Source organism: Pongo abelii, chromosome 9, assembly GCF_028885655.2.
Source record: "Pongo abelii isolate AG06213 chromosome 9, NHGRI_mPonAbe1-v2.0_pri, whole genome shotgun sequence".
Taxonomy (NCBI): domain Eukaryota; kingdom Metazoa; phylum Chordata; class Mammalia; order Primates; family Hominidae; genus Pongo; species Pongo abelii.
The window spans coordinates 15,005,491-15,149,669 of NC_071994.2; the positions used below are offsets into that span (position 1 = coordinate 15,005,491).

Here is a 144,179-nt window from a genome sequence, read left to right on the forward strand (position 1 = left end):
AGGTCACTAGGGGTGATGGTAAGTGGTGCCACTTCCACTTATGCCCCTTGATTTCTGGACCCACAAATCTAGGCTATAGGAGAAACAGTACCTTATGTTAGACACTGATTCAGAGCATGCACAGCCTTCTGGAGAACATTGCCCCAGCCCTGAAAAGTATTGTCACCTAGTTGGTGTTGTAATTGTGACTTCAAAAGGACATTCCACCATTCTATCAATCCAGCTGCTTCAGGATGATGGGAAACATGGTAAGACCAGTGAATTCCATGAGAATGAGCCCACTGCCACATTTCTTTAGCCAACAAGTGAGTGCCTTGGTCAGAGGCAATGCTATGTGGAATACCGTGATGGTGGATAAGGCATTCCATGAGTCCTTGGATGGTAGTCTTGCCAGAAGCATTGCATGCAGGATAGGCAAACCCATATCCAAAGTAAGTGTCTATTCTGGTGAGGAAAAACCGCTGCCCTTTCCATGATGGAAGAGGTCCAATATAATCAACCTGCCACCAAGTCTGTCTGATCACTCCGAGGAATGGTGCCATGTTGAGGGCTCAGTGCTGGTCTTTGCTGCTGGCAAATTAGGCACTCAGCAGTGGCCATAGCCAGATCAGTGAATGGAAGTCCATGTTTCTGAGCCCATGCATATCCTCCACCCCCGCCACCATGGCCACTTCGTTCATGGACTCACTGGGCAATGACAGGGGTAGCTGGAGAAAGAGGCTGACTGGTGTCCACAGAACGAGTCATCCTGTTCACTTGATTATTAAAATCCTCCTCTGCTGAGGTCACCCTTTGGTAAGCACTCACATGAAATACAAATATCTTCACAGTTTTTGACCACTCAAAGAGGTCCATTCACATACCTCTTCCCAAAATTTATTTGTTGCCAATTTTCCTATCATGCTTCTTCCAAGTCCCTGACCACTCAGCCAAACCATTGGCTATAGCCCATGAATCAGTATATAATTGCACATCTGGCCATTTCTCCTTCCAAGCAAAGTGCACAACGAGGTGCACTGCTCGACATTCTGCCCACTGGGAAGATTTTCCTTCACCGCTGTCCTTCAGGGATGTCCTAGGAAGGGGCTGTAGTGCTGCAGCTGTCCACTTTGAGGTGGTGCCTGCATATCGTGCAGAGCCATCTGTAAACAGGGCCCTTGTCTTCTCTTCCTCTGTTAATTGATCATGGGGAACTCCCCATGAGACCATCGGTGCAGGCTGGGGGAGAGAAGGCAGTGTGGCAGGAATGGGGATCATGAGCATTTGAGCCACTTCCTCCTATAACTTACTTGTGCCCTCAGGAGTTGCTCAAGCCCAATCACGTATATGCCACTTCCATTTGATGATGGAATGCTGCTCTGCATGCCCCACTTTATGGCTAGACAAGTCAGAAAGCATTCAATTCATGATAGGTAGTTCAGGTCGCATGGTGACTTGATGACCCATAGCCAACCGTTCAGTTTCTGCCAAAGTCCAGTAATAGGGAAAGAGCTGTTTCTAAAAAGGAAAGTAGTTATCTGCAGAAGATGGCAGGGCCTTCCTCCAAAATCCTAGAGGCCTCTACTGTGATTCATCTATGGGGGACTTCCAAAGGCTCCTAACAGCATCCATCTCTGCCACTGACACCTCAAGCACAATTAGATCTGCTCGGTTCTATGGCCCAAGTGACAGAGCAACTTGTAGAGCAGCTTGGACCTGTTGCAGAGCCTTCTCCTGTCCTGGACCCCACTCAAAACTGGAAGCCTTTCAGGTGTCTTGATTAATGGGTCGAGTAACACACCCAGGTAAGGAATGTGTGGCCTCCAAAACCCAAATAAGCCCACTAGGCATTGTGACTCTTTCTTGGTTGTAGGGGGTGGGGGCAAATACAGCAACTTATCCTTCACCTTAGAAGGAATATCTTGACAGGCCCCACACCACTTACCCCCATAGAAATTTTACTGAGGTAGAAGGTCCCTGAATTTTAGTCATATTTATTTCCCATCCTCTGGCATGCAAATGTCTTACCAATAAGTCCAGTGTGCTTGCTACTTCTTGCTCACTGGATCCCATCAGTATAATGGCATCAATATAATGGACCAGTGTGATATTTTGTGGAAGGGAAAAGTGATCAAGATCTCCCTGAACAAGGTCATCACACAAAGCCAGAAGAGAGCTGATATACCCCTGAGATACGACAGTAAAGGTACATTGCTGGTCTTGCCAGCTGAAGGTAAATTGCTTCTGGTGGGCCTTATAGACAGGAATGGAGAAAAAGGCATTTACCAAATCAATGGCTGCTTACCACGTACCAGAAGATGGGTTAATTTGCTCAAGCAATGAAACCACATCTGGTACAGCAGCTGCAGTTGGAGTCACTACTTGGTTAAGCTCATGATAATCCACTGTCATTCTCCAAGATCCATCTGTCTTCTGCACTGGCCAAATGGGAGAGTTGAATGGGGATGTGGTGGGAATCATCACCCTTGCATCTTTTAAGTCCTTGATGGTGGCACTAATGTCTGCAATCCCTTCAGGGATGGGATATTGTTTTTGATTTACTGCTTTTCTATGTAGAGGCAGCTCTAATGGCTTCCATTTGGCCTTTTCCACCATAGTAGCCTTCACTCTACGAGTCAGGGGGCCAATATGGGGGTCCTGACAGCTGCTAAGCATGTCTATGCCAATTATGCATTCTGGCACTGGGGAAATGAATGCAGGATGAGTGTGGGGACGCACTGGAGCCACTGTAAGTTGAACCTGAGCTAAAGCTCCATTAATTACATGACCTCCATAAGCCCCTACTGTAACTGGAGGATCACAATGATGTTTTGGGTCCCCTGGAATCAGTGTCAGCTCAGAGTCAGTGTCCAGTAGTTCCCAAAAGGTCTGATCATTTTTTCTTTCTTTCCCCAATCCAGTTACCTGGTAAAAGGCCAGAGGTCTCCTTGAGGAAGGATGGGAGAAAGATTAACAGCATAAATTGTCAGTAGCATAGTGGGATCCTTCTTTAAGAGGACCTGGCCTCCTTTTCATTCAAGGGGTTCTGGGTCTGTAAAATGGCATATGACTGGAAATTGATAGTGGGGCTGTGATTCTCTGTTTTTATAATTCAAATTAGTGTTTTGTCCACTCGACCTGGAAGTTTTCTGCTTATATAAATTAAGTAAGAATTCGGTAAGCTTCCTGTCAATTTCACTTCTAGGAACACTGTAATTAATTAGCCAATGCCAGAGCTCTACACAAGTCAGACTATTCTGATTGCTGCCTTGCCTCTTCTGTCCATTATGGTAGCTGTGCCCACCTTTTCTTTGATGGCTGAGTGCTGCCATTTGGCCCCTGCCATCTCTGGATCCAATTATTTTTATTGCATTTACATTTGGTAGTTGAGTGACTGCAGTTCCTACTGTAAGACCTGGCATATAGAGAAGGGCAATCACGGAGCTCTTCAAGGATGCAAGTGCTGCCCTCTGAAATCTATTTCACAAAGTACTGGTCAAGGGTATATCTTCTGAACCCTCCTAGCTGGGATGAATAGGCTTAAAGTGACTAATCTACTCCTTCATCGCAATCTGCCTAAGCCTTTGGATCCCTTCCTCTACATTAAACCAAGGAGATCAGGCATTTTCAGCTCACCCACAGTGGGCCATCTTTTAATCCATATTTCAGCTAACCAAGCAAATAAACTAGAACTATTTTAACTCCGCAAGCTGCAACATTAAATGCAGAATCCCTGCTTAGAGGGCCCAAATCAGTGAATTCAGCCTGATCCAACTCTATGTTCTTCCACCATTATCCCACACCCTTAATATTCATTCCCATGCCTGTTTTCCAGATTTCTGCTTATATAAATTAGAAAACTCAAGCAGTTCTTTTCAAGTGTTGCACACCTTCTTGTGGATCGCATTCTGAACCTCACCTCTAGGGGCCTGCTGGGACTTTAGTTACAGGTCTAGAAGCAAACAGGGACCTTGGGGGTGGGTCCTGAGGAGAATCAACATTGTCTTGCTTGACAACTGCCTGAGAAGAGGCCATCACTATCAGGGAACCTGCCCCGATAGTCACGTAGGTTCTTTTCTGTTTTCCCTAAGCATCGGCTGGCTTGAGAAATAAAGGGACAGAGTACAAAAGAGAGAAATTTTAAAGCTGGGCATCCGGGGGAGACATCACATGTCGGTAGGTTCCTTGATGCCCCACAAGCTGCAAAAACCAGTAAGTTTTTATTAGGGAGTTTCGAAAAGGGAGGGAGTATGCGAATAGGTGTGGGTCACAGACATCAAGTACTTTACAAGGTAACAGAATATCACAAGGCAAGTGGAGGCAGGGCAAGATCACAAGACCACAGTACTGGGGTGAAATTAAAATTGCTAATGAAGTTTCAGCCACCATGGTCATTGATAACATCTTATCAGGAGACAGGGTTTTGAGAGCAACTGGTCTGACCAAAAATTTATTAGGCAGGAATTTCCTCTTCCTAATAAGCCTGGGAGTGCTATGGGAGACTGGGGTCTATTTCACCCCTACAGCCTTGACCATAAGAGACGGGCACACACCTAGGGGGGCCGTTAATAGGCCTATACCCCCAGGTGCGTATTCTCTTTCCCAGGGATGTTCCTTGCTGAGAAAAAGAATTCAGCGATATTTCTCCCATTTGCTTTTGAAAGAAGAGAAATACGGCTCTGTTCTGCCCGGCTCACCGGCGGTCAGAGTTTAAGGTTATCTCTCTTATTCCCTGAACAATTGCTGTTATCCTGTTCTTTTTTCAAGGTGTCCAGATTTCATATTGTTTAAACACACATGCTGTACAATTTGTGCAGTTAATGCAATTATTACAGGGTCCTGAGGCAACTTGCATCTTCCTCAGCTGACAGGATTAAGAGATGAAAGTAAAGACGGGCATAGGAAATCACAAGGGTATTGATTGAGGAAGTGATAAGTGTCCATGAAATCTTTACAATTTACGTTTAGAGATTGCAGTAAAGACAGGCATAAGAAATTATAAAAGTATTAATTTGGGGAACTAATAAATGTCCATGAAATCTTCACAATCCACATTCTTCTGCCATGGCTTCAGCTGGTCCCTCCATTTGCGGTCCCTGACTTCCCGCAACCATCACTGTTGCATTTGGCAGCACAGGGTTTATCTCTTCAGACAAAGGTGAAAAGGCTGATGGCAGTGTGGGTTAGGGAGGGGATGTTGCCACTACTGGTGATGGGGAAGCTGTTTTTTCTGGCAAAAAAAAAGTCTCCTGAGAGTTTACAAGCTCAGTGTCCCCAGCTTCATCAAGGTCCTACTGCACATCCCCATTCCAAGTTGCAGGGTCCCATTCTTTTTCAATCAATGCTCTCGCTTTAACAGTAGACACTTGGTGAGTCTATGTGTGCACCTTTTGTTGCAGATCAGCAAATCACATGATAAAAGCTTGTATCTGATTGTCCACAATTTCAGCTCTTTCTCTACAGAAGATAAGACTCTCACTCAGGGCAATCTTAGAAGATTTGAGGCTCAGTATCTGCTTCTGAAGCTTAGAGTTAGAATCCCTGAGTTCATAATTTCTTTCATCACTTTGTCCAGTGAATTTAGGAGCAAAACCAAAAAAAGAACTCCATCCTTAATATTCTGTCTTTCTAGATCCACTCCTGGTACCAAAATCTGTATTAGTCAGGGTTCTCTAGAGGGATAGAACTAATAGGATAGTCAGGGTTCTCGAGAGGGATAGAACTAATAGGATAGATGTATACATAAAGGGTAGTTTATTAAGACCAGAAGACTAAATGAGTCTAGTCTTTCCATGTTTTTCTGCCTCCTTTTATTCTGGCTATGCTGGCAGCTGATTGATTGAGGATGGGTCTCCCTTTCCTAGTCCACCAACTCAAATGTTAATCTCCTTTGTCAACACCCTCACAGACACACCCAGGAACAATACTTTGCATCCTTCAATTCAATCAAGTTGACACTCAATATTAACCATAACAGACAGCAAACGCTGTTCCGTCTCTGGAAAGTTGCAAAATATATATATATATATCTCCAATATATATAATATATATTACCAATGTCAATAATAGCTTTTTATTAAACTCTTACTATGATCTGGACATTCTGCTAAGTGCTTTTTATGTGTACTTTATATTTCACATCATCACCACAAACTTTTGAGGGAGGATTTCTCATTATCTTCATTTTATGGATGAAGAGAGGTTAAGTAACTTGCTCAAGATCACAACTGTTTGGTACAGGATCAGGGTTCAAATAGAGTCACTCTATTATCAGAATCACATACATGTAACTACCTAGGTTTCTGCTTTCATGTCCATTTTCTTTTCAAGATCACATTGAAAACCAGCTTACATGGTTTTAGCCTTCCACATGTGTTCAGTAGATTACCAAGAACTGCAGGAGCTGTGTTTGTCCACTGAGATCACTCAGACTCTTGTAGGCATTGAACTAGATTGGTAAATGCAGTAAATTGGTAAAACCTTTTTTTGCTGCTACCTTCCATTATTCTTTCAACCTTTTTTTCCAAACATCACCTGCAAAGTGCCTCTCTTTTCTCCCTTTTACAGTATAAGTACCAGCACCAAGAGCCAGCTGTAAGTTTCTATTATCCTTGGCCTCTTCAGTTCTATTCCTATTTATGTTTGACATTCTTTGTAAAGTTTTTTCCTCTGAGATACTATATACATATTTTTTCCTGTGGTAAATGAAGTCCCTTTATTCAATCCTATTTTCAAATATACAAACATACATATACACTTCTAATATGTATATCTAATTTCTGTATATAACGTTTTTCCAAGGTGCTTTACTGAATTTTTTAGAGTTTATGGTACTTTTTAGTTTATATTCTTGGATGTTTGCAATATATGTTATTCATACTTAAATAACAGTAGTTTTAGCCATTTGTTTCAACTATTTTTCTTATATAATTATTTTGGTTAATATACCCCAAATAGTAATATATAATAGTCTACATGTTTATCTTGATTTTGACTTTAATAAGATGGTCCTACTTTTTTTGAATCATTAAACATGATAAAGACTTGTAGACTGAGACAGATGTTCTATCATGTTACAGAAAGTATAATTATTTATATTTTACCCATAATGTTTAAGTCACTAATAATGTTGGATTGTATTAAATGTCCTATCCTATCAACACTGAAAACATGAGTAGCAATTAACAGGTAACATTTTTCTTAAATTTATTTATTATATATATTAGAATATTTCAATATTAAAAATCTTTGCAGAGTTGAAGGAACATCCCAAATGTTCATGATGTATTTTATGTCACATGATGGATGATTTGCTCTACTGCTTTTTTTTTTCCAATGGTGATTTAGATAACATGAATCATCTCTATGTCTGGGTATTTGGAAACTAAAGAAGTTTATTGAGCTATTTTATTAGTCCAGTTTCTTTATATTAAGATATAATTTTTGAATTATCTGAGATAAAATTTGTAAAGGAAATAAACTCTAATAATGGAATATTATAAGGTAGAGAGAGTCCAACCAACTTGACTAGCTATTTTGGCTAAATGAAAAATAATTGCCCCATTGATGGATTCAGATGAAGTAGTATATTCTAGTTATCAAATAATTGGGAACTAAATTTTATGTGCTGCTATTTTATTTTATGACTTTTTAAACATATTTTCAGTGAGAATTATTTTAGTGCATTTTTTGTTTATTGTATTAAATATTAATACTATATAAGAATTACTTCTTATCAGGAATTTGGAAGCTTTATCTTTCAGTGTCCTCAAACAGTTTTAATACCATTCCAGTTAGCTACAGGCATGGTGGCGGGCGCCTGTAGTTCCAGCTACTCGGGAGGCTGAGGCAGGAAAATGGCGTGAACCTGGGAAGCGGAGCTTGCAGTGAGCCAAGATAGCACCACTGCAGTCTGGCCTGGGCGAAAGAGCGAGACTCCGTCTCAGAAAAAAAAAAAAAAAAAAGATGTTAGTCCCTATTCTGGAATAATAGAGTAAAATTGTCTTGAACAGTATTTTATAAGTGGTAACTCAGTATCTTTTCCCACATCTTTGGATGTTCTTGCAACGTTAACCACTTTTATCCTCAACATGTGGCACCTGAAAAATTCTCAATCTCCATTCTGAATTTTACTACTTTTTTTGTACCAATTGTCCTTATTTCAATGCTATCTCAATTGCTTTATTCTGAAAATTGCCACTTACACAATATTTTGTAAGTAATAAAACTTCTTGATGTTTTGGGCCATTGGGTAAGTGTGGGGGGAAGAGTTCTTGCAGCACATCACAGCAGACTAAAATGCACAATTTAATCTTTATAATTATTATTATTATTGTTAGAGATGGAGTTTCACTCTTGTCACCCAGGCTGGAGTGCAGTGGCACAATCTCTGTTCATTGCAACCTCCACCTCCTGGGTTCAAGTGATTCTCCTGCCTCAGCATCCCAAGTAGCTGGAATTATAGGCATGTGCCACCACACCTGGCTAATTTTTGTATTTTTGGTGGAGACGGGGTTTCTCTGTGTTGGCCAGGCTGGTCTTCAACTCCTGACCTCAGGTGATCCACCCACCTTGGCCTCCTAAAGTGCTGGGATTACAGGTGTGAGCCACCACGCCCAGCCAAATCTTTATTATTAAAAAGCCTTTTGGTCATTTTCAACACCACCAAATTTTCAGTTACTTTTCCTCTCTATGAACTTTCAGCCTTTCGCCTTGCTGCTTAGTTCTTTTCCTCACTGTGCCCCTCCCTCATGTGTATGTGGAAACTCAACACTCTTCCTAACTTACTAGACAGAATCAATTGCATTCTGTTTACTTCATTTCTAGCTAATCCCACATAGTCTTGAGGGCTACGTAGTCACACCAAAATAACCACTTGAGGTGTCTTTGCGAAACTAATTTACTTCCTTTGAGATATCTAATGCTTTTTAAAGTAAGTAATTTTATTTCTTGCCACTCACTCAAAATAAGAAAAGAAAGTTTCTTTTGAGAATTTGACAAATTTTCCCAGTGTCACTCAGTTACAAATTGGCAAAAGCAAGATTCAATTGTAGAACTTCTTGTCTCTAATTTCCCTCTTATTTGCTATTGTTATCCTGAAGAAGAACCTTACTTTTAGTTTATGAGGCTCTCTTCATTCATAGACTTTAATGGCACAATGATAGAGACAAAATCTGGAATTGGCCAGGTTCATAGGGCTGATTTCGTGGGCATGGGACCTGTACAGTTACTCAGGACTTCAGAGTTAAAAGAGCCCTGTGCTTGATTTAATGCTCTGCTGTTGCTATCTTGAAATTATTTTTAAAAATTTTAAACAAGACACTCTGTAAATTACGTAGCTGGTTCTGCATTCATCTCAATCACCTTTCCCAGAGGCCATGATGAATTCCTGTTAACTGTGTGAACACTTTTATGCGTGTTCTCATAGCAGGGGACTTCCATAAGAGCTTTCTGGAATTTGAAGCAATGTGTCTCTTCTTGCCTGGGCACCTTTACATTCAGTCCACAGGTCTATGAGCCCATAGTGTATGCCCCATCCCAGGGTTGGCACCCCGGTAGACATAAGAAAGAGAATAGTTCCCTACCACAAAGGAACTTCGGTTCTCCTGGAAGAAAAAGATAGAAATGCTGGAAAGCATAAAATTATTAAAGAGGCTAGAAAAAGTTGAGCTCTAGAAAAAAGTAGTTAGAGTCTACCACCCAGAATCATTAGGCAGAACCATATGAAATTGCCAATGATCAACTATGCTTAACCTAGAAAGACAGCAGTTTCGTATAGCTCAAGCTAAGATATAGATGTAATTTTAACAAGAGTCTATAAATTACACAGCTGGTTCTGCATTCATTTCAATCACCTTTCCCAGAGTCCATGATGAATTCCTGTTAATTGTGTAAACACTTTTATGTCTGTTTATATAGCAGGGGACCTCCATAAGGGCTTCCTGGGATTTGAAGCAATGGGTCTATTCTTGCCTGGGCACCTGCACAATCAGTCCACAGGTCTATATACATGCTACGTTTTTTGGAAGTCCAGCCCTGTATTTGTTTTTGTAAATAAAGTTTTATTGAAATGTAATGAACCCATTTATTTACATATTGTGTATTGCTGCTTTTGTGTTATAATAACAGGTTTGAATATGTGTGCCAGAGACCTTACGGTCTGCAAAACCTAAAATGTACATTATCTGGCCTTTACGGAAAGCTTGCCATCTTCTAGTGTACCCTTCTCCATGGTAACATCCTTGAAGACAGGGGAATTGTCTGTTTAGTTTGCCGCTTTATATTCTGTGCCTACAACAACGTTTGAAACACGGAGGCCACTACAGCTGTTGAAGGCACAAGAAAATAAAAAAAGCAATGAATGCAAATATTCTCAAGGACTCCTTAAATCTGCATTATTCATATCCTGAATTCTTGGTCTATTGGCTCTTCCAAAACAGAGGGACTATCCCTAACCATGGAGAGAAAAAGAGAGAATATTTAAACCAGATAATCGCTGCATCAATCTGGGGTAAAATTATTAGAAATGAGTGTACTGCCCAATTGTTCTCCAAATTTTGACTATGTATCTTGGCTGAAGACTAGACCTAAAGCCAGTGCTCTGGGCAGATGGATTAAAGACTGACCTACTTGATGTTCATTGTATTAGCTTCTTATTTTTACCGTAACAAATCACTACAAATCATTAGGCAGAACCATATGCAATCATTTAGTGTCTCAAGACAATACAGTTTGGTTATCTTCTGTTTCTGGAGGTCAGAAGTTCAAAGTGGGCCTCACTGGGCTAAAATCAGAGTGTTGTCAAGGCCATACTCCTTTCTGAAGGCTTAGGCAACAATAAGTTTTATTGCCTCTTCTGGCTTCTGTAGGCTGCCTATGTTTCTTGGTTTGTCATCCCATCCTCCACCTTCAAATCAAGCAATGCAGCATCTTCAAAACTCTCTTGAATATATTCTGCCTCTTGCTTCCACTTATAAGGATTCTGTCATTACTTTGAACGCACCTGAATAATCCAGGAAAATTCTCTTATTCCAGCTAATAAGCAACCTTGATTTCAGCTGCAAATTTAATCCTTTTTGCTGTGCAAAAAGAACAATGGTCCCCCAGGGAGGTCTGCATTCTAATCCCCAGAAGCTGAGGATTAGGGGACTAGGATGCAGACCTCCCTGGGGGACCATTACTCTGCTTACAATCACTAAGATATGGAATCATAATATTTTCTCAATGATATGAGTTTCTAGTACTCAATAGGATATGATGACAATTTTCTTTATACTACCTTCCTAACTTTTTAAAGCACTTTCATCTTCCATGCACACAATAGCACTGGGAGATACTGAACTAGGGAATAAATGTTTGTGATTATTTTATCAGTGAAAAAAGTGAGAAGTTACTTCAGCAGATCAAGAATTGGTCAAGGGAATGGCTGCCATTGGGAGGCAGGTTTCCTGACTCCCAGCCAGTGCTTTTTCTCTTATGACATTGTGGTTACTGGTAAATGTTTTCACTTGTCATCTCCATTTCTCACATTCCTTTGTTATGAGTTTTCTCCTAGGGTATGGATGGCATGGTGCTCCTCTTAAGTGTGCTGGAATTCTGCATTGCTGTGTCCCTCTCTGCCTTTGGATGTAAAGTGCTTTGTTGTAGCCCCAGTGAGGTCAGTATTGGCCTTCATTTGAAGGTATCTGTATTACTTTTGTATTGCTGTATAATCAGTTAAACAAACTTATAGTCTTAACACAATACACATTCATTATATTTCAGTTTCCATGGTTCAAGAGTCTTGGCCCAGTGGATATGGGTCCTTGGTTCAGGATCTTGTCTGTCATCAGGGAGTTGGCTGGGGCTGTGGCCTTGTCTAAAGCTTCTGATTTTCTTTCATGTGAATGTGGTGGAATTAATTTCCTTTAAGTTGAGGACTCATGACAATGTACTTTTGCTTTGAGACCAGCAGGAGAGTCAGAGTCTCTAGTGCTTTAATCCTCTCATAAAGCATTCACATGAAGAGGTGAGGTTCATCCAGAATAATGAGTTTTTTTCTAAACTGAAAGTCAACTAATCAGTACCTACACACAGGACTTGTATCCCATCTTACACACTGGTTTCATCCACACTTGAGGGGAGAGAATCACAAGGGATCAGTGAGTGTCACCTTAGAGCTCTGCCTAGCACAAGAGCTAAATAAAAGCTCTTTTCCCCTTCCTTTCTCACTCAAAGAGCATAACCTCTGAATCCAGATAAGAAAATATTTCACAATGAAGAGGTCCCCAAAAGTACTTGGTTTTGTTCTATTATCCTATTACAAGAACTTTTCCTGGAATACTGAAGGAATGTCATGATCTCAGACTTCTCTATCAGTCTGTGCCCACCTGCCCACTCTCAGCCTGAGACCTGCAGCAGATGCTCCTGGCAGTTAAGCCAAAAGAACATCACACAGAGAGAGGAAAGTGAGGAATGGAAGGAGAGAAGAAACCAAGAAAGAGGCTTTAGGAATAACGGGGTGGGATATCCTCCAAGAATTGAGGGTTCCAGAATGAGGAAATGGATAGTAAAACCCCAACAGCTACTCATTAGCTTCATTACCCAAAGTCTGAAAGGCAGACAAAACCGTCAGCTGAAGAATAAAGTAATTGTAGTTTGATGAGATTGTTTCTCTGGTGCCCTTCTCCATCATTTTGTGCCTCTCTGTCTTCTTTAGGGATTCCCAGGCAACACCACATCCCACTCCCTGACAGCCCTCCCTCACAGAAGAGAGATTGACTATAGTGCATTAACTCTAGTAGTGGGGTTTTGCATTGATGAAATTACAAAATCATTGGTAATTGCTGAGAATCTCTCAATTTTAGGGTTTTACAATGCAAGGGAAGAGAATTAACTGCTATAACTGGGCAAAATCCTTCAATGGCTTCCTCTCTAACTCATAATAAAAGCCAGAACTCATACTAAATCCTAGAAGTCCTTACATCTCCTGATTCTTTGTTCTGTCTTGGATTTTGTAAAATATCCTAACTTATATCCTGATATGTTGCCTTGAGATTATTTTAAGTGGCCTGAGAATGCCTTCTGTTGGTTTAAATTAGTGCATACATAAACTTTTTAAGGTTAACACTTATATAAGCAACCTAAGATTAGTACATTTTTAGTTGTAAAAAGCTAATGCAAATATTTTAGTCAATTCATGCAAAATATTATGATTTCAACTTGTAGAAAAGGCTGCCTCATTTATTTCATATCATGCAATTTTAAATTTATTCTTTATTTGGTTATTCTAGGTTCTATCTATAAGTGATTAGGATGTAAAGCAGTAGGAAAATGTCTGTGAACACTTTGCCTTCTTTTGCTACATTTACAAGAAAAATAGTTTTTTTTTAATCTATTTATCTAATTTTTGAGACGATGTCTTGCTCTGTCACCCAGGCTAGAATGCAGGGGTATGATCTTGGCTCAATGCAACCTCCACCTCCTTGGCTTAAGCCATCCTCCCACTTCAGCCTCCCAAGTAGCTGGGCTTATAGGCATACACCACCACACCTGGCTTATTTTTGTATTTTTTGTAGAGACAAGATTTCGCCATGTTGCTGAGGATGGTCTCAAACTCATGAGCTCAGGCGATCCACCCACTTTGGCCTCCCAAAGTGCTGGGAGTACAGGTTTGAGCCACTGCACCTGGCCAAGTTAATTATTCTTCACATACATGATTAAATTCCCCACAACTTACTAGCTGTGGGTAGCTTATCATTGTGTTGCCTCAGTTTCTTCATCTATAAAAATTACAATAGTATCTACCTTATAGGCTCTTACAAAGACTACAGGTATTATTAATACTTGCAATCACAAAATGAAGATTGACACTGGTAGGCGATATAAAAAGAATGGTGAGTGATACTGATAGGTGACATATAAATAATTATTAAACAATATAAAAGCAAATAACAAAGTAAAAATAAAATAATAAAATAAGCTAAATATTAACATAAGTCTTAATTTGAGCACATAAGCTGTTATTATACTTTTAAATGTGCAGGAAAAGAAACAGATAAGCGTGTCCACAGAATTCTGATTTTTAATTAACTGTACTAAGAGTAATGCCCACATGGGACACAAAGAAGCTGCACTACCCTGAAAATCAGTAATTTTCATTAACTTCAGTGAAGTTTTAGAGGTGGGAATTTATAATATTACTGTTTCAAATTTAATACCAGAATAATCTAAGATTCTCTAAAAATGGAGTCATCTTCCCTCAAACCTATTTTCCAGCCATTGTGAGTTAGGTAAAATGAGATTCCAACTGTAGGACACAGTTTTCCATTGTCAATAGTAATATGCAGTTGGGACAAAGTAGTGGATCTTTTTCTCTTAAGAGAGGAGTATTTAACTTCTACAGATGTCATATTGAGAATGACGTGGCAGAACAGGCACCTGGAGTCAGTTGGAAAGGATAATCCTCCTACAAGTAATCAGCTGGGCACGCATATGATATAAATCAATTTTGTGTTTAGGAAAAACTCAATGTGGGTTGCTTAGTGGCTTTGATGTATATTTGGAGACTGGGATTGTTTTCGGTTTGGGTAATAGCTCTCAGCTGGCTATCTGAGAAGATTTTTAGGACAGAAGAAACATAGTAGGGAACAAGAAAAAGACTATAAGCCAATGTAGTGTAACACAGGTGCATGCAATCAGATAATTTTAGAATGCTACTGACCAGATTGAATGGCAAGCTCCCATACATTCTATATACAAAAACATCAAAAAGTTATTTAAAAATGTGTGCTCTGCCATTAGTCTTCACTGTAAACACATTCATAGCACCAAAGGATAGGTTTGTTTTGAAAATATAGCAACAATTTACCAACAGCACACACCATAAATCTTCTCCTTCAAATCTTCAAGAGATAGGTCCTCACCAACACCAATTCCTTTGCTTTAGATCATCTCAACTTGTATTAATAAGACATAGAGGCAATTTGATTCTCTGTCTGCTTAATGATTGCAAGTGGCTGCTCTACTAGGTTGAAGTTAGGCCAAGAATTGCCTTTGTATTGGCTGGTATGTACATGTCTGAGTGCAAGGGCTCTGGCAATTAGTGACAGTGGTTAACCATCAATTTGCTCTGTGAATAATAAGAATAAAAACAAGTCATAAGGTCTTGAGTATATAAGGTGATATTACTGATAACTTCTAACTATAAGTAGTCCAAGCTATTCAGGTAGAGTCAGTATGCTTGGGACTAAAAATGATTTTTTTTTTTTTTTTTAATTTCTTTTTTTTTTTTTTCTTTTATTATTATTATTATTATTATTATACTTTAGGTTTTATGGTACATGTGCACAATGTGCAGGTAAGTTACATATGTATACATGTGCCATGCTGGTGCACTGCACCCACCAACTCGTCATCTAGCATTAGGTATATCTCCCAATGCTATCCCTCCCCCCTCCCCCCACCCCACAACAGTCCCCAGAGTGTGATGTTCCCCTTCCTGTGTCCATGTGTTCTCATTGTTCAATTCCCACCTATGAGTGAGAATATGCGGTGTTTGGTTTTTTGTTCTTGCGATAGTTTACTGAGAATGATGATTTCCAATTTCATCCATGTCCCTACAAAGGACGTGAACTCATCATTTTTTATGGCTGCATAGTATTCCATGGTGTATATGTGCCACATTTTCTTAATCCAGTCTATCATTGTTGGACATTTGGGTTGGTTCCAAGTCTTTGCTATTGTGAATAATGCCGCAATAAACATACGTGTGCATGTGTCTTTATAGCAGCCTGATTTATACTCCTTTGGGTATATACCCAGTAATGGGATGGCTGGGTCGAATGGAATTTCTAGTTCTAGATCCCTGAGGAATCGCCACACTGACTTCCACAAGGGTTGAACTAGTTTACAGTCCCACCAACAGTGTAAAAGTGTTCCTATTTCTCCACATCCTCTCCAGCACCTGTTGTTTCCTGACTTTTTAATGATTGCCATTCTAACTGGTGTGAGATGGTATCTCATTGTGGTTTTGATTTGCATTTCTCTGATAGCCAGTGATGGTGAGCATTTTTTCATGTGTTTTTTGGCTGCATAAATGTCTTCTTTTGAGAAGTGTCTGTTCATGTCCTTTGCCCACTTTTTGATGGGGTTGTTTGTTTTTTTCTTGTAAATTTGTTGGAGTTCATTGTAGATTCTGGATATTAGCCCTTTGTCAGATGAGTAGGTTGCGAAAATTTTCTCCCATTTTGTAGGTTGCCTGTTCACTCTGATGGTAGTTTCTTTTGCTGTGCAGAAGCTCTTGAGTTTAATTAGATCCCATTTGTCAATTTTGGCTTTTGTTGCCATTGCTTTTGGTGTTTTAGACTTGAAGTCCTTGCCCATGCCTATGTCCTGAATGGTAATGCCTAGGTTTTCTTCTAGGGTTTTTATGGTTTTAGGTCTAACATTTAAGTCTTTAATCCATCTTGAATTGATTTTTGTATAAGGTGTAAGGAAGGGATCCAGTTTCAGCTTTCTACATATGGCTAGCCAGTTTTCCCAGCACCATTTATTAAATAGGGAATCCTTTCCCCATTTCTTGTTTTTGTCAGGTTTGTCAAAGATCAGATACTTGTAGATATGTGGCATTATTTCTGACGGCTCTATTCTGTTCCATTGATCTATATCTCTGTTTTGGTACCAGTACCATGCTGTTTTGGTTACTGTAGCCTTGTAGTATAGTTTGAAGTCAGGTAGTGTGATGCCTCCAGCTTTGTTCTTTTGGCTTAGGATTGACTTGGCGATGCGGGCTCTTTTTTGGTTCCATATGAACTTTAAAGTAGTTTTTTCCAATTCTGTGAAGAAAGTCATTGGTAGTTTGATGGGGATGGCATTGAATCTGTAAATTACCTTGGGAAGGATGGCCATTTTCATGATATTGATTCTTCCTACCCATGAGCATGGAATGTTCTTCCATTTGTTTGTATCTGCTTTTATTTCCTTGAGCAGTGGTTTGTAGTTTTCCTTGAAGAGGTCTTTCACATCCCTTGTAAGTTGGATTCCTAGGTATTTTATTCTCTTTGAAGCAATTGTGAATGGGAGTTCACTCATGATTTGGCTCTCTGTTTGTCTGTTATTGATGTATAAGAATGCTTGTGATTTTTGCACATTGATTTTGTATCCTGAGACTTTGCTGAAGTTGCTTATCAGCTTAAGGAGATTTTGGGCTGATACAATGGGGTTTTCTAGATATACTATCATGTCATCTGCAAACAGGGACAATTTGACTTCCTCTTTTCCTAATTGAATACCCTTTATTTCCTTCTCCTGCCTAATTGCCCTGGCCAGAACTTCCAACACTATGTTGAATAGAAGTGGTGAGAGAGGGCATCCCTGTCTTGTGCCAGTTTTCAAAGGGAATGCTTCCAGTTTTTGCCCATTCAGTATGATATTGGCTGTGGGTTTGTCATAAATAGCTCTTATTATTTTGAGATACGTCCCATCAATTCCTAATTTATTGAGAGTTTTTAGCATGAAGGGTTGTTGAATTTTGTCAAAGGCCTTTTCTGCATCTATTGAGATAATCATGTGGTTTTTGTCTTTCGTTCTGTTTATATGCTGGATTACATTTATTGATTTGCGTATATTGAACCAGCCTTGCATCCCAGGGATGAAGCCCACTTGATCATGGTGGATAAGCTTTTTGATGTGCTGCTGGATTCGATTTGCCAGTATTTTATTGAGGATTTTTGCATCAATGTTCATCAAGGATATTGGTCTAAAATTCTCTTTTTTTGTTGTGTCTCTGCCAGGCTTTGGTATCAGGATGATGCTGGCCTCATAAAATGAGTTAGGGAGGATTCCCTCTTTTTCTATTGATTGGAATAGTTTCAGAAGGAATGGTACCAGCTCCTCCTTGTACCTCTGGTAGAATTCGGCTGTGAATCCATCTGGACCTGGACTTTTTTTGGTTGGTAAGCTATTGATTATTGCCACAATTTCAGCTCCTGTTATTGGTCTATTCAGAGATTCAACTTCTTCCTGGTTTAGTCTTGGGAGGGTGTATGTGTTGAGGAATTTATCCATTTCTTCTAGATTTTCTAGTTTATTTGCATAGAGGTGTTTGTAATATTCTCTGATGGTAGTTTGTATTTCTGTGGGATCGGTGGTGATATCCCCTTTATCATTTTTTATTGCATCTATTTGATTCTTCTCTCTTTTTTTCTTTATTAATCTTGCTAGCGGTCTATCAATTTTGTTGATCCTTTCAAAAAACCAGCTCCTGGATTCATTTATTTTTTGAAGGGTTTTTTGTGTCTCTATTTCCTTCAGTTCTGCTCTGATTTTAGTTATTTCTTGCCTTCTGCTAGCTTTTGAATGTGTTTGCTCTTGCTTTTCTAGTTCTTTTAATTGTGATGTTAGGGTGTCAATTTTGGATCTTTCCTGCTTTCTCTTGTGGGCATTTAGTGCTATAAATTTCCCTCTACACACTGCTTTGAATGCATCCCAGAGATTCTGGTATGTTGTGTCTTGGTTCTCGTTGGTTTCAAAGAACATCTTTATTTCTGCCTTCATTTCGTTATGTACCCAGTAGTCATTCAGGAGCAGGTTGTTCAGTTTCCACGTAGTTGAGCGGTTTTGAGTGAGATTCTTAATCCTGAGTTCTAGCTTGATTGCACTGTGATCTGAGAGACAGTTTGTTACAATTTCTGTTCTTTTACATTTATTGAGGAGAGCTTTACTTCCAAGTATATGGTCAATTTTGGAATAGGTGTGGTGTGGTGCTGAAAAAAATGTATATTCTGTTGATTTGGGGTGGAGAGTTCTGTAGATGTCTATTAGGTCTGCTTGGTGCAGAGCTGAGTTCAATTCCTGGGTATCCTTGTTGACTTTCTGTCTCGTTGATCTGTCTAATGTTGATAGTGGGGTGTTAAAGTCTCCCATTATTAATGTGTGGGAGTCTAAGTCTCTTTGTAGGTCACTCAGGACTTGCTTTATGAATCTGGGTGCTCCTGTATTGGGTGCATATATATTTAGGATAGTTAGCTCTTCTTGTTGAATTGATCCCTTTACCATTATGTAATGGCCTTCTTTGTCTCTTTTGATCTTTATATTGGGTGCATATATATTTAGGATAGTTAGCTCTTCTTGTTGAATTGATCCCTTTACCATTATGTAATGGCCTTCTTTGTCTCTTTTGATCTTTGTTGGTTTAAAGTCTGTTTTATCAGAGACTAGGATTGCAACCCCTGCCTTTTTTTGTTTTCCATTTGCTTGGTAGATCTTCCTCCATCCTTTTATTTTGAGGCTATGTGTGTCTCTGCACGTAAGACGGGTTTCCTGAATACAGCACACTGATGGGTCTTGAGTCTTTATCCAGTTTGCCAGTCTGTGTCTTTTAATTGGAGCATTTAGTCCATTTACATTTAAAGTTAATATTGTTATGTGTGTATGTGATTCTGTCATTATGATGTTAGCTGGATATTTTGCTCGTTAGTTGGTGCAGTCTCTTCCTAGTCTCGATGGTCTTTACATTTCAGTATGATTTTGCAGTGGCTGGTACCGGTTGTGCCTTTCCATGTTTAGCGCTTCCTTCAGGAGCTCTTTTAGGGCAGGCCTGGTGGTGACAAAATCTCTCAGCATTTGCTTGTCTGTAAAGTATTTTATTTCTCCTTCACTTATGAAGCTTAGTTTGGCAGGATATGAAATTCTGGGTTGAAAATTCTTTTCTTTAAGAATGTTGAATATTGGCCCCCACTCTCTTCTGGCTTGTAGGGTTTCTGCCGAGAGATCCGCTGTTAGTCTGATGGGCTTCCCTTTGATGGTAACCCGACCTTTCTCTCTGGCTGCCCTTAACATTTTTTCCTTCATTTCAACTTTGGTGAATCTGACAATTATGTGTCTTGGAGTTGCTCTTCTCGAGGAGTATCTTTGTGGCGTTCTCTGTATTTCCTGAATCTGAATGTTGGCCTGCCTTGCTAGATTGGGGAAGTTCTCCTGGATAATATCCTGCAGAGTGTTTTCCAACTTGGTTCCATTCTCCCTGTCACTTTCAGGTACACCAATCAGACGTAGATTTGGTCTTTTCACATAGTCCCACATTTCTTGGAGGCTTTGCTCGTTTCTTTTTATTCTTTTTTCTCTAAACTTCCCTTCTCGCTTCATTTCATTCATTTCATCTTCCAGGGCTGATACCCTTTCTTCCATTTGATCGCATCGGCTCCTGAGGCTTCTGCATTCTTCACGTAGTTCTCGAGCCTTGGTTTTCAGCTCCATCAGCTCCTTTAAGCACTTCTCTGTATTGGTTATTCTAGTTATACATTCTTCTAAATTTTTTTCAAAGTTTTCAACTTCTTTGCCTTTGGTTTGAATATCCTCTCGTAGCTCGGAGTAATTTGATCGTCTGAAGCCTTCTTCTCTCAGCTCATCAAAGTCATTCTCCGTCCAGCTTTGTTCCGTTGCTGGTGAGTAACTGCGTTCCTTTGGAGGAGGAGAGGTACTCTGGTTTTTAGAGTTTCCAGTTTTTCTGCTCTGTTTTTTCCCCATCTTTGTGGTTTTATCTACTTTTGGTCTTTGATGATGGTGATGTACAGATGGGTTTTTGGTGTGGATGTCCTTTCTGTTAGTTTTCCTTCTAACAGACAGAACCCTCAGCTGCAGGTCTGTTGGAGTACCTGTCCGGCCGTGTGAGGTGTCAGTCTGCCCCTGCTGGGGGGTGCCTCCCAGTTAGGCTGCTCAGGGGTCAGGGGTCAGGGACCCACTTGAGGAGGCAGTCAGCCCGTTCTCAGATCTCCAGCTGCGTGCTGGGAGAACCACTGCTCTCCTCACAGCTGTCAGACAGGGACATTTAAGTCTGCAGAGGTTACTGCTGTCTTTTTGTTTGTCTGTGTCCTGCCCCCAGAGGTGGAGCCTACAGAGGCAGGCAGGCCTCCTTGAGCTGTGGTGGGCTCCACCCAGTTCAAGCTTCCAGGCTGCTTTGTTTACCTAAGCGAGCCTGGGCAATGGCGGGCACCCCTCCCCCAGCCTCGCTGCCGACTTGCTGTTTGATCTCAGACTGCTGTGCTAGCAATCAGCGAGACTCCGTGGGCGTAGGACCCTCTGAGCCAGGTGCGGGCTATACTCTCCTGGGGCACCGTTTCCTAAGCCCGTCGGAAAAGCACAGTATTCGGGTGGGAGTGGCCCGATTTTCCAGGTGCCGTCTGTCACCCCTGGAAGGGGAACTCCCTGACCCCTTGTGCTTCCCAAGTGAGGCAATGCCTCGCCCCTGCTTCGGCTGGCGCACGGTGTGCTCACCCACTGACCTGCGCCCACTGTCTGGCACTCCCTAGTGAGATGAACACGGTACCTCAGATGGAAATGCAGAAATCACCCGTCTTCTGCGTCGCTCGCGCTGGGAGCTGTAGACTGGAGCTGTTCCTATTCGGCCATCTTGGCTCCTCCCCCTCAAAATGATTTATTTTTTTAAGAAGTATTGATCCAGTATTTTTGTTTTTTTCCTTAGACTTACTGAAGCAAAAGGAAGACTTCACACTAAGCTAAATTTGTGTATCATATATTTCTGTCCCCTTTATCCTCTAAAATCTACTCTTCACTCATCCTATATATCAAATAGTATAAGAAAAGTAATGATAATAAAAGATTAAAGAATATTCAGACGTGATTTTTTCAGTCAATGATAAAGAAATGGGTAATCAATAATGAGCAATTTGTAAGTGTACTATAATAGCATTGCTGCAAAAACTGCTATCTATTGAGAAAACATACATCCAACTATTAAAGGTAATTTATATTTATAAAATCAAATTAAACCCACTTGTAAATGTAAGAGAAGCCTCAAAGGGCTTCAATCATTGTTATAACAGTTATAATAGGTATTTCTATATTTGAGGTTGTAAAATAATAATACTGAATACTATATGCAAAGTCAGGAGCAAATCAACAGTTCTAACAGTCTAACAGTGATGTGTAATTCTTACATTACACAGTAAATTGGATCATAGAGCATGAAACAGATTCAGGAAGAATCATCTCAGGTGTTCACAATGACCATTAAAAATCTGTAGTTGAACTTAGTTTAAATTAACTGTTTTTAAAATTTGCCATTTTCCACAACCCTTATTTTTCTTGATTCTGAGTCCTGATCCTGTAAACTTGCAATACTCTGTGGAAAGGATTTCAAGAGAGATATACTTTTATCTTTAGTAAGAACATGAATTAAACCAGGAGAAAGGAAATAAAGAGCTGAAAGGCCACTGCTGTGGCTACTGAAATAATTGATGCATTTTATCTTAATACTTGACTGGAAATTTCCTGTTTCTTTGGTTTGTATCTTGTTATTAATTTTTATCATTAAAATGTATAATAGCTTTATAGTAGCACATGTCTATATTATTTTTCTTCATTACCAAAATTGATTTGGCCATTCTAAGTCTTTATTTCATGTAAATTTTAGAATTAGCATGTCAGTATATCCAATCCTAAAAGACCTTCTTGAATTTTGATTAGGAGGGTATTGAATTTATAGGTCTATAAGGGAAGAATTGCTAGCTTAACAATATTAAGTATTCTAATCCATTAACAGAACATATCTTTTAATTTATTTAGGCCTTCATTAATACGTCTCAGCAAGGTTTTTTCATTTTCTGTTAACATGAAGAACTTCCTTTGATATTCATTGTATTGATTTTTTCTGGTACTGAATTTTCTCAGACCTTTTTGTCTGTTGTCTGAATACATCTTTATTTTACCTTAAGTTTTGATTAGTATTTTCGAAGGATGTGGATCCCATGTTGACAGATTTTGCCTTCAAGTACTCTAATGATGTCTTATGACTGTCTTCTGGCTCACATAATGTCTTATGAGAAGTCTGCAATTATCCTTATCTTTGTGATAATGAGTCCTTTTCCCCCTCTGCTGTTAAAATGTTCTCTTTCTTACTCATTTTTAGCAACCTAATTAAGTTATGCTTTGGTGTAGTTTGATTTTTCTTCATCCAGCTTGTGGCTAGTTAGGCTGTTTGGATCTGTGGGTTTATACTTTTATCAAATTTGGAAATTCCAATGATTTATACAAATATGTTTTAAATTCATGCTCTCTTCTTTTTGGACTCAGATTACATTTTAGACTACTTCATACTGTCCCACTGATGCTTTATTAATGTTTCCAGACTTTTTTCCTACTCTTTGCTTCAGATTAGAGAGATTCTATTTCCACATTCCAGTTTACTAACATTTTCTTCTGCAAAACTTAATGTGTTGTTATTCATAGACAGTGATTTATTCATTTCATATATTGTAGCTTTTATCTCTAGAAGTTCTACTTGATCCTTTTTTATATTTTTATACTCTTTGTGTCCATGTATTTCTTGAAATTCTTATGCACATTTATAATGCATATTCTAAAGCACTTCTCTTTTATTGTAATCTCTATAATTTACAGGTCTTTTTTTATTAATTTTTCTCCTGGCTATTTGTTATTGTGATTTTTCTGTTTGTTGGTATGTATAGTAATTTTGGATTAGATGCTGGACATTATGATTTTTATTTGATTGAGTGCTCAAATTTTTCTTTTTTCACAAGATATTCCATTTTATTTCTTGCAGGAAATTAAACTTAAAGACCAATTTGATTCTTTTGAGACTTTTACAAAGACATGATAGGGAGGGTGTATTAGTCCCTTTTCACATTGCCATAAAGAACTACCTGACACTGGGTAGTTTATAAAGAAAAGAGGTTTAATTGACTCACAGTTTCACAGGCTCTACAAGAGGCATGGCTGGGGAGGCCTCAGGAAACTTACAATCATGGCAGAAGGTGAAGGGGAAGCCAGCATGTCTTATGTAGTGGAAGCAGGAGGAGGAGAGAGTGAAGGGGGAAGTGCTACACACTTTCAAACAACCAGATCTTGTGAGAACTCACTATTATGTGAACAGCAAAGGGAGAGTCCACTCCCGTGATCCAATCACCTCCCACCAGGTCCCTCCCCCATCATTAGGGATTACAATTCAACATGAGACTTGAGTTCCTTCCTTCCTTCCTTCCTTCCTTCTTTCTTTTCTTCCTTCCTTCCTTTCTTTCGACGGTCTCCCTCTGTTGCCGAGGCTGGACTGTACTGCCGTGATCTCGGCTCACTGCAACCTCCCTGCCTTGGGCTCCCATGATTCTCCTGCCTTGCCTGCCCAGTGCCTGGGATTGCAGGCACGCCCTTCCACGCCTGACTGGTTTTTGTATTTTTCGTGGAGATGGGGTTTCACCGTGTTGGCCGGGCTGGTCTCGAGCTCCTGACCTCGAGTGATCTGCCCGCCTCGGCCTCCGGAGGTGCTGGGATTGCAGACGGAGTCTCGCTTACTCAATGCTCACTGTTGCCCAGGCTGGAGTGCAGTGGTGTGATCTCGGCTTGCTACAACCTCCACCTCCCAGCCTCCTGCCTTTGCCTCCCAAAGTGCTAAGATTACAGCCTCTGCCTGGCTGCCACCCCGTCTGGGAAGTGAGGAGCGCCTCTGCCCGGCCACACCCCTTCTGGGAAGTGAGGAGCGCCTCTGCCTGGCCGTTGTGCAATCTTCCAAGTGTGAAGTGACAGCCTTTCTGCAGGTGTACCCAACAGCTCCAAAGAGACAGTGACCATCGAGAATGGGCCATGATGATGATGGCAGTTTTGTCGAAAAGAAAAGGGGAAAATGCGGGGAAAAGAAAGAGAGATCAGATTGTTACTGTGTCTGTGTAGAAAGAAGTAGACATAGGAGACTCCATTTTGTTCTGTACTAAGAAAAATTCTTCTGCCTTGGGATGCTGTTAATCTATAACCTTACCCCCAACCCCGTGCTCTCTGAAATATGTGCTGTGTCAACTCAGGGTTAAATGGATTAAGGGCGGTGCAAGATGTGCTTTGTTAAACAGATGCTTGAAGGCAGCATGCTCATTAAGAGTCATCACCACTCCCTAATCTCAAGTACCCAAGGACACAAACACTGCGGAAGGCCGCAGGGACCTCTGCCTAGGAAAACCAGAGACCTTTGTTCACGTGTTTATCTGCTGACCTTCTCTCCACTATTATCCTATGACCCTGCCACATCCCCCTCTCTGAGAAACACCCAAGAATGATCAATAAATACTAAAAAAAATAAAAAAATAAAAAATAAAAAATAAAAAAAACATGAGAGTTGAGTGGGGATGCAGAGTCAAACAGCATGAGAAAGTTTATAGTTGTTATTAATTGGGGGTATGCTTTACTAATAATTTGTTTATTATTAACAGATTATTAAAGCATTAATAATAATAATTGACATTATTAATAACCTTTCTGGAGGTCTCTATTCTATCCCCCAAGTATTCATGGAAGTCTCTGCATTCTAGCTGATTGGAACTTGAATGTCTCCCAGCATTGTGTGAGCCCTGGTAATCACACAGCTTACAACTACCTGGCTAGTCCTTGACTGTACTTTTCAAACTTCAACCTATAAAGGTACAGCTTAGTATTGGACAACAAATTTAGGATACTTGCAGATTTCTGGAACTCTGTCTCTGGAGAGCTATCCCCTTTATTGTTCTCACTAATTCCAGCTGTCTCAGTGCCCTCAAATTCTGGTTTTTGTCTTATGAATTCAGCAATATCAGAATAAATCTCTCTCCCTACCATGGTATGGAAAGTTTCTTCATGCAGAAAATCAGAGCAATTATTATATTCACTTTATTTTTTCACTTGTCAATGTTGAGAGTCCTGCACTAACTTTGTCCAATGTCTGGAAGGAGTTGTGCTTATTTTTTTTCCAGTTTTCTGTATGATTTAAAAAATTTTATTGAGACAAGATCCTCCAGGTTCGAGTGCAGTGGTGCAATCATAGGTCACTGCAGCCTTGAAGTCCTGGGCTCAAAGGATCCTCCCACTTCAGCCTCCCAAAGTGCTGGGATTAAAGGCATGAGCCACTGGGCCCAACCCAGTTTTTTAACTGTACAGAGTGGAAGATTAAGTCTGGTTCTATCATAATTGGAAGAGCTGAGCTTCAACTTTAAAAAGATGCTCATGAATGTAAATATCAGCATTTTTATTTCTTTCTTTATATTTAAAATTTACTTAAGCATGTCAACATATGTAACTTAATTAAATCAATACTTGTAATTTAAAATATCCAAGCAGAAAATTGAAGTATTATCATTTTTATATGCTGTTATTTTTAGTCACCTTATTTAAGTTTCATGAAGTAGCTATTAAAAGACCCTACCACATTCCAGTTATTTTATATTTAAGTTAATTTGTGATATTTTCCAATGTTTTATATAGTAATATCCAGACAGTTTTAATATATGCTCAAATGTCTTTTCTTCACACAACAAAAAATACAAGAAATATAGTAAGACAAAGTTGTACACATTCCAGGGAAAATATTTAAATCTTTTAATTAATTAAAATATGTCCGTTGGTTTAAAATTTGAGTTTACTGTATGAAAAACACAGAAAAGATGTATAAAGCAACATCCTTTTGATTGCCTGGTGGATAGAAAAACAAAAAACAACTAAATTTGAGATACAGTTTGAACAAAGCTGACAATGCTTTTGCCTTCCTCTTTGAATCTCTTCAAGATCAGCAATTTATTTTTTTACTGACTAAGGTTTCTTGGGATTGCTACTGCTCATGTGATTCCCAGGAACTTAACTACTTGTGAATAACTCTGTCAGGCTGATAATACTAGATTAAGAAAACAATTCGTCTTCAATAAGTACACTCTTTCTAGCAGAAGAAGCAGTTCATAATGTTCCTTGTGGTTTCCCCTCTGGATCTTTTCATCATCAATTTCAGCAAAGGGTGGTATTTTCCCCCAGTAAAAGGTCAAGATAGCTTGTTTTAATCCTTCTCAGACTCTAGGTAGTTTCACCAGATACAGTGGGTAACTTGCTCCCATCTCTTAAATGGATGCTTTCAGCTTGGCCAGGAGGGGCTGGACATCAAGAGGAGGAAAGTCACAGTCTGGAAGGGGGTCAGGAACCACATAGTGCTGTATTAGCTAGCTATCATCTAGGGTGATTCTTTTCCCCTTATGCCAGCAGCAAAGTGCTTCAACCCTTGCTGATTACTTCCAGTAATTTATTTTTTATCTTAATTTTTTTCTACTTAGTATTCCCTCATATTTGGAAAAAAATGAAAACATTTCCACGTTACCTCCAGCTCTGAAGCCACAGACACTGTGCCCCTAACAGGGTCACCAAATTGTCTAAATTACATACATGCATATATATATATACACATGCACACACATATACATGGAATATATATATAAATTTTTAAGTTATTTGAAAATATATTTAAATACATAAATAATTTGTATATTACACACAAATATGTTATTTGAAAATGCATTTAAATATATAAATAATTTGTATATTACATATAAAGGTATGTTTTTAAAACATTTAAAAACATTAATGTTTATATTACATACGAATGTGTGCTATTTGAAAATATATCTAAATATATATATAACTTGTATATTACTTAACAAATTTATATATTTTCCATATATATATGCATATACTTTTTTTTCTTAAGTTATAAAACTCTGGCAACATCTGCATGTAAGATAAGATTCCTTCTTTCTTTGATGACAAAGATTATCTTTCCTAGAATTAGGATTGGAAAATTTAGTTATTTAGCACTTGGTCATATTGTTTCAAAATTTTGATTTAATTTATTCTGGAACTAGGAATGAGCCTGCAAATTCTGCAAATTTTGCTTATAAATGTATCTTATGCATATATTTGTTTTAGCCTACCTAGAAAGTGGCAGTTTCATATTTCAGCCACTTTTTACTTTTCTATCTAAAAGATATTTTATTCAAGAAGAAAATCGGTTCAAAGTTTTTCTTTGTAAATATGATATATTCCCTATTCCCAATTATATTGCTCAAGTCAGAGTCTATTATTTTCCCCAGGCAGATATTTGAAAGGAATCAACAAACCCCAAAGAATGTACCCACATGAGGCTTTTATCTAAAGGCAGAGGGTACAATGCAGCGAGAGAGAGTAGGCAAGCACTGGAGACATTCCACAGTACAAGATCCCCATAGGCCTAACCAGACACGTGAACCATGCCAGCTTCTGACTTGAACTGCCCAGGTCTATGCAAGAAACTCTATGTATCCCATTGAATAGAAGTCCACACAGGTTTGTCAAACCCATTAGGCTAGTTGTAAGTCATTAGCAAAGAAATTGACCTTGGGGTTAGCCAAGAGAGTTTAAATACTTCTAAATGGCACATTATAAATTCCAATGTTCTTAGCTTGATAAAGAGTCAAAATCCATACATTTAGACATCTTCAGGGATGAAGATAGAGCTCTTAAATACATCTGTAAATTAATTCTATAGCAAAATATCTTTATTCAACAAATATTTATTGAGCATCGACTACAGTCCAGGCGCTACTGGGAATATAGAGTGAACTAACTGAGCTGTCTATGACCTCATGGAGCTGACATTCTAGTTTCATTCTACAGTTATCCTTCAGGAGGCAGTTTTAGTACATTCAATGTGATACTCAATTAAAAGCAAAAATAAAAACTTGACATAAACTCCTAACTTTATTTTTTTCTTACAATTAGCCTCTTTTCATCATACTGAAACCTCACTGACCTACAAACTTGAGAGGAAATATACAGATTTAATTTAATCCCTGAGTTTTCTGCTTCTATGTTACCCAGCAAAATAACACAATAAAACTGAAGAGAAATCAAACTCATAAAAAAAAGCATACCATATGATTTCATTAATTAAAAGACCAAAAACAATGAAACTAATCACAGGTATTAGAAGTTGAGATAGTGGTTACTCTTGGGGTATAGTGGCGGGAAGGGAGCAAAAGGGCTCTATACCTTCCTAGTATTTGCTATTTTCTAATTTTTAATTGGGAGGTAGGAACACACGTCTTTACTTTTTGATAATTTATTGACGTGTACATTTATGATTTACATACTTTATGTGCTCTTCCAACTAAAACATTGGCATTAAATCCCCATCTCAGGCTCTGTTTTCTAATGAACCCACACAGGGGGTGCTTGAACTGATACAGTGACCCACCTTCCTGGGAAACAAAATCTTGGTTGATTCAAGCAGCCCCAGCTCCCAGAGCCTGAGCTCATGCAATGTCCCATTTCAGAGGACTCTGAAGTCTTGGCCAAACAGTCATGCCTCCTGGCACCTGAGCTAATGCAGTGCCCTGCCTTCTGAAGAAATAGAATATTGGTCAAGTCAAGCAGTCATGCCTGCAAGGGCCTGAGCTGACATGGTGCCTCACCTCCTGGGGAACCAAAGCCTTTACCGAGCTGTGCCACTCCACACTAAAGACTAAATATCTAGAGCTCTCTGCCTCCCTGGAATGAGACTAGCCACCTGGAATCTGAGCTGCTGAGCTATGCTGTCTCTTAGGGAATGGAGCATCGCTGCACTACTCTCTGCCTCCCAGGGCCAAAGCCACAGTTGCCTCTCACCACTCTTGCATCTTTGCTGCCACTGCACTTCCCTTCTCAGAGCCTGAGCTGCTGCCTTGTTCCATCAACCCAGGATCCAAGTCATAATTAAATGGTGCCTCATCCCTTGAAGTCTTGAGTTGGCACTGTGCCTTGTTGACTCCAGAACCTGATTGCAGAGGCACCTGGTTCCCCAGGGCCCAAGCCTCTGAACCACCTACTTTTTCTCCAGAACTATGGTGATACTTCACTCCACCCTGCAGAGTCAGAGTCACAGCTCCATCCCTGCCTCTTGGGCCTGAGCTGCTGGGGTACCTCAGAGTCACAGACCCTAGCTTTGTGGGTAACCTACATTCACCATGACCTGGAGAGTAAAACAGTGCACCAAGTCTTAGGTGGAAGTTGTTTCATAGACTGTGGGCCCAGAACCCTGGCTCCACAGCTACTCTAAGAGGCTGTACCTTGTATTTCAACACTGTTGTGGCTTCCTATGGGCTGTGTTAGACCAAATATCAAAAGGGATCCTCTCAGCTAAGATTCTCTAGTGTGCGGAAAATGATTAAAAGAGGAAACCAAAAGCCCTATTACCAAGGACCCAAATAACCAATGCTGTCACAATAGCTGCCACAAACTCCTGACATCCAACTGTAGTCTCAAAGGAAAGTTTGAGGACAAGAAGAGACAGATCTGGCAAATCCGCATTTACTCACCTTTCTGACATATCCTGGATGGCCCCCAAATGAAGCAGGATATTTCCCTGACCCCTTTGTGGGTGGGAAGTGGAGTGCATGGGTGCCAGCAAAGGCAAACTCCACTCACTTGCTGCTCATGGGAGAGGGCATGCAGGTGACCAGGTGCAGGAGTCAGGGCAAGCACTTTTGGGTGACACCAAGAGTGAACTTCATACCAGCTGTGCAGCAGCATCTAGGAGAGGGTGTCCATGACCCCTGAAGCCCCAGAGGCAGTGTTACAGTGCTTTTTAGCTTTGTCATCTGCAGACAGATTATATGTTAACAGCTCAGTGGAGAGTCAGTGTGACAGCCTTTTGCACCCACACTCATGGCACCTGAGTTCTTGTCCAGTGTCCAGGAAGAATAAAGTTATAGTAATCAAAAAAGTATGATACCAGCATAAAAGCAGACATATACACCAGTGGATCAGAATAGACAGCCAAGAAACAAACTCGAACATATATGGTTTCTATGGTTTGAATGTTTGTGTCCCCTCCAAAATGCATGTTGAAATTTAATCTCAAATGCAATAGTATTAAGAGTTTGGGCCTTTAGGAGGCAATTAGGTCATGATGACTCCTCCCTCATGAATGAAATTAACGTCCTTATAAAAGAGGCCTCACAAGACATTTGGACCATTTTGCCCTTCTGTTCCTTCCACCATGTGAGGACACAGAGTTTGTCCTATCTGGAAGATGCAGCAACAAGGTGCCATCTTGGAAGCAAGCATGGTGACCCTAACCAGACACTCAACCTGCAGCACCTTGATCATAGACTTCTCAGTTCCAAAACTATAAGAAGTAACTTTCTATTTTTTATAAATTACCCAGTTTGGGGCAGTAAACACCATTGTGATGAGATGTCAGATGAAAATGAGAAGTATTTTATTATAAAGTGGAGGAAAGGCCATCCTTGTTACCAAGTGGCAAAGAACTTGGCTGAATTGCATCCATGTCCTAGAGTTTTGTGGAAAGCAGGATTTAAGAGCACTGAACTAGGATATTTGGTGAAATAAATGTGCAAGTAAAATGTTTAGGGAGCTGACTGCTTATAGTAAAATATGAGAAGAGAGAAATAAATTAATTAAAAAATTATAATCAAAAGAGAAGTGAAATGTAAAGATTTAGAAAATTATCAGCCTGGGGCCGAGCACAGTGGCTCACATCTGTAATCCCAGCACTTTGGGAGGCCGAGGAGGGAGGATCACCAGGTCAGGAGATTGAGACCATCCTGGCTAACATGGTGAAACCCCGTCTCTACTGAAAACACAAAAAATTAACCACATGTGGTGGTGGGCACCTGTAGTCCCAGCTACTTGGGAGGCTGAGGCAGGAGAATGGCATGAACCTGGGAGGTGGAGCTTGCAGTGAGCTGAGATCCCACCACTGCACTCCAGCCTGGGCAACAGATCAAAACTCCGTCTCAAAAAAAAAAAAAAAAAAAAAAAAAAAAATTATCAGCCTGGCTATGTAGAGATAAAAAGCTGTCTGGGGAGAAAATTAATGGTGTGGACAAGCTTATCACTTTAAGTGATTTTTAAGTAAGAAGTCAGTATGGGTAGGTGGAAGCCAGGTGCTATTCACCAGGACATTCCACCAGTGAAGGAATGACCCCAGTGGTATTTGGGAGATATTTGAGGTTCCCACTCCCAGAACAGGCACAGAGTGCTGTTTTTATTGACAGATGAATGGATAAAGAAACTGTGACACACACACACACACACACACACACACACACACACACAGTATTATTCAGCCTTGAAAAAGGAGATCTTGCCATTTGCCACAACAAGCAAGAACCTGGAGGACTTATGCTAAGTGCTAAGTGAAATATTGCATAATCTCATTTATATGTGGAATCTAAGCAAAGAAACAAACAAAAACCAAATGTAGAATACACAGAGATAGAGAATAAAACTGTGGTTACCAGGGGTAGAAGACAGGAGAAAGGGAGAAAACCAAGGAGCTGTGAGCTGTAGGTCAAGAGATACAAAGTAGCAGATATGTAGGATGAGCAAATCTGGAGCTCTGATGTATAATGTAAACACTATAGTTTATCACATTGTGTTGTATTTGGCATTTTTGCTAAATGAGTAGATTTTAGCTGCTTTTTCCACACATAGAAATACAAATGGGTAACTCTTTGAGATAATGGATATGTTAATTTATTTCACTATAGTAACCATTCTATTCTTTATATATATCTCATAACCTCATGTTGTATACCTTAAATACGTACAATAAAATTTATTTTTAAAAATGTAGGTGTTTGACATCATGATACTGGATCTCTAAATACATAGAATATATCTCCTGAGAATACTATTATCATATGTAGCTCTAATACTATTATTACATCCCCAAATTTATTAATATAATGATCTAAAATATAGTTCCTATTAAAATTTCCTCCATTATCCCCAAATTATATTTACATAAACTTTGGGGATAAAGGAGAGGATTATATGTTTACATGTAAATAAACACATAAATTATGGTTCCCTCATGCATTTGGTTCTCTTGTCCTTTAAGTCTCCCATCATCTACTCTTAGATAAGCTTCTCACCATTTTTTTGTTTGCTTGATTTTGTATTTGTTTTAGCCTTTTATGACATTGACTTTTTTTTTTTTTTTTTTGAGACAGAGTTTCGCTCTTGTTGCCCAGGCTAGAGGGCAGTGGCACGATCTCAGCTCACAGCAACCTCTGCCTCCCTAGCTCATGCCCTTCTCCTGCCTCAGCCTCCCGAATAGCTGGGATTACAGGTGCCTGCCACTATGCCCGGCTAATTTGTTGTATTTTTAGTAGAGATAGGGTTTCACAATGTTGGCCAGGCTGGTCTTGAACTCCTGACCTCAGGTGATCCACGCGCCTTGGCGTCCCAAATTTCTGGGGTTACAGGCGTGAGCCACCGTGTCTGGCCTATTTTTTTCAGTCTGGAGCATTTGTTTTATATAATACCCCATATCTTGGTCATTTCTTCTTGTTTTTCCATGAGTTCAAGTTAACTATTTTAATAAGAACACAACATAGAATATATGGCTTACTTACCAACCTTCCCTTGCATCCCGCAATGAGGGACATGATAAACATTTATTCCAATTTTGGCGATGGTTACTTTGATCAACTGATTAAAGTGGTGCTACTGACTGACTGTTTATGTTTTCCCCAAATTCATGTGTTAAAATTCTAACCCCTAATGTGATGGTATTAAAAAGTGGGGCCTTTGAGAGGTGATTAGGTAACTAAAGTGGAGTCTTCATGAATGGGATTGGTGCTCTTATAAAAGACACCCCAGGTTGGGTGCAGTGGCTCACGTCTGTAAGCCCAGCACTTTGGGAGGCTGAGGTGGGTGGATCACCTGAGGTCAGAAGTTCAATACCAGACTAGCCAACATGGTGAAACCCTGTCTCTACTAAAAATCCAAAACTTAGCTGGGCATGGTGGCGGGTGACTGTAATCCCAGCTACTGCGGAGGCTGAGGCAGGAGAATTGGAGAATCGCTTGAATCCGGGAGGCGGAGGTTGCAGTGAGCTGAAATCGTGCCATTGCACTCCAGCCTGGGAAACAAGAGTGAAACTTCATCTGAAAAAAAGAGAGAGAGAGAGACAGAGAAACCCCAGAGAGCTTTCTCATTCCTTTCTACCATGTGAGGACACAGGGAGAAGACAACCATCCTTGAATCAGAAAGTTGGCCCTCATCAGACATGAGGATATGCCAGTACTTTGATGTCAGATGCCCCTGCCTACAGAATGGTGAGAAATAAATATTAGTTGTTTCAGCTACCTAGTTTATGGTATTTTTGTTATAACAGAGTGAACAAAGACAGGTGGTATTCACATGCTATCTTCATTTTAAAGGTATACTTTTAACTTTGTAACTAAAAAGTAATCAGTAGGCTGATACTTTTAAGACAATGTGAATATTATGTTTCCAAACATATTTTCACTGGATGGTTTTAGCATCCATTAAATTTGTCATCTCATCCTCTATTCTCAGCCTAAATATGTTAGTCTACTTTATTACTGAAGTTACAACTGAAAGACAGAAACTCGGATATCAAGCTATGACTGTTTTGCATTTCCTAGGAAAACAAAATTGTAGCAAACTCTTAGATAAATTGATCCTAATTATGTGTCAATGTTCATTATTCATGAGGAAATTAGCCTTGATCTTATGTCAGTTCATGGCATAATTTAAACCATCTATATATCTTAGGTAAGTCAATGTTTAGCACCTGTAGCTGAGGTGCTAAGTGCAAGTATTAACTTATTCAGAACACCATCAGCCTTGTCAAAAGCATAAAACTGCTATCTCTTTATTTTATTTTATTTCATTTTATTTATTTATTTATTTTGAGATGGAGTCTCGCTCTGTCGCCAAGGCTGGAGTGCAGTGGGGTGATCTCAGCTCACTGCAAGCTCCACCTCCTGGGTTCACACCACTCTCCTGCCTCAGCCTCCCAAGTAGCTGGGACTACAGGTGCCCGCCACCATGCCTGGCTAATTTTTTTGTATTTTTAGTAGAGACGGGGTTTCACCATGTTAGCCAGGATGGTCTTGATCTCCTGACCTCGTGATCCACCCGCCTCAGCCTCCCAAAGTGCTGGGATTACAGGTGTGAGCCACTGCACCCAGCCTGCTATCTCTTTATTAGTTGACCCAAATTAATGATTTGGACAGAGATGTTTCAAGACATTTTGAGATCTAAACCATTAAACAAATATACCAAATAAAATACGAGACACAATTAGAAAGCAACTCATCTGAGGCTATTATTTGTATAACAAATAAGGTTTTATCTTGTTAGAAACACCCACAGGCCCACAGAGATCAGCCAGAGCCAGAGGACTCTTTCTAGCTGTTGATTCCTCCGCCTCACAAAGAGCCCCCATACTTCACTTTGCTTAATTGTCACTTTGAGGACAATGTTTCCTCCTTTCTTTCACACTTCCCTGTTTTCCTCCATTATAGGAAGAAACTTCTCACTTATGTATGAGGAATCACAGTCTCTTTTGTGAAATAGCTTATGCTGAACATTAGCCCTTCTTTCTCTGAATCCCTTGAATGCTGGAATAGTTGCTGGGTTGTGTTTTCAACTGAAGACTTCCTGTTGCCCAATACTAATTTATTCAGTGGAGATTATAAGAAAAATTAAAATTCTTACAAGCACATAAATATTTTTTCTTCTCTATTCCAGTCATTTAGGAACTTCTTAGTTCTTTGCTTAAAATAATATATGCAAAGGGAGAGATAAGCGAAGGAGATAGAGGAATATACTAATGGAGAAAGGAAAAGGAGATGCTGCTTACTAGCTTCTAGCTTTTGTTTTCCAGCAATCCAAAGAATAATATCTCACTAGAGATTTTATATGTGTGTCAGAAAGATATATCAAAAGGGAAGAGTTCCTAGTGTATGGGGTACGAGAGGTATCATGGAATGGAAGGGATAACATGATAATTAAGAGAAGCACAGATGTCCTTAGGGAATAGAAGATTTTCTGGTCCTGAAGGAGGAGTTGGAAAGTGTGTAATGAAAACTGAGATGCAGATGGGACCAGGGAAACAGGGCTAGCTAGGAAACAAAAGCACAAATAATTGTTTTGGGTCCAAAGAGTTAAGGCCTTCTTATTCTCTAAGGAGAGATCCTTGGAACTAGAAAGGCCAGAGAAACAGACTTGCTCATGGACCTGCAGGAATAAGAGATATTTTATGGAGAATGTGCACAGGGAGTTGTATGTATACTTAGAGGAGCTCCAAAATTTCTCTCCAACCCCTTGTTGTCAAACATAAGCATCTGTTTTTGAGCTCTGACACAGGAACTTGGGATGACTAGATGACCTCTCAGCACAATAGGCTCTAGCAATAGGAAATTGACTTGAGTGTCATCAGCAAAGTAGTGGAATAGGAAGCCTTGTGCCCTCATTTTCCCATGGAGAGACTGACTTGACAACAATGTATGAACTACATTGCCTTTGTGAGAACTCCAGAAACTAGTTAAGAAGTTGCAGCACCTTAGGTGAATGCAAAGCCAGGAAAAGATGCATCAAAATGAGGAGAAAATGTTGTCACATTTTACTCATTCCAGCCACTCTTTCAGCCTGGCACAATGTGACTTATCTACAGAAAGCATTAAAGTTCCAGTGGAACAGGAATTAAAAGAAATTAAAAACTGTGTAAGCAGAAACTCAAGTTTTATGTCAAAAAAACCCAATTCCCCTTAAGGAAGAGAAAGGGATGGAGTCCTTTAAAATTAACTGCCTGTTTTTCTTTCTGAGGCTAGTGAGCCTTATCTCTCTCTTTCCCAGGCATTGTGAAGACACTGTTTCTCTAGCTGTGCAGCTGCAAGCTAGACAGATAATCTCAAGTCATAAAACATGTTGTTTCTTGAAAAGGAAGAAATGATGTAATGCATGTCTTAATTAAATAACTGTCTTTGTTTCTCGCTTCTGTAATATGCTTCCTCCTGCACAGATCTCCCCCCACCCCACAAAATTCTTAAAAGGTAACCACACTCTTTGTTCAGGGCTCCTTCCTTTGGATGTTAATCTGACTGGGTTGGTGCACCTAAACAATTAAATAATTCCTCCTCAACCCCTCGGTCTCTCTGATTACTTAATTATCCCACTGCACCAGATTCTCCCTTAAAGAGGCAAGAGGAATAGACCGTGAGTCCAGTATTCTGGGTTTTATGGGAGTTACCCAAGGTACTGGTTTCTGTCTTGCCTGACTCGGAGTGCAGAGTTGAGTGGCATGTTGTGAGCCTCTGAGAACAAAGGCAGGCACCCTATTTCAGCACCAGGGAGATTGTAGTACTGCAGGCAGACACCAGGGGGAGAAAGAGGAAGAAGCAGGCACAACTCTTCTACTAGGAAATTACACACGCGTCCCAAAAAAGTTTGAAGGGCCCCCAGAATCTCTAGCTATGCTAACCAGTAAAGGTCTTCCACTACATGAAGTCAGTTTGTAATGACTAGAAAAGGTTGGTGTTTTTTTCAAATGCCCAAATCTCAATAAAAGATCACAAGGCATACAGAGAAGCAAGAAAACATGGCCTAACTAAAGGAACACAATAAATCTCCAGAAACTAACTTTAAATAAATAAATATCTATGAGTTACATGATCTTGTAGAGATATTTGTATACTCATATTTACTGCAGCATTATTAATAATAGCCAAGAGGTGGAAGCAACCCAATTGTCCATTAATGGATGAATAAAGAAAATGTGGTATATACATACAATGAAACATTAATCAGCCTTACAAAGAAGGAAATACTATCATGTGCTACAACAAGAATGAGACTTGGAGATCTTATGCTAAGTAAAATAAGCCATCATAAAAGACAAATACTCTGTGATTCCTCTCATATGAGGTATCCAAAGTGGACACATAGCAGGACAAGCTGCAGACAAAATCCCTCAGACACCAAGTTAAAGAAGAATAGGCTTTATTCAGCCGGGAGCTTCAGCAAGACTCACAGGTCCAATAACTGAGCTCCCCGAGTGAGCAATTCCTGTCCCTTTTAAGGGCTTACAACTCTAAGGGGGTCCGCGTGAGAGGGTCGTGATCAATTGAGCAAGTGGGGGGTACGTGACTGGGGGCTGCATGCACCGGTAATCAGAATGGAATAGAACAGGACAGGGATTTTCACAGTGCTTTTCCATACAATGTCTGGAATCTATAGATAACATAACCAGTTAGGTCAGGGGTCGATCTTTAACCAGGCCCAGGGTGTGGCACCAGGCCGTCTGTGGATTTCATTTCTGCCTTTTAGTTTTTACTTCTTCTTTCTTTGGAGGCAGAAATTGGGCATAAGACAATATGAGGGGTGGTCTCTTCCCTTATTCCCCCCCCTTTAAGAATCTCACTCATTAGTGAAATCCACTAATTCTCATTTTCACTACCCATGTCTTCTTGCAAGACAGAGCAATAGTGATTAATATAGTACACTTGGGCTGAAGAATTTGGTGAACTAAGGTAGCGATGAAGCTTTTTATCATTTGAAGAAGTACAGGTAGCAAACAAGGGAGCAGTAAGCAGGTTTCTATTACTATTATAACTCCTATTATAAGAGTTTTAATTCTTTCTAGCTCTGGGAACCATTTTCCAAACATGACCCCAGGATCAAATCCATGCCACACTTGCATGGGCCCATGTGCCAGTTTTGTCATATTTCTAACTATGTCTTCAACTACTTGCCCTTGATCATCTATGTGTAGATAGCAATTAGTAAGGTTAAATTTCCTACAGACCCCTCCTTCAGCTGCTAGCAAGTAGTTGAGAGCCAATCTATTTTAATAGACAGCATTTCTCACCTGAGTTTCTTGCCATGCCAGAATAGTCAAGGCTCTGCTGGTCTCATTAGTGATTATTTCTAAGACAGCTTGTAACCATATGATTCAGTTGAGCATGCAAATGGGGGTCCAGTATCCCCATGAGCTGTCTTTTGCCTAAGTAGCTGGCCCATAATATTGTATGATTCTTTCAGGGGACAATTTATTAACTTTCCAATTTCCTAGGCTATGTTTCTCTTTTCATGGGAAGCATAGACAGGGAAGCCCAGGAGTTCGCCTGTCTTTATGGGCAGTAGGAAGAAAGATGATTTAATAGTGCCAATAACACAACTACCTTCCCACTGGTCAGGTAATTTGGCATAAGGGCTATGCCCACATATCCAGTATAATCCAGTGGGGGCTGTCCAGTCCCGCTGGTACTCCGGGTGGGTCCACATGGTTTGCAACTTTGGGAATTTACTAAGTGGATTTTTCTTAGTGTGGTTTGAACTCCACTAGGTGGCTGTTTTTGTAGTACTATTTTACAGTTTTTCCCAAGGCAGCTGAGTCTTCCCACAGGAAGGGTGAAGTCCTTCCCCACTCTTGCTATACAGTATTGTCTAATGATTGAGGCTTTCAAGACCCAGAAGTTATCAGGGTGATTCTCCTGAGCTGGGAATTTATCAGGAACTGGGTCTGTAGGTACTAATTCTCAGGCTTCCCATGGCCATTGATCTCCCAGTACAGTTCCTCCACATACATAACATGAAGTGACATTGAGAGACTGGGCTACATGCTTGGCTAATTGCAAAAACAAATTTCTTGTTTTTCCTGGAATTTCTGGTACTGGCACATTCAGTTCGTCATGGAAGTTTGAAATACTGGCTCAGGAGAGCGTTTATAAACTTCTTCTCAAACTATGATATTTACTCAAGGATCCAGTCCAGCCCCATCAATTTCTAGGGTTACATGCTCCCCTTTATTCCAGGGAGGATCAAGGGGGTTGGTTATTACCAGTTGTAAGGGGTTACACTGACCACTGGTACAGGAAGAGCCACTTTTCCTTTTCTGAAGATGGACAGGATTTTTTTTTCATTTTTTATCCAAATAGCCTAAATGACACAAGACCAATATCCACATTTATCTTCACACAGTCCTACTTCATGACAAATGTACTTATTTTTTGTCATATAGCCTCTTTTTTAATTAAGAAAACCAGATCTTATTTCTAACATTACTATTAATGATAGCACAGGCATCAAATTTAAAGGTGACTTGTTTGGGCACCCCTTTTTCTTCTGTTTTGGCTAACACTTTACTCATATCATTTATGAGCCCCCACCAGTCCTCAGTCCTTAATCTTATTTCAAAAACTGTGGTCATGGGAGGCTCAGATGCGTCATAACACACATAACACAGGTCATTTCCTGGGTTACATACCTTGTATAGAATAACATTATACAAACAAGTTCTTTTCAGAGTTCCAGTACACTTATAATACCCATAAAATAATAGGACCGTAGCAACTTTTTGTCCTACCTCAGTGACTTGATGTATACACTGGGAACAGTCCTCAGTCTGAGGAGGGTCATTTGAAGTCCTTACTGTACAAGTACAAATTTTAAGGAAAATGAGACCCACAATGAGTTTTCTCATGCTTTGGTCATGTGTGGACCAATCAGCTTCTGGGTGTGACTGGAGCAGGGCTTGTCATCTTCTTCAGAGTCACTTTGCAGGGGTTGGCAAAGCTGCTACCGTCTACATACAGCTCACAGTCTACTGATGTTCAAGGATGGTCTTGGAGGTTGGGCCTGCTAGAATAAACTGAGTCCAATACCTCTACATAGTTATGTTCAACTGAGCTCTCTGATACTGGGAGCAAGGTGGCAGGGTTTAGGGTGTTGCAAACTTCAATGGTTATGGGGGATTTTCACATAGCAAGCTTTGGTACTTGGTTAATCTAGCATTTGTTAGCCAATGATGTCCTTTGGTATTCATCAAAGTTACCACAGCATGGGGGGCCTTTATATTCAGGTTTTGCCTAAGGGTTAGTTTATCTGCTTCTTGTGCTAACAGGGCTGTTGCTGCCAGGGCCCTTAGACATGGGGGCCAGGCTTTGGAAACTCCAGCTAGTTGTTTTGAGAGATAGGCCACTGGCCTTGGCCAGGGCCTCACAGTCTGGGTTAAAACTCCAACTGCCGTATTTTTCTCTTTCTGACACATAGAGTGTAAAGGGTTTTATCAGGTCAGGTAGCCCCAGGGCTGGGGCCGACATGAGTTTTTCTTTTAACTCATGAAAAACTTGTTGCTGTTGGTTGTAATAAATGTAGTTCATCTAATCTATATATTTATTAACTGTTATCTATTAAAATATTGACTTATGTCTTGCAGCTATTTGATTTCAAGCTTTAAATTGATCTGATACTCCCCATGGGAATCCAATTGCATCTAAATAGACATGAGAGTCAAAAGACCCATAAGGGGCTTCTCTCACTTTATGAAGTCTTATTTTTCCTCCCTCTGGCTGATGAAATGCCAGGGTGAAAGGGATAGCCAATTGGACTAAAGTACAAGTGCCACTTCAGTTATTCAGCAGAGTGCCCAGTAAAGGTCCACCACAATACCACCACACATCTGCTCCGGGAGGAACAAGGGCTGACTGATTGATAAGATCTTGAAAATTCTTAAGTTCACTGCATCCCTTCAGGTCTCCAAGGAACACTAAGTTTCCTTCCTGTTGTGAAAGACACGAAAGGAACTTAGTGTTGGGAGACGGCAGCTGGATGACCCTCGGGGGCTGACATGCAGGGTGCCAGACTTTGGGATATAGCAGAGACAGCTTGGCACGACTTATTACTCCAGGCTGTAGAATCCTGGAAAAGAGCTATCATGCAGCCCATGGTCAACTGGAGGACCACCTTAGTGGAAAGGAGACAGTCTGGGCCTCTGGCCTGCCATGTGCACAAGCATAACAATTGCTTTTGTTTAATGTGCAGATGGAATATTTGATCCATTTCAACCAGGCATTTGCATCTTGGTATCCTGTCTTAACTGCCAAAGTTTGTTTTAAGTCTTTAACTTCTATGATCCTCTAGTAAAATGAATGTATGATTTTAGGAAATTACAAAAACCAGTTGGGGCAGTCCATCCTTGCTCTTTAGTGGTCCACAGATGTTGGACCAACTAAGGCATAAAAGCTCTACATTGGTGGGCAAGACTCCTGGTTGACACTGGAGTCTTTATTGAAGTTTCTCCCAATCAAATGGTCCTAATTTACTAATGCCCAGTCTGAGGAGAGTCAGGAGGGAAAGAGGTACTTTTCTGAAGTAGAGAGCTGCCTTTGACTTGGCAAGTCCCCACAGGGTATAACAAGGCAAGCATTAAATGTAATAGTTTGAGGCAAAATTGACTTGGTTATGTTAATAACTAGATGGTCAGCAATAGAATGAGGAAAGAAGGAAAGAAGAAAGAGTAATAGAATAGATGAAAAGAGTTAAATTTTTCTTAGCTTTAGTTTGGTAGGGTTTCCCCCTGGGACTATGGCCGACGACTCTGGAGGGGGTGGCACTTTCTTGACTGGTGTGATGAGTCCATCCTTTTTTCACTGTATGAACAGCAGTCTCGGTGGTTAGCAGCACAAGATGGGGTCCTCCCTAGGCTGGTTCGAGTTTCCTCTTTTTTTCTCACCTTTTGATAAGAATGTGATCTTCAGGCTGGTGCTGGTTTACCAGAAATTGTAGGGGTGGCATATGTGCTAAAAGACTTTTAGTTTTGAGGGAAAGGAAAGTGGAAGATAAACCAAGTATATAATTTTTAAGAAATTGACCTTTTGTTTTAAATGTGGGGATGTCAGCCGTGGACTTTATAGCCCTTGGTGCCTTTCTACTGAGAAATTTCCTTTAGCACCTATTTTTTATTAGTTTTTAGACCAAAGAAACCAAACAGCATTTTATATTTGATGCTTCCTGTATGATTTTTATACCAGATAAGCTAAATGTCACCTTTATATTAGTGTGCTATTAATGTTAAACTGAGTTTTAATAAAACTTTGTAGACATATTTTTTAATTTTTAATGTTGGACCATAAGGTAAGATTTTTATAGACTCTTTTTAACCTTTTATAATCTTTGTTAAAGAGCAGGTTAATGCTTTAAGGAAAATCCATCGTGTTTTTATTTTAATGTTCAGTTCACAGAAAAACTGGATGATACCCCTTTAACTTTAGCCAATATGTTTACACACAGAATTTCCTTTACAATTGATGTTTTAAAACTTGCTTAAACCTTCAAAACAATTTTTTAAATCTTTTCATGTAGGTAAAAATCCACATTCTTATGCCTCCTTATAATCCTTTAACCAGAGGTATATTTTACTTTTCTTATACACCTTGCACATAAACTGTTTGTTCAGTAGTTTTACATTCAGGAGGCCTAGTTACTTTTAAATTATACAACAATTCTTGCATAAATTCTTTTTTATAACTTTTTTTCTTTTTCATGACTTTTGCAGACAATTCTTCGATATGACTCAACTTTCTGATTTATTACAAACATTTCTTTCTTTAAACAACCAGTTAATTTATTTCAGGACAAGAATTTACCATATAACATTATTTTTACATAAATTCTGCCCCCCCTTTTTTCCCCCTTTTTTTTTTTGGAGATAACCATTCTTTTCCAAAGCAAACTTCCTTTATCTGTGGACTAGACTGTCTAAGGCCACAAGATTAGAAGTTACTATTGTACATGTTACACTGTTAACTTTTAGCAAATTTTACTTTTGTTGAAAACCTTGTAAGTTTGGGATTTCAATTATCCTTTGCTATTAGTAAGACCTGGTTTAGTTCAAATTAACTTAGAATTGGTATAGATGGCTTTTTTTTTCTTCTTTCCATTACCCGGAAGGAACCATCTATCATCCAGTCCTGAAGGGAGTTCTTCCTAGGTCTGGTTGGACCTTTGTATGGCAATTAAGATTTAGATCCCCTATTAGGAAACCTGCTGGGTTAAGGGAATTTTTAGTGGTAAATGTTAAATCATCTTTTTTTTTCCCCCTTAGGATACTTCTGAACTGGTGAGGTGTGCTCACAATGAGGATTCCTCTAAAAGTTATTTTTCTACTTTCTTCTGTTAGCAAAGCAGTTGCCACTACAGAGTGAATGCATTTGTGCCATCCGCAGATTACTAGATTAAAGATTTTTGATAGGAAGTCTACAGGTTGTCAGTGACCTCAGTGCTTTCAGGCTACGCCCTTGTTTACACTTACAGCAAGGTGGTATTGGAGTGTTGTAGGGTCACAGAGAAGACCTTCAATTATCAATTATAGGTTTTAAATTTACCGTGTCTTTTAAAGGAATAGGGTACACTTTTTCTTAACTACTTGTATATCTCTTTCTTTCTGTCTTTGACTTTCTGTGTCTTTCTCTTTGACTTTCCTTTTGCCTCTGTATCTTTCTCTCTCTCTCTCTGCCTCTCTCTCTCTTTCTCTCTCTCTCTCCTTGACTCCCTCTTTGTCTCTCTGTCTCTTTCTCTCTCTCTCTCTCTCTGCTGGTCTTTCCTTGCCTCTGCCAGCTGCTTATGCTGCTGTTCTCTCAACCACTGTGAGTGGGTGGGAGGGTGGGCGGGGTCTAAAACCAGCTGTAACCAAGTGTCTATATATGGGAACTGGTCTGGGTGCCCTGGCTTACAAGTTGCCTTGTGCCATACTTTGAAACAAGGGACCTGTCCAGGCTTCCTTCTGATGGCCAACCCACCTCTAATACTGGCCAGTCTATTTCACACAAAGTTCTAAGTTTTCCTGGTGTCATAGTAACACTATAATCTCCCTTAAATCCTTTCTTGAAATTTTTCAACATAGCTCCTAGTGGGCTTACTTTGTGCCTGACCCATGCTTCCTGAAGACAAAACACCATGCTCACACCACAAAACAAAGAACAGGTAAAAAGGGCACACACACACTTTTACAGTTTACACCAAACCAGAATCAAAACCAAAATCAGAGTATCAGGAAATCCAAGCCAGGTCAAAACCAAAACGAAAGTATCAAGCAATCCAAGTCAAGTCAAAAACAAAAACCAAAGTGCTGGTACAGGCACACCATGGGTGATCAGGCCACGCTTCCACTCAAATGGAGTGGGCAAGTTCCAAAGACCAGTCTTACCAAGTTTTAGATGTCCGGACTCCAAGTGCCAGTTCCTTCATGGTGTTCAGCCACTGCATTGATCCTCCACAGGGGCCTGCTGTGCACTGCTCTGATGAGGCATTCCACAGGGTCAATTGCCTACCTGGGAGCGCTCTCAGGATCTGCTTCACTCATGCTGGCTGGAGCCCCCATCAGGGATGCTCCACAGGGCAGGCCTATGCCACCTAAGGGGCTGTCTCGACCATCCATTAATCATCTCGCTTCCTGGTCAGGGAACCAAGAAATGTAGCAGGACAAGCCACAGACAAAACCCCTCAGACACCAAGTTAAAGAAGGAAGGGTTTTATTTGGCCAGGAGCTTCGGCAAGACTCACATCTCTAAAAACCGAGCTCCCCGAGTGAGCAATTCCTGTCCCTTTTAAGGGCCTATAACTCTAAGGGGATCCCCGTGAGAGGGTCTTGATCGATTGAGCAAGTGGGGGGTATGTGACTGGGGGCTGCATGCACCAGTAATCAGAACAGAACAGAACAGGTCAGGGATTTTCACAGTGCTTTTCCATACAATGTCTGGAATCTATAGATAACATAACTGGTTAGGTCAGGGGTCAATCTTTAACGAGGCCCCAGGTGCAGTGCAGAGCTGTCTGCCTGTAGATTTCATTTCTGCCTTTTAGTTTTTACTTCTTCTTTCTTTGGAGGCAGAAACTGGGCATAAGACAATATGAGGGGTGGTCTCCTGCCTTAGAGACAGAGCAAACATGGAACAGAAAGTAGGATGGTGGTTACCAGGGGCTAGGAATAGGAAGGAAAGAGGTGGTTGTTCAATGGGTATAGAGTTTCAGTTTTGCAAGATGAAAAAGTTCTAGAGGTCTGTTACACAACAATGTGAACAAAATTAATACTAGTGGTCTGTACACTAAAAAGTGGTTAAAATAATGAATTATATGTGTTTTGTACCACAATTTAAAATTTTAAAAATAAAAGTTGAGAAATTGATTTAAAGAAAATATTGTTTTGTTTCTAGCACACCTGCCTTTACACAGAACACACAAAAACCCTTTTGTTCCCAGGTCAGTAGTTCTCAACATGAATGTGAGGGGATTTTGTTCTCCCTCCATCAGGAGACATTTGACAATATCAGATACTGTTTCTGGTTGTTACACATAGGGTCGGATTGTGCTAGCATAGGCCAGGGAGTCTGCTAAGCATCCTACAGTGCGCAGGATAGCCACCTACTATAAAGAATTACCCAGTCCAAAGTGGCATTAGTAGCTTATTTGAGAAACCTGTCCCAGATCATTAATCAGAATGTGTTATTGATATATCAGTCTTCTCCCTTGTAGTTAGGTTGGTAGAGTTCAGACTCTGGAAAAAACTGGGAATGTAAAAGGCTGAATGAGTGTAAGCTGAAAGACAAGAGAAAGTCTTGTTTGAAGCTTACTAAAACCAAAATGGAAAAAAAAGAGGGGGGAGGATTGGGGGGTGGGGAAGACAGTCAACAGACCACTTTTAGGCCATCATTCCGAAGGGTTCTGTGCTAAGCGCCTTACATGTGTTGTCTCACATAATCCTTAAAACTCAGAAATGGTTTTAAATTAAATAGCACAGAGAGGAAAACAGACTGGAGAGGGAGCCTTTGCTTAGGTAGGCAACTTTAACTGGTTTATTAGCACATTCCCCTGAAGGGAAAGGGGGTGTGATTGCTCCTGAAGAGACCAAAGAGACTGGGCTCCTTTTTAATGAAAGCTCAGGAGGAGAGCTGCATTCCACTGTTTCACAGCTGCTGTGAGGGTGACAAAGATGCAGGGCACCCACTGGAAACACAGATGGCACTCTGCGAAAGAGGAAGGGGCGCCAGGAGCTTGGGTGAGTGAGGTTGGAGGTGATTCTGCCCCTCTCCCCAGGCTTTCTGTGTGAGTCCATTCCTCCTCTCAGATTTATTGTTAGAACTTAAGACAAGCCAATTACATTTCATAATATCTGTGTCATTCAGACGCTGAGAACTAATCCAGCCTTCTAAATGGTGCTTCTTAACTCCTTTCTTCAACAGGAGAGTTAACGTGTGGAATTAAGTGCAGAATCCACGGCCCTCTGTGTTGACGGTGATGGTTCAGGTTGTGTTTCTGGGTTCATTCTGGAAGCTCCCCCAAGGAAAGGAGGAAGGAAGCTTGCAGGGTGGGGCTTTGCCATTGCCCTGACTGGCTCTGGTTTCCTTGCCTGACACATTGAACTCAGCTTCCAAAGAACGCCACCCAAGGTTTTGAAGGGGCACAGTGCCTCTGTCCTCACAAAACCAGCCTGCATATGAGTTTACTGAATTCATTTAGGTCCTGCTGAATCTTTCCCATTTGTTCCTTCTCCGTTTCAATATTTCAATGCTTCCCTAGAGGGGCCCAACCTTTCTGGAGGGCAAAGATCTGTTGTTAGAGAAAGAGAGCAGCCAGAGGAGGAAAATGTCTTGAGGGTAGGCAGCAGTTGGGCAATCAGTATTGAAGGGTTGCTTTCAGCCTGCCAAGGCTTGGGGAATTAGAAAAACAAGATAAAACAAAACACACAAACAAACCATATATATAAAACAATTTTTTCAAAGTTTTTTATGTTCTATATTACTATTATTAGCTATATATTAACGAGTGTTCCTTTAAAGCAGTATAGTCATTATTGCTATTATTATTATTATTATGGTTATTTATATACAATGGAATATTGTTCTTTCTCTATATTATGATTACTAGCACTGTTACTGTTATTAGTTACATGTTATTGAAAGCTTCAAAGCAGCATAGACTTTTTATAAATATTTTTGCTCATCTTTATGACAGTTCTCCAGTGTTGGTATTGCTCCTCTATTTAACAGATTAGAAAACTGAAGCTCCAAGAACAGACTTGCCTAATAACAGGGAACTTGTATGTCTCGAAGTGGCAATTCATACATAAGGCTCCATGATTCCCGAACTCTCACAATTATTAGTTGGTTCTTTTCATGGTTTTTCTGAAGTTGCTAGAAGTTTACAGAAAAGGAAGTGCAGGAACATTTCACAAATCTACAATCTGTAAGTATCACATCCTGTATAGCTCTAAACACTGGAATAAGGAAGGGCTGATGACTTTCAGAAGATGAAGGTAAGTAGAAACCATTGATGGGACTGAGAAACCAGAGTTAAAATCTCTTGGGAGCTTCTGAGGACTCAGCTGGGACCAACGGGCCACAGGTAGGTAATGCTGAAAGACTTTTTTCGTCTCACCATTCCCTTGCCGTGACCTCATTAGAGGAGTAATTTAACTTGAAACTCCTTGACAGCAGTTAAGAGACACTAGGGCCTTTTGGAAATAGAGTGGGCAAATGGAAGAAGTATCTGTTTTTAACTCTGTTTCTGCTGTATTCTAATTGCATAAACTCAGTGAGTCGCTTACCTAAGGTTGTGTAATTAATGGGAGCAGAGCTCTTGTCTCTTCAAGTGTGTTTAGAACATTTGTAAACTGGGCAGTCTGTGGGCTGAGAATGGTGCAGTGAAAAGGGATCCAAACTGAGCTTAGCAACAAATACCACAGCCTACTTGGTCTTTATGCTAAAAAGTGGGGAGGACCAAGGACACGAGCCTGTGTTGTGACTCCAAGACTTGTTCTCATACCACTGCATACAGCTGCTTCTCCAGCCTGAGTAAACTCAGACACAGGCTGGCATTGCCAGGTGGGAAATTAGGAAGAGGTAGAATGATCTAGAGATTTATGCAAAGGCTTCAGACTCCAGGAAAGCTGAGATCCAAGACTGGTTTTACAGCTTCCCAGCTGTGTGAACCAGGGTGAACAATAAGGGTAACTGCAAATATTTCTTCAGCATTAACTCTGGGCCACACATATATGCAATATGTATATTATTTGCATTCATAACTTAAACTTTATTTTGCATTTTCTTATTTATTACACGTTTTTACTAACTTACTAATATGCAGAGCTATTCTAAGGATTAAAAGCACTGCAGGATAAAAATTAAGAACATGTCTAGTAAAATATGATAAACATATCTAAGATGAGTGCTAATAAATAGTATTATTAGACAAGAAATAAGTAAGCAGAGTTCATTTATTAGTCTGAAAATTCATCAAATATATGGCAATACAGTTGTTGTCAGTAGGACCAGGGGAAAGAGAGGTTGTTGCATATTGCAAATTTTGTGTGACCATTTGCCTCTGGACATTGGGACCTCTCAAGATTCATGTTGCTGCCACCCTGTGACGTGTTTATCATCTATAATGGACTGTGTCAAACATGGAAAAATCCTCATGAAACCAAGGTTGTGTGGTCTTCACTGTTCCATACTATCAGTTTCTTTCTCTAATGGACAGGCCAAGCCTGGACTAATTGGCAAAGACTGAGTTACTGTTTTTGGAGCCAGAACCTGGGAGCTCTGTACTTTTTAAGAGCTAAATCTATTTTTTCTTCCATAGTTGGCAACACCATTATGACATCACAACCTGTTCCCAATGAGACCATCATAGTGCTCCCATCAAATGTCATCAACTTCTCCCAAGCAGAGAAACCCGAACCCACCAACCAGGGGCAGGATAGCCTGAAGAAACATCTACATGCAGAAATCAAAGTTATTGGGGTAAATCTAATTCAGAATGTGTTGGAGAGGTGTTGGGGGAAGTGCCAAGAGATGATGTATGTCTTGGGACTGGACATCTGTCGTGAGTGTGGAGACCCTAAAGTTTTGCCAGAGGGACTTTAGGGTAGAAGCCACTTGGAGAAAACTGTCCCAGAACTTTTCCACAAGAGGTTGTCTTAAAAATATATTTTCCCTTATTCTGAATATGAGGAATTGATTTTCTATTGTTGACTTTGTATTTTTACAATACAGTGCTTCTCTATATTTTCTTTTACAAAAGTAATGGTGGTAAATAATTACATATTGTGTGTATGTGTATATATTTCACAATTGCATGCTTAATAATCCAAACTGACTTTTTGCAAATAATTTTTCCCTCACTGCAAATTAGAGGAAATATACAACTCCTTTCCCTCTTTTCTCCTTACCTTTTTGAGAATGGAAATGATATTCACCTTTTGTTTGTCTGTTTCTCCTCTCATCCAGAGTTTATTAAAGAAGCTGTATTGCATGAAGGGAGGAGAGAAAGAAGGGATCTATCTTGGATTGGGAGGGGAACACAGAGTTTTGGTTTGTAGACTTGCCTCTGCACTTATGTGATCTGAGGTGAGACACTCTGTTTGACTGGATTTCAGGACCTGGTGGGACTTGTTTCCTTGCCTCATGTACAGTCACGTGGGTTTCTATGAGGCTCATGTGACATAAGGTCTAGAAAACTTCTCGGTAAATGATAATAGAGCTGTGAATCTCTGAGGTGGATGTCCAGGAGGGAAAACTACCTCCCAAGACAGAGCTTTGGTTATACATGAGAACATGCAGTATTTGGTTTCTGTCCCTGTTAGTTTGCTAAGGGTGATGGCCTCTAAATGATGAGAACACATGGACACGTAGAAGGGAACAATGCACACTGGGGCCTTTCAGAGGGTGGAGGGTGGGAGAAGGGAGAGGATCAGGAAAAATAACTAATGGATACTAGATTTAGTACCTGGGTGATGAAATAATCTGTACAGCAAACCCCCATGACACAAGTTTACCTACATAACAAACCTGCACTTGTACCCTTGAACTTAAAATAAAAGCTAAAAATAAAAGAGCTTCCCAAACTTCAGCTATAGGGTTGTGAACTGCAGTTTCCAAGGAGGTGACCAGAGGGGCAAACTCCATGTCCAGTGGAGTCTTGGAGATGAGGGGAGGGACTTCTGCACTGCAAATACTGCAGAAAATGTGGGGGCTTTCAGGTGCCCCCTGTTTTCAGAGAGGTAGAAAGACAGTTAACTAGTCATGGACTTAGAGGTACTGAGAGCTGGGAAAGCAAATCCCAGCACTTGCTGTGAGCTGGAAGCAAGTGTCACGAGCAGACCAGGGCCTGTGAGGCAGAAATGCAGAAGCCTTCCTGAGCACCTGCCAGACACCTGAGACTGTGGCTTCTGTGGCAGAGCTGCACACCCTCCAGGATGTCTTTTCATATTTCTCACTCCAGAGTTTCCACAGGGTTTGTATCCTCATTAGGATCTTGTAGAAGGTGATAATGCATTAGTGCCATGGAAGCGGCAAAAAGGCCCTATCTTTACAAATGCTGATTTTCATCCTCAATCTCCCTTTCTCTTCCCACAGACTATCCAGATCTTGTGTGGCATGATGGTGTTGAGCTTGGGGATCATTTTGGCATCTGCTTCCTTCTCTCCAAATTTTACCCAAGTGACTTCTACGCTGTTGAACTCTGCTTACCCATTCATAGGACCCTTTTTTGTGAGTAGAGTTTCTAAGGAGGGCAGGATGGGGCAAAGAGGGGAGGAAGATGCCAATAGCTTAGACTTTCCACCTGCCACCTTGCTATGTTTGATCTGCCAGGAGCAAGGAGTCAATGGTGAAGCTTGTTCTCCTGTGTGTGTAGTTCAGGGAGGATTGAGTGGGGTAGGATGACAGGGGTTGCCTGATTTTAGATCAATTTCTTATCAGACTAAAATAAGCATTTCTTTTGAAGATCATCTTATTTTTCACGTTATCATCTTGAGCTATGATGAAGCTAGTGACTTCTCTCTAGATTTAGGCAAAAAAAAAAAAAAAAAAAATTCCATGGATTAGGATAAAGTTGGGAAGGAACATTTTATACAAAAAAAATGAGCATCAATGGAAGACATCATACACTCACAGAGAAACCACACTGTGATCCCCCCATGCTTGTGGGGATCATGGAGGAAGGAAACTTACATCCGAGCATTTTGAAAATACTTTTACTGCATTGACTGATTCCCGGGTAAGGCTGAGCAGACATCTATGCCCAGTGATTGACAGGAAATTCCTCTGAAATAGCTGCAAGTCTGAAGTTTCAAAAGGACTTAGTAGTCCTTTTCTCAGAGAACTGCTTTCTCTTAGATGGAGGCTTTCTCATAGTTAAGTTTCCCTTTCATAGATGTTTTTTCCTTCAACTTCCTGCAATTCAGTAGCTATTTGTTTTTCTTACATTTGTGTATTTGATGCACCAAGAAGTCCACATTTTTGTGTATCTTGTCCATTTTTCTTCTCTTATTAACTAAAGTTACACTTGGATTTGGATTTCATCGGTTTTCCCCAAATGACCTTTTTCTGTTCCAGGATCCATGCCAAGCCACTGCATTACACTACTTTATATTTAGTCATGATGTCTCCTCAGTGTCCTCTAGGCTGTCTCAGATTTTCCTTTTCCTTGAGAACTTTGATAGTTTTGGGTAGTGCTGGCTGAGATTTTTGTAGAATGTTCCTAAATTTGGGTTTGTCTGATTTTTTTTTTTTGACGTTTAGAGTATGGTGATGAATTTTTTGGTGATGATGATGAGGTAAAGCACCATTTTCATCAAGTCGTATCAAGGGTCATGCTACCAACATAATGTCACTGATACAATTAACCTTGATTATGTGGTTGGGGTAGTATTTTCCAGGTTTCTCCTCTGTAAAATTACTACTTTTTTTTTAAACCATTGCTTTCATGTCCTTCTCTAGAGAACATCTTACAACAAGACTGTCTCATTTTATTTAAAAAGACAAAAATTATTCCTGGCTTTTAAGGTCTTTTTTTCTTTAGTGGGATATTTTTTGTTTATTAGGATATATTTCTGCTATCTTTTTTTTTCTGATGCTATCTGAATGTTATATGGACAAAGGGACAAATCTATGTCTTTAAATGGAACTTACCTCATTGATCACTGGTTTCTCAGGGATTTTCCCATGAGAGTTGTCTATAAACATCATGATAGTGATGTCGCAGTTACTCTGTACATGGTAACTGACCTGACCATTTTCTCTTTTATCTTAGTTTATGATCTCTGGCTCTCTATCAATCGCCACAGAGAAAAGGTTAACCAAGCTTTTGGTGAGTATGAGAACTATAACCCACAACCCAATGGATCAAAATAAAACTTAGACAGAACTTGTTAAGGCTAGTCTTTCTACTTTGAAAAGTTGAAAACTCAGTTCCAGAGCAGTTAGTTGTTGTTAGAATTAGGAGCCAGGCCTGGATCCCCAGTATCCTTGTTCAGAGCACATTTATCCAATTATTGTACCCTACATCAAAGTCTGCATTCAGGGGATTATTATATTCCCTCTGCCCATGTCGAAGAATCTATCACAGAGAAATTGTGCCTGTTTATGATGTTCTTTTGGTGATAATTGGCCTTCAAATTCAGGTTTTCAGTGGCAAGGAAGCTGACAGTGTTATAAAGAGGTCTATTGGTTGGGGTCCATTCTTTAAGCCCAGGTGTTAAAACAACCCTTGAAAAAAAATGAGTCAAAGTGTTGTTCATGTGAGGTATCCGAAGTAAACACAGAGGCTACTACAGTATACTACATTACATTTAGGCCTGATGTCTCCTCAGGCTCCTTTAGACTTTCTCAGATTTTCCTTTTCCTTGAGGACTTCGATAGTTTTGGGTAGTGCTGGCTGACTGTATTCTTTCATCTATCTCACGAGAAGTATAATACTTTTATTTTGTTTGAGTATAAATTCTTGCACCCTAAAAAGTTGTCCTTAGTCATTTGTATTGGCTAATAAAAAAACAAAACAACAACAACAACAAAAAGCTTTACCAGTCTTTATCCCTTATTCCAGCAAAAACTAGAGTTGGAAGTGGCAGGGAGACAAAGGTTGGATTATAGGGAGAATCTTCTCTTCTCTTTAAAGTTTCATTAAGTCTTCACTCAATCCATTATCCCTCAAGGGGTTGATTATGTTGAGATTATGTGAGAGAATGTCATACCATGCAATTGCACCGAAACTCAATTTGGAAGCTCTGGCTACAAAAATCTCCCAAAGCCAGCAAGGAAGTGAGAAAGAGTGCCCAGAAAAATGCCAATTCTTTTTCTCATCAGTATTGAGAGATTATTATTTGGAACCCTCAGTTAGACTCCGAACTACTAACTAGATCTGTGCTGTTTAACTTTCTATGATGATGGAAATGAAATGTAACTTTCTACGATGATAGAAATGAAATGTAACTTTCTATGATGATGGAAATGCACTACAGCTGTACTGTACAATATGGCAGTCACATGTGGCTATCGATGATGTGAAATATAGATAGTGCAACTGAATAAAAATTTCTCTTAATTTTACTTTAAATATGGATAGTCTATGTGGCTATTGGCAACCATACTGAGTAGTCTGGCACAAGGGTAGTGCTTTCAAACTTTTAGGAGGAAATATATGGGCCTCTTACCCCAGGGAACAATCCCACAGTGAACATGCAGGAAGCTCACGGATGCAGGATGTGGTCTCGGGGTGGGCTCAGACTCACCAGAGACATCGAGGCTTTAGTGAGTTCTACTCTTGTCACACATTGTATCAGCTCTTTTTGAGACTGAAGAAGAGTGCCATCTCAAGACAAATCTAGCTTATTCTAAGAAATATAGACTCTAGGCATTAAGACTACTACTGGCTACTAGGAGGCCCAGGAGTATACACTTTAGTCATTATATTGGGAAATTGGGGTCCCAGAGCATCAACTGGTGAGTTCCTAAAAGAAGTGCCCATGTGGGATTAAGTAACACTCTACTGTATGGCTATGGGGTGTGCCCTGGAGCCTACGTACCAGTAACTATAGCTTTCAGAGTACTCTTAGCTCAATTCTCTTTTCTGTGTGAGCTGGAGTACAAAAGAAGTCACTTCTGAGGTCAGTTTATTTATTCCCTTCACTTCATAAATGTATAAATGAGAACCAGAGTGGGAAATAAAACCAAGGAACTGATTACCCAAGGGAATAAGCCAAGGCAAGTCTAGTACTATGACCTCAATTTTCTGACCTCCAGTCCAGACCTTTTTCTTGTACCTCCCGCTGCCTCCCACACATTACACCACCCTTGGGCCTGCACCTAGACCTTTGCCCACAGCCACCCCATACTGCACTCAGTGTGGCCAATCTTATGCCTGCCCAGGTTCCAGGGCCTGCCTGAGACTCAGAACCGCTCCCTCACTCATCTTTGGGAGGTGTGCTTTTGAGAGAGGCAATGGGCATGCAAGAGTGAGCTATTAGGTTGGTGCAAACATAATTGTGGTTTTACGGCAAAAACTGCTATTGCTTTTGCACCATGCTAATACATGATCTACCTTTTCTGTGTGGCTGATGCTTCCACCAGGGGCTTTTGAGTTGAGCGAGAGAGAAACTGCATCTGGTGCGTTACCACCTTCACTTTGGGTCATGCTCTGTTGGTAATGTTGCAGGTAAAGCCTCATGGAAGCCCTGCTATCTGTCGTGGGGAAAGAATTTAGGGGAGTAACATTCTCTACCACACCACTGAGGTCCTGCTTAAGGGGAACCAGTTCATATGTTCATTCATTCAGCCAAGATTTACCTTGGAGATTGAGAGATTTTTGCTGGACACTGGAGAGGCATACAGCAATAAATGATCAATCCCAGACCTCCTGAGGGGACAGATAAAGGAATAACTTACAATTTAATAGCAAAGACGTATAAGAGATTCATGAGTCATTAGCAATGATCCTTACCCAGCATTTCTCTTTCAGGTGCATAGCAGCCTGGTTGGAAGCATTCTGAGTGCTCTGTCTGCCCTGGTGGGTTTCATTATCCTGTCTGTCAAACTGGCCACCTTAAATCCTGCCTCACTGCAGTGTGAGTTGGACAAAAATAATATACCAACCAGAAGTTATGATTCTTACTATTATCATGATTCACTTTATAGCACGGACTGCTATACAGCCAAAGCCAGTCTGGCTGTAAGTATTTTTAGATGGGATGTTCTAATCTTATCAGGTATTTGAAAGCCTTGATTTCTTGTTATTCCTTCTTTTGAAAATCTCTCTATTGATTCTGGTTTGGGCATCTGGGGGAAAGCCAGGTTTATGTAAATCAAAGGGGACTACACGGATGAGATTAAGGGGATTACATACTAATAGAGTGGAACTGAAAATGTTAAATAAGGTTGATGATGAAAAACTAAAACTTTTTCTTTGTAGAGGTTCTTAATTATCAAACTAATCCAATTTGGAGGCATAAATTATGAGTTTATCAAAATGAGAATCTCGGTACATGGAGTGGTGAATTAAGAATGGAAACAGAGCAGAAAGACCCAGGAGATCAGAATAGGCCAAGAAGGAAACTTAGTATGTGTGCATGGTAAGGAGATAATTTGGTTTGAGAAGACATCAGATTCAGTACTAAGAAAAAGAGAATAGGAAATATGGGGTTAGAAGATAAGGGCTTCTTCTTCTAATGATCACAATAATGAATAATACTGATCAGGTGAAAATGCAACATTATTGTTGCTTTTTGTTATAACTGAAAGAAGTGTGATATATTAAATCAGGAGATAAGAAATATAGGGAGATAGAGAGTGTAATTGAGAAGATTGCAGGAGAATTCTATCTCTTTGGAAGAAGAAAAACAATGAAGTTTGGCTAACAGAAATAATATGTCTAAAGTTGAAAGATTAAGGGGCATGTGCATGGTCAGCAACACATTGAGAGAAAAACAGGCAACATAAGAGTAAAGAGACAGCTGGGATCAGTGGCTCACGCCTGTAATGCGCACTTTGGGAGGCCATGGTGCATGGATCACGAGGTCAGGTGTTCAAGACAAGCCTGGCCATGACGTTGAAACCCCGTCTCTACTAAAAGTACAAAAACTAGCCAGACGTGGTGGCGGGCAGCTGTAATCCCAGCTACTTGGGAGGCTGAGGCGGAGAATTGCTTGAGCCTGGGAGGCGGCGGAGGTTGCAGTGAGCTGAGATCATGCCACTGCACTCCAGCCTGGGTGACAGAGCGAGACTCCGTCTCAAAAAAAAAAAAAAAAGAAAAAAAGAAAAAAGAGATTGCAGAATATTTGTTGTCCTGCAATCATAAAAATGAGATAAGCCAAGAACTCAGCTGGAAGATGGACAGATAGAAAGGTCTGGTCAAAGTCATGTTTGTATAGCACTCATTATAAAGAGGGCCTTGCTCCCAAGGTAATGGTATAAAGAGAAAAAGTACGAGTAAATGAGACTGACAGTAATTGGCACAGATTAACACCTGGCACAGCCAATTCCACCTTGGGAAAAATTCTGAAGAGAAATTTCAGAGAAATTTGGTAGTGATAAAGTATAAATTCATGATGGGACAATTTTACATTGGAAATAAGAGAGATTCTGTCGAGTTTGCTTGCTGGAACAATTTCTAGGTAATGGAAAAAGTTATATCTTCTCTTTAACTGTGTGTAAATACCACAAACCAAAATTTCATGTGATCAGATTATCTCCCTTTATTATCAGATGGCCAATTCTGCACAAAGAATGTCTCAGGACAGAAATGGTAGAACTCATCCTTGTGAGTTGGTGTTGGTGATTAGCAACTCTGACAGTTTACTACCTTCACTGTTTTTTTCTAAGGCTTACAGTCACCCCCCCCCAAAAAAAAGAAAAAAACATAAAAAACAACAAAGAAACAACAACAAAAATCAAGAAGAAATCCAAAGGGGTTCAGATACATAGACAGGGATGTCAATACTAAATTTTACAAAGGACTTGCACAGTCAAAACCTCCTTGATCCTTGCAAATCTCTGAGAAAGAAATGTTAGTATGCATGTTTGATACATGAGGAAACAGGAGCTAGAGAAAGAGAGAGACTTGTCCAGGCTTACACAGCTACTAAGCAGTAAAGGTGAGACTGGAACGGAGCTGCTGATTCTCAGTCCTGGGAGTTATTACGCCACTCTGCTTTCTTACCGAGTGAACAATGTCATTAGAACTATTGATGTCTCAAAGAAGTGAGAAATAAGTGTATGAAGTAGATTAGTTGATTTAGTTACTATTCATCTCCCTTTCTCCTCTCAAGGAAATGAGTTAAGGGGTTGAATTAAGACAATTGTGAGGTGTGGGAGGAGCAGCTTTATCTTCCCGATGGTGTCCTTTCTTCATTCTCTAATGGTTGAGGTAGTCTTCATCTCTGTGGTCACCTCTCAACTAGGCATGAAGGCTTCAGCTGACCTAAGCAACACCAATCTTTTATTTCTTGACTTTCAGGGAACTCTCTCTCTGATGCTGATTTGCACTCTGCTGGAATTCTGCCTAGCTGTGCTCACTGCTGTGCTGCGGTGGAAACAGGCTTACTCTGACTTCCCTGGGGTGAGTGTGCTGGCCGGCTTCACTTAACCTTGCTTAGTGTATCTTATCTCTGCACTGTGTTGAGTATGTCACCAAGAGTGGTAGAAGGAACAACCAGCCAGTCACGAGATACACATGGGAGGGCATTTTCATTGTGATGGAAGACAGACAAGAAAAGCAGATGGCAATTGAGTAGCTGACAAGCTGAAAATTCACTGGATATGAAAATAGTTAATCATAAGAAATCAACTGGTTCAATCTTCCCATTTTGTCAGCGAAGGGAATGAGACTCTGGGAAGTTAAATGACTTGCCTGGCATTATGCTATGAGTTTGTGCCTTTGCTGAGGACACTGGAACCTGGCTTGCCTCCCTTATAAGCAGAAACAATTTCTGCCACAACCACTAGTCTCTTTAATAGTATTGACTTGGTAAAGAGCATTTACACATGTAACTGGATCCAGTGAATGTCTTATGCTCTACATTTGCCCCTGGTGATCTTAAAATTCTTTTGCCTTTTAAAAGATATATTAAAAATGTATTCTTGAATCAAATTCCATGGGATACCATCCCTATGGACTTATGACTTTATTTAACTGAATTAAAAAGCCTTGATTTATCCAACATTGTATTATAGAGTGTAGAATGAATACTAGGGCGATAAATTGCAATTATTTGAAGAACCTGGTGATATGCTCTACTTATCTTGGATTAGCTAAGAATTCTATGTATACAGTTGGAAAAATGGCATATATACATCTATCTTGAACCTGATTGAAGTCTGAAGACCTAACATACTTTGTTTCTTCTAGAGTGTACTTTTCCTGCCTCACATTTACATCAATAATTCTGGCATGTCCTCAAAAATGACTCATGACCCTGGATATGAAGAACTATTGACTTCTTAAGAAAAAAGGGAGAAATATTAATCAGAAAGTTGATTCTTATGATAATATGGAAAAGTTAACCATTATAGAAAAGCAAAGCTTGAGTTTCCTAAATGTAAGCTTTTAAAGTAATGAACATTAAAAAAAAAACATTATTTCACTGTCATTTAAGATATGTGTTCATTGGGGATCTCTTGATTTGCCTGACATTGACTTTAGCAAAAGCACGGGGCTGTAAATTACCATTTACTAGACTAGCCAAATAGTCTGAATTTCCAGAAAACTAGGCAGAATGATCATTCCCAGAAACATTTCCTAGAAAATGTTTCCCAGAAAACTAGGCAGAATGATCATTCAATGGATCACAGTGAAGCAAAGGACACAACTTTTTATTGTACCCCTTAATTGTCAACAGGAGTTAACTGATTTGTTGTGGTGCGCAGACTCTTTTATACAGGTGCTAGTGTTTTATCCTATGTATTTTTACTCATTAGTGCATAAAGGCAAGCCCCATATGATGAAGTCTCAGGGTATATGAAAGTAGCTGGCTTCAAAATAAAATCTTTGAGTGCGTATTTTGTTTTAACACTTATTTTGTTGTTTTTTCCTTTAAACACAGAATAAGTCAACAATGACATACATAAACCCAAATTTGAACTCCATTTTCTCCCCATCAAAAATTCAGACAAAACGAATGAGCAAACAAAAGCTAACCAGGAATACTTATTTGTTATGAAGCAACGACCAGTTCATACTTATTTTCTTATTGCAAGAAAGACCAATTGTTTGTGTATAAATGTTAAGTCTCAGCATGTGTGCACACACACACACACACACGTAGAAAAGTATTTCAATTTTACATGAGCTCCATTTCATTGAAAGAACTGGTCATGTTTCTCTTGCTTTTACCCACTGTAGCAGGGGTCATACCCACTGTATCAGATATCCTGATACTCAGCTTTTCTGCTGTTTTTTTTCCAGTCTGAAACTGGACTGTCAGATTCTTTGATTTTAGCTTTATCTTCAAACTCTCGTTCATTTTGTCTTCTCCCTGTCCATTGCACCCCCCCCCCCACTGACACACACCATTTCTTTTATTTACTTACCTACTGTGGACATTCAACTTTTATTGACATTTATTGGATACCAGACACTATGTCAAATAAGAGAAACAGAGATGACAGTGAAATTAGGGATGTATACAGGCCACTAACTATTATTTGAACACAGAATAAAGCATACCTTCTTCTGCCTAAAAGAATGTAGGGGATAAACAGGTGTGTGTGTGTGTGTGTGTATGTGTATATGTGAGACAGAGAGAGTCCTCCCTTTGAAAATCCACCTCCCCCATATCAATCATATGGAGCCACCTTCTGCCACAGGAGAGGACTATGACCCAGAGTCCACAATTGGTGTATTCATCTACTGTACTCACACTCCAGCTTTGTTCCTCACCCCCTGCCACCATGTCTTCACCACCACCACAGCACTCAGGATACCAGAAGTCTTACTGATTACTCAGTCAAACTTCTAGTCTTCAAAGATCCCCCCGGGTCTCTCTTCAGCATTGACTTGTTTATCAGAGAAGGCATCCAGCACTCAAAACCACTTTTTATCCTAGGCTCAACCTCACTGCCATGTCATCCACTGATATCTTTTCTTTCAAGTAGCAATGCCCCTTCAGCCCAAGTCAAGTGAGAATGATGCCTACCTTGACATAGAAGATGTATTGAGATAACCTTTGTAAAGCAGTTACCATTATAGCTGACACATGAAAGATGCTCAGTGATCTTGAGTTTTATTGTGTGTTTACTTCCCTTTGCTTTCACTTCCATAGTCCAACTTTCCTTCCCCTTTCACTTCCATCCTCTGTGTCTAAAATTAACTTCAACCCCAATACATCGCTGGGATTTGGAACCTGATTATACTCATGAAATCTTTCATTTCTTCAAGAAAGTCTGGGCCAGGCATAGTGGCTCTTGCCTGTAACCCCAGCACTTTGGGTGGTTGAGGCGGGCAGATTGAGTCCAGGAGTTCGAGACGAGTCTGGGGACCATGACCAAACCCTATCTCTACCAAAAAAAAAAAAAAAAATTAACCAGGTGTGGTGACACATGCCTGTAGTCCCAGCTACTCAAGAGGCTGAGGCAGGAAAATCAAGTGAAACTGAGAGGTTGAGGCTCACTGAGCCATGATCTTGCCACTGCACTCTAGCCTGGTGGACAGAGCAAGACCTTGAAAAAAAAAAAAAAAAAAAGGAAAAAAAGAGAGAAAGAAAGTTGTAGAATGCTCTAAATAGGATGACTCAGACTGTGTAGGAAACATGTTTTCTCTTCCCTTTGCAGGAGAAAGATTTTAGAATTATTGGCCTTTCCCAATTTCTGCACAATTGACTCTACTGACATCTTATGGTGATAATGAGGAACAACTTTCCTCCCAAGAGAAATAGAAAAAGGCAAACCAAGGTATCTGGAATTCACTGGAGGTAGCTAACTTGACCATAGGAAATCACACTTGCTACCTTTGTCCTTTACAGTGTCTCCACATGTCATCAGTGAGGCAAAACTATGCATTTTTCAAAAATTATTTATTATTGTAAGGAAAGTGGCTGTGCTTCAGTCAGCAGTAGGCCAAGGTAGACATCTGGTATGATACAACACAGCGAGTTTGGAGCGCAGGTGCACAACCCCATGCGTTATGTAACCATTTAATATAATCTGTTTGTGTGAGCTCATACCTGGCTTTGAGCCACTATGTCTGTGAGTAATATAACTGCACTGCTGACTCTGTAGGACAGGAGAGAGAATAAAGCCATGTCCCAACTGCCTACAATCCAAGTGTTCCTTCAGCTACGCACCACCTGTCCACCAGCTCCCCTCAGAACCCAGCTCAGGTTGGAACCTGTCAATTGGCATAGTCAGTAGGATCCCAAGATGAGTGAGCCCTTGGCCTCAATGATCCCAGGTCAGCCATGTGGCCCCAGCATGGGTTGTGGTACCTTGTGGCAGCTGTGCTGCTAGGATGGGCCTTGGTGGAAACATGGGCGGTGGTGGACAGGTCTCCTGTGAGCATGGAGAAGGCACTGAAGTACCTGTAAGCACAGAGCAATGAGAGGACAATGCCTTTGTTGGCATAGTTCAATGGGCATTTTTGACTGTACTACGGTAAGTGCACACTCAGTCCCTGCAGGATGCAGCGAAGGTAGGGGACCTCCAGGCACAAAAGGAACACCTGGAGGCCCAGATACACAGCTTGGAATGAGAATTAGAGGCTGCCATTAGTGTGGGCCTGGGCCCACCATCCCAGTCAGAGACTCCTGCTCAGTCTGATACTGAGGAAGAAGAACATCGGTTGTGGGTTTGCCCAGTGGTCCATCAGAAAATAGAGCAGGAACAGCCATTGGGGCCCCAGGGTTGGGCTTGGGGACCCCCTACCATGACAGAGCAGATGTCATACAGTGCCTATACCCCAATTATGTTGGGGGAATTAGATAAACAGTGTCAGCAGCACTCAGGGGAACCCCTACCTGCCTGGATGCCTCATCTTTGGGATGAGGGAGCCCACAGCATCGTCTGCTCTGCCTCTGAAATGGAAAAGCTGGCTTCCATTATGACTCATCCCTCCCTCCATCAGTGATTGCAGGTGAGCAGGTGGTTAGCACAGGGCAAGGCGACCACACCCTAATTGAATGGCTGATGGTGGCCATTTGAACGGTATGGAAAGATGCCAAAGAAATACCAGAAACTGTGAGTAAATGGCAGTCGTATCTAGATTTAGTGCAAGTAATTCGGGAGATGGGTGTGAGGCAGGCTGTTCCATCTGACTACCCAAGGGCCAGATGATGAACGCTTTACCTCCCACATGAGGGACCTTGTGTTGGGCTCTGTGCCCCTGAGTGTCTTTGGTTCCCTGGCCACTGTCCTCACTCTGTATGTGGGGCACCACATACGTAAGGTGACTACTTTCATGGCGGCCCTCAGGGAAGCAGAGGGCTGTAGGTGAGACCAGAGAGCCTGTGCCATAAAAAAGGGGAAAGTTTCCCTTCTGCAGGGGGCCACCTCTTGGGACAAAATGCGTCCCCAGTGGGTGACCTGAACACAGATGTAGATTGATTTGATTTTGGCTGGGGTTGCGTGAAAGAAAATTGATAAGCAATTCCGTGAAGTACTGTTAACTTTGTGGAGGCAATTGTCCCCAGAGCAGCAATTCTGGAAAATGCCTAAGAGGGAGAAGGATGATGCATCCTGCAGGTACTAAGTGTCACATCCTGTAGGGAAAAGAAAGAGAAATCAGACTGTCACTGTGTCTATGAAGAAAGGGAAGACATAAGAGACTCCATTTTGAAAAAGACCTGTATTTTAAACAATTGCTTTGCTGAGATGTTGTTAATTTGTAGCTTTGCCCCAGCCACTTTGCGCTAGCCACTTTGACCCAACCTGGAGCTCACAAAAACATGTGTTGTATGAAATCAAGGTTTAAGGGATCCAGGGCTGTGCAGGATGTGCCTTGTTAACAAAATGTTTACAAGCAGTATACTTGGTAAAAGTCATCGCCATTCTCTAGTCTCAATAAACCAGGGGCACAATGCACTGTGGAAAGCCGCAGGGACCTCTGCCCTTGAAAGCGGGTTATTGTCCAAGATTTCTCCCATGTGATAGTCTGAAATATGGCCTCGTGGGATGAGAAAGACCTGACTGACACCCGTAAAGAGTCTGTGCTGAGGTGGATTAGTAAAAGAGGAAAGCCTCTTGCAGTTGAGATAGAGGAAGGCCACTGTCTCCTGCCTGCCCCTGGGAACTAAATGTCTCGGTATAAAATCCGATTGTACATTTGTTCAATTCTGAGATAGGAGAAAAACCGCCCTATGGTGGGAGGTGAGACATGTTTGCAGTACTGCTGCCTTGTTATTCTTTACTCCACTGAGATATTTGGGTGGAGAGAAACATAAATCTGGCTTACGTGCACATCCAGTCATAGTACATTCCCTTGAACTTAATTATGACATAGATTCTTTTGCTCACATGTTTTTTGCTGACCTTCTCCTTATTATCACCCTGCTCTCTTACTACATTCATCTTTGCTGAAATAATGAAAATAATAATCAATAAAAACTGAGGGAACTCAGAGGCCAGTGCCGGTGCAGGTCCTTGGTATGCTGAGCGCCGGTCCCCTGGGCCCACTGTTGTTTCTCTATACTTTGTGTCTTATTTCTTTTCTCAGTCTCTCATCCCACCCGACTAGAAATACCCACAGGTGTGGAGGGGCAGGCCACCCCTTCACACCCAGACACTGCAGCTCAAGGACTACTTGCAGATGGGTGGAGGTATAAAGCCTTGTTTTTTTTTTTTTTTTTTGAGACGGAGTCTCGCTGTGTCACCCAGGCTGGAGTGCAGTGGCGCGATCTCGGCTCACTGCAAGCCCCGCCTCCCAGGTTCACGCCATTCTCCTGCCTCAGCCCCCCGAGTAGCTGGGACTACAGGCGCCCACCACCACGCCCCACTAATTTTTTTGTATTTTTAGTAGAGACGGGGTTTCACCACGTTAGCCAGGATGGTCTCGATCTCCTGACCTCGTGATCCGCCCGCCTTGGCTTCCCAAAGTGCTGGGATTACCGGTGTGAGCCACCATGCCCGGCGGTATAAAGCCTTTTGTGTTTAATTAGGAAACTGACTGAGATGCCTGTCTTGGGGTGACACCGGATGACCGGAGGGCACATGTGGAATTGGCAATCCACTAGTCCCCCACCAATGTACAGTGGGTGCTGGCACTGGTAGACACCAGTGCAGATTATAGACTTGTCTGTGGGAACCCAGATAAATTTCTGTGCAAAGCTGCATATATAGACAGCTATGGGGCTGGTCAGTGAAAGTGAAATCTCAATCTTTGCACCTTGGCATTAGCTGCTTGGCTCCATGCTCATACACTGCATATGTCCCTCTCATACCTGAATACATTCTGGGGGTGGATATTTTACATGGCTTGGCTTTACAAAGCACAGCTGGAGAATTCAGACACGGAGTATGTGTGGTTAAGCCAATATTGCGAGGACATAGGCATCACTGGCCTCAGCTCCTGACACGACCCCAACAGGTTACTTCCACCTGCCAATACCGTTTGCCAGGTGGGCATACAGAGATAACTGAGACTATTAAGAAGTTACAGGAGGAGGAAGACTAAAGCCATGTCTCAACTGCCTATGCTCCCTCAAGTGTTCTTTCAGCTACCCGCCAACCCATCCACCAGTTCCCTTCCGGCCCCGGCTCGGGTTGGAACCTGACAATTATATACATTCGCAAGGAATGTTTACCATACAAACCATAAGAGAGCTGAGATAACTATATTTACATCAAAGAAGATATACTTTAAGATAAGAAATATTACTAGAGAAAAAGAGAAATGAAAGTTTTTTTTAAGTTTTTATTTTATTTTACTATTATTAATTTTTTGAGACAGATTCTCACTCTGTTGCCCAGGTTGGAGTGCAGTGGCATGATCTCAGCTCATTGCAACCTCTGCCTCCCAGGTTCCAGTGATTCCGGTGCCTCAGTCTCCCAAGTAGCTGGGATTACAGGTATGCACCACCAGTCTGGCTAATTTTTGTATTTTTAGTAGAGACAGGGTTTCACCATGTTAGCCAGGCTGGTCTCAAACTCCTGGCCTCAGGTGATCTGCCTGCCTCAGGCTCCCGAAGTTCTGGGATTACAGGCCAAAGAGGGACATTTAAAAATGGTCGACGCAGCAGAAAGATACAGTTGTAAATTAATGCAACGTAACAGCAGAGTCCCAAAATATATGAAGCAAAAAATGATAGAATTAAAAGATTTTTAAAAATATCCATAATAATTGAATTTTAATACTCCATTCTTATTTATTCATAGAAAAACTAGACAGAGAATCAAGAAGGAAATAAAAGACTTGTATAGCTCTATCAACTTAACTGAAATATCTGCTTGTGTCGCTCTACCCACCAACTGCAGAACACCCAAACTTTTTAAGTGTGCACATGGAACATTATTCAGCATAGACCATCCCGTAGGGAGAATTTTAAGATAACTACTAATGATTCTCACCCTCCCTTTGAATCATTTCCTCCCAAAATTTGAATGAAACCTGTGAATATCATGAAATACCACTTCCAGCATTATGTTATTCCGTATGGCAAAGGGACTTTTGAAGATATAGTTATGGTTACTTATAAGTTGACTTTGGGTTAATCAAAGGAAGATTATCTGGGCAGCCTGAACTAATCACATGAGCCCTTTATATCTGGGTCTAGAGGTCAGAGGCAGAAGAAGTCAGAGAAGCAGTAGAGATATTCTCTTGCTGGCCACAAAGGGGCAATTGCCACATTGTGGGAAAGGCTATGTGACAGGGACTGGTAGGTGACCTTCAGAGGCATCTGGCTGATAGACAAGACATTGGAAATGCATTCTCCCAGAGTTGCAAACGACTGAGTGCTGCAAACACCTCGAATGAGCTTGGAAGAGGACCCTATGCCCGAGATGATATTACGTCTATGGCCAGTGAAATCACATGACTTCTGCCATGTGAGATTATGAGCAGAGACCCTATTCACATCACGTTCAGCTCCAGGCCCAGGGAAACTGTGAAATAATAAATTTGTATCACATTAAGCTACTAAGTAATTTATTTATCATATAGCATAAGAAAATGAATACAGATAATATACCAGATTTTAAAACAAGACAGACAACCAATTTTAAAATATTCAAATAATATAAAATATGTTCTCTGAACAAAACAGAATTAAATTAGAAATTAATAGCCAAAATGAATTGGAAAAATTCTCAAATAAGTGGAATTTAAATTACTCATATTTCCATTAACCATAGGTAAGGAAATCACAAGGGAAATTAGAAAATATTTTGAACTAAATTTTAAAAAACCCCTAAATTTATGAGATACAGCTAAAGTAGGACCTAGGTGGAAATGTATCAATTTAAAGCTATAAGTTGGCTATATTGAAAATAAAAATGGTCTTGGGCCGGACGCAGTGGCTCATGCCTGTAATTCTAGCACTTTGGGAGACTGAGGCAGGCGGATCACGAGGTCAGGAGTTCGAGACCAGCCTGGCCAACATGGTGAAACCCCGTCTCTACTAAAAATACAAAAATTAGCTGGGTGTGGTGACAGGCGCTTGTAATTGCAGCTACTCGGGAGGCTGAGGCAGGAGAATCGCTTGAACTGGGGAGTCAGAGGTTGCAGTGAGCCGAGATTGCGTCACTGAACTCCTGCCTGGGTGACAGAGCAAGACTCCATATGGAAAAAAAAAAAAAAAGATCTCAAATCAATAACCTAAGCTCCCTCCCTCAAAAAGTAGAAAAAGAAGAGCAAATCCAAAGTAAGCAGAAATATAGAAATAATTAGGATTCTAGTTGAAACAGAAGACATGAAAAACAGGAAAATAATATTAAAAAAAACAAAAACAAAAGTTGGTTCTTTGAAATGATCAACACAATTGACAAACTTTAGTTGGATTGACCAAGCAAGTATAAGACAGAAGACACACATTGTCAGAATGAGTTATGGAAGAGGAGGCACTATCAACTTTACAGAAATTACATTTATTATAGAGAAATATAATGGGCAACTGTTTGCCAACAATTCACACAATTAGATGAATTTTGAAAGACATAAATTACCAAAAATGACCCAAGAAGAATTAGAAAATATAAGTAGTTCTATAAGAAGTAAAATAATTAAAAGAGTATTCAAACCCTACCCAGCAAGTAAAGCTCAGGCCTAGATAGTTACACTGGTGAATTTTATTAAATATTTAATGAAACCAATTCTAATTATTTACAAAATAGTTCACAAAGAAGAGGAGGAGGAGACACTCCAAATTCATTCTGTGAAGTTAATATTACCACATCAAAGGAAAAGACATTAGAAAAAAGAAAGCTACACAAAATATATGCCTCATAATTGGCATTTTACAGTCTCCTGAGGTCACAACAGTAGAGTAATATAAGATGCTCATTCTGGTGGTGCCTCCTGTATTACAGTGTCAGTCATAACCTGAGTGAGGGACATCCCATTTGGAATTTTGTGTCTGTCTTCGTATAGCCAGTTTGATACTGCCAGCATCTGCAGCATTTATGTGGCTTCAGTGGAATTTGATCATCTCTATCACAAAGGGGGAACAGTAGGATATTTGCCCTTTTTTAGGTGTGTGTGATTAACCTCTCCTTTAACCCATTCTGATAAATCCTAAGAAATCATTTATAACATTTTAATAAGTACCTGTATGGCCGATTCATCTAGTTGTCCAGGTTCCTTTGTTTGGAGCTTCAGCTACTGTCCAGAAAGGGCAAGGTTCACCTTTGTTTTTACTAAGCAGGAATACTGAAAGTAAATGTTTAGTTGATCTGCCCCTTTTTTTTTTTTTTTTTTTTTGGCACTTCCCTACTCATCCATTTTGTTATATCCTGAGATTTTTTGTTGTTTCCATATTACACTGGAAAGTTTTATTATCAGTAACTGAGTCTAAAGCCTTTGCTACTTGGATCCAAAGTGGCCTTGTTATCACCCTGGTATTAACAGTTTGTTGCCATTCTCTTTACCAAAACCATCTTTTAAATGTATAAGTAAATCCTTAGCAATATTTTTAGTTAGAGATGAGTCTGGCTGTTCATTGCAATGCCATGTCTGATGCTAAGTACTCTAATGGTGGCAGTTAAACAGGGTTCAGTTTCTAAAGGACACTCACAGAACTCAATATGACACCATTTACAAATCTCTACAGTTTATTTCATGAATAGGATTCAAAATAGCAACGGCATTAAAATTAAGATATGCACCAGATGCTGGGATTACAGGCACATATCAATCTTTGGGCCGGGCGCAGTGGCTCAAGCCTGTAATCCCAGCACTTTGGGAGCTGAGACAGGCGGATCACCTAAGGTTGGGAGTTCGAGACCTGCCCGACCAACATACAGAAACCTCGTCTCTACTAAAAATACAAAATTAGCCGGGCGTGGTGGCGCATGCCTGTAATCCCAGCTACTTGGGAGGCTGAGGCATGAGAATCGCTTGAACCCAGGAGGCAGAGGTTGTGGTGAGCCGAGATCGCGCCATTGTACTCCAGCCTGGGCAACAAGAGTGAAACTCCATCTTAAAGAATAATAAGAATAATAATAATAGTAGTGGTAGTAGTAAGATATGCATCCCAGTTAAAGACAGCACAGCAAGGAGTCCAGAAAAGTCAGGCTTGAGTTTCAATTGTCCTCCCTTTCTTTCTGTGATGCAACTTCCGTTTTTATAGGTGACCCCAATAGAACACCTCAGAACCTGGAAGCCCCAAAACCTCATGCTAACTGGGCTTTCTCATACCTGACTTGTGTGGGCATATTTCCTGTTACATAACCAGCCCTAACTGCAGACCATTCTGTGTCTGTCACTGAGACTACATTCAAATCACCAATCTTACTGTTACCAATAAATGATGCTCACAAGCTGCTACAAACCACTGAGAAACTCCATGTGCCCATGGTTACAAAGCAATACTATTAATCTGTATGTTTGTGACTTGAAAAGATCAGTGACATGCAGGCTTAGGAAAATTTCATGCCTGCTGAAATTAAACCCAACAACACAGGCATCTATCCGTCAATGAATGGGCTGGTGTAGTGGTTCATGCCTGTAATTCCAGCACTTTAGGAGGCCTAGGTGGGTGGATTACTTGAGCCCAGGAGTTTGAGAGAAGCCTGGAAAACATGGTGAAACCATCTCTATAAAAAAATATAAAAATTAGCCGAGTGTGATAGTGTGTGCCTGTAGTCCCAGCTACTCAGGAGGCTGAGGTAGGAGGATCGATTGAGCTTGCGATGTCAAGGCTGCAGTGAGCGGAGATCGTGCCACTGCACTCCACCCTGAGCAACAGAGTGAGATGTTGTCTCAAAAAATAAATAAATAAATAAATAAACAAACAAAAATAAGTAAGTGATAAGTAGACATTTATACAGATCAATGAATGGAACAAAATCAATCCTATTATGATCTAATCATTCTTGTTTCTGATTTCTGATATTCAGCATACAATTTGCATGTTTTTCTAGGTTGTTGCATCTGTTAGTAGTTTGTTCCTTTTTTATTATTAAAGAATATTTCATGGACTGAATATGTCATAGTCTGTTTATCCCTTCACCTGTTGATAGACATTTGGGCTGTTTTAGATTATTATGAGTCACTATAAATATTAATGTATACCTTTTTGTGTATATCTATTTTCATATTTCTTGAATAGATACATAGAATCAGATTATATCATAAAGTAAATATATTTAACTTTATAATAAATTGACAGACTGTTTTCCAATTATTCTGTACCATTTTACATTTCTACCAGATAAGCAAGAAAATTCCACTTGCTCAATATCGTTACTAATTCTTGCTATTTCTAGTAGTTTTTGTTTTTTAGCCACTGTAGTGAGTATGAAAGGCACTTACTGTGGTTTTAGTTTACTTTCCTTCACGCATAATGAGATTAAGCAACTTCTCCTATGCTTATTGGTCATCTATGTATACATTCCGGCTGTCTTTAAAAAGTTTTATTGTCTTTATATTCTGCAGTGGTATTTTAATGTGTCTAGGTATGAATTTTCCCTCTCTCTCTCCTTCTTTCTCTTTTTCATCTATATCTTTTCCTATATTATATCAAATCATGCTTAATAATCATTTTGTTTATTGAATCTAAAAATTTATATCTTGTGAAATATATATGCACTTAAATTCCCTGTTCTTTCTGTTCTCTTTCTGGTACTCCAGTGTGTGTTAGATGAACATACACCATTGAAAAGAGATACCTCTCTTTTTCAAATTTATCATTTCTTGTATTGTATTGCACCATGAGTAATTTCTTTAGCTTAGTGTTGGGTTTAAATAATTCTTCGGGTCTAGAAATATTTTTATGTTTAAGCCAGGCTTTTAATTTTTTATTCATATAATCTTTTACAAATTGTTTTTTTCTAGAAGCTCCATATTGTTTATTTTTTTCAAAACTACATTATCACTTTGCTGTCATATTCTTGATGCTTATATTTTAATTCCTTGTTTTCTGTCTTTAAACATTTTTTTTTAGATGAGGTATTGCTGTGTTGCTCAGGCTGGTCTTAAACTTCTGGGTTCAAATTCTTGGGCTCAAGGGATCCTTCCACCTCAGCCTACCCAGTAGCTGGGACTCTAGGCACATGCCACTGTGCCCATCTTGTCTCTAAACATTTTAAACATGTTATTAAGTGTATCTATCATCTATTTATCTATTTAATTTCCAGAGCTCTTTTTCAAAACTACATTCTTACATTTCAGCTACTTTAATGACAATTCTAGGAATCTGGGATAACCCATAAAATACATCAGTGCTCGATAATTATATGACACCGGTTCTATAAAGGTGTTCTGGTTTATTTTGTATATATATCAGAACGCGGAAGTTTCTTGGTTGTGTCCACATGTGATATTTGCACCTTAAACACAGATTGATATTCATCATGTGTTTCCAGGCCTTTGGGAGCTTCTGAACTGAGTACTTCAGTTTTCAGCATTGATCTTAGTGATTACAAAAATTGATTTTATATTTTGACAGACTTCATTTGACTAATTACTATTCGTGTGATCTGGGACCAATTCTTTTAAATTATAAAATACAGATAAGAAGTATATTAGTGAGTCATGTAAGAACTGGAAGATGAAGCGGAGCACCATTCATTATGCTCAGTACATTGAATGTTGGTTATATACAGGTTTCCCTCTCAGATTTTGTGGGAGACATGGGAACAGAAACAATATTTTTTCACCCTGAGGAACTGAACTCTCTATAAGGAGAAAGAGGGTTTGACGCAGTAAGGAGACCAGGGTTTGAAGTTATCTTTTCTGATAGTGACACTTTAAGAACATAACTAGAATTAGTTCATATAAAAATTATCATTCCAAGGAATTCCAGCTCCAATTAAAAAAGGAAGTGAAAACAGAAATACTGTGGAATAAGTGTCATTAGGAAGTTCAGGGAGCTGTGAAGATATCTGTATTTCTGAGCACTGTAGATATTTCATTAACTGCTGATAATATCAGATGCTTTAACCTATCTCTACTGTACTAATGACCAGCCTGAAGTTAGAAATGAAGAGCCCTAGAGTGACAACCCTTTCTCTAATGAGGGTGACTCGGTGTAAAATATGTATACACAGGATTGCAAACAAGGTCAGTTCACAACGGAAAGCCTGAGCGGCTGTAGATAGACATCAAGGTAGGCACTCCTCATTTTCAGTTTTAGACATTCTGGTTGAGTTTGGCCATGACTCTGGGCTTGAGTCTGGCCTGGCAAGATGCAAAACTCTTGGGTAGGGAGCAGATTCAAGCTGGAGGGGTGAGGATTTGCGGTGAAGCAGAAACTTCTCCTTTTCTTGACAGCATAGCAATCGTTCTCTGTCATTGTTTTCTCTCAATTTTGTTTAGTGATGCTGTATATACAGACAATGCTAAAACAGATACTTCTTTACCTACTGCACAGAGTCAACAAACTCAGCTTTTTGCTTTTTTTTTTTTTTTTGCTTCAATGTTACAGGATACAAATAAATAAATCTTTGTAGGTAGAGTTGAAGCCCCACCCTGAGCCTTATCTCATTTTTCTCCCTTCTTAACTCAAAAACAATAATTATTTTGAGTTCAATTTTTCTCCCTCTCATCCATCTAAAATGTTTACCACATGTATATGTGCTCATACATACTATAAAGCAGCGGTTTATCTCATAATTAAAGAGCTTTGAAAAATAAGATTTTTTCTTCAGAAGAGGCCCCACATCCCATTTTGTTTGACTCTGAAATCCACAGACAGAAAGATTTCTCACACAGACAAGTGTATGACATTTATTTAAAAATAATTCAAATACTTTCTAGAGCAACATGTGTCACTACGATTTCTGTTTGTCCTTTGCATAAAATTCCATAATTGATCTATAAAATTATTAAATGTTTTGTTTTAGTATTTTAGCAATAGATTTAAACCTTATTTTAATTTTTTTGAAAACATTTAATTCATTTAAGAAGTAAAGGTTGCTCTCCCATTATATGTCAAGTGCTATTCTTAATGCTAAGACACAGAGAGAAAGGAAATCTTATATTGCCAGGACATCACAGCCAAAGAAAAAAATTTTTGCTACTATGTTTTGTATTTAATTTGAAATGTTTTGTAAGTATCTCATTTAATTCTTAGAGTTTTTTTTTTTAAGTGGAGGTGTCATAACTAATACGTTCAGGCATTTCTAGTGACAGTGTAAATAAATAGAATCTTTTCAACATGCAATTTTGAATGAGTAATACGTGCTATAACAATGTGCTTATGCTTTGATCCAGTACCCCACACATGGAAATTTATAAATGTAAAAGTTAAATTGTTATTTATTTACAATAACAAAAATATTACTTAAATGTATGACATCTTGAGAATAGTTAATACATTATACTTTTATCCTTTATAACAAATATAAAGGCATAAAGTGATAATTAAGAAGTTACATGGAACAATCTTTAACATATAATGCTAAGTGTAAAAATATCTAGATACAAGTATGCACATAAACTACAATTAAACTCACTGAAACCATTTATGTATATCAGAAAATATTGGGATAGAATAAAGAGAAATGCTACTACCTGTGTTTTGTTAATAGGATTTTAGTTTAGTTTTTCTGTTTTTCAAACTTGCTGTACTATTATAATGCATTTATATTAGATACATAAAATAGTGAAACATTCTGAAGAAAAAAACAATAAGGCTTAGAAGGCAAGGTCAATAAAGTGATTTTCATTCTGTTTTATTCTGAAAATTAATCATATTGGAATTTTAGCCAGAGATGTAAAATAATTAATAGAACAGCTTAAATTGCTCTCATTCTGAGGAAGAAGGAAATTAACTGGAAATATTCATTATATTTCTGACAAAGTTAAACAGTGTTGGTAAGTTTCCTCAATTGTATTATGTCACAAAATCTTTGTGAGATGAAGTAAGCATTGCTGTCCCTAAATCACAGCTGAAGAGACTGAAAGGCAGAGAATATAAGTGAATCGCCCAAAACCACAGACCAAGTAAGCAGAGATTTGGGATTTACACTTGAGTTTGCCTGACTTTTAGGTATATGTTCTTTCAACTCAATCCACTGCCTTTTTCAAGTATGTGAGAAACAGAATAGTTGTGTCCCCTTCACAATGGTGAGCACACACAGTTTTTGGAACTGGGAATGAGGCTGGTCCAAGCTCCAGGGTCATGCCACCTAACTATTCCTTACTGTCTTCCGTTACTGGGCTCCAGAATTCTATATTCCATTGATTTCCATCCAGCAGGACCTTAGAACCAACCCTCCCAGATCTCAGGTAAGGGTTACTTATCATCTCCTCCTAGATTTGTTGAGAGCTGGGTTAACAAGTTCAAATGTGATGCATTTTGCCAGTGTCTTCTCCTCCTATTCAATATACGCCTCTTAGGACCAGAAAGCATGGTGGCGGCTTTTTTGGAAATGCCTCTCAGAAATGCATTCAACATTTTGCATATTGGAAACAGTAAGGCTCAATTATGAATCTTGATTGTATGTGGTCTTTTACAGAATGCACAGTGTTCATTGGTACTGGTGGAAGTGTTGAGGGAATGCCAACAAGCGAGATTCAAAGCACTCAGGTGGGACAAGCCAACACATCTGACTTTACTCACCCTTCTCACAGCAAGCCGCACAATTTCCTTAGGAAGACTCTTTGATCCCTGGCGTAAGTGATGTTTAGTTCTCTAGATATTTGGTGGTAAATATGGAGAATTAAAGGATCTATGATTTTATTTGGAATGAGTTGTGTTATGCCAGTTTATGAGATTAGATAATAATGAGCCAAGAGAACACATCTGGGAATACCTTTAGGTCAAATATCTTAATTTTAAGGTGTTCTAGGCTGCCAGAGATTTAACTTTTTTCAAATATTATATCCTTATGAGGCAATGTGCATTCATAGGGTTGGTAAACTAACATAGTTTTTTGACTTCACACTTATAAGGATTATTTCCAACAGTGAGGGTAAGAAAGACACAAAAGGGATTCATATGTGATTTTTTTTTTTTTTTTTTTGAGATGGAGTCTCGCTTTGTCGCTCAGCTTGGAGTGCAGTGAACCTTGCCTCCCAGGTTCAAGTGATTCTTCTGCCTCAGCCTCCTGAGTAGCTGGGATTACAGGTGTGCACCACCATGCCTGGCTAATTTTTGTATTTTTAGTAGAGAAGGGGTTTCACCATGTTGGCCAGGCTGGTCTCAAACTCCTGACCTCAGATGATCCACCCATCTCAACCTCCCAAAGTGCTGGGATTACAGGTATGAGCCATTGTGCCCAGCCTCATATGTGATCTTGAGATTGAAGGAAATAAGTCTCTAATATAGACAGTTTCTACTCCATCCTCGTATTCTATTTTTCTTCCTGCAGATAGTTCAGATAATGATTAGCCTGAAATGTTTCTTGCTTGGGATAGTCAAGAGTTTTTTTCCCTTGTCATCCACCTTCAGGAATATTTTATTCTGCTTTTATGTAGGCTACCCTTTCTGGACTTCATGGTCTGTGAGTATGTCTGTTTGAACTACTCTGTAAATTAAAGAAATTATTTAGAAATTACAAATAAAGAACACATATTTAATTAGTGTACCTATTCTTCTTATACAGAATAGCTGGAGCTCTCTTTTAGTTGAGGCTCTCTACCAAGCACTTTGGGAATTTATAAAGAAAGAGACAAAAGTAGCCTCCGCACCAATTTCAAGTATTTGGAATAAAAACGCTATTGAGTTGCACCCTTTGCCTTGTGAATGGAGAGATCATTCTTAATTGAAAAAGTCCAGATACTTAATACCTAGCAGTAACCTAGAAGTAGATGGCATCTGTATATCTGTCACACCAAGTTTCCAGATAACCTGATTCACCCATTACTGACTGCTCTGGCCCTGGGCTTTCTGACTTCCTCAGAAACCACTTCTTTGGAACTTCATTTCCACTATTTTTTTTAAACCTGAACCTCAAGCATCCTCCATCATCCCAGCCTCTCTACCTGATTCCATCCCATGTAAAGTAACCTCATCTGAGAACCTGCAATCACCTTTTACCAAACACATGACAAGCCTTAGCAACCTAGGGATTATGATAACTCTTGCCTTGGCCAAAGTTTACATAAGAAAATGATAGTTTGCTGACCTCGTGGAGGGAAATCTAAATGAAATCAATGTCTTGTAACAAACAAAGCTAGCCAAGATCAGGTATTTCCACTCTGAGTATAAAAACAACTGATCTTAAGCTACAGGTAGAGATATTAATACAGCAGATATATTGTACAATCAAACTCTTGTGTGCTGGTGAAAGACTTTGCCCTCAAAGTCAAGTCAAGACAAAATCAAAGCAAAATGGAGAATGGGTCAATGTAACAATACAATCAAAAGAACAGCATTCAAGCTTCTTGCTGCAGATACTGAACTGGAATCTTTTTTCTTTACAAGCTTGACAAGAAGACAGTAGTCATGACATTTCCCTAATAAGGGAATCCCTTCAGGCCTCAACTGTGTTCTGAAGCAACTCAAAGTTTAATGATTATTGGGGGGTGAGGGGTGTGGTTAATGTCCTTTTTTGTCAGTGAGAAAGGCAGCCAAACCACCTCAGGGTCTCAAGGGACTGAGAGACCTCAGAAAGGAACTACTACCAGGGATGGATCTATGCCTTCCTTTCAGGAGCCAAAGTCAGAAGAATCCAAGGAGACCATAATTTCACAGCGAAGATGCCATAGCATTTTATTACCATTACAAAAGGCAAGTGATGATATTTTCATTGAAATATCCGCACTGAATGATGATTCAACATATGAGGCAAAGAGGGTTGTCTTTGGAGAAGGCACTTAAGGTAGAACATTAGCAAATCTTACCGCTTGGCTAAAACAAAAATGAGCTCATTCAACCTGGCTGGAGACCTGTTAGGGCTGTTCCTTCTCAGTGTGACCTGACTAAAAACCAGTGGCATTAAGAAAGCATCACATTTCCCACAGTCTGGGGGTGCCCCAGTGGGGTGGTGCTGCTCTCAAAAGCTCCGTGTCCCTGAACACATCCATCCTCAAGAGATCAATTTCCCCAAGTGCATAATATTCCATAGCTCACTGAGGATTTTAAAATTATAAGCATAGGATTTTATATTTTGGGGTGAAAGAATTATCTGGCATATGGTATTGGGGTTTAAGAAAGCCAAATTTCACAGTCTTAATAACTTTAACAAAAACCTAAATGGCACTTCATGTCTAGTACGTGGCCCTTCTGAAACTTATGGTCATCTCTCCTACTGAAAACAAGGTCTTTTCAAATGTGGCTAAATGGGGATGAGAAAACGTGGATAGGACTTTCTTGGTGTGTGTGCATTCTTTATATAGCCCAGTGGCTTCAGGGAAACAGCCAAGAAAATGGTCAAGATTATTTGTAGAGGTTATTTTACTGCGGATTTTAAGAACTAATAATATCTTGAGTTATTTTTAGTTCAGGCGGATGTGGAAAGGTTTGCAATTGTGAAATGTTTTGTTGTAGCTTAGTATCCATAGGGGAAACAGACTATAGACAAAACTACAAACCCAGTGCAGTTTTTGTTTTCTGTATGTTGTTGGGGAAATGAAGTTTTACATATAGCAAGCACTTGGCCTCCCTGATGTCAGGATGCCTTTGTTAGGATCTGTATTCGCCTTTAATTTTGTCAAAATCTTTTTTCCTTCTTCGTCTTGAAAAGTAAATTCCAAAATATAGTTTATTGTATCTTTCATCACTAAAAAGTTTGTTCCTTTTTTACTACGGGCAGGTCACATGAGGCAAAAAATATTAAACAGTTTTAGTGTGTTGTAAAACTTGGCTGTATATCAAACTAATTTTGACAAGTTTTCATTCTAAGCCTCAAATCATGTAATTAATAATTTGCCTGTTTATTTATGACCTAATTGTGATTCTTTTATTAATAAAAGCTACTGGGAAAAGGATCTCTGATTAAGCTGATGACTAGACCTACAATTAATTTTCCTGCAGTATATGAAGTATTGTACCAGAGTATTAAAACATATGTAATATTTTATTGATTGATCTATCCTTTAAAAGGAATATTTTAGGATATCATAATTTTGATGTGAATCATGTAAATGTTGATAATATACTGTTTATTATACATTTAGTATTTCAAGAGATTAACTTAATTGCCTTTTGCCCATGTATATTATGTAGTCTATTTGCAAGGTTTTTTTAAAAATGAAATTAAAAGAATAGTTTATGTAGAGAAACATTAGTGGATATTAATTGTCTCCCCACCTGTATTTATGTGTATTTGTGGGTGTTAGCGCAACTGCTTTGCTGGTTGCAAAGCTGTATTATCAGAGTAAAAGTGTATTTGTAAACTGTATGGGAATTAAAAATCAGAAATAAAGTCATTTTCTTATATGATGGCAAAAAAAAAGAGAAAAAATCCAGATACTTTATCTAAAGTTAATTACTTTAGAGAGAAAGATAACTGTCATCTTAGAATATATTTGGGTATATTAGGATGGATGTGTGTAGGGAAAGCTGATTTTTCCCATCGAAATTTATTACAATAGCGTCTATGGTGAGTTCTTTTCTCACCTTCTCTGCACATGAGCATTCTCCTGTCCATGTGTCTGTCTTTTCATTTTGCCTTGAATTTTATCTGCAAGGGGATATGTTTATTTTACATTTATTAGTTAACTTTTTCACATATATACCCATGTTCACTCTCACTTCAAGAAGTCTCTGTTCCTGCTTCCATGTCTTTCTAACTACCTAACAAGACCCAAAATAGACTCCTGTTCAGTTCAGTTCAACTTGACAATTTGTTCTTTAGAAAGAGCCTGTCAGAATATATGACATATCGTACATATTAACTGGGGAAGATATGGAGTTGAGGTTAGGTCACCTGGGGTGAAATGTGGATGAGATGGATGGGATAATGGGCTCCCACTAATGGCTTTCCTGTCTTATGAATAGTTCATCATTACTGGATCTTTGACTGTCTTGTCTACAAAAAAATGCACCAAATTTTTGGTGAGTATCATTTTCCCTTTTACTTAATGAGTAAATAAGATTTGATGCTGACTGTTTATAAAAAGCGAAACCAGGCCAGGCATGGTGGCTCACACCTGCAATCCCAGCACTTTGGGAGGCTGAGGCTGGCGGATCACGCAGTCATGGTGAAACCCTGTCTCTACTAAAAATACAAAATTTAGCTGGGTGTGGTGGCATGTGCCTGTAATCCCAGCTACTCAGGAGGCTCAGGCAGGAGAATCACTTGAACCAGAAAGTCGGAGGTTGCAGTGAGCCGAGATGGCACCACTGCACTCCAGCCTGGTGACAGAGTGAGACGCCATCTCAAAAAAAAAAAGAAAAGAAAAGAAAGGAAAAAAAGCCAAACCAACACAATATTTAGATATTCTTATGTTTTATTAAATAATTGGTTACCTTTATTTCAATCATTTATAGAATTCCACTGCAGAAAATAAGGCATATATTAGGTTTCTTGTAGGAGGGGAAGGTCTCCATCTCTCTGAATTTTAGCAAACATTAAAAAATAATATCCCTGTAAAAAGCATAATAAAGGAGTTTTACATGTAAGCTTTTATTATGGTGGATAAAGAGGTAATGAAGGTTGAAGTGCACGTGTATGCTTGTATCAGGGAGTTTCTAATCCAGAATGTACGTATTAAGGATCCCTCCTATCAGCAATATTGGAACAAATAGAATAGCCATCATGTTGTCCCCATTCACGGTGTTTCATTTGTGGAGTATGTTGTTTCCTTCTTTCCAGTGATCTAGAGTGGATTGCCAGTAAACTGGTAACAAAGAGAACTCAATTGGCTATGAAGAATCCCAAACACTAGCCAATGAAGACAGGATATGCATCCCGGGTACTGTAAAAGATGTATCCACATTTGCAAAGAATCTGGGACTAAAAAAAGACCCTGAGTACTTTCAATCTCTTGGAAGTGTTATTCTCTTTCAGACTGGAGTCAATATTGGAGCTAACATTATCAGCACTGTGCTTTCAATCATTGGGATAATTCTTCTCTCAATGAATTTAATGGATATATTTTTATTTGAATGTTTGGAGTTACTTCAGTGTTCAGTGGCTAAATCTTTTACAACTGTAAGTATTTTGTTGTTGGATGATGTTTTCACATGTAATGTTTGTTTTCAGCTACATTGATCTTCCAAAACTAATGCCTAAAAATAAAGTCTCTAAATGTTGAAAAATAATAGAAATGAAATCACACATTTTGTTAAAAAATAAAACAAAACAGAACCCCCAACGCTAAGGGTTTTTTGCATGCAGTTGCAGAATTGAGTGTATACGTCTGTGTGCGGCTTTAAAAATACATGCTCCTATCTTTCCAAATTTTCTCTAATGAGCATCCATTGCTACAAACACAAAATGATTAAAAGGCTGTTCATAGATCAGTGTACCCAGAGAAGAGAGACCGGATCTGGAACATTAATGAAGAATTGGCCTGTGGATTTCTAGCAGTTAAAATGATACAAAACTTCAGAATGGTTTTGAGTTCTTTCTCTATTTATTTGATACCAATAGAATATTGGTAAATTCATCCTTTCCATGGGTAAAGTTAAGTCACAGGACACTTGTGTGTGCATTTGTATGTATGTGTGAAATCCCACTGTGTTTACAGTCAATGTTTATCCAATATATGTGAAGAAATAACTAAGATAAGAATAATTAACTCTAGAATGTCAAGGAAGTTCATTTGCAGGAACTTTGTTATTTAGAATTTCCATGGAACATATTTGTTTGTGTAGAAGTGTTTTTATGGTTGCTTCCGGGGATAAGACTTGTGTTAGATGCAATACCCTATCTTAATAGAATGTGCATAGCTTGAATAGGAAATGCATGATTCTGCAAAATATCCACTGACCCTTCCCCCTGGGGGTTCGGGATGAGACTGTTGCAGGCTAAAACTAGGTGGGGAAACCTAAACTTTGGACTCTTCTTTTTGACAGAGCATTGTGATCCTCCAAATGATGCTGACTTGTGTCCAAATTGCCATTTCATTCTTACTCTCTGGGCTTACTTATAATGTGAATGGCAATAATGTCAACTAGGTGAGTAGCCCTCAGAAGGGGAAGCATTTGAAGTATTTCAGAGAATCATATGTACTAACTTTAATCTCTGGTTAAATAGAGAATTGGCCAAAACGAATTTTACATAGTAATATGGGATATGGTGGGGTGGGTGAGAGAACAATGGTTATGTGTTATATTCGCCAGCCACTCCATTTCCTCCACTTTCATTCATAGTGAGGGCCACACAGTCAGTTTCATTCATTCACTCATGCATCCATGTTTTATTCATTAATATCAACTATATTGGAGCATTATTATGTTTATTTTGTTGTGAGATAAGGAGACGGTGACACTGTCCATGTCCTCTAGAAGCAGATGACATAATAAATGTGATGAATAAATGAAAAAATTATAGCAGCCAGATAAAGATAAAACAGCTCTAGAAACCCAAATGTAATCTTGATATTGGTTTAGTACTTCATAACATTTTTCAGGCAATCACCATTAATCGTATATGCACTGACATGTACATGTGCTCATGGACACATACATTTTTACATACGTATATGTAGTCTCCCACGCAGCCACATGTGTGTTCCTCCATTCACAGATCCTGCATAGCCTTCTTAAATGGTGGCTGTGCTACATCCCCAAATCTACCATGCTGATATTTTTGTTTCCCTATCTCCAGGACAAAAGAGAGAGAAATGTATCTCACTGTGTTCCTAGATGACATTTTCTTTCTTTTATGGAATGGCCCTCTCTCCTGCTCCTTAAAGTTTTGTAGATTCTGGCACAGATTGTTGGCTACACAAAAGTCTCTTGAGATCACTCAGAAAGTTTACGAGATCATTCATTTTTTGCAGTGGGTCTAGATACGGCTGCAACTGCCCTATTCCTCTAGACCTAGGCTGTTGTGGAAAGATTTGGCTGGGTGGCATGCTTTAACTTTAGCACTACTGACACTATTGACATATTGGAATGACTATTTCTTAGTTGTGGGCCGGGGAGGGATGTTCTGTGTGTTGCAGATGTTTAGCAGCATCCCTGGCCCCTTTTCCGCTAGATGCCAGCAGTTCACACCTCCAGGTGTGACAACTGAAATGCCTTCACACATTGCCAGATAGTCCCTGGGAGGCAAAATTACCATTAGTTGAGAACCACTGGACTAGATAGAGCATTACAAAGATCAATCGACAAGATAAAATAACAAATAATCAGGATTTAGGTGAAATAATTGTGGGTATTATACTGTCATATTTCCAGATTTCTGCACTAAGTTGCTTGATTAGATCAGATTCTGAAGATCCTTACCAAGACTTATTGACTCCACCTGAAGCTTATGAAGTCTTAGCACTACAAGATATACATCCTGTTAACTGTGCCCTATGACAGCATTATTACACTTTTGTATTATACTGATGCACTTTGGATCCATGGTGGCAGCCAAAGACAGATTCTCTGATAAAATCTTCTACGTGTATCCTCCTCCCTAAGTCTTTTTATTATGCAGTTTCACACACACATGCACACATGTAAAATTAACATATATATGTGCTTTATTTTGTGCTTAACCAGCAAATATCAGTATGTGTATCCCATATATCAATGGGTCTCTTTTCATTTGGATTATCTATTACCATTTTTAGACAAATTTTAGTTCTTACTTCTCACAGAAAAATTTGCTGTGACCTTGTTACCCTTTCCTAGAAACTGTACTTCCTTTCTTGAATGACATCTCACTCAAGTTAAAAGTGTTTGTACAAATAGTTTGGATGAGTAGTGACATATTATTTGACATTGAGTCCGATCCAAGTTCCTTACACTGTTTACTGTTGCAGTTCTTCCCCGCTTTTGTCTGGGTAAAGTTGAGAAAATAGAATGAGATACAAAATGTATGTTAACACATTCTAGCTTATAACATCTAAAAATCTAATGTGACATTGTTATTCAAATACCAGTTTAACTAACCTGTGTGATGGTTAATACTGAGTGTCAACTTGATTGGATTGAAAGATGCAAAGTATTGATCCCAGGTGTGTCTGTGAGGATGTTGCCAAAGGAGGTTAACACCTGAGTCAGTGGGCTGGGAAAGGCAGATGCACCCTTAATCTGGGTGGGAACAATCTAATCAGCTGCCAGCGTGGCTAGAATATAAGCAGGCAGAAAAATGTGAAAAGAGAGACTGGCCTAGCCTCCCAGCCTACGTCTTTCTCCCGTGCTGGATGCTTCCTGCCCATGAACGTCTGAATGTCGGACTCCAAGTTCTTCAGTTTCAGAACTTGGACCTGCTCCCTTTTCTCCTTAGCCTGCAGATGGCCTATTATGAGACCTTATGATTGTGTGAGTTAATACTTAATAAACTCCCCTTTATATATATATATATATATATATATATATATATATATAAAGTTGAGCATTTTTATATACCTGTTGGCCATTTGTATGTCTTTTTTTTGAGAAAAATCTATTCATGCTCTTTGCCTACTTTTTAATATATATATACTATTAGTTCTGTCCCTCTAGAGAACCCTGACTAGTACACTCTGCCACCGAAATAGATTGCTTTAATTCTTTTTCACAATGTTGCTTCATTCTTGGTGATTATGCATGACAGTGTTTTTTATTTTTTTGTTTGTTTTTTGTTTATTTGTTTGTTTGTTTGTTTTTGCTATTAGATAAGGTTTGGTTCCCCAGAGGCAGGTTTTGAGATCAGGATTTGAGTGCATATATTTTTGTTTGAAGCGTGAAGAAAAAATATCAGTGGAGAAGAAGAGAAGCTAGAAGAGATCCAAATGAGAAGGTACATTAACTTGCTGGGGCTGTCATAATAAAGTACCACAGTCTGGGTGGCTTAAACAGTATAGATTTATTTTCTCAGCTTTGTAAATTAGAAGTCTGAGCTTCAGGTATTGTCAGAGCTGCTTTCTTTTGAGATCACTGTCCTAGGCTTGCTGCTGGCCTTCTTCTCCCTGTGCCTTCACCTGTTTTTTCCTCGGTGTGTGTTTGTGGCCTAATGTCCTCTTCTTATAAGAGAATCAGTCATATTGGATTAGAGCCTGCCAATATGATCCCATGTAACCTAACTGCCTCTCTGGTGACCTTATCTCCAAATACAGTCTCATTCTGAGATACTGGGGGACAGAACTTCAACATACAAATCTTGGGGAACACAACTCAGCCCATAATAAAAAGAAATACAACCAATAAAATATAGATTATCAAGGTGATTACATCTGTGTGCAAAGTGGATCTTAATCTGGAAGGAAAATTTCTGGGAACTGTATTTATATACCAACTCCTACGAGTCACTATTTACTTTATTTAATGTTTTTAATGATACATGGTTTAAACCATCAGGTCTCGTGAGAACTCACTCGCTATCACTAGAACAGCCGAGAGGGAAGCCTGCCATTATAATTCAATCACCTCCTACCAGGCCTCTCCCCCAAAACTTGGGGATTACAATTTGAGATAAGATTTGGGTGGGGACACAGAGCCCAGCCAGAATCCCTGAAAATTATGGAGTAGCTACAGCTGTTATTTTTCTGTTTTCTCCTCAGCTAGTGTTTAAAATCAAGAAAGAAACCCTCCTTGGACTCTGAGTCTTTACAATATTTTCTATTGACCAAACACACAACATCAGAGTGGTCAGACAGGAAAAGTTATTGAAAAGTTCACTTTTCTGTATACTACTCCTGGCAAGGTTCAAAAGCCCAAATCCTGTAAACTTCAGGAGATAGTCCAGCATGCGTACGTCCAGTGAATCCAGTTAGCTCCATGGTAAGAATTCACAAATAAAACTTCTGAATATAAAGCCCATTTATATCACTGTATTAGTGGAACAGGAAATACTTAAATGCAGATGGAAAAATGTTATAGAAATAGGTCCTCTCTATTTGTGTAAAGATGTATATTACTTCCAAAGCCATCAAAATTGTTCCAAAACATGCTATAGCGGCACTGCCTGTATTCATTCCCAGGCTGCCTTGAAACTAAAAAGAAGGAGAAAAAGGTTGTTACACATCTGCAGTCTCATGTTCTTTCTGTCTTTGAGAGTCCACAAAATGACATTCAACTTAGCTGATTTGAATTTGGAAATCAACTTGGACAGTGTTCCCACTCTAAAGAAAAAGGAGGAAGCATCTGGTTTAGTAGAAGCCTTGATTACATCAGGCTCCAATGCAGGTATCGTGTTGCACATGGAATGTCACAGCACAGAGCTTAGTCTATAATTCTTGCCTAAATGTCACAGAGGAAAAATTTATTAGGCTTACATGAGAACATTTCTAGGGAGCCTGTCTAGAGAACCAGCCAGGTTTGATGTGTCATATCTTTATGGCTCAGGAAATGTCTCTTTTGCTAGAACTCTTAGGCTCAACAAAAAGATACTTACCAGACCCTTGGTCACTCTCCTTCCAGCAGCAATGGACAGTGCTCCAGAGACAAAGAACTGGCCAAAGAGAGAGAATCCACTCAGGCTTGCATCAGCACTCCCTTTCCTAAAAGAATCTCCTAACTTCTCCCACTCTCATGTCAGTATTATCTACTCAAACAATTGCCCAATTTGGGGATTTGAAAGAAATGCATGAATTTTCAAGAGAATGGGATAAAGTTATTTGTAGATATTTGAAATTGGAAGCAGTGGAATGATGACTAGTACTCACCGAGAAGTATCCTCAGAAATGATAGCTTATCTTACATGTAAGGAGAAATCCAATTTCATAGCCAGGAAAAATAAAATGAGTTATTGTCACCCCCAGGCATAGTGTCATCAGCCCAATCAGGATCTGAGCCACCTAAAGTATAAGAAACAATCTATGAGGAGGCACAGCTTCTCAGGATGAAGGCCTTTCTAAGATCATTGCACGTTAATTTCATCCCCCCCACCCCACCTAGAGGCTCCAAACTTAGGAATTCTTTCAGGGAGATAACAAGCTATGCGTTTCATGTGTCCCCTTGTCCAACATAGGATGTTGTAATTAGTTTGAAAATTATTTACTCATATATTTGCTACATAACTAAACAAATGTTTTTTTCCTCCAGTAACAATTTTATTCAGTCTTTTTCCAGTTTCGGAATTTGTAATGTTTGTTTAGTTCAGAAAGTTTAGTTTTTTACACAGTCAGTGACCTAGAAAATTTGGACATCTTGAGGAAATGCCAGTCCTGTCACAGGAAGTGGTACTTTTTCCCCAAGCCTGTGCTCTGACCTCATGCCCACTCACCCCTAGGATCTGGGGCTGCCCTTTCAGGAAGAGAAGTAGACTTTGCTGCTGGGAGGGCAAGACCCATGTGTCCGACTGGCCTGTTGGTGAGATGTTCTTATTTCCTGGAAGTCTTATGGTCACTTCTGCGGCTGCATCTGCCTTTGATGTCAACGTGTTGCTGCTGGCACCAAGGAGAAAAAAAAACACTTCTCAGTAGATCAATATCAAAACCTAGTGGAAGAAGATTTTGTGCCTCTGGGAAATAAGTTGTATTTCATTTTTGCATCTTTTATTTGGGCAAGCCTGAATTTTTACTTATATCATCATCCTCTATCAGCCCAAGCAGTCAGCTAGGACAAATCTGGGCCAAACTATAATTGCCTTATCCTTGGCAAGGGAACACAGTGTTACTGACCTAATGCAGAGCATCTAAGGCTTGCTGGACTGAAACTTGGATATTTACCTTTCTGCTCAGATTCCAAAAGGAAAGAGAACTGACCATTTGCAGTATGATTTCAGGCAAGATACTTGCATTCCAGACTTCTTGTAGCTCAATTCATGGTGACCCCCCCATAGCCATGGCATTCACATCACCTCCACTTAGACGCCTTCTAAGATCAAACATGGGGCTACCATAAGGCTCGGTCTCTTCCTACCTTTGCATCTCTTCAGAGCACGCCAATGGAAGTTACTGTCCTTTCTGGTGTGTGGACTCTAATTCACAGTCCTCAAAGAGCGCAACTTGTCTGATGTGTAATTTGTGATGAAACTTCATCTTAGACTCATGGGCCACTAGTTTCCTGTGATTTATCTCACTCCACTTGCCAGATGTATATCTGCAATGTTTTTAAGCTTTATAATATATCCCTGAGATAATAATCTAACTCCACTTCTCACATGCTAACACTGTATCAATGTAAGGGCATATTCTCAACACTAGCTCCCCTCCATTGCTGTGTCTCCTGAATAGTATGCATGTCTCGCTTGCCAGATTCACTGTTAATAGGACCCATGTTTCTCTGACCTTATGTAATAAAAACTGGACACAAACTATGAGTGCTTCTGAATTAAATTTTAAAAAGTTTTAATTAATATTTATAAAATCCACATGTGGATTTTATAACATAAAGCTTTTAATTATTTAATATATTTTTTTCTACACTGTTCTTTGGTTGTTAGGACAACCCTTCTTCCAATTCATGTGATTTTGTTGGATTTGTTAGCCCAAGGCATGACAAAGTTTTCTCCCATGCCACAGAAGCAACATTTTCCTAATTTTTTATTATTTTGTAATAGGAACTCATTGGTGAATGCTTCTGAAATTTGCAAAAAAAAATTGGTTAAAACACTGTGTTGTTGGGAAATGTTAATTTATTGTGTATTTTATTTAATGCAGTGGGAGAAATGCTTTAGTTGGCTAAAAGATTAATATCTCGCAAACAAACAAACAAAATTCAGTTCTGCTGCTATTTCTTTCCCAATTTACTCTCTCACCTTGTTACATACTTTTGCCAATGACTTCTGAAAAATGTTTTCATAAATTTTGTTATAAAATATTTTACAATATTTGTTACAAAACAATAAACCTTGGACCATCCTGACATTCACTGACTTTTGAACAATCCCACTTGGACTATGAAGTTCCTGTAGTAATCAGGTTAATCATGTGATTCCTCCACAAGTATTTATGTATATATATGCATATGCATATATATGTGTGTGTATATATATGTATATATACATATATAAATATACGTTAAATATATATTTTAAATATATATTTTAAATATATGTTAAATATATATTTTAAATATATGTTAAATATATATTTTAAATATATATTTTAAATATATGTTAAATATATATTTTAACATATATAAATATATATATTTTAACAGGTTAGTGACTTTTTTCCTCTATCATCCACTTCCAAGTTTAATTTTATAAGGCAAAATTCCCATTTTGTTTAAACACAAAAAGTTTCTTTGGGGATTTCATATCAATCTCCTAATATATTTTCTCATCCCAGGGGTAATTAGCTACTCAAAACTGATTTTCACTTGGCTCTATTAACCAATCAGCAAATCTTTAAATATTCCATCTCAAAGAGATTAACGTAATGTGTGTTAGTTACACCATTCATTAGTTAAAGTAACAGCATCATGCTCCCTTTCTTTGCAATAGAAATGTGTTTTTGCCATAGAAAACATTTCCTAATTGTGTGTGGTGATTAGAGCCCACTGTTTAGTAAATTACAGATGTCACTTAATATCTGGATATATATAACTATGTCCCAGATATTATTGGATAGGCTTTTACTGAAACAAACTTCAAAGTGTCATTTTGCAGCACTTCCAACTATCTCCATAGACACAATGTGATGTTGTTCCTCTGTTCAATCCCATCCAGATGCACCATAAGGAAGAATACTTCCTAAATATCCACAGTACATGGGCCATTAAAGAACAATGGTAAAGGCATCACTTTCCACAACATCCTTCCAAGATTTAGTCTCACTGCCAGTTTTGCATAGATTCACACTCCTGAAACTCTTAATCTGACCCTCTTACAGACTTGTCCAATGACTGTCAAAGACATTAGCTTCCATATCCAATATTCAGCAGTTCTTCCTAAACGAGAATACAAGCCCAGTGTTGATGATGCTTATGGTTTAATGTAGTAATTATTCAGTTAACTTATACCGCTGTTGTCCTTCCCACCTGATTTACTGCTATGACCACTTTCCTGGAATAATGTTCTCTCTACTGTCCCATTTTGGGTTATCAAGTCCTTTTCACTATAAGGTGCATTTGGTGACAGATTTGTTTAAACTGTAACCCAGCACAGTCATCCCACGAAGGATCCTAATTTTCCCTCAAAGATGGAGATAGTTCTCTCTCAGTTCCTTGCAACATGTGCCTCTCCACAGGACAACTCACAACATGAAAGTTTGCTTCATCAGAGCAATGAATTGAGAATAATCAGAAAGAAAAAGAGAGTCTGAGCAGGACAGAAGTCATAGTCTTTTGAAAGCTAATATCTGATGTAATAACATTTTGAGTACTCTATTCATCATAGCCAAGGCAATAAACTAAGCCCACTCTGAAAGAGAAGAGGTTACACAAGGGCCAACTTCTACAATGTAGAAGTAATATTGTGTCAGTGCTGAGCTGAGACCTCAAGCCACCTAGAGTATTTTTGTTCTCTTTAGAATTCTGGCACACCCTGTGAACAAATATGGGATAGCCTGCTCAATAATGAGAGTGCTATTCACTTCTGAGCTTCTAGCTGGAAACAAGCCAACTACCACGGCCTATATGTTGGATAGGCCATGGCATAGCAGCCAGATTCCAGCAGACCTGCCCTATGACTGAAAGTACATGAGTGAGTCCAGACCAGATCCTCTGGAATTGGTCATAATCAGCACAAGTTCACAGTTGACCTAATACCCAAGAGTCATAATAAGTGGATGTAGTTTATATTACTAGGATTTGAAGTGGCTTTACACTGAAACTGATCATTTATACACCCTCTTTGCTTCACAATTCACCCCATCAAAACCCAAAGTAACTTCTAATCATAGATTTTCATGTCTTTACTGAAGGCTTAGGCTCATAAAAGGAAATAGAAACAGAAATTCACACCCTTTGTTTTCACACAAAAGGTATCACATTTTAAGCTTTTATTTGCTTGTGTATTTATTTATATTTTACATAAAATATACTTTGGATTTTTTAAACAGCTTATACTTAGTCCATTTTACACTTGCCTAACAGTCCATTTTATGAACTTTGGAAATACTCTCAGCTTGACTCCAGGAAACTATACCTACTATTCTTTTTGGGTTTTTTTTTAACTTTTATACACACTATTCCTTCTTTTCATTTAAGTTTCTTTTGCTAGTTCTTCCTAATTAGCCTTATGTCTACATATTGGATTGACCCCCTCAAGACTCCTTCCTGGACTTATTGTCTTTTCTATTAATAATTTTTTAACCTGCATTTACTTTTTTATGATCTTCCCTAGTTTCCTGAGTTATTTTATGTTTAGGAGTCACAAGGCTATGTCTCTAGAACATAATTCTTCCCTGAACTCTAGAATTGCATGGTTTATTATCAATTATCAGTTAAGAGCTCTCTTTTGATATTTAATAAGAAACTTCAGCATATCATGTCCAAATGGATCTCCTGATAGCACCTCCCAGACACATATGCTATATTTTCTAGTGTTCCCTGTCTCAGTCAATTTCAACTAGATTTTTCCACTTGCTCAAACCAAGGAAAATGAAGAACAATCCCCACTTTCCCCAAACACTCATACAAGTATTTGTATAACTGTGAGATTGGTTTCCAATAGCAAAACCTAAGGCTTAATTTTTATATTCAGAGCTGTTATTGTGACTATATAGTACATAAACATTCGGTTGGTTTTGTTGTGGGCTTAGATCATTTGCACTCATCAAATAGAATATAATATTTAATATGTAAACTGATATTTTTCTTCCCAAACTTCATCCCTAGCAATAAGCATGCTGGATTTCCAAGGTGAGAGATTTTTCTCAGGCCCATGTCAAGTCTGAGCACCATGCCATTATCCTTGCAAGTATCACCTGGCCCATATTTATGGCAAGCATGCGTATTGATAAAAACTTTAATCCAAACTTTGTCAGGCTCCTCTGAGTCATTTCTGACTAGTTCTAACCTTGGGCTTTCCTCTCTATCTTTGTATAATCCAGTTTGATCAAGAATTTTGTTAAGGTCATTTAGTGAAAATCCCCCATGCTGGGCTTCTGAGCACCCTTGAAAACTTACCACCCTGGCCTGCTTTCAGCAATAATCTTATTGAGTCATTTCAGCAAAGAAAGGCTTATTCTTGATGTTTTTTCTTAGTAATTTTCCATCCATTGACCTTCACCCCACCACCATCACGCTCTTTGGTTATAAATCCTCACTTCTCTTTTTTAGAGTCAGAGTTGAGGACAATTCTCTCTCTCCAACAGCAATACCCTATTGCAATTATCACTATACCAACCATCACCAAGTCTCTTCTTGAATAAAGTCTGCCCTATCATCTTCAACAAGTCCTTGAATTTTTTTTCTTTAATTCTATTGTAAATATATTTTTTAACTTTTTTCTATATATATATATGATGTTTTGACACCTTTAGAAACATGTCTGGATGGGAAAGACTTCCCCTTCAGTGGCTAACTGATGGTCAAAGATAACAAAGGGCACGGCCTGGAACATGTGTTTAATATGCAAATTAATCAATCCAGAGCCATACCTCCTCTATTCATCCATCCAATACACAGCAGGAGATAACATATCCCTGCCGTAATCAAACCATAGTCAGATATCGGTCACTAGAGACAGCCTCTATAGCCCAAAGGTCACTGAAGTTATTTGAACTAGCCAACCCTTCAGTGTTCACCTTGCCATGACTTGCCTTTCTCCCAACAATAAACTCCAATAATGACAGTGGCCTAAACCTTTCCCTAGCTCCTGTCTTATGTCTCTTGACCACACTGGAGTCTTTCTCATATGGTCTTACATGACATGACATGCTTCCTGTCTCTGGGACTTGTGAGAACAATAAACTGTTTTTGTTTTTTTTTTCCTGACTCTTCTGTTTCCTCTTGTGGCTAAACCTGACTGATCACATCATAAAATAATTACAAAACAATATAGAAAATCTACCATCACACCAAAGAACTTTCCTGGCCGGACTCTTATTTCAAGCAAGTGGTTCTCATGGGAACCTTCCAAGTAATGAGGATAATATTTGTGATGTGTGGAGGAACAAATCTTGGTGGTGTATGTTTGGTCGAAAGAACTACTAAATGACTGAAACTCATGCAGAGTCTTCTACTAAGTGCTAATGTACTGGCTGAGCTGTCCCTGCAGGCTTAAGATTCCCATGCTCCAATAGCCTTTTCCTGAGTATTCAGGGACTTCTTTTTCTTTCTGACATCATTATTAGATGTCCCCAAAAATAGTTGATTATGAATTTGGTTTCCTCTTATAGGCTCTGCAGTTCATGTTAATGAACAGAGACAATCAAAACAGGTTTGGATTTACTGTTTGAAACTCTTGGGTATATACTCACTCAGATTATTGGATTCTAACTTCAGAATGGTCTAAAGAGTAGCACATGATTGGAGAATATTAGAATCAATTAGCTTATTCCTTGATAACAGTATTCTGAGGAATTTTTTGGAGTTGAATTGAATCTACAGAAAAGTGTAGGTCTAACTGAGAGCACTATAATATTTTATCTTAATTTAATGGCATAGAAAAAGAACGTGTAATTATTTAGAATTTCAAATAGATTTCATTAACACTAAAAATTCATATATTTTACATTGATGGATTTTATCTTAATTACTTTATACATTTGCTTTATTGACAATAGATTATTTAACTTATATATTGCAACTTTATTGTTGAGTATGGATATGCAATTGATCTTGACAAATTCATCTTATATTCAACACCTTACAAATATTCAGATTATTTCAAATGTTATTTTCTGTAAATATTCTGGATTTTATTCAAAGAAAAACCTATTACTTTTATGAATGCTAGCTTTGTTTCTTCTTTCACATGCCATGTTTATTTGTTTTTAGATTTATTTTCTTACTGGAGATGTGAAATAGGAGATACAGAATAATACTTTATAAAACTAGTGAGTGAGAATGCATACCATTACTGTGTTCTTGATTATTATTATTATTATTATTATTATTATTATTATTATTTTGAGATGGAGTCTCGCTCTGTCACCCAGGCTGGAGTGTAGTGGCGTGATCTCGGCTCACTGCAAGCTCTGCCTCCCGGGTTCACGCCATTCTCCTTCCTCAGCCTCCCAAGTAGCTGGGACTACAGGCGTCCACCACCGCGCCCAGCTAATTTTTTGTATTTTTAGTAGAGACGGGGTTTCACCGTGTTAGCCAGGATGGTCTCGATCTCCTGACCTCGTGATCCGCCCATCTCGGCCTCCCAAAGTGCTGGGATTACAGGCGTGAGCCACCGTGCCCGGGCTGCTCTTGATTATTTAAAAAATTTAATATCTCAATACCAATTATACTATTTACTGTACATTTAAAATACATTTTCTTCTTGCTTTCAGAAGTTTAATTTTATTATTTTTGGTAGGGTTTATTTCTGGGATGTGAACTTGGTTCAACATATACAAATCAATAAAAATGATTCACCACATAAACAGAATTAAAAGCAAAAGCCATATGACATCTCAATAGATGCAGAAAAGGCTTTTGATAAAATTCAACATCCTTCATGTTAAAATCCCTCAACAAATTAGGCATCAAAGAAACATAACTCAAAATAATAAGAGCCATCTATGACAAACCCACAGCCAACAGCCAACATCATACTGAACAGGCAAAAGCAGGCAGCATTCCCCCTGAGAACTGGAAAAAGGCACGGATGATCATTCTCACCACTCCTATTCAGCATAGTACTGGAAGTTCTAGCCAGAGCAGTCAGGCAAGAGAAAGAAATAAAAGGCATCCAAATAGAAAGAGAGGAAGGAAGTCAAATTGTCTCTCTTCACAGACAACGTGATTCTATACTTACAAAATCCTAAAGACTCCAGCAAAAGGCTCCTAGAAATCATTAACAACTTCAGTAAAGTTTCAAGATACAAAATCAGTGTAGAACCATTACTAGCATTTTTATATACCAATAATGTTCAAGCTGAAAGCCAAATTAAGAATACAATCTCATTGACAATGCTACAAAAAGCATAAAATACCAAGAATAGAGCTAACCAAGTAGGTGAAAGATCTTTACGATAAGAACTACAAAACACTGCTGAAACAAATCAGAGACGACATGAACAAATGAAAAAACAGTTCATGCTCATGGATAGAAATAATCAATATTGTTAAAATGGCCATACAGCTCCATGAATTTCTTTAAAAAATTGTATATATTGATTTTTATCAAAAGCTTTGTCTGCATACCTCTGTTGAGATTAACAAAGTCTTTTTTTTCTTATTTGATGTGTTTCTGCAGTAAGTGATTTTCAAAGATTTTCTAATGTTAAATTATATATGAATAACTGGAATGAGCTCAATTTGGCCATGACATATCTCCAAGTTTTAAAAATACATCTTCCTATTCTATTTGCCACTTTTATTTTTCAGTTTCTTACATCTATATATATAAGGGAGAGTGATTTATAATTTCTCATTATCACACTGCTTATATTAGTTTTCTATTGTGCCTGTAACAAATTACCACAAGCTTTGTGACTTAAAACAATACAATTTTATCTTACAGTTCTGTGGGTCAGGATACAACACTGGTCTCATTGGGCTAAAAATCAAGTTATCTACAGAACTACATTCCTCTCTGGAGCTTCTAGGGAAAAAAATCCATGACCTTGCCTTTTCTAGCTCCTTGAGGCTGTCTCATTCATTGACTCATGGGCTTTTTCAAGGCTGGCAGTGGCAGATCATGTCCTTCTCATGTTGCACCTCTGACCATTCTTCTATCCTCGACTCTCTCTTAGACTTACCTAGGAAAGCTTCTCCACTTATAAGGACTCTTATTATTACATTAGAATCACCATAATTCTCCAGGATAAACTCTGTGTTAAGATCAACTGCTTAGCAAACTTCATTCCATCTGCAACTTTTAAAATCATTTGCCAGATATCATAGGATATTCTCAGATTGCAGGGAGTAGGATGTGGATAACTTTGGGTACTATTATTCTTGGTAACATACTGCCTTTTTTGATGTTGCTATTGCAGAAAATAGAAGAAAAATAACAATTGTGTCCTGGCTGACACTGGCTGGGAGCTCATTGTCAGTAGACGTGTGCTGGACCACCAGGCAGTGAGGTAGAACCTAGGAGAGAGTAGAGAAATAGAGAGCTGAGGCAATGAGTCATAACCAACGTGGGCTTCTTTTTGTCCCATGAAAGATTTGGTGTGACATGAGCTGATGAAAAAGAACTTAATTCAAGTAATAAATTTATTTCTATTTTCACAAATTTGGAAGTTTTAAAATGGTACCCTGTTTCCTGGTTCCTTGAGAACTTGTGGGGTTGAATGGTGGGAAATCAAATGCATAATCAGCATCAGCATTACATTAAAGAGTACACGTGCAGGTTTGTTACATGGGTACATTACATGATGCTGAGGCTTGAGGTCCCAAAAATCCCATCACCCAGGCAGTAAACATAGTACCAAACAGGGGCTCTTCAACCTATGCCCCCTCCCTCCCTTCCCCATCGAGTGAGTGGTCCTCAATGTCTATTGTTCCCATCTTTACATTCATATGTATTCAATGTTTAGCTCCCACTTGCTAGTGAAAACAATGCAGTATTTGGTTTTCTGTTCTTCCGTTCATTTGCTTAGGATAATGACCTCCAGTTCCATCCATGTTGCTGCCAAGGACAAGATTTCATTGTTTTTTATGATCGCATAGTATTCCACGTTTTATATGTACCACAATTCCTTTATCCAATCCACCATGGACAGGCCCCTAGGGTTGATTCCATGTCTTTGCTATCATGAGTAGCACTGCAATGAACATATGTGTGCATGTGTCTTTTTGATAGAATGAATTATTTTCCTCTGGGTATATACCCAGTAACGGGATTGCTGAGTCAAATGGTAGTTGTGTTTTTAGGTCTTTTAGGAATCAACACACGGCTTTCTACAGTGGCTGAACCAGTTTCCATTCCCACCAACAGTGTATAAGTGTTCCCTTTTCTCCACAGCCTTGTCGGCAACTGTTGTTCTGTGACTTTTTAGTGATAGCGATTCTGATTGGTGTAAGATGGTATCTTATTGTGGTTTTGATTTACATTTCTCTGATGATTCATGATGTTGAACATTTTTTCATATTTGTTGGTTGCTTGTGTGTCTTCTTTTGAGAGGTGTCTGTGCGTGTCCTTTTCCCATTTTTAATTGGATTTTTTTTTTTTTTTTTTGGTTTTTGCTTGTTGATTTGTTTAAGATCCTTGTAGAAGCTGGATATTAGACCTTTGGCAGATGTATAGTTTGTGAGTACTTTTTCTCATTCTTAGGCTGTTTGTTTACTGGTAATTTCTTTTTTTTTTTTTTTTTTTTTTTTTTGAGACGGAGTCTTGCTCTGTCACCCAGGCTGGAGTGCAGTGGCGCGATTTCCGCTCACTGTGAGCTCTGCCTCCTGGGTTTGCCCCATTCTCCTGCCTCAGCCTCCTGAGTAGCTGGGACCACAGGTGCCCGCCACCACGCCCGGCTAACTTTTTTTTTGTATTTTTAGTAGAGACGGGGTTTTTTTTTCTGGAAATACACACAAAAATCTAGAAATATAACACATTATAGAAGTACCACAGGACCACATATCTGAGGGGAAATTAGGACCCTCTGTGGGGTTACTGTGCTGAGTTACATCCTAACAAATCTATCCCCAAAGACAGCTTATAAGAGTGAACAGGACTTGCTAACCTAAATAGGTGTAGAGCTAGCACTACTCCAGGGAAGTGGAAATAGCAGCAAGTCAGCCAGGAAAAACAATAGAGGTGTAAACGAAGGGAATAATTAGTACACTAGAGCATAACCATCATCAACACTTGGCTTGTATCCTCATTTGGGAAGAACTGCTGAATGCTGGATATGAAAGCTAATGTCTTTGAGAGTCAGTGGACAAGTCTGTAACAGGGGCATGCATCTATGCAAAAGTGACAGTGAGACTAACTCACGGAAGGGTATTGTGGAAAGTGGTGTCTTTACCATTGTTCTTTAATGGTCCATGTGCCATGGATAACTACTTTTCCTTGTGTTGCATCTGGCTGGGACTGGACAGAGAAACAACATCATATTGTATCCATGGAGATAGTTGAAAGTGCTGCAAAATGACATCCTGCAGTTGTCTTGTTTTGTTTTTTGTAAAAGCCTATCCAGTGATATCTAGGAGATATAGACATGTATATATACACACACACACACGTAAAGATCCATATATATGTACATATACATATGCACGCGCACACACACACACACACACATATATATATCCAGGTATAAAGTGACATCTGTAATTTACCAATGAGTGGCCTCCAGTCACCACACTTAATTGGGAACATGTTTTCCATGGCAAAAACACGTTTCTGTTGCAAAGAAAGAGAAAATTATGCTATAATTTAACCAATTACACACACAATAGTGTAATGAACATTATGTTAATATCTTTGACTCTGAAATGGGATATCCAAGGGTTTTCTGGTTGATCAATAGAACCAAATGAAAACCAGTTTCTCCCCTGGAATGAGAAAATATATGAGGAGGCTGATATAAAGGCCCAAAAGACATTTTTGTCCACAAACAAAATGAGAATTTTGCCTTACAAAATTAAACGTGGAAGTAAATGTTTCTATTATCATCTGTCTTGAACATCCAAATAAGTGCTTACAATGGAGAAAAAAATCAGTAGGTTAAAAGACACATATATATGTATATAGATATTATGTGCATATATATGTAAACATACATATGTGTATAGATATTCATATATGTAAATTCTTGCGGAGGAATCATAGAATTAACATGATTGGTAGAGGGAATTTAGAGTCCAATTTGAATTGTTTAAATGTTAGTGGATGTCAGGATGTTATTAGGCTTATTGTTTTGTTTCAAATATTACAAAATATTTTATAAGAAAAATTCTGAAAAGATTTTAAGAAGTCCTTGGCAAAAAAAAAAAAAAAAAAAAGAAAGAAAGAAAGAAAAAGAAAAAGAAAAAGAAAAAAATACCAAGATGAGAGAGTGGATTGGGAAAGTGTTAGTAGCAAACTGATTTTTGTTTGTTTGTTTACATTATGTCAATCTTTTGGTTCTATGAAACATTTCTCCTACTGCCTTAAATATGATACACAATAAATTAACATTTGCCAACAACATGATATTTTTCTTGAATTTTTGGAAACTTCTGAAGCATTCACTAAGGAGTTAACATTTTACAAGGATGAAAAAATAGAACAGTCCAGTTACTGTGGCATAAGAAAAGACTTTGTCCTACCTGGGGTTACAAGTCTAATGAAATCACATGAACTGGGTGGAGAGTTTTTCAAAAAAACAGAAGTAATAGTAGGGAAAGTATATTAAATAATTACAACTGTTATGTGATAAGACACACAATAAGGATTTTATAAAATACAGTATTATTAAATACAATCATGTTTTTAAGAAGATCCCTAATTCAGAAGCACTCATAATTTATATTTAGTTTTTATTACATGAAGCCAAAGAAACATGAGTCCTATTAACAGTGACTCTGGCAAGCGAGACATGCATACTATTCAGGAGACACAGCAATGGAGGGGAGCTAGCACTGACAATATGCTCTTACTTTGATACTGTGTTAGCATGTGAGAAGTGAAGTTAGATTATTATATCAGGGGTATATTACAAAACTTAAAAACATTGCAGATACCTATCTGGCAAGGAGAGTGAGGTAAATCACAGGAAACTAGTGGCCCATGGGTCTAAGAAAAAGTTTCATCACAAATTACACATCAGACAGGTATTCATCCTCTTTGAGGACTGTGAATTAGAGTCCACACACCAGAAAGGACAACAACTTCCATTGGTGTGTTCTGAAGAGATGCAAAGGTAGGAAGAGACCATGCCTTACGGTAGCACCATGTTTGATCTTAGGAGGAGTCTAAGTGGAGATGATGTGAACGCCAGGCCTATGGGGGTCAGTGTAAACTGAGCTACAGGAAACTTGGGTATGGAAAAATATTGCCAGAAATTTTGCTGCAAATAGTCAGTTCTCTTTCTTTCCGGAATCTGAGCAGGAAGGTAAATATCCCAATTTCAGTTCATCAAGGCTTAGATACTTTGCATAAGGTCAGTAACACTGTGTTCCCTTGCCGAGGATTAGGCAGCTATAGTTCAGTGCAGATTTGTCCTAGCTGACTGCCTGGGTCAATATGAGAATGAGGATGTAAGTAAAAAATCCAGCTCTGCCCTAATCAAAGAGAGGAAATAAAATATTATTATGAATATTATTTGATTATTTCAATCAAATATGTTATTATGAATATTATTTGCCAGAGACACAAAATCTCTTGCCACTAGGTTTTGATATTGATCAAGGAAAATATTTAAAAGTGGCTCTCCACTAAGCGTTTTCTCTCCTGGTGCCAACAGCAATACCTGGACATCAGAGGCAGATGCAGTCAAGGGAATGATCATAAACTTTCTTTGGAAAGAGAACTTCTTACTACCAAGCCAGTCGGGGGCTTGGATCTTGCCCTAAGAGCAACTGAAAAGTTTGAGGCTTTTTCTGAAAAGGCAGCCCCAGGTCCCAGGAGTGAGTGAACATGAGACCAGAGCTCAGGCTTAGGGGAAAAGCACCACTTCCTGAGACAGGACTGAGATTTCCTCAAGATATCCACATTTTCCAGGTCACTGAGTATGGCAGAAAACTTTCTGAACCTTCCTGAACTAAACAAACTTTACAAATTGACGAAATGAAAAGGGACTGAGTAAAGCTGTTCATTATTGGAAGAAAAAAAACACAAAAATGTTATCATTACTTATGTATTAGGTTGGTGCAAAAGTCACTGCGGTTTTTGACACTAAAAGTAATGGCAAATATATCAATAAATAATAGTAAAATTAATTGCAGTATCCTGTGTTGGACAAGAGAACAGACAATGTGTACATTTTTATCTTCCTGCAAAGTATCTCAAGTTTGGAGTCTCGGAGGTGGGGAAGAAATTAATGTGCAATGATGTTAAAAAGGCCTTCACCCTGAGAAGATGCACCTCCTCACAGCATGTTTTTTACTCTCCGGGAGGTTCAGATCCTAATTGGGCTGATGATACGATGCCTGGGGCTCACAATGGCGCTTTTTGTTTCAACTATTTATACAGTTGGAGTTCTCCATATAATTAATATGAACTATCATTTATGGGGATCCTTCTCAGTGAGTACTAGTCATCGTTCTACTACTTCTTATTTCAGATATCTGCAAATGACTTCATCCTTTTCTCTCGAAAATCTATGCATTTATTTTAGATACCAAACTTGGGCGATTGTTCAGGTAAATAATATTGACAAAAGAGTGGGAGAAGGTAGGAGATTATTTTAGGAAAGGGAGTGCCAATGGAAGCTCTGAGTTGATTCTCTCTCTTCCATCAGTTCTTTCTGTCTGGAGCACTGTGGAAATAGCAGCAAATCAGCCAGGAAAAACAATAGCGGTATAAATTAATTGAATAATTAGTACACAGAAGCATAATAACCATCATCAACACTGGGTTTGTATCCTCATTTAGGAAGAACTGCTGAATGCTGGATATGAAAGCTAATGTCTTTGAGAGTCAGTGGACAAGTCTGTAACAGGGGCTTTGCTGCTGGAAAGAAAGTGACCAAGGGTCTGGTAAGTGTCTTTTTGTTGAGCCCGAGAGTTCTAGCAAGAGATATTTGCTGAGCTGCAAGGATAAGACACATCAAATCTGGCTGGTTCTCTAAAGAGGCTCCCTAGAAATGTTCTCATGTAATCCTAATGAATATTTCCCCTTTGACACTTAGGCAAGAATGATAGACTTAGCTCTGTGCTGTGACATTCCATGTGCAACACGATCCCTGCATTGGAGGCTGATGTAATCAAGGCTTCCACTATATCAGATGCTTCCTCCCTTTTTTTTTTTTTTTTTTTTTCAGAGTAGGAGCACTGTCCAAGTTGATTTCCAAATTCAAATCAGCTGAGTTGAATGTCATTTTGTGGACTCCCAAAGACACAAAGAACATGAGACTGTATATTTCCACCAATCTTTTTCTGTCCTTTTCAAATCCAAGGCAGCCTGGGAATGAATGCAGTCAGTGCCACCATAGCAGGAACAGGCACAGTTCTGATGGCTGTGGAAGTAACAAATATCTTTTTAAGAATAATTTGTATCTCTACTTATAACACATTTTTTTCTGTAGTAAGTACTGTTGCACTAATATAATAATATAAATAGGTTTTATATTCAGGAGGTTTCCTTGTGAATTCTCACCATGGAGTTAACTGGAGTCATTGGACTTATACACATTGGACTATCTCTTGAAATTTACAGGATTTGGGCTTTTGAACCATGCCAGGAGTAATGTACCAAAAAAAAAAAATAACCTCTTCTCTCTGACCACTCTGATGTTGTGTGCTTGGACAATGGAAAATGTTGTAAGGACTCAGAGTCCAGGGAGTGCTTCCCTCTTGATTTGAAACACTAGCTGAAGAGAAAACAGAAAACTGACAGCTGTAGCTACACCATAATTTCCAAGGATTCTGAGCAACAAGCTAAGATGACTGGGTCATATACATTCATTTTCCTCAATGGCATCCAGAGTGAGTGAGAAGTTCAGGGGGTTAAATGCAGGCTGTTTTGTGTCATAAGAAGCAACTGGTTTTAAAGACCAAAAGATACTTCTAAGCTAAACAAAAGCAAAACAAAACAAACAAAATACTATGAGGTGTAGGGTTGGCTAAAACAAACAAACAAAATCAGTTTAGACACTTTCAGTCTAATCTGCCACTCTTTTTAAATATACATATATAAAATATACATGTGTATATATGTGTAATAATAGTATATCTATATAGTATATCTTACTGTGGTAAGAACATTTAACATGAGATTAGCAACCTAAAGCATTTTTGTGTACAAGATATTATTGTTGACTATAGGTACAATAGTGTACACAGGATCTCCAGAGCTTACTCACCTTGCTTGACTGAAGCTTTATATCTGTTGATTAGCAACTCCCCACTTTTGCTATCCTCAGATCCTGGAAACCAGCATTTCAGCCTCTGATTCTATGAGTCACACTATTTTAGATACCTCGTATGATTGGAATCATGCAGTATTTGTCTTTCTGTGACTGGTTTTTATCATGTGCATCATGGCCTCAGTGTTCATTTATGTTGCAGTATATTGCAGAATTTCCTTCTTTCTAAGCCTTAAAAAGGCCTTTCTTCATTATTGGAAGAAAAAAAGCAAAAACATTATCTTTATTTATGTATTAGGTTGGCATATAACACATTTTCATGTTTTGGCTACTATGAATAGTGATGAAATGAACATACGAGTGTTAGTATCTCTTAGAGGTCCCAATTTTACTGTTTTGGGATTAATATCCAGAAGTGGGATTGTTGGATCATATGGGAGTTCTTATTTAAGTTTTTGAAAAAAATTCTATGTTTTTCCATAGTGGCAGCACCATTTTACATTTCCACCAACAGTGTGCAAAGGTACCAACTTCTTTACAACCTCACCAACACTTGCTGACTTTGTTCTATAGTTGCCAACCTGACAGGTGTGAGATAATATTTTACTGCGGTTTTGATTTTCATTTACCTGATGGTTAGTGATTTCAGTACTTTCACATATACCTGTTGGTATACTTAGATAAGTTTCCTACTTATCTAACTGTAAGATAATTAGAAATAAGAAAATTAGAATTTTCTTATTTCTTCACAGGTTGTGTTTTTTGTACCAAATAATGAGAACAAACTATCTGTAGTCTCCTGAACATATCTATGATGATGTGGCATTTCCACAGATCCCAGTGGTTTGAGGTTTCCAAAACATTTTTCCTATTCTCACACTATTGGGTAATCACCATGTACAACTGTGAGACTATGTATAGCTGACTATTTGGGAGTTTACACATTAAGAATCCTGTGATGACAAAATATAGTATAATAAAGACATCTTATATTATAATGCTGATTATTGTTTTGATTCTGTACCATTCCTTTCTCCTACTTCTGCAAGAACCAGGACACAGAATATCATTTCAAAGTTATGAGACCCATAATAGAAATAAGTTGTTAGTTGGTTTGGGTTATTTTGGTTCGGGTTATTTTTGTATCATTCCATGTCACAACAAGTATTTCAAAGGAGAAAAAGAAATCCATGTTGGTTGTTTCTCATCCCAACAACTCTATTTGTCCCACTTTTTAATATATTCTTCCCCTATGACTGAAGTTACAGGATATTTCTACTGCCAATGAATCCTCAGCCGGAATATAACCTGTTATTATTTTCCATCTTCCTTGACAATATCCTTAGACAAGAATAACGTGGTATTTAGAATAATAGCCCCACAAAGATGTCCACATCCTGATCCCCAGAACCTTTGAATACATTATATGGCACATGGGTGTCAAAGGTTGCAGAATTAAGATTGGTAGACTCTGACTTTAAAACATGGAGATTATCTTGGATGCACTCCCATGCCCAGTATAATCACATGGATTCTTAACAGTGGAAAACCTTTTCTGCTTGTAGTCATAGTGAGTGATGTGACAATGGCAGAAGAGTTCTTCTCCTTCCTTGTGAGAAGGACCTAACTCACCATTGCTGGCTTTGAAGGGACCAAGAACTGTGATCAACCTCTAGAAGCTGAAAAATGCAAAGAGGTGGATTCGTCCTTGGAGCCTTCAAAAAAGAACAATAAAAATTCAATACAGGCAGGGAAATAATATGCATATCTCACTATGAATAAAGTGTAAGAGGCCAGAAATAATTTTTCAAATAAAATGTTATAATATATGAAAAGAAAAAATATGGCAATGTATCATGATCATGATGAACTCATTCCAGATATTCAAATATATTTTAACATTCTGATCTTTAAATACCACATTTACCACAGAAGCAGACTGTTTAAAGTATAATAGTATAATAGTCTCAATAGATGCATGACAACAAATCTTTGGAATGAAAAAGCAAGTATTCATAATTTTAAAGCAAACTCTTAAAAATAAGGATAAAGGAAAACTTCCTAAGCTAACAAGAAAATTGATTTTAAACCTACAGTGAATAGCATTATTAGTGATAAAACCTGAAAAGTGTTACATTATTGTCAGCAACACAATTATACATATTTCCTACATTTATTCAGGATTATTCTGGGTCCTTTATGTAGTAAAGTAAGATAATTCATAATTAAATATAAATTGTTAAAGAAGAACCAAACTGTCATTAGTTGCAGATAATGAATTTTTGTGTAGAAAATTTAAATGTATTTATAGAAAAAGATTAGATATAAAATGAGAATTTGGCAAGGAGGATGTATATGGAGAAAATACTAAAATCACTTGTATAACTGTATGACAATAAAAAAGTAGGACTACATGACTTAAAATAATTATATTATCAATAGCAATAGATATATTAAGTGTCTTAGTCCCTTTTGTGTTTTTATCAAGGAATTCCTAAGGCTTGGCAATTTATAAAGAAATAAGATGTGTTTGGCTCATGCTTCCGATGACTGGAAAGTTCAAGATTAGGTATCTGCATCTGGTGAGAGTCTCAGGCTGCTTGCGCTCATTGTGGAAAGTGAAGAAGAGCTAGCATGTGCAGAGGTCACAAGGAAACAGTGGAAGCAAGGGGAAAGAGGCACCACACTCTTTTTAGAGAAAGTGGAGAAATACATTATGTTTGTTGACTGGAAGATTAGTTATTACAAAGCTATCTATGCTATGATGAGATTACAGACCTTGCTGAAACCTAGATTTCAGCTTCTCAAAAGACCTAGTCAAGCCACACCCAGACTTCTGAACCACAGGAACTGTGACATAATAAACATATTGTTTTAGACAACTAAGTTTGTGGTAACTTTTTACAATAAAATTGCATATGGAATTTTAGTTTTAAAAAATCACTTCACAAATGTTCCATTTTCTTTATTTTTAAAGAAACACCTGTTGTTCAAATTGTTGTTCCTATAAAGAAAGATTTCTCAATAGTGGCCTCTCCTATTCACCAGCCTGCACAAGTTGTTTCAACTAGTCAGAATGCTGCTCTGTGATAGATTTCACAGAGGTAAAGCCCTATTTATGGTGCATTTTCCTCCTTTTTATCTCTTTATTTTATAGGCTATTTTTATAAATTGTTTTTCCAGCTTTTATTTGTAACTATTCTTGGAATGAGTAGGATTTTATTGTTCTAGTTATTTATAGAAGATTTCTTTAGAAAGTGTGTTTTTGCTGACATATTCTGGGCATTTTAAAAATTATTTGGGCATCTTGACTTTGCTTCTCTCCTGCTACATTTATTTTAATGTATTCTGATGCTGTTCTTTTTTCATATTGTTTTAGGAAGAAAAGGAACCATTTGAATTTGGAATGCATTTTTTTTGCATTTACCAACTACAATAAATGTATCTTTTTCAATCCCCCCATAATTGTTAGGATATGTTAGAAACAGTTACCTTTTGACAAATCTAGCATTCCAAGATAAGTTCCTTCATAGTATTCTCTTGCTACTTTAATGCAGATTGGCCTTAGAGGTACCTGTCTTGAGCTGCCTACTTAGAGTTAAAACCAACATTTTAGAACTTATCTAGTGATCTGGCCAGACTCAGTGGCTCACATCTGTAATCCTAGCACTTTGGGAGGCTGAGACATGTGAATTTCTTGAGCCCAGGAGTTCAAGACCAGCCTGGGCAACATGGAGAAACCCCATCTCTACAAAAAATATAAAAATTACTGACCCTAACAAAAATGAGGCCCAGAATCAGGTGATAAGATATTACAGGAATGGAGAAAAGAGAAGGTGAAATCTCTACAGACAGTATGGGGCAGAAAAAAAAAAAATGAAGAAGTACTGGGTACTCATTTATTTGGAATTTTCCAAACTTTATAAAACCAATACACTCACGTGATCCAGGAAGCTTAATGAATCCAAGTATAAAATATGTGAAGAAAACTATATCAAAGCACGTAAAAATAAAATTTCTCAAAACCAATGATCCAAAGAAAATCTTAAAAGTAGCCAGAAGGTGAAAACACATTTTACACACAGAGAATGACAGTAGACTTTTAAAATCAGAAAGAATGTTAGTGACAATATACAATAGCAAAATTTCAAAATGCTGAGAAAAAAATTGTCATTGTAGAATTCCATCCCCAATGAAAACATCTTTCAAAATGAAGACACAATAAAGATGGTTTTAGATACACAAACACTAAAAGAACCCATTACTAGAAGCCTTGCCTTACAAAAAGAAAATGCTAAAACTTTCAGAATAGTACCAGATGCAAATGAGGAATGAAGGACACCATAAATGAAAACATCAGGAGAAAAATAAGAAGTTTTAATCATTTCTGTATATCTTTAAAAGATAAGTGACTCTTTAAACAAGAATTGTAACAATGTATTTTTACGATTAATACACGTGTGTAAGTGATACGTAAGGCAACAAAAGCATCAAGTCCAGGAGGGTAGACATGGGAGTACCATTGTAAGGTTCTTAAACTACGGATAAAGTATTATAATTCCAATTGATTATAGACTATGATAACCTAAACATGTACAATATAAACCCTAAAACACATGATAATAGCATAACAAAGAATTATAACTAATGAGCAAAAATAGAAGATAACATATGATCATAAAAATATGTAATTAGTCCAAAGAAGGCAGTAAATAGTGAAAAGGGGGACAAAAATGGATAGGACAAATCTAAAGCAAATGGCAAGGTAAAAGATTTAAATATAGCCATGTAAGTAATCACAGTAAATGCAAATGATATAAAAAACTCAGTTTAAAACCAGGGATTGACAGATTGGATTAAAGGAAATAAAAAGACCAAACTCTATGCTGCTTAAAAGAAATATACTTTAAGTACAAAGAGACAGATAGGTTTTGAGTAAAAGGAGAAAAAAAAGATACAGTGTGAAACGAAAGTTGAAATGTCTGCAGTGATATCACATTAGATTTCAGAACAAAGAGTATAACAAGGAATAAAGGAGATCTTCTTATTAGAAAAAACGTAACAAAATAGCAACTGAATTAATAACAATAATAATAATAATAATAATAATAATAATAATAATAATCTCCCCAAAAAGAAATCTCCAGGCATGGATTATGTCACTGGAGAATTCTACCAAAAATTTAGTAAAGAATCAACACCAATATATGCAATATTTTCCAGGAAATTAAAGGCAAAGGAGAACCTCGCAATAATTGTATAAAGCTAATATGACCCTGATAACAAAGCTAGTCACAGACAGTACAAAAAAACTGAACTTCAGACCAGTAGTCTTTATAAGTATACATGCAAATATTATTTTAAAGAAATAGAAGCAAATATTCTTAACCAAATATTCACAAATAGAATTCAGCAATAATAGTCCCCCTTATTCTTATGGGGTAGAATTTCAAGACCCCCAGTGGATGCCTGAAACCACAGATAGTACTAGATCCTATATACAATGTTTTTCATATACCTATAATAAACTTTAATTTTCAATTTAGACACAGTACAAGATTACAACAATAACTAAAAATAAAATAGAAATAATATAAATAAATTTATAAATAAATTCAAATGTAGCAATTTAAAACTTATTAATTGTTCATATGTAGAATTTTCAATTTAATATATTCTGACTGCCATGGACCACGAGTGGTTGAAACCATGGGAAATGAAACTGCCAAAAAGGGGGTTACTACTCTATACAAACAGGATTATACATGATGACCAAGTTGGTTTATTTCAAAAATGCAAGGCTGGCTCCGTATTCAAAAATCAATCAGTAAAAATTATCATATTAATAATCTGAAGAAAAATGACAGGATTGTATCAATTGGTGTACAAAAAAAGAATTTAACACAACTCTGCACACATTTATGATTGAAAACCCTAAGAAAATTAAATCTAGGAGAGAACTTTCTCAACTTGATAAAGAGCATATACAGAATATCTACAGCTAATATAATTAATTATGGAAGACTGATTTTTCCCTCAGATCAGAAACAAGACAAGGATGTCTACTTTTACTACTGCTCTTTAACTTAGTACTTGAACTTCTAGCTAGCACTATATGGCAAGAAAATGAAATAAAAGGCATATAAGTTAGAAAAAAGTAAATAAAACTGTTTATTTACATATGAGATGATGGTCTATTTGGAAAATCTCAGGGAAGCTACAAAAATATCCCTAGACTAAGTGAGTTAGGGGTGGTTGCAGGATACACGATTGAGATTTAGAAGTGTATTCTTATATACGAACAATGAATATGTAAACAAAAATTAATAATAGCCAAGTGCAATTGTTCAAAAATACCTAAGTCTAAATCTAACAACATAAGAACAGTATGCTAAAAACTGCAAAATGCTGATTAAATAAATCAAATAAGATTAAAATAAATAAAGAGACATTCAGTGTTCATAAATTGGAGCACCCAGCATAGTAAAGATATTGTCTCCCCCAAAAGATATAAATTATAAATAAATTCAAATGTAGCAATTTAAAACTTATAAATTGTTCATATCTAGAATTTTCAATTTAATATATTCAGACTGCCATGGACCACGAGTGGTCCAGTTTAATGCAATTTCTATCAAAGTCTCAGCAAAATTTTTGTAGCTATAGATAGGATTATTGAGAAATGTATGTGGAAATGAAAAGAATTAGAATATCTGAAACAAATTTTGAAAAAGAAGAAGAAAGTAGGCTGAATAACTACTGATTTCAATACATATATACTTACAATAATTAAAACTGGTTGGAGTTGGTGGAGCAATAGGCATGTCAATGTCATATCTTTTGCCAATTTTTAAATTGGAATGTTGGTGTTTTACTGTTGAGTTGAGAGTTCTTTATGTATTCCAGATACAGACCCTTGATGCTAGCTATTTGATAGATACACGGTTTGTGAACATTTTTTTCCCCAGTCTGTAGCTTCTCTTTTCATCCCCTTACCAGAATATTATTATCGGAGCATACATTGTTAATTTTTATAAAGTTCAATATATCATAAAATATTATGGATTATATTTTTGATGTCTTATCTAAAAATTCTTCCAAAAGCTCTATGACCCAAAGATTTTTACCTTGTCTTTTTCTAAAAGTTTTATGCTTTTACATGTCACTTTAAATTCATGATTCACTTTGTGTTAACTTTTTTTATAAAGTGCAACATTTAGGCTAAGTTTCAATATTTTTCATACAGATACTCAATTTCTCCAGCACCATTTGTTGAAAAAGGCTATTCTTTCTTCATTGAATTGCTTTTGCACCTTTGTCAAAAATCAGCTGGCCAGGCCAGGCGCTGTGGCTCACTCCTGTAATCCTAGCACTTTGGGAGGACCGAGGCAGGCACATCATGAGGTCAGGAGGGAGGACCGAGGCGGGCACATCATGAGGTCAGGAGATCAAGACCATCCTGGCTAACACAGTGAAACCCCGTCTCTACTAAAAATACAAAAAAATTAGCCAGGCTTGGTGGTGGGTGCCTTTAGTCCCAGCTACTCAGGAGGTTGAGGCAGGAGAATGGCGTGAATCCTGGAGGCAGAGCTTGCAGTGAGCCAAGATCACGCCACTGCATTTCAGCCTGGGCAACACAGCAAGAATCCATCTCAAAAAAAAAAAAAAAGAATCAGCTGGCCATACTTGTGTGGAACTCTATCTGGGTTCTTCATCATACACCGTTAATATGCTTATTGCCCCAGCAACTCTAACCAGTGTTAATTACTATAAATATATATGTGTTGAAATCAGGAGAATTAGTCAGCCCACTTTCTTCTTTTTTTTTCATGTGTAATTGTGAGGGAGTAACAAGGAGAATTTTGTGACAATGGAATGATGCTCAATAGTGGTGATTGTTATACAAATCTATGCATATTATAAAATCTCATAAAACTATACATACATTTTATACCAATGTCAATTCTATAGATACATAAGATGTAACCATTGGAAGAAACAGATGAAGGACACATGACATCTTTTGTTCTACGTTAGCAACTTCCTGTGAATCTGTAATCATTTGACATAAAAGTGGAAAAATATAAAATAGATTGGAAGAGACACTTCAGTAAAGAAGATATACACGTGATGAATAAACACATGAAAAGATGCCGTTAGTCATTAGGAAAATGCAGATTAAAAACTACAATTAGGTGCTACAAAACATAAAGTAAAACAAAAAGAACTAACATGCTTTACTTATGAGAATCAGTACTGGCTTGACTCTAGATAGTTTCACATCTGTCAGATGAATCATTTATTTCCAGAAACCTCTATCTTTTGGAGACTTCTTAGTTTTATCTAGGAGACTAGATTCGGTAGGGAGATCTGGGTCCATTACCATTTCTCCATGAATTCCCTATCCATTGAAAAAATGTGCAGATACTGCATTTTTTTCTGATGTCTGAGAAGAGATTCTATTTTTTTTTTTTGCACATGAAAGTGTTTATTAATCAGGAACTTTTGATCTTTCTCCCTAGACCCTTGTCCGTTGGACTGTCTTCGGGCCTTTTTCTTTAACTTTTATTTTAAGTTCAGGGGTACAAGTGCAGGTTTCTTATATAGGTAAACTTGTGGCATGGAAATGTGCCGTACAGATTATTTCATCACCCAGGTATTAAGCCTAGTACCCAGTAGTTATTTTTCGTGGTCTTCTCCCCTCTCCCACCCTCCAACCTCTGAAAGCCCTCAGCAAAATGATCATTGGGAAAACTGGAAAGTTATCAAAACTATTTTTTATTACAGGCACTGTTGTGTTAAAATTCAAAGTAACACTGGCTTTTTGTTGTTATTGTTTGCTTTGTTTTGTTTTGTTTTTGTGGTTTTTTTTTTTTTTTAAATCCAGTTCTTCTTCAAAAGCAGAACATATATTTTTGAATTGAGATTCAAACTCATGTCATCATTTTGTTTAATGCAAAGTGGAGGGGACTCCAAAGGCCTGAGATGAAGCTTTGGGATACAAGTCTTGATACTACCGTGAGGTGGAATCCCAGCCAATGGAATTCTGTTCTCTTTAACAGGGCCTTGTGATTGTACTGATGATGCTAAACTGCTTGCAACTTTCAATTACTTTTGCTCTCTGCAGACTCACCCATACTGCAGATGGCAATAAAATCAGATGGGTGAGTAACAGTTGAGAGAATGAGGATGCAATTGATTATTTTATTTAGTAATCTTGCGTATAATTATTCAAATATTTGTTAAGAGGAAGAAAGGCACAGCTGTTTTTCATGTACAGTTTTTGAGGACCACTCCTCAAACAGTATTTTGATCATATTTGCCCTATATTTATAAACACCTAGGGTACTCAGGAACTCTCAACGATAACACCAAGTAATTCAATATTTTTTGTTAATTGATTCATTAGTTGATTTAATATCTATTGAACACTTATTTGTTTGATACATTGTACAGCATGGTAAGGATATAAAAGTAAGCCATTCACTTCAAAAAAACTCAAAGTAGGCTGGGCGCAATGGCTCACACCTGTAATCCCAGCACTTTGGGAGGCGGAGGCAGTTAGATCACATGAGGCCAGGAGTTTGAGACCAGCTTGACCAACATGGAGAAACCCCATCTCTACTGAAAATACAAAAATTAGCTGGGCATGGTGGTGCACGTCTATAATCCCAGCTGCTCAGGAGGCTGAGGCACAAGAATCACTTGAACCAGGGGGGCGGAGTTTGTAGTGATCTGAGGTTACACCACTGCACTCCAACCTGGGTGACAAAAGGAGATTCTGTCTCAAAAAAAAACCAAACCAAACAAAACAAAACACTCAAAGTATATAAAGGTAATTGCTCAATGAAGAAATAAATTAGCCCTGGCACAGTAGCCCATGCCTGTAATCTTAGTACTTTGGGAAGCCACGGTGAGAGGATCGCTTGAGTCCAGGAGTTCAAGACCAAGTTGGGCAACATAGCGAGACCCCGTCTCTACAGAAAATAAAACATTAGCCAGATATGTGGCACACACCTGTAGTATTAGCTACTTGGGAGACTGAGATGGTAGAACTGTTTGAGCCCAGGAGACTGAGAGTACAGTGAGTGTTGATTGAACAGTGCACTTCACCTTGGGTGACAAAAAAAAAAGAGATAAATTATACTACTGTGATACAGTACATTTAACATACTGTGAACAAGGACTACATACAAAGTGCTTTAAAGAAATTGTCATTTTATTTTCCTGTTCTGCAACATCTCAGGAGTAGGTGATCCATACTTGGGAGTATAGCTTTGCTTTCTTCCTTGTGTGGCTTCTTTTAACGTATGAAAGTTGTAACTAAAGCTTTTTCCTTTACGTCTGCATCATATGGACAGATCTTTGTCATATAACCACACACAGTTATAAGAGTGGTGACGAAATCTAGCTATTGACTGAGCAGTTGTATGTCTAGGTTAAACCCAGGAGCTCTATTCAAGGGAGCAAGATCAGAATAAAAATTGCTAGACAATCCACATTCTCTGACCCTAACACAGTCTTTTCTCTGGCCACTCAAATGTTCAACTTTCTCCCCAAAAAGGAAATGCACTTATTTTCTCATCAAGGTAGAAAATCCAGAGTCTCAGACATTTGTTATACTTAGCACAATCTGAGGAAATTTTTAGTGATTTTACATTATTTTGTCCTACAATTCTGGAACCACTTTCTTGTTATTTGGGGAATCATGTTGTCTGCACTTTCCCACACTCACAGCCAAAATACCATGATAGATTAGGAGGATTAAAAAGAATAAAAACATCTAGTTGGACAAAGGAATAATTAGTAATCCTGGAGTTACCTATTCATAGACTTTATTTGATTCTCTTAGGCAGGAATTGAGATTTGCTCCCCAAGAAATAGAGCAAGATCTGCTTATAATATGGTTTTCATCTCTGCTCATTCTGGCCCTTTACTTATTACCCTCTGGGTATTGGAAATTTTGCCCCATTTTTCCATCCACTTCCTGATGGTGCAGGGGAACTGGAGATTGCATTACATGACAAACGGTTCCAGGTTTTTGCAATCTAGATCTTTGAGTCTGTCAAAATAAGATATCTCCAAAAATCAGGAATGGTAGAACAGCCTTATTCTCATCAATCTGTAGAATTCATGTCTGGATTCAGTGAGGTGGTTCCAGTTTCAGCCACTGTGCCTCCATTCATGTCAGCAGGAAAAAGGAAGAGAAGAAAGAAGCATCCACTTATTTTAAGTGTTTAATTCAGAAATTGTCCTATGAGTGTAATTCTTCTTACATTCAATCAGTCAGGTCTTCGAATCTGACCATAATGAGATGAAAATTAAAATTAAAAACATAGCCACAGATTGACAGCCATTTGTCCAAATATATACAAGTTATTTTTTTAAAGACTAAGAGAGGAAACATAGCCTTAACCTCGTGTGTCTTTAAAAGAATAAATTTAATGTTATTGAAAACACAAATGTTCTCTGATACCTGAGAAAATCTTACATATATTTGTCTATGGTATGTCCTTTATATATATGCCTAGAGATAGATATAAAATTACACACACATATACACATGCATACACACACAAATATATTACACTTCTAATAGACATAAATTAATTTTCCTGGCCCTCATAAATATCCCATATTTCCATGATTTCCAGAAATTACCAGGCTGAATGACCTCATAAATATCCCTACTTGTGTCATCTAGAATATCTCCTGATGGATAAACATTCTTTTGTCTTCCTTTTCTACAAATCCTGTGAGTACTCAGATGTAGATGGAAATATGTTTGCCTGACACACATCTCAGAATCACTGAGTAGTCTAGTAGCATCAGTCATGACTGAAGTTGACTCTACCATACACTATCTGGATAATATGTATTAAGTAATACCAGCTCAGCGTATTTTGGAGGCAGGCTTTGTAAGTCAGGGTATGTCTTAAAGGACAGGATTATAATAAAACTCTGAGGATGTAGGTAAAATTATTCCAATGATAGTTTGGTTTATTTACAGATTTCTGCATTATCTTTCCTGAAACCAGCTTCAGAAGGTTCTTATCAAGACTTGCATCAAACTTCATTTTACCAAAACCTTGAGCAGAGAGACTCAACCTCTTAAACTACAATCTCTAAGACAGATGCACAGACATAAGGATACACCTCTGTCACGTAGTTACATAGCGATGGCAACTGGAAAAAAATAAAATAAAAAATACGAAATCAAAAGCTTGTTCAGATCCTTTTTTGGTGGCTACTTTTATCCTAATCAGCATAGTCTAGATTAAGCCATAGTAAAATCTAAGTCCTGAAACATCAATGCTTCTCAGAACATAGTTATATTAGTCACAAATTCCATATAACCCAGTAAGTCATCAAGTGGCTCTATTTCATATAATCACACTGAGACTCAAACCAACGTGGATTCCACCATCTCTGACACCACTATTTTGAATAGCACAATCCAGGTTTAATGCAGTGGAAGAGAGAGTGGGATACTGGCACATTTTCAACTAAGTGCTTTGACCTGGAGGCCACATATATCACTTCTGATCACAACTGAGTCACCAAAATTAACCACCTGGCCCCACTTAACCACATGGAGACTGGGACACATTGCAGAAAAGGTGAAGTATATGAGGAGCAATATTATCTCTGTCACAGGCATCCTTTCCAGGAGCCGATTCCAACAGGAAAATTCCATGGAAATAATTTTCTTCTAATTTTTACTAGGTCAATTTACTGATATTTCTTAGAATGTTCATATGTACTTATATGTACTTATGACATTGTATTCCCTCTCTTAAGTTTCTGAAAGTTTTCTTTTGATTAACAATATCTTTGATGTAAAGTTCCTTAAACTAATTTTGAAAATAGCTTAAATTTCTTCTTGGCTCTACTACTTTATACCATATGATTTGACACATTTGCATATTAGATTTTTCATCTAGGGAATAGAATATATTGTGCCTCTCATTTCAAACTATTATAAAAATCAAGAAAAACTAAAAATGAAAAAATATATTAAGCGCTATGGACATAGTTAAACAAGAATAATCTTAATATAAATTTTGTATTAATATCAACATTATATATGCTGCACTTGCTGCACTTCACTGAATGCCATTTTGTTTTTATATGACTTTCTATAACTGATGACTATGCCACAACTTAATATCTTCAGCTCTGAGATCCTATTTCAGTCTCCATTGCCATGCTAAGCCCCTCTTTCCACCTTCCCTAATGTTCCAGCTTTCCTATAATCATAACCATCTTCAAGGGAAGAATCCTATTAGCTCCAGCTACATCTAAACCCAGAACCAAGGCCATACATCTATTAATCCATGAACTTTTAAATATCTGCCTAAGAGAGTATGGGAGTAAAATCTCAGTGAATTCTAGCAATCCCACTTAGTTGGTGTCTTCTGTTTGTTTTACCAACAAAGGAAGTTGTTTTACTGTGTGGGAGGGCAATTAGCCTGATCACTTTTATCCAACCTTAGGCTTGCTGCTTTCATTCATCCTACTTAGAAGAAATGTATTAGTGATGTAGACAGTGTGCCACTCTATCATGAGACAATAATCTATTTCCCTTCTTCACATGAGAATCAGCTTTCAGTAACTAGTGGAATATTTCATCTCTCATTCTTATCCTTGTTGCTCTTTCTTTTCCCATCAACCTACCATCCGTGTTTATAGCAACTACTCTTCCTTCTCTGAGTAGTGCTTGATAATCTAACAAGTCCCTCCCAATCTAAGCATGCTGCCAAGGCAGCTAACTAAAAATGGTCATTTTTAATCAGTTATGGGTTTGGCAGTAATTTGGGGGTTCTTCATATATCTAATCAAAACAGAATTAAATCTTATTTGAGGCCGGGTCCAGTGGCTCACTCCAATAATCCCAGCACTCTGGGAGGCTGAGGCAGGTGGATCACTTGAGGTCAGGGATTCGAGACCATCCTGGCCAACATGATGACACCCCGTCTCTAATAAAAATACAAAAATTAGCCAGGGGCGGTGGCTTGTGCCTGTAATCCCTGCTACTCGGGAGTCTAAGGCAGGAGAATCACTTGAACCCAGGAGGTGGAGGTTGCAGTGAGCTGAGATCGCCACTGCACTCCAGCCTGGGCAACACAGCAAGACTCCATTTAAAAACAAAAAATCTTATTTGAAAATAATCTATGAAGATTTTTGACGGTTACTAAACAAAGTTTGCAAGAGGCTGAAAATTTTCATGTTTTCTAAGCTTGGCCAACTGGTTAATGTTGTCTTAAAATCCTTATTTATTCAATATTTTTATAATGTTCTAGTGTGATGTACCCACAACTACCTTGCCTTGTCTCAAAATATTTTCTATTTGTCTGTCTGTTTAAACTATCAGTTTTACATATGCTATCATAAAATACTTGACTCTTGCTTTCTCTCTTTTCTTTCTTAATTCCATCAACTCACAGCAATCTACCTTCTTTGATTAGGAAAATCTACCAATTAACTCTACTCTATGACCAGTATTTTCAATCTTGCTCTTATTTGTGTTCTCTGACGTATATAACTATATATTTTAACTCATTTGACTTTGAAATTTTATTTTGACTTACAAGTTACTGTCTTAGCCTTAATCAATTAAGAATGATAATGTCAACTACAGGAAAATAACCAGCATGCCTATTAATTCATTATAATGCTATTATAACTCTAAATGTTTAAGTACAGTAACTCTCATAGAAATCCTGATGTCTCTTTCATGAGATTATATCATCTTTGATGCAGGTACATCTTATATCTATTCTGCACACTTAGAGGTAAATCTTTAATGACCATTGATATTGATTAAGGGATGAAGTAGGAATATCTTGATACAATTAATATTAACCAAGAAAATGGCTTTTATTGTTAGTGAGCATATCCAAGACCTTTTAAAAAATATAAATACTGATATGCTGTCAAGGGCACAAAAAGAACAAAGGCATGATTAGCTCCTTCAGGAGAAATATAAACAGTTTAATCGATTAGGAAGCCATTTCCCCATCCTCATGGCTTGAAGTAACAGTAGAGAGTCCATGCTCACTGGTAGGAAGTGCTATAATTTGTCAACAAATTAGGGCATGAGACATATGGACACAAGAGATTTCACTTCTTTTGGGCCCCAACTCCTAATGCAATAATGTTTCCTTAGTTCTACGCTTTTGCTGATCCAGACACTTCTGCCCTATTCCCCACCTCATCTAATAATGGACAAGGCTTCCAAATGCAAAACTTAACACTAATACGTTTTCACACAGATGCATAATAAAAGACAGAAACTTGTATGTCTTATATATTTTGTGTTTTAAAATAAGCCAAAAAAGACACAAAAAAGAAAGAAAATATCATAGAACACATTCTAATCATCCGCACTTTAGGCACTGACTTCGCTACCACCAAGCAGACACTGAATCTAAATGAGAAGCAGTAACAAAAATGAAGAATTCCAGCAGGAAGAGCATAGGCAGCTTAATCACTATACCTCACCAATTAAAATTAAATTATATTGAAACATACCGAATGATTTAGCCAAAGGTGAGTGGACGCCTCAGTACAGATGAAAGCCAAACTTACACAATGGACGATGGCTGCTGTAATCTTCAACTCTCCAAAATTTCCTCTAATCAGCAACCTCCTTGGTTAAATTTATTTCTAAGTATTATATTCTGTTTTATGCTATTATAAATGGAATTGCTTCCATAATTTTATTTCTGTATTGTTCACTGCCAGTGTTTAGATCTGTATTGTTCATTGCTAGTGTGATTTTTGCCTCTTAATCTTGTGTGCTACAACTTTCTTGAATTTGTAATATGACGGGCCTTCAAAAACTTCATAGAAAATGCATATTATGAAAAAATATGCATGGAATTCTATTTTGAGGGCACTGAAATGAATTCATTCTAACTTGTTATAACAGGTATGAACAGCATCTAGTTTGAGGCACTAAGAAAGATTTTAAAAGATCAGTTTGAATGCAGCCTCTATCAGAGCAATGTAAACCCTGCTAAAATTAAAGCAAGAGCCCCCGTCAAATATATGGTGAAGCTTGGGTGGAAGAATGGTGAAATTGTTGATGATTTACAAGAACGTTATGTGGATAATGTCCAAAGAAATCAGAGATTTACAAATGAATAACTCATTTTAAGAAAGGACAAGATGATGTTGAAGATGAAGCCCTGCAGCAGCAGACCATCCATATCAATTTGAAAGGAAAAACTTCACCTTGTTTGTGCCCTATTTGAAGAGGACCAATGACTAACAGCACAAATAGTAGTCAACACCATAGACATCTTAATTGGTTCAGCTTACATAATTCTGCCTGGAAAATTAAAACTGAGCAAAGTTTCTACTCAATGGGTGCAGAAACCATTGCGCCCAGATCAACTACGGACAAGAGCAAAGATTGCAATGGAAATTTGAAACAAGTGGAATCAACATTCTGGAACATTTTTTCCTGATTTAGCACCTTCTGACTTTTTTTTTATTTGTTTCCTAATCTTAAAAAATCTGTAAACACTCATTTTTCTTTCAGTTAATACTGTAAAACAGATTGCAGTGACATAGTTAAATTTCCAGGACCTTCAGTTTCTTAAGGATGGGCTAAATAGTCTGTATCATAACTTACAAGGTGCCTTGAGCTTGATGGACCTTATGTTAAAATTAAGTTTACATTTTATTTTCAACGTTTAATTCCATTTTCCACAAACTTGTTGAAGTACCTTCCAGAATTCTTTGTATTCTTTAGAAGCTTCTCTATATAAAATCATGTCATCTGGAGGAAGACTTCTTTCTCTCCATTCTGGATTCCTTTTATTTATTTTCCATGCTTATTTGCTCTGGCTGGAGATCCCAGTAAAATGTAGAATAAAAGTGGTGAAATTGGGTATCCTTATTGTATTTCTAATTTAAGAAAGAATGCATTTAGTCTTTCATTATTGACTATAATGTTAGCTGTGGGTTTTTCATAAATGCTCTCCATCACGTTGAGGAAATTTCCAACCATTCTTAATATGTTGGCTTTTTATAACAAAAGGTATTAGATTTTTTAATGCTTTTTCTGCATCAAATAAAATGATAATTTTGTTCTTTCATTCTATTAATGTGGCATATTTCATTGAGTTATTTTCTTATGTTTTGTCACCCTTGCATTCTTGAGATAAATTCCTCTTTGTAATAAGATTTAAATATTAATAGCCTTCTGCATTTAGATTAATATTTTGTTGAGAATTTTTGCATCTATATTCATAAGGGATATGGTCTCCTATTTTATATGCTTGTGGAGTCATTAGCCTGGTTTTGGCATCAGAGTAATGATGGCCTTATAGATTTAGTTAGGAAGTGTTTTCTCCTCTTCAACTTTTGGAAGAGTTTGAGAAGGATTGGTATTTAATATTTTCTGAATGTTTGGAAGAAGTCATCAGTGAAGCCATCTGGCCCTGGACTTTTCTTTGTAGGGAGGTTTTTCGTTATTGATTCAGCCAATAGGCGTATTATAGATCTGTTCATATGTTCTCTTTTCACTTGCATCAGTATTGACAGTTTGTGTTTTTTTAGGAATTTGTAGGGTAATTAGCATATCCATCACCTCACACCTTTATCATTCCTCTGTGTTGGGAACATTCAAAAATCTCTTCTTTTATGTATTTAAAAATATACAATAAATTGTTGTTAACCATAGTTATCCTACATTGCTACATAGCATTAGAACTTACTTTTCCTATCCAGCTGTAATGTTGTCTCCTCTAAACAACCTCTCTCTATCCTCCCTCTCCCCTGCCCTTTTCAGCCTGTAGTAACCACTATTACATTCTATACTTCTATAAGATCCACTTTTTTTAGCTTCCACATATGAGTGAAAACATGTATTATTTATATTTCTGTGCCTGGCTTATTTCACCTAACAAATTGTCGTCCAGGTTCATCCATGTTGCTGCAACTGACATGATTTTATTCTGTTTTTATGGCTGAAATCCCATCGTGTATATCTATATATCACATTTTCTCTATGCATCATCTGTTGATGGACTCTTAGGTTGATTCCATAGTTGCCTATTGCGAATAATACTGCAATAAACATGAGAGAGTAGAAGATACCCCTTTGACTACTGATTTCCCTTCTTTACATATTTACCAATAGTGGGATTACTAAATCATATGTTACTTCTATTTTTAGCTTTTTGAGAAACTTCCATACTGTTTTCCATAATGGTTGTACTAATTTACATTCCCGCTAATCATCTACAGGAATTTCATTTCTCTGCCTACTCACCAGCATTTGTTATTTTTCACCTTTTTCATAACATTCATACTAACTGGGGTGAGATGATATCTCATTGTGGTTTTTATTTTCAGTCCCCTGTTGATGAGTGAGGTTGAGTATGTTTTTCTATACTTGGCCATTTGTATGTCTTCTTTTGAGAAATGTCTATTTAGATCAATTGTCCATCTTTAATTGGATTATTTGTTGTTTTGCTATTGAGTTCCTTTTATATTCTGAATATTAATTTCATGTCAGATGAACACTTTTCAAGTATTTTTTCATTGTCTTTCATTTATTGTATTTCATTTTTTTGCTCTGTTGATTATGCAGAAGCTCATTATTTTGATGTAATCTTGTCTATTTTTGCTTTTGTTGCTCCCCCAGTCATGGGGAAAGCACCCCACTGTGCTGGACTGCCTATTCCATGGGATATAGGGCACTATGAGGGTTCAAGTGCCAGAATCATAGGTATACTACTAGTTCCAGCTAGGATCATGGCATAGCAACTCTTTGTGCATATGTAGTGGGGTAATGGAAAGGCCCGAGGAATATGGAGGTGCAAGGGATATTTGGCCCCAAGACAGGATACACTCCAGCAATAACAATATTCTCAAAATCGTACTGTGCCACAGCCGCTTGGGTCTCAGGGAGTTGAAGAACCCAATGTGAGTTTTCTCTCTGTAGCAATACAGCTGCATGATCTTCAGGAATATTCCTATATTAGGTTCAGGGCCTGTGAGGGCTGCAGGGCTCTCCTGAAGCTATAATTACAGGCATCTGCAGTGGTAATGGGAACTACTAGGGATCTCCAGCTTACTTTTTTTCACAATGGAGTGTTCCTACTGGCTTCTGACCAATCCTAGCAAGATGCTTTACTTCCCATTCTATGCTGCCACCACCCCAAGTGTCTGTTCCTCAGGGGGTTTTTTATCCCTTCCTTGTTGAATTTCAGTGTTGGCCTTTAGTCACTCTACCTATAAAACAATTATTTATATGTTGTTTTGTTCCTTCCTTGCAGAAGAAACACATTTTGGACACCTCTAGTCAACCATCTTGATAATTCCTCCTCTTATAATCCTTTTTATTTCTGTAAGGTAGGTAGATATGTCTCATTTTCATTCCTGATTTTATTTTATTTTTGCAGTGTCTATCTCTATCAGTCTAGTTAAAACATCAATATTGTTGATCTATTGAAGAACCAAGTTTTGGTTTTGTTGATACTCTCTAATATTTTATTTTCTATTACATACATCTATAGTCTAATCTTTATTATTTCCTTCCTTGTATTAGTTTTGTGATTAATTTGTTCATTTTCTAGTTTCCAGGATGTCAGGTTAGGTCATTTGTTTGAGAAATGTTTTTCTTTTTTTAATATAGGTATTAATGGCTATAAATTTTCTTTCAGAGAACTATTCTCACTGAATCACATACTTTTTAAAAATATGAAAACATTCTGTATTTAATTTTCACATTTCAGGTTTTAAAGAATAAATTCATAATTATTAGTCTCATGCTGGTCTTGTGCCCTTTTTATCATTTTATTATTGTTAGGTGTGCAATTTAGTGGCATTAATTACATTCACAATTTTGCATAACCATCATCACTATATTCAAAACTTTTTTTCCACCTCATACAGAAACCATATCCATTAAATAATATTAATAATAATAATATGTGGGAATTATTACAATTTGAAGTGAGACTTGAGTGGGGACACAGCCAAACCATATCATTCCATCCCTGACCCCTCCCAAATCTCACATCCTCACATTTCAAAACCAGTCATGCCTTCCCCACAGTCCCCTAAATTCTTAACTCATTCCTTCATTAAACCAAAAGTCCAAGTCCAAGTCTCATCTGAGACATGGCAAGTTCCTTCTGCTATGAGCCTGCAAAATCAAAAGCAAGTTAGTTACTTCTTAGATACAATGGAGGTACAGGTATTGGATAAATACACCCATTCTACATGGAAGAAACTGTCCAAAACAAAAGGGCTGCAGGCCTCACACAAGTCTGAAATCCAATAGCATAGACATTAAACCTGAAAGTTCCAAAATGATCTCCTTTGACTCTATGTCTCACATCTAGGTCATGCTGATGCAAGAAGTGGGCTCTCATGGCCTTGAGAAGCTCTGCCTCTGTGGCTTTGCAGGGTATAGCCACCCTCCTGGCTGCTTTCATGGGCTGGTGTTGAGTGTCTGCAGCTTTTCCAGGTGTACAGTGCAAGCTGTCAGTGCATTTACCATTCTGGAGTCTGGAGGATGATGGCCCTCTTCTCACAGCTCCATTACGCAGTGCTCCAGTGGGGACTCTGTGTGGGGGCTCATACTCCACATTTCTCTTCCACATTGCCCTAGCAGAGGTTCTCCATGATGGCTCCGGCCCTGCAGCACCCCTCTGCCTGGACATCCAGGCATTTCTATACAACCTCAATTCTTCATTTCTGTGCACTTGCAGACCCAACACCATGTGTAAGCCACCAAGGCTTGGGACTTGTACTCTCTTAAGCAATGAACTGAGCTGCACATTGGCCCATTTTAGCTATGGCTGGGATGCAGGGGACCAAGTATGGAGACTGCACAAACAGCAAGGCCCTGGGCCTGGCACAGGAAACCATTTTTTCCTCCTAGGTTCCTGGGCCTGTAATGGGAGGGGCTTCTGTGAAGACCTCTGACATGCCCTGGAGTCATTTTTCCCATTGTCTTGGCAATTAACATTTGGCTCCTCCATACTTATGCAAATTTCTTCAGCCAGCTTGAATTTCTCCCCAGAAAATTGTTTGTTTGTTTTTTTTATTTTCTACTGCATTGTCAGGCTGCAAATTTTCCAAACCTTTATGCTCTGCTTCCCTTTTCAACGTAAGTTCCAACTCCAAACCATACCTTTGTGAATGAATAAAACTGAATGCTTTCATCGGTACCCAAGTCACTTCTTGAATGCTTTGCTGCTTAGAAATTTATTCTGCCATATGCCTTAAATCATCTCCCTCAAGTTCAAAGTTCCACAAATCTCTAGGGAAGAGGCAAAATTCTGCCAGTCTTTTTGCTAAAGCATAACAAGTCACCTTTTCTCTAGTTCCCAACAAGTTCCTCATCTCCATCTGAGACCACCTCCACCTGGACTTCATTGCCCATATCACTATCAGCATTTTGGTCAAAATCATTCAACAAGTCTCTAGAAAGTTCCAAACTTTCCCACATTTTTCTATCTTCTTCTGAGCCCTCCAAACTGTTCCAGCCTCTGCCTGTTACCCAATTCCAAAGTCAATTCCACATTTTGGGTTATCTTTACAGCAGCACCCCACTACTCAGTGCCAATTTACTGTATTAGTCTTTTCTCAGCTGCTAATAAAGACATACTCAAGACTGGGTAATCTATAAAGGAAAGAGGTTTAAAGGACTCACACTTCCACATGTCTGGGGAGGCCTCACAATCCGGGCAGAAGATGAAGGAAGAACAAAGGGACATCTTATATGACAGCAGGCAAGAAAGAGCTTGTGTAGGGGAATTCCCATTTATAGAACCATCAGATCTCATGAGACTTATTCACTACCATGAGAACAGTATGGGGGAAAACTGCCCCCATGATTCAGTTATCTCCACCTGTCCCTGCCCTTGACACATGGGGATTATTATAATTCAAGGTGAGATTTGGGTGGGACACAGCCAAACCATATCAAGCACTATTTGAAATGTTTACCTGACAAAGTCTTAATGATGTGTTTTCTTGAGAAGCCCTCTTGTAAAGCTTTCTTTTTTCTCCCACTGCATCTTGCTTATTCTTCTGGGCCTAACCATGGCCTATTTGTCTTTCCCTTATCTCTGTTGAACTAACAGACAACTCTGATGCCTGGATGGAGGGATCATGTATATACAGGAGTGAACTAATATTGATAAATGATTTAGAAAACCTCACACTTTCAATTGTTGCCTGGAGATACTGTTATAAATCTGAGAGGTATTATTAGATACAGGCTTTTATTTATTTTTTTAATATCCTTTTGTGACAAGACTTGAGTGCAGGAGTAGAAGTGAAAATACTGAGTGATTACGTGTGAGAGAAAACTAGTCTTTGTTAACCTGAAATAAGCAAAAGGATCACAATCCAGTTTTTAAAATTTGTTCAAGCAAAAAGTTGAGGAAAGGCATTCAGAAGACAACAGACTTCAGATAAATGGGGTCAGTGTTCTGAAGTGAAAGGTTAAGATCTTGCTTATATAGGCAGAAAACAAACAAGTTTAGTATAATTTTTCTATACAAGGCTGGTTTATGAGTTACCACAATTTAATTATTACAGTTTGCTTTCTTTTTCATAGGGCTTATTTTCTTTTATTTACAGCTGGTTTTTATATCCTTTCCAATTTAAAACAGCATATTTAATATTCCTTCTTAAAACAGTGTGATAGCCATATCTTTGTGTAAGAAATGTAAGAAAAAAGTTAAACTATAATGAAGATCAATAGTGAAGGGAGAAAGAAGTTTTCCTGGTGCCCTTTAGTCATTTTCAACTAAAATGACTTTTACAAAGCAGTGAAGGTAAGGAATGAGGCTAATCTATAATCAGAGAAACAAAGGTTATAGCTGCCTAGGTTACAGCTGTCTGTCACATGACTCAGACTCCATAATCACATTCCTTTAAGGCTCAAAACAATTTAGAGTTTCAACAGCTTGGATTTTGAATTATTAATACTTATTTTAACATCTTCATTACCAATCAGTCATCAGCCCTCTTCCTCCTCAAAAGTTATATCTGTAGTACTACCTTTTTTTCTAAAGCACTGCAATTCAGAGTAAAGTTGTTTTGTCTCCCAAGACCCACAAAGAACACCAGGTATCCCTGATGATACTACAACAGACTGAAGTCCAGCAACTCAGAACTCCAGTATCATGAGAATCAGCATTGTACCATTCATGACCTGCGAACAAGTATGTTTTATGAGAGAGTGAAGATTTGGAAAGTATGTATCTCCTCCATAAGAGTATATAGACGGCTGGGTGTGGTGGCTCACACCTGTAATCTCAGCACTTTGGGAGGCCGAGGCGGGTGGATCATGATATCAGGAGATCGAGACCATCCTGGCTAACATGGTGAAACCCTGTCTCTACTAAGAATACAAAAAATAAAAAATAAAAAAATTAGCCAGGCATGGTGGCGAGCACCTGTAGTCCCAGCTACTTGGGAGGCTGAGGCAGGAGAATGGCGTCAACCTGGGAGGTGGAGTTTGTAGTGAGCCGAGATCGTGCCACTGCACTCCAGCCTGGGCAACTGAGCAAGACTCCATCTCAAAAAAAAAAAAAAAAAAAAAAAAAAAAAGAGTATATGCACAAAGAATTGTTTAGAAAGAGAAAACAGCACATCTTGGATTGGGACCCAAAAATGGTTTCTCTTCTTGATTAGCTGCTGAGACACTTGGAACATGATATAAATTCTCCATGGCTTACATTTATTTTTGGTCAACCTATATCCCAGGACTACTAGAGTCAAACAGTGTGAACATGTTTGAGGGAAGTGGTAACATGACAATGTTGGTATATTGCATGTTAGACTTTTGAATTTCCATATTATAATTTTGTATTTTTAATGATACTACAATAGTAAGAACAAAGACTGTCTCAATCTCTCCAGCAGTTAAAGATAGAATAGCAGCATCAATGTCAGTTTCATGCATGTTAGAAATTGAGGAGCACTGGGCAACCTCTTGCCCCATATACCTTTCCCAAAACTTTATGTTAAAATTTCTGTTGTTAGCAATCCATTCTTCTCCCATCCCCCAAAACTATTCTCTTCTTTCCTAAGAAATGTGCTATCTAATATAAACTCTACTTCTCTCCTAGAGGTTAAGAATGGAACAAGAATGCAAGTTCTTAGTCAAATAGAGTCAAGTAAAATTATGAACATGCACTCAGGTCTAACTTCTCCAGGAAGTTCTAAATGAGCACACAGGGATATTTCCTTTCTTTTCTCCAGTACGGTCTTTACAGTGACAGTCAGTCTCTAACATACTTTATCCTCTGTTTTTTGTATCTATCTCTATATCCTATTGAGACTGATTGACACCAGAGGGCAGCAGTACTGTATTCCTCTTTGCTTTATCTAGGCCTAGAGCATCTAGCCCAAGGCTAGGCATGCAATGAGTGCATGGACTAACTGATACATGGAAGAGGCCACACACATTGACAGAGATCTTAAATTTAGGTCCACTGAGTCCTCCTTATTTGTACTATTTTCAGAGATAATGTAGGAGAAATTTGCCAAACGTTCACTGAAAAATCAACTCACAAAATGCAGGTTAATTGGAAAAAAAAAAAAATTTATAACCACAGAGGGATTACTCACTGCTCAACATGGTTCAGAAACTTATATACTATTGATACAGGAGCTAGAAAGAAATTATTTAGGCAGATGTAAAGAAGTACATGGCAGGGCTTCCTTTTTAACAAAAAGCAGCCCCAAATTGTTTCTTTTCTAACAAAGAGCAGCCTGAAAAATCAATCTGCAGACATAGATAAGCAAGCTGGAAGCCTGCGCGGGTGAATACCAGCAGCTGTGCCAATAGAAAAGGGCTACCTGGAAGCCAGGTATGTTCAACATGGAGGCTCCATCTTCCCTTTTCTTTGTCACCACGTGTACAGTAAGGATGAGGCAACGTGACGCTTGCCAAGTAGAGAACTTATCTGCAACCTAAAAGATTAGGGTGGGGCAACCAGCTTCTTCACATGCTATGCAAATGGCACACCTGGTCCAGTCAATCTTTCATCCCCTATGTAAATCAGACACCTCCTCAAGCTCATCTATAAAACCTTCTGCATTTCACTGCCGAAGTGGCAACCCATTTTCTCTGGGACCCCTCTCTGCTCAGAGAGCTCTTCTCTTTCTTTTTTTTTTTTTTTAATTAATAATATGAGGTTTTTTTTTTTAATTATACTTTAAGTTCTAGGGTACATGTGCACAACGTGCAGGTTTGTTACATAAGTACACATGCACCATGTTGGTGTACTGCACCCATTAACTCGTCATTTACATTAGGTATATCTCCTAATGCTATTCCTCCCCGCTCCCCCCCACCCCACGACAGGCCCTGGTGTGTGATGTTCCCCTTCCTGTGTCCATGTGTTCTCATTGTTCAATTCCCACCTATGGGTGAGAATATGCAGTGTTTGGTTTTTTGTCCTTGTGATAGTTTGCTCAGAATGATGGTTTCCAGCTTCATCCATGTCCCTACAAAGGACATGAATTCATCATTTTTATGGCTGCATAGTATTCCATGGTGTATATGTGCCACATTTTCTTAATCCAGTTTATCATTGATGGACATTTGGGTTGGTTCCAGGTCTTTGCTATTGTGAATAGTGCTGCAATAAACATGTGTGCATGTGTCTTTATAGCAGCATGATTTATAATCCTTCGGGTATATACCCAGTAACGGGATGGCTGCGTCAAATGGTATTTCTAGTTCTAGATCCTTGAGGAATCGCCGCACTGACTTCCACAATGGTTGAACTAGTTTACAGTCCCACCAAAAGCATAAAAGTGTTCCTATTTCTCCACATCCTCTCCAGCACCTGTTGTTTCCTGACTTTTTAATAATCACCATTCTAACTGGTGTGAGATGGTATCTCATTGTGGTTTTGATTTGCATTTCTCTGATGGCCAGTGATGATGGAGAGCTCTTCTCTTTCTTTTGCCTATTAAATTTCCACACTTGGGCTGGAATCCCAGCACTTTGGGAGGCCAAGGTGGGTGGATCACCAGAAGTCAGGAGTTCAAGACCAGCCTGGCCAACATGGTGAAACCCTGTCTCTACTAAAATTACACAAAACTAGCCAGACATGGTGGCAGGCACCTGTAATCCCAGCTACTTGGGAGGCTGAGGCAGGAGAATTGCTTGAACCTGCAAGGCAGAGGTTGCAGTGAGCCAAGATCATGCCATTGCACTCCAGCCCGGGTGACAGAGTGAGACTCCATCTCAAAAAAAAAGAAAAAAATTAAATTTCCATGCTTAACCTCACTCTGACGTGTCTGCCTCCTAGCTTTCCATGGTATGGGACAACAGACCTTGGGTATTACCCCAGACAATGATGGCACTACATTATGCTGGCCAAAAAGGTTATGGGAGGGGAGAGAAGAGGAATTGTATTGAGGATATTACTAGGAAGAATAAAAGGATCCCTGGGAACAGATTAACTTTTAAATAATTCTCTTTGACAATGAAAGGGTCTATTCAGGTGTTGTTACATTTTTGGTCTTACAGAAAAGCAAAGAAGAAAACCAATTGTTCTTCTTGGTGGGTCCGGAATTTAGGCAGATAAAGGCACTTCAACTTCTTTGGGAGAGATGATGGAAGCCTGGGGAAGGTCAGAAAGACCTTGAGGTTTCTTCAGTTCAGCAAATTAAAGTGCCATAATTTGAGTTATTAGCTTCTGAGCTCCAACATTAACCAGACAATCGGATTTTATTCAGTGAGCTGTAAACACCCTAAGAGCCATTACAGAGGCAGTTAAGTCTTCATGCTTCTGGAACCACATTGTAAAAAAAAAAAAAAAAACCATATTGTAAAAAACAAACCAAATTATCCTTGAAAAATTCTAGCCCCCAAGCTTTCAAGGAGGCTGATTTGAGTAATAAACTCCTGATCTCTAGCAAAGTCTTACAGTCTTTGAGGAAGGAAGTCTCAGCAGACAAGTCTTTCACAATGTTTTATATTTCATTTATATTATATATTTTTCTTATTGGTACCAGTGTGATAACAGCAAAAGCAATGTAGACCCTCCATTCAGAGGTGCTAGATTTTAAATTGTAGCTCTAATACTTATTAAAGAAATCATCTTTGGATTTTTTTATAGTTTTTAAGAATGAAACTCCCTTTGCAAAGACTATGACAGTGAGAGAAGTCTAGCATGGCTGATTTCTTCTTGCTTTTAGACTCATACATTGGCTGCCCTTGGTCATTTCTGGGTGTAGGCCAAGCTAACCATGGGAGGAATTAGGTTATAGTTAAACATTGAAGCAAAAATGATAATAGTGCCTCTGTAAAACAAACCTCCTTGCTCAGAGACAAAACTGCCTTTGTAAAACTAATGAAAGATTAGGATTATGGGAGAGGCCTGAATTCTGCTAAAATGTAGGCAAACCTAGATAATAACCAGCCATTGTTCTGGAGGTCACAAGATTTGTAACTTCTCCAATTTCTCCTATAGATAACATCACTATTGTAGAACCTAACATGGGTTTTTTGAGATGTTTTTCAGACTTCTGCATTCTGATGACCTACTAACTCCACCTGGACTCATGACTCGTGACTCAACTGATCCTGTGGTCCCCACCCAGAGGCTGACTCTGCACACGGGAACTATTTTCCAAACCCCTATGATTTCATCCCCAACCAATCAGCATTACCCATTTCCTAGCCCCTTACAAACCAAACTATCCTTGAAAAACTCTAGCCCCCAAGCTTTCAAGGAGGCTGATTTGAGTAATAAACTCCTGTTCTTCCATTTGGCTAGCTCTGTATTTATTAAAATCTTTACTGTAATACTGCTGCCTACGAATTGGCTCTAGCTGTGCAGTGGGCAAGAAAAACCTGTCGGGCGATTACAAAAATAAAAGCGTTGTTAGTATCAAATCTACTAACATATATAAGTCATTCAATGGGGTTGCCTCATATTGGGCTCTCAGAAATATGTAAATGACAAGTTAACGGGTGCAGCACACCAGCATGGCGCATGAAGACATATGTAACAAACCTGCATGTTGTGCACATGTACCCTAGAACTTAAAGTATAATAATAAAAAAAATTGTGAAAGAAAAAAAAAAGTTGATGAATCTAGGTAAAGGCATATGAGAGTTCATTTTACAATTTTTGTAACTTTTCTGAAGGTTTAAACTTTTTTTAATAAAAAGTTTTTTAAAAAGAAAAAATAAATAAATAAAATAAAATACTCCTAAGCTTATGTTAAGACAATTTTTAAGACAATTTTTAGAAAGCCCTAGAAACAACTGGATGGAGGGCTGATTCCCAGGGGAACGATTCATTGTGCCCAGAGGGTTGGATTTTTTAGTCTCAACCCTCAACTTCCAGGAAGGGGAAGAGGGGCTGAAAATTCAGTTAATCACCAATGGCCAATGGTTCAATTAGTCATGCCTATATAATAAAGCCTTCATAAAACCCAAAAGGACAGGTTTTGGAGGGTTTCCAGGTAATGCACAGGCTTACAAGAAGGTGAACAAGAACTCATTAATGTGCAGGAAGTTTAGCACATTCCATGAGGACAGAAGCTCCTGTGCTTGGGACCCTTCTAGACCTTACCCTATATACCTCTTCATCTGGTTCTTTGTATTGCAAAAGAAAAGAAACTTTTTATCTGTGAAATGTGACCTCCATTTTAAATTATCAGGCAGAGAGACATTGAAATTAGACCACAGTCATGTCCCACCCTCTCCTCCTTGAGCTAAGTAATCATTTCTAAGCCACCTGCTATGTGGACTCTAGACTGAGTCACCATCAATAGCTATAAATTAACATAATGATGCCATATGCAGGCAGCATAATTCGAACCGTATAGCCAATCATGAATCAATGTTATCTCTGTAAACTAATACAAATTTCTGAAAAGAGAACTTTTGTAATCACCTTCCCTAATTCTACCTTTCTTCTTTAAAAACGTGAGCCTTTTTTTTGTTCTCAGGAGTACTTCCCAGTGTTTGCTGGGCTTCAGTCCTCAACCTTAGTCAAAATAAACCCTCTACCTATATTAATTTTGTCTTGGTTTCTTTGTTTAGGTCAACAGAATCCTTTGTTATTTCCTTTATAATACACTGATAAACATGTTTCCCTGAGATCTGTGAGGTGCTCCAGCAAATTAGTTAAGTCCAAGATTGGGGGCATGGGATCCCTGATTTATAGTGGGTCAGTCAGAAGTTAAGGCAAAATAACCCAGGGCTTCTGATTGGCATTGGAAATGGGAAAAAGTCTTGTGAGACTGAGCCCTCAAACCATGGAATCTGATATTATCTCTAGGTTAGATGGTGTCTCAACAGAATCGAAGGACACCCAGCTGGTGTTCACTCCAGAAATGTATGCTTGCCTTTTTGGTGGGGAGAAATCCCCACACATTTGGTCGCAGAAGTCTATGTTGTGTCTCTGGTGTGAGAGCAGAGGAAAAACAGTTCGAGTTGTTCTTTCTACTTGGTACTATTTTGGGAGAATTATGTAAAACAGCAATCTATCTGAAAAACAGTTTCCCGTGATTTCCTGCTGGGTCTGATCCTCAGACCCTGACTGACAGGTTTCTTGCCTGGCCGCGTGGCTAGGGGACCCGGCTGCTCAAAGACCCTGAGGAAGGTGCCATAAAGAGTCAGCAGCCGCAGCCTTGACAAGCTGGCTTTGGGGGCATTTATTCAGTACAGATTTAATCACAAAGGCCTTGAGTAATTAACACGGTTGGGCCCCCCTCCCCACCCCCGGGGAGAGCAGTCCTGCACGCAGATAATTAAAGGCCAGGTTCCAAGGCCTCAGTAAACTAACTCATCTATATCAATTCCATTGTGCTTCCTTGTAATCTACTCTGAGAGAATTCAGCTGCCTTCAGCTATATCCTTTCCCCAAGCTTTTGCAAAACCTCCTGGCCTTCCAAGGTTTGCTTCTTTCTATAATTTTTCCCGCCACCCTGACCGATCTCCTATAATTTCCAACTTAATTTTTCTTGAAATCCAAATTGTTGTCCCAATTAATTTGAATTAAGTTCACTGCCCAGATAATTTTCAAAATGTCACTGCCCAGTATACATACATGACAAAGCAGGTTATGGTGGTAACACAGGTTATGGGAGAAAAGAGGAGGCCTGACTAGCAAAGGTGGTCTTGTTATGTAGATGAAACTTCACAGGTAGTAGCCCTCAGAGAAAACAGGTAGTAAATCTTTTTTTCAGACCTTTAAAGATGTCAGCCTATCTATCAGTTAATCTTTTCTGGATCTGCACAAGGGTTGGCCTTAAATAAAACCTGGCTGCATTAATGTAGATTTTCTCTACAGTTACAGATCCCCTCCCTCAAAAGACATCTTTGCAGGGCTACTTCTGTTTGCTGGCTCTCTGAACAGACATCTCAAAATACATCAAAGAAGTATATTTTGGGGTAAAATATTTTTATTTTCTTCAAAGGCGGGTGAGAAAGCATGAGGCATGGTAGCTGTAGCCACAAATAGTAAATAGACATTTGATGCTAGGAAACCTAGATACACTTCCCTAGTAAATAAAATTCTTATTTTCTGGGAGGCATCTTTCATATGTTAATCTTTATTCAATTTTAAGACACTTCTTTCCCTTACCCACATTCTCAACTATTCAATATGTAGTATTTTATGGAAAAAAAGCAATGGAAACAGTTTTTCTCTAAAATGAGGGCTAACTCATTTTTTCCATTATCCTATCTGTCAACCAAACTATATTTATAATCACACATGTGGCCTTTTATTTTATTACATAGTAATATTTTATTTCATTCTACTTATAAACATTTCTGTTCCCATGTGTTGTACTGAATGCCTGTTGACTCCAATAGGAATGGCACCATGTCCGAGAGGCTGAGGAAGAGACCTGGAGACTGTGAATGAGACATAGGGATTATTGGGGACTTACATATGGGGTAGTCCAAGAGTAGTGAGCTGGACAGGAAAACTGCTCCCATGTGTAAAAACCATGCAGGATATATTATATTTTCACTTAGCCATCTCCATCAGCCAACCTCCACCTGCCAATCTCCATTTAACCCAAAACAAAGGGCCTCAATCCCCTGTATTGCCTGATTCCAAGCAATGGGCCTGGAGTTTGGATGTGCTTCATGGATAAGGAGTGAATCTCCAGGTTGGCCATTCCTAGATTCCTTAGCTCAGAACACCAAACACACATTCTTAGACTATAGGGCCATTCTCAGCATATGCTTGAATTACTGCTGTCAGGTGCGTGTTCCATATACTGTGTAAAGCTTTCTCCCTGTATTTGAGATTCCATTTTTTCTTGCATTATTAATGACTTCATTTCTGAATTTATCACTTTTCTGTCTTACATCTTTTAATTCTTTCCCTCTCAACTTGATTATTTGCATCAGAATAGAGACATGTCTAAAATTTTAATTTTTTATTTTTACAAAGTCTGATCTATTAACTCTCTAAAATGCCCATGTGAAAGGAAAATAAAATCTTGGGACCCCCCCCCCAAATATGCCATGCCAAAGACAGAAGCTAAGCTTGGGAACTCAGTCATGCAAAAACTACCTTCCATTTTGTTCCTAAATAGCTGCAAGATAGAAAGCCACATATTGCCCCAGGTAGCCTCTCTCACAAATTGTTCACAAAGAAATTCCTTGTGGGCTGGAAAATCTGTACCCTAAAGAGAGTTGTCTTGAATTTCACCCTGACAATGTAAATTAACAGCTTATCTTTGCAATCATTGGACAAAGATAAAGAAACCATCCCTCCACCCATCCTGAGACAAATACATATTTGACTTCTTCCTCTACTCTATGTCTATTTTTATGTTATGTAAAATGAAAATTTACTAAGCTCAAGATGAATGCATAATTGACTGTTCCTCTGTCCTCTCCTTTCACATATAACATATGGATTCAGTGAGCACTAATCAAAGCCTCACAAGGATATGAACACTTATCTCACTACCTACCCTCCTTCTTTTTTTCTTTCCTCTTCCCCCTCTGCCACTCTTTCCCCCTTAAATATTGAAGTCCTCAAAGCCTTTTTGGAAAAAATGTAGGTCACACATCCTGCTGTAGCTTGTGTCTTTTTTCCTAGGTGGATCCTCAAACACAGAGAAATAAACCTCTGAATTGATTGACACCTGCCTCAGACACACTTTTTGGTTTATATCCATTCTCCCCTTCTTTTCATTTCCTGCTTCAAGGAGGTTCATGTGTTATGCTGCCCCCGCTTTAATCATCAAAATTTTCAGAATCCATAATCTGGATCCTATTTGCATCTATAACCTGAATTGGCCTCCGTTATGGAATTAATCACAAAGCTCAGAGCAAGTCAAGAGAATGACTAAGAGCAAGAACGTTGGTCCCATCTGGACCCTACTTGAAGCTCTCTTTGCCCAATTTGTTTCTTCATTTGTAAAGTAGAGATAATAAGATTCTGGGTTTTTTTTTTTTTTTTTTCTAGTTGTGAGACTTAAATCAGCAGTCCCAATCTTTTTGGCACCAGGGACCAGTTTTGTGGAATACAATTTTTCCATGGACCGGGGCAGAGGGGATGGTTTCAGGATGACTCTAGTTCATTAAATTTGATTGTGCGCTTTTTTCTATTACTATTATGTTGTAATATATAATGAAATAATTATACAGCTCACCGTAATGTAGAATCAGTGGGAGCCATGTTTGTTTTCCTGCAACTAGGTGGTCCCATCTGGAGGTGATGGGAGAGAGTGACACCCAAAGCATGCTGCTTATGTCCAATCTACTATGTAATATCATTTTGGTTGCTGTCACTGCAGAAAATCCTGCTTCATAAAGATAGGATGTTGGAAATGGAAGCAGGCTTTTCAGTGCTTTTGTGGCAATCTCAGGAGATTCTGCCTTGACTTTAATTCAGAATGTACAGAGATTTGAAGTTGTCTCAAACATAATTTTAAGGCCATCAACTCACTTTTAAGTAGATCAACTTTTAAGTACATCACTTTTAAGTATATTAATTCACTTGGCACTATAAAGCCTGCCAACAGATGCAGCTTAATTGTCACTTGCCACTCACTGATGGGGTTTTCATATGGGTCTGCAAGCAATTGATTTATTATGGTCTCTGGGCAGTCACACCTCTCTCCTAATGTTAATCTGTACTGGTCGCTAGTACAGTCGCTCCTCAGCACTAGCATCACTGCCTCAGCTCCACCTCAGATAGTTAGACATCAGATTCTCATAATGAGCACGGAACTTAGATCCCTCACATGCGCAGTTCACAATAGGGTTTGCACTCCTATGAGGATCTAATGCAGCTGCTGATCTGGCATCAGGTGGAGCTCAGGCAGTGATGTGAGCAATGGGAGCGGCTGTAAATACAGATAAAGCTTCCCTGATTGCCTGCTGCTTACCTCCTGCTGTGTGGCCCAGTTCCTAACAGGCCACCAGTCCATGGCCTGGGGGTTGGGATCCCCTGGATTAAATGACTCAATTATATAAACATAGATTTTTTGTCCTTTTCCTTCTTTGTTTGATCATGCTATATAAGTGGCTGATTTGTAAATGGGCTTATGCTTCTTTCCACCACCATTAATGATCTATTTTTAAAAATGAAATAAAATCCACTTATGAGAGGAAGAAGAAGAAATCTATTTTTATTTAATTGACTTATACTTGCTTCCCCACCTTCCCCAAAATGCTTAGGTACCAGGCAACCCCTTGGAATTTGTAACCTGGTAATCTCAGTCATCTCTTTCTTTCACCTCGCTCATCTAACCATTTTCTCATTATCACTGGATTGTGTAAGACGATCACAAACCCAACAATGGGTAACTGCTGGCTTACACATGTAAAAGCTCACAAGTAGGACAGATCTTAAGAACAGTTTGCTGCAGAAATTCAAGGTATCACAAGTGCTCCACATCCATTTCCCTACACTTCTGAATTCTGCTCTTCTCTGAGTGGTGGCTTCATTCTCAGGCTGAATGCCTTTTTAAAAACACCAAAGATTTCAGAGGTCTAGCCCTCAGATGTGTGTTCCACATAATAGAGGAAAAGAAAACCTCTTGTCCAAGCATTTCAAACTCTGGTCCATGTTTGCCTGAATCAATCAATATGATCAGTGGGACAGACTTAATTGATTATCTCAGCAATTCTCAAATGTTTCTATCTTGAAAGTTTTCACTCTTAAAAATTATTGACGGTCCCCAAAAGCTTTTGGTTTTGTAAGTTGTATCTAAATGTTATCTACTGTATTAGAAATTAATGAGAAAATTATAAAATATTTATTGTTTAAAAATAGTAATAAACCAATTACATGTTAAATAACATTTAATAACATACAATAAGTTTTCTAAACAAACAAAACAGAAAGAAAAAATCCTACATGTGTGGCATCACATTACACTTTTACAAATCTTTTAATGCTAGACTTAATAGAAAACATCTAGATTCTTATTTTGATTCATTGTTTAATCTGTTGTAATATAATAGTTAAGGTAGCTTCTAAAATATTTGACAATTCACTTGTGAGACAAGAAGAGTAAAAAGGGTAAGTAATGTTTCAGCATTATTGTGAAAATAGCTTTGATATCGTGGACCATGAAAAGGTCTTGGGGACCCTCAGGGTTCTCTGAACTAAATTTTGCTATATTCACTTATCCTTAGAGACATGCTATCCATTGAACCTGGAGATGACAGAATCATCCTGAAAAGTTCATTTTGTACTTTCTCATAGGAAAAGGAGGCTATTTTGAAAGAGGAACTCAAATCTGGTAAATAATTAAGTGCAAAACGAAAAAAAAATCAGAGTAGGTTCCCATTCAGCTGTATGATTCAGTGGTGTATAAGATGTCTTTTTTTTTTAATGCTATTTTTGTCATCCTAACTACCCCATAATTGTGGTTTATCAAGTGTGGCAAATATACCACACAATTGCAAGATGTTAATAAAAGAGGAAACTGTCGAGGGCAGAGGAAAATTGGGGAACTCTCTGTACTCTGCTTAATTTTTCTATAAATCTAAAACTGCTCTAAAAATAAATTATAAAGATACTTTGAAGGCTGAGGCGAGAGGATGGATTGAGCCCAGGAGTTTAAGCTGCAGGGAGCCATGCTTGCACCACTGCAATGAAATCTGGGCAACAGAGTAAGTCCTTGTCTCTAAAAATGAATAAATAAATAAATAATGAATAAATAAATATTAATTAAAATATATAATATATTAATTGGAAAGAAATATTAATTAGCAAATGACATAATCTAATACTTCAATGCAATACAAAATTGTTTCTATATACTAATAATAATCTTAATATTAAATATTATACAATTTATAGAAGCATCAAAAATATAAAATAGGTATAAATCTAATGACAGATGTGTATGATGGTTAATACTGAGTGTCAACTTGATTGGATTGAAGGATGCAAAGTATTGTTCCTGCGTGTGTCTGTGAGGGGGTTGCCAAAAGAGATTAACAATTTAGTCAGTGGACTAGGAGAGGCAGACCCACCCTCAATCTGGGTGGGCACCATTTAATCAGCTGCCAGTTCAGCTAGAATAAAGCAGGTGGAGGAACGTGGAAAGACTAGACTGGCTAAGTCCTCTGGCCTCCATCTTACTCTTTTGCTGGATACTTCCTGCCGTCGAACATCAGACTCCAAGTTCTTCAGTTTTTGGATTCTTAGACTTACACTAGTGATTTGCCAGGGGCTCGCAGGCCTTTGGACAAAGACTGAAATCTGCATTATCAGCTTCCCTACTTCTGAGATTTTGGGACTCGGACTGGCTTCCTGGCTCCTCAGCTGCAGGCTGCCCTTGTGATCATGTGAGTCAATTCTCCTAATAAACTTCCTTCATGTATATACATTTATCCTATTAATTCTGTCCCTCTAGAGAACCCTGACTCATACAATGTAAAAACCTCAACACAGCTTCTGAGAATCATCTCTCCATCCTTCAAATGAAGAGACTGGACTGGTTTTATGGTGTGTGCAATTCTTTTTCCTTCAGCTTAGGATTCTCCCTCAGATTTTCATTTATGGCTCTATGGCTTTCAAAATGCAGATTTCAGCTCACACATCACTTCCTCAGGTTCCCTGTCTACTGTATAATAATAATTTTGAGCTTTAACTACATTATCATCATTATCATCAACATTATCATCACTTTGCCATCATTATATCTGAGTTTCATACATATATTGTGACACCAGTTTTACCCACAATGACGTGAGACAGATACTGTTACTATCTCCATTTGCAGGTGAGGGAACACAAGCAAAGTAAGATTCAGCAAAAGGCCCAGAGTCACACAGTTACCAGGCTCTCACCCCATCTACTGGTTACTCTCTATCCTATTACTTAAGTAGATTTTCTTCACAGTATTATTCACTTCCTAAAATTATATTTATGATATATGCATAACTGTATCTATGCATATGTGTATATGTGTATGAATGCATTTAGTTTTAAACGTGCTTATTTTCTGATTTGCCTACTTTAAGGTCAGAGAACTTCTTGTTCAAGTTTGTGTCTTCCAGAATGAAAATGAGCCCTAGGAAGTATGGCCCTTCATGAATAATTTGTGAATTGATGAATGAAATCAATGGTAATCTCCTCATTGCTCCGGGGCTATATCCTTGTGGATTTTATTTTAAAAGAGAGAGATGATTATTACCTTTGTCAGGTAATTAGAATAGCAATAAGTGTGTGTGTGTGTGTGTGTGTATCTCTCTCTATCCTCCCCTCCCTACTACCCATCCAAGCCTCTAATAACAACAACTCTACTCTCTTCTTCTAGGAACTCAATTTTTTTTGGGTACATTCTCATCCCTAGGCACTCTTCTAAATAGTTTACATTTATTAACTCAGTGATTTCTCACAGTGACTTTATGAGATAGGTTCTATTATACACATTTTACAGAAGAAATCACAGGCAGATGGAACACAGGAGAGAAACTTGTTTATCTGGCTCGTTCCTTGTAATTCTACTTTAACCTGGAGTAACTCATTCTATTTGCAACTTAATGTATTAAATGTTTATCCAACTTCTAGCAGTGTAGTAGTCACAAGTAGACAGGGTCTCTCTAATTTGAATATTTAATCTTGGCTTTTAAATCACTAAGCTTGATTTGAAAAGCTTTTTATTGTTCTAAGTGCTTCCCCAAATGCCATAAATAACTAAGCTATTCTAGAATCTTGTCATCTTTCATTTGGGTTTTATAAATCTTCTGAATAACAGGCATATGCATTAAGTTCTAAGATTCAATAAACAGTGTTTAGAACTATTCCTTTTTTTATCGTGTAACAATATTGTCTGCCGGAGAAAATCTCACAATCTACTTTTTTTTTCCTTTTATTTTTAGTTGACACATAATCGTGCATATTTATGGGGAACAGAGTGATATTTTCATACCTGTGTATATTGTATGGTAATCAAATAAAGGCAATTAGCATATCCATCAGCTCAAACATTTATCATTTCTTTGTATTGGGAACATTCAAAATTCTCTTTTTAAACATATAAAATAAATTATTGTTAACTATATTCACCCTACAGTGCTAAAGAACACTAGAACATATTTTTCCTATCTAGCTGCAATTTTGTATTCATTAACCAATCTCTCCCTATCCTCCCCTCCCTGCTACTCATCCAAGCCTCTAATAACCACAATTCTACTCTCTTATTCTAGGAACTCAGTGTTTCTTTAGATCCCACATGTGAGTAAGAACATGCTCAACATCCTCTTGGACACCACAAATTTTACCTCTCAGGGTCTGTGTTTTCAAAATTTGGTTTTTCATACTGATTTTTTAAATCAGTCAGGAGTCAATTTTTTGTGAGTGACATATTTCCAACTTGAACCAGTTTTACAACAAATAGGACTTGTTAGCTCCCGTTTTTAAGCCTAGGCGATAACAGGATGAAAAACATCTAGAATAGCCAACAAGAATCTCTTGCCATTTCTTGTCTTTCTGACCCACTTCACTGTGACCTACTTTTCTCTCACCATAGGAGAACTTTGTTGATAAGGCAAGAACAGCAAGTTGCAGGGTTTTATCAAAGACATTCTAACACAGATTCTACAGAATAGTGTAGTAGTTCATTTTCACATCAATCCCCTGTCACAAACAATGATAGAAAAAGAATGCAATTGGCAACTTACAGAAACATTATTCTTCAATATGGTGGTTATCCACCGGAGAAGAGAAAAACATGAATTTCCAAGAAAAAATAACATGAGGATCTCTTCCTCTCTGACTGAGTGAAATTTCCCAGTTTTCTCCTGGTGTCTTAGATAAGATTGAGAATACTGAAATTGCATTCCCAGGCCTTCAGTCAGGCTTATTTTCAAATTCAGAATTCGAAACTGAGTTCAAGAAGTACACCAATGTTTCTAAACTGAAACAGAAGATTGCAAAATGGAAAATTAAGACTTCACTGTTCCACCCAGGGTCAAGTCTCTCCTTTATGGTTCAATCACCCGGTGCCCTTTGCTTGCCCTTGTCACGTGCCATTATCAGGATAGGTCTTCAGGTGAATATGAAGATATGCTGCCCAGGTACCCCTTCAAGGAAAGACTTACTTCCCAGTGGTGAGGAATGCAGTGAGCAAACTCTGTATTGGTCTGCCTCAAATTTAGAGACATGCTTCAACTCATGTCAAAACCTCCCAGGCAGGCCACATCAGATGACTGAGGAAGGCAGAAGTATAAACAAGCTTGGCCATTTCTACATAGTAAGAACAGTATGGGCCAGGTGCAGTGGCTCATGCTTGTAATCCCAGTACTTTGGGAGGCCGAGGCGGACAGATCACGAGGTCAGGAGATCGAGACCATCCTGACTAATACCGTGAAACCCCGTCTCTACTAAAAATACAAAAAAAAAAAAAATTAGCCGGGCATGGTAGCAGGCGCCTGTAGTCTCAGCTGCTTGGGAGGCTGAGGCAGGAGAATGGCGTGAACCCGAAAGGTGGAGCTTGCAGTGAGCCAAGATCGTGCCACTGCACTCCAGCCTGGGCAACAGAGTGAGACTCTGTCTCAAAAAAAAAAAAAAAAAAAGAACAGTCTGAAGGGTAATCATCCTCACCCCAGAGTCCCCTGCAGATTAGTCAAGCCTTCTCAGGTCTGCATCTCATTTCACACTTCAACAGTTTTACTTCTTCCACGTGGATTTTCATGACTCTTATATCACCCAGAGGTCCAAATATCAAGGCAACCCTTCCTGAACACTTAGAACTTGCTCTGGATTTACTCTGTTTTGTGTCTTTAGGCTCCTTTGGATTGCCAGCTCCTCAAAAGAGATATTGTCTTATATGTGTGACTTTTAATAACTTATAAAACGTATACAGCTGGCACAGATGAGCATCTGAAGAATTAATGGGGTAATTATTTAATTTTAGAAGTAAATGGGAGAGATATGGTCACAGATATGCTCCTCAGAATGAAGGGGCTATAAGGCAGCAAAACAAAATAATATTGTCCTATTTTAAAAATATAATTAAATACCCCATTATTCCTAAAAGGAAGCATTTAATACCAATCATAGTCTAGAGTACCTAGAGAAAGAAAAGAAAAAGTATTTGGAGAAGGAAAGGCTTTTCCAAAATATCAGCACCAGAACATCAAGATCACTTATGAGTCAGTTTTTCTACTCTATGTCATCATTAGAGGCGGTTCCTAGTGATAGGCAGATCATTTGTGTATCAGAATTTCAGGTTGCCTGAATTGGCATTGACCACACTCAGTGTTTCTTAAACTAGACAGGTGTTCCATGGCGATAAAGTCTGTGCAATCCTACCCTCAAACTTTGGGAAATCTGAGAGGCCAAAGAAAGAGGATGACATATCCAGTTTATCAGAAAGAATCATTTAATAGAGACTTAGGAACAGAAGCCATGACTATGTCACATACAGCAAAGTGACAGGATGATAGATTGCTGTGACACTACCCCCAGACCCAGGGTTTATATACTGGAGGGAATGAATGTGTACAAAGACACAATAGGAATGGGACTCGGCACTCCCAACCCCACTAATGCATTTTTTTCAGACCTGCTGGTCCTGCATGCTGCCCCTGGGGTGCTGGGACACAGCACAGGGAGAGGGCAGAATGCAGTGCTCATGGCAGAGCAGGTGGCCCCCAGGGATCCACACTGCTGCTGCTGGCTGGCCTAGCACTGTTGGGCAACAGTGGGCAGAGGCTTCAACCTGCAACTTCCCTATTTCAATTCAGCCAAGAGTACCTGCATCACCTCCTCCATAACCTTCAATAAAGAAGCCCCAGCATGCCCCACCCTACCAAGGCCTGTACTACGAACTGGTAAACGCCCTATAGCTGCTGGAGATCACAACTAGACCATCCAGACTGTAAACCAAAAATAAAATCCTAAGTTCCCCAACTGACTTATAGGCCTCACTTCTTGGCCAAGTGTATTCCAAAATAAACCTGAAAGTCTAGTTCAGGTTGTGATGGGAAGGGAGGTAGGATATGCCTCATTATAATCTCCTCCCTTTGAAATTCAAGCACAACTGACCAGCATTAACATTAATACGGAGACCTTGAGACTGACAAAACAGACTCTCTGTAGCAATAAGACACCAAATTCCAACCCTCTCTAGTATAGAATCACATGACAGCATAAACCAAAAATAAAATTCTAAGCTTCCCTCTCACCCCCCAAATAACTGAATAGACCACTCCTTTTGGCCAAAGACATTCAAAAGTTAGCCTAAAACACAAATTCAGGCCATGATTGGAATGATTGGTTGGATATGCCTCATTATACCCTCCTCCCTTTGGAATTCAGGCACAACTGACCAACATTCACATTAAAACAGTGACCTTAAGACTGGCAAAGCAGACTCTTTGTAGCAATAAAATGCCAACATAACAGATAGCAGGCCCTGAAAGAAATCAAACTATTTTACCCCAAAATATATTTCCTTGATGTTTCTTGAAATGGCCCTGCAAATCTGTCTCTTGTGGGGAAAATCTACATTCTGTAGACAATCCCTTTCTTTTTCCAGCTCTTTTTCCTGATCTAAGAGAGAATCAAGGAATATTCTGGCACCTTGCAAAGTCTAATAAGAAACACTTACAATCTATTCTCTCTGAAGCCTGCTACCTGGAGGCCTCATCTACATAATAAAAACCCTGGTCTCTACAACACTTTATCTTAACCTAGCCACTGCCTTCTACTGATTCCAGGTCTTTAGATAAACACTTTCAACCAACTGGCAATCAGAAAATCATTGAATCCACCTATGACCTGGAAGACTCCCAACCAACACCCCTCCTTCTCCCTTTTCCATCCCCCATCCCTTCTCCAAGTTGTGTTGCCTTTCTGGACCAAACCAACATACATCTTACATATATTGATTGATGTCTTAGTCTCCCTAAAATGTATAAAACCAAGCTGTAGCCCAACCACCTTGGACCCATGTTTTCAGGAACCTCTGGGGTTGTGTCATGAGCATATTCTTAATTTTGGCAAAATAAACTCCTAAATTGATTGAGATCTGTCTCAGATACCTTTGATTTACAAAAGTCAGCAAGCCCTGAAAGAAATTGAAGTATCTTATCCCAAAATATATTTCTTTAACATATTTTACATATTTTGACATGGCCCTACAAAGCTGTCTCTTGTGGAGAAAAATCTACATTCTATAGAGAATCCCCTTCCCTTTGCCAGTCTTTTTCCTGGTTCAGGAGAGAATTAACTAAGACTGTGGCACCTTTTAAAGTCTGATAAACTTTTACAGTCGATTCTCTCTGAAGCATGCTACCTGGAGGCTTCATCTGTGTAAGAATCTTGATCTCTACAACCCCTTATCTTAACCCAGACACTCCTTTCTATTGATTCCAAGTCTTTAGGTAATCAACTCTTTCAACCAAATTGCCAATCAGAAAATCTTTGAATTCTCTCCTTCAAGTGTTCCCACCTTTTTGGTCTGAACCAATGTACATGTTACATGTATTGCCTGATGTCATATGCCTCCCCAAAAGATATAAAACCAAGCTGTATCCCAATCACCTTGGGCACATGTTCTCAAGACCCCCTGGGAGGCTGTGTCATGGATCATTGGTTCTTATAGTTGGCTCAGAACAAATTTAAAATATTTTGCAGTTTAACTCTTTCCGTTGACAAGACCTTGCACTCTCACTTCCTCTAGAGCCAGCCCTGTTGATGGAAAAACCTTACAAGCCAAGATAAGCCATGCTCTGACTCTGTCCCATATATTTCATTCAAGGTCCTCTGATTGGAGGACCTTTGAAAAGCTAAAACAAATGGCGTTCCAACATAGATTTCAGTCAAAGAAATTAACCCTGTCACCCTCATGTGCACAACACCAGAAGGATGACTGGTCTTTTCCTTTGCCTCATTATAATACTAAAATCCCCACCCAGGGAGAGGCTTATTTGCCATTTTCTAATCATGTCATGTATGTGTTACTCCTTACTAGACTCATGCACCCTGCACTGCACCCCACACACGTGGTGACAGTCACCTATCTCATGAATTATGCATGTCACTCTCCTT

At 38.6% G+C, this 144,179-nt stretch overlaps 1 protein-coding gene, 2 long non-coding RNA genes and 1 pseudogene across 52 annotated transcripts; 2 read left to right on the forward strand and 2 right to left on the reverse strand.

Moving 5' to 3' along the window:
• LOC129048852 (uncharacterized) overlaps positions 1 to 12,652 on the reverse strand; it is a 13,248-nt pseudogene extending 596 nt beyond the window's left edge.
• A 36,331-nt stretch (positions 12,653 to 48,983) lies between these two features.
• LOC100453729 (membrane-spanning 4-domains subfamily A member 6A) lies at positions 48,984 to 113,862 on the forward strand. Of its 50 annotated transcripts, none has more exons than XR_010141825.1 (19): positions 48,984 to 49,145; positions 50,760 to 50,894; positions 52,438 to 52,494; positions 55,141 to 55,350; positions 57,634 to 57,735; positions 74,217 to 74,373; positions 75,178 to 75,203; positions 76,355 to 76,432; positions 78,644 to 78,700; positions 79,656 to 79,799; positions 80,666 to 80,767; positions 83,407 to 83,531; positions 84,292 to 84,511; positions 100,239 to 100,342; positions 100,627 to 100,889; positions 102,154 to 102,258; positions 110,733 to 110,834; positions 113,325 to 113,425; positions 113,681 to 113,862. XR_010141825.1 is itself a non-coding variant. In XM_063728420.1 (12 exons), the coding sequence occupies exons 1-11, from the start codon at positions 48,999 to 49,001 to the stop codon at positions 80,765 to 80,767; spliced, it is 1,215 nt and encodes a 404-aa protein (XP_063584490.1). In that variant the 5' UTR covers positions 48,984 to 48,998; the 3' UTR covers positions 113,681 to 113,812. The 50 variants fall into 50 exon arrangements, 9 of the variants coding, with proteins under 9 accessions (XP_063584490.1, XP_054380295.1, XP_054380294.1 ...); XR_010141818.1 differs by lacking the exon at positions 100,627 to 100,889 and adding an exon at positions 104,159 to 104,252; XR_010141822.1 differs by lacking the exon at positions 100,627 to 100,889 and adding an exon at positions 104,159 to 104,252 and having other exon boundaries at positions 113,665 to 113,860.
• Positions 60,311 to 62,201, reverse strand: LOC129048598 (uncharacterized). The gene is made up of 3 exons (XR_008511092.1): positions 62,126 to 62,201; positions 61,598 to 61,690; positions 60,311 to 60,671 (listed from the first exon to the last, which is right to left on the reverse strand). It is a non-coding gene; the product is annotated as an uncharacterized LOC129048598 (long non-coding RNA).
• On the forward strand, positions 61,543 to 66,231 carry LOC129048599 (uncharacterized). Its single transcript, XR_008511093.1, has 3 exons — positions 61,543 to 62,241; positions 65,073 to 65,170; positions 65,478 to 66,231. It is a non-coding gene; the product is annotated as an uncharacterized LOC129048599 (long non-coding RNA).
• Positions 113,863 to 144,179: the final 30,317 nt, after the last annotated feature.

Excerpts from the sequence above, each read along its gene's own strand:
- LOC100453729 (XM_063728420.1), top strand. The coding sequence starts at position 48,999 with ATGACATCACAACCTGTTCCCAATGAGACCATCATAGTGCTCCCATCA. Across the intron at positions 49,146-50,759 it reads CAGAAATCAAAGTTATTGGG|ACTATCCAGATCTTGTGTGG; the intron begins GTAAATCTAATT and ends CTCTTCCCACAG. Across the intron at positions 79,800-80,665 it reads TGGCTAAATCTTTTACAACT|AGCATTGTGATCCTCCAAAT; the intron begins GTAAGTATTTTG and ends TCTTTTTGACAG.